At 37.7% G+C, this 142,593-nt stretch overlaps 3 protein-coding genes across 15 annotated transcripts; 1 reads left to right on the forward strand and 2 right to left on the reverse strand.

Annotated features, from left to right (window-relative positions):
• Positions 1-553: 553 nt before the first annotated feature.
• On the reverse strand, positions 554-38,097 carry Zw10 (zw10 kinetochore protein). The gene is made up of 16 exons (XM_005334207.3): positions 37,886-38,097; positions 36,006-36,140; positions 30,463-30,564; positions 30,013-30,090; positions 29,699-29,858; positions 28,102-28,254; positions 27,550-27,741; positions 22,390-22,553; positions 21,338-21,520; positions 13,919-14,157; positions 10,746-10,817; positions 8,948-9,117; positions 7,736-7,866; positions 7,111-7,242; positions 6,136-6,338; positions 554-3,450 (listed from the first exon to the last, which is right to left on the reverse strand). The coding sequence occupies exons 1-16, from the start codon at positions 37,988-37,990 to the stop codon at positions 3,330-3,332; spliced, it is 2,340 nt and encodes a 779-aa protein (XP_005334264.1). The 5' UTR covers positions 37,991-38,097; the 3' UTR covers positions 554-3,329.
• Positions 38,098-43,540: 5,443 nt separating this feature from the next.
• Cldn25 (claudin 25) lies at positions 43,541-44,285 on the forward strand. Its single transcript, XM_005334206.3, has one exon. It carries the CDS (start codon positions 43,585-43,587, stop codon positions 44,272-44,274), a length of 690 nt encoding a protein of 229 aa, XP_005334263.1. The 5' UTR covers positions 43,541-43,584; the 3' UTR covers positions 44,275-44,285.
• Positions 44,286-58,588: 14,303 nt separating this feature from the next.
• Positions 58,589-120,699, reverse strand: Usp28 (ubiquitin specific peptidase 28). 13 transcript variants are annotated; one of them, XM_021732360.3, is made up of 26 exons: positions 120,504-120,699; positions 104,085-104,162; positions 102,088-102,220; positions 97,749-97,854; positions 96,536-96,695; positions 90,182-90,268; positions 89,306-89,443; positions 88,286-88,359; positions 87,506-87,582; positions 85,337-85,485; positions 83,342-83,469; positions 81,017-81,112; positions 76,944-77,123; positions 74,488-74,708; positions 73,040-73,110; positions 71,034-71,262; positions 67,549-67,743; positions 66,857-66,996; positions 66,504-66,689; positions 65,139-65,234; positions 64,306-64,484; positions 64,129-64,207; positions 63,091-63,170; positions 62,317-62,440; positions 60,453-60,648; positions 58,589-59,796 (listed from the first exon to the last, which is right to left on the reverse strand). In XM_021732360.3, the coding sequence occupies exons 1-26, from the start codon at positions 120,558-120,560 to the stop codon at positions 59,621-59,623; spliced, it is 3,435 nt and encodes a 1,144-aa protein (XP_021588035.1). In that variant the 5' UTR covers positions 120,561-120,699; the 3' UTR covers positions 58,589-59,620. The 13 variants fall into 13 exon arrangements, with proteins under 13 accessions (XP_021588035.1, XP_077903160.1, XP_005334260.1 ...); XM_078047034.1 differs by having other exon boundaries at positions 73,025-73,110; XM_005334203.5 differs by having other exon boundaries at positions 87,506-87,585.
• Between the last annotated feature and the right edge of the window lie 21,894 nt (positions 120,700-142,593).

Below are 142,593 nucleotides of genomic sequence, written 5' to 3' on the forward strand. Positions count from 1 at the left end.
GGGAAGGAAATTTCTGTTTCGGGCTTGTTATTGTCATCCAGTTCTTAGAACAGTGCCTGCCACCCAATAAATATTAAGTGAAATGAATATACAAAGTCTTAAGCCTGTGGCACAGGAGGACATTGGTATTTCTGGCCTTGGTACTACTCTCTTCAATAGCTAAGACCCATTTACTCCTTCCCTACTCTCTGCGCTAAACAAAAAAACTAGGACACCTGATTTATGAAGAGGAGTGAAGAACTTAAACATAGCTCATCAGAATTATTGCCCTCCTCCCCAACCTCTAGGCAGAGATTTCATAACTTGATTTGGAGACATCTAATGCTATTTCTAGTCATAGCTTGTGATATCACAAAATTCTTAACCAAACTTCTCCCAACAAAGTGAAGGATTTATCTAAATCATATAATAATTGAAATTCTCAAGCTGGGGCTTTGCAATTTTTAGGAATTTTTAGGCTTTGGCAAAATGCATATTTTTAGGAGACAATTATTACCATACAAAGGTTCAGAATCTGTATTAGGAAGAATATAGGCATCAAAACAACACACAATTAAGAAAGATCATTTTATTTCAAGACCTTCTGCACAAGAAGTAATGACCAACAAGCTTACGTTCCTGCATTTCTGGCTATCTCCTACAACTAAGAAGTCACTACTATACACATCATCATTTATCCCTAGCGCGCGCACACACACACACACACAAAAAAGGCATGGAGTTTGGACAAAATACTTCTTTGGGCCAGATTTTTATGATCACAAAAATACTCTAAGGTGTGTGTCTATATATATGTGTGCCACTTAGTACTTTCAGAAGATAAAATCTTAGGAAATCAGATGATAGAATGAAATGCCACAAAAAAGCTAAGAATCACCTCTTTAAGTGATAATTATTAGCAAGCATGGCAAAGGAATAGTCCATCTCCCCTTAAATGTTAATCAAAGAAAACAGTTTGAGCTGTCCCAAATGATTGTTCAGCAACATACTGAAGCTTACAGTATAAATGCTGCTCAGAGTCAAATGACATTTCAAAAGCTGACCAAGACCAAAATATAAACTGAGGGTAAAATGGACAGGTTCTCTAGCTTCTGTTTCCACAGGCCAGGCCTACATGCCTTGTGATACTTCCAGGCCTGAGGAAAGAGTGCCATCTGCAGGATCTCTGTTTCAAAAATTACTGGTCAGGTGACCAATTCAGCATTCAGAGAGAAACAAGAAGCACTATCAAATCCCCTCATGGATTTGGTTGTTTGCAGACTTGCCTTTTCAACAATTCTTTTTATTGCAATCTTGAGATACCTTTTTATGAATTTCATTTCTTAGTCACTTGTACAATCCTGACTGCTCTTAAAAAGAGGTTTCTTCTACTTGCCCCATAGATCCACTAAGTAAATTAAGACTCTTACAATTCCCTAACTCCCATAATCGACATACTTTTTCTAAAAGGTTCTCTCCCATTCCAACTCAGGTTTCCAATCAGAACAAGTACCCTCAAGGACTCTGTAAGAGCTACCAAACCCAGCTCCCATATGTTCAATCAGATAATCTGTCCCTAATCAGAATGAACATCATCTTAATCATCAGCTATTAGCTGTTTCAGCCAGAAAACAGATGAAGTCTACCTGCTCTGCTCACAGACTATTCATCAGAGGAAACAGTTCCAAGATTGAGCCTACGTGGCCCAAGAACTTTAGTAATGCAGTTTTCCATGTTGCTGGGAGGAGGAAAGGAGAATAGCATATAAGAGATCCCACCCCCAAATTGTTGTACCTGTCAAACAATAGGAATAGCATCTATGAACAAAAGAAATCTGTTGTTTTGTGTAACATCTTTGTGATACATTTCAGTTCTGCCCTTAGTTCACCACTCCCAAAAATGTGAAGAGAATGCTACCTGAAATTGTGTGAATTTTCAAAAACAGACATTTTCGTTTAAAATAGCCCCTTCCTCCTCTCTTAAGAAAGCCCACTTTTTTGTTCTCAAAAAACTGAAGCTGGTTCAGACCATTTTTTGTCTGTGAGTGCTCAGAGTAGGACCTGCAGAGTATAGACAAATAGCTTGTTGTTAACCCAGCTGAGTTCTATCATAAGATATCTAGACTTCTTTGTTTAGTTCTTCTATGATCCTTAAATGGGAAAAGAAAGACCAAGCAACCAGAATGACTTGATTAAAGATCTTGGCTGAATCAGAACTAAGTACAAGAAGGAGAAGGCAAAAGGAAAAACAATGTATGTTTTTGGGCAAGGAGATTAGAAGACTGAGGACAAAGAAATCAGGTCAATTATATTGGGAATATCCTTCAGACAGAAGCTGCCTCAAAAACATGTAAAGATCACACCCCTATTTCAGGAGGGGAAACTATTATTTAGTACCAAGAGATATAATCCAGTGTCCTAGAGAGATCCAGGATAACACCTTAAACATAATACTTACTGACAGTGGAAACAAAGACTTAAAACAAAAATTGAGCTGACAAATCAGCTATGTCCACCAAATAAAGGATTAGGCTATAAAGCCCAGCATGGGCATCTCACAGCATGTACATTCCAAAGGAACATGGGCAATGTAAAACCCTTGACATTTGCTAAGGTACAGAAATACTAGAGTGTCAGAATGAGGCTGATGGAGGACCTAATAAGAAAATAAAAGTCAGTTGAAACAGCAAAACTTTCCAAAACTTAAAGTCCTAAGGGACTTAGGAATTCTGAAAAAGTGTCAGATAGTATTACAAAGAAAGGAGATGACAAGTCAGTACATCTGTGAGGGTCAAATATGTCAATTTTTTAAAAGTACAGAAGAAAACTTTGTCTCTTGTCAAAGCCCCCTTGTTATCAAAGACACTCACCCTTTAACTCTGAAAGATATTATTTACTAGAAAGAAATATTATACGAGGTCTCCCAATTCCTGCAAAACCAAATATGGTATCCCTATCCACCCCCCCCCAACAAAAATCTCTCATAAATTCTTCATTCTACGTCTTGGATTCTCTTGTATTCCTTTTTACAAAATCAGGGCCTAAAATTACAATGTATACAGTTCCCAGAGAGTCCTGGAATCAGCATAAATACTGCCCCACTGTTTCTTATATACCAAAGGAGAATGCCTAGAAAATCAATGAATTGAGGTGCTTCACTTGACATCTTAATATCCAGTTTTTCAACAAAGTCTCATACAGGCCAGGAGGTAAGACATCCTTATATAAAGACAAGCTTCCATGAAATTCTGGTTCACCAAAACCAAAGGGTGATCCCAAGAAGTCTTGTGGAGTAACTACACCAAAGAAGGATCCACATAGTCAAGTTATGGCTTTCTCAGGAAGATCGAGCTACTTAATCTTAGCAAGGGCAGCGGCTCTTCTTTCTGTGTTCTGGAACAAGGCACGAATTAAAGCTTTTACTTCACTGGAAGAGAATGCAGTTGCCAGCGGCCCTTTTCCATCTGCCCACCTGCAAAAAAGAAAGAATTTTGTCTTTGAAGTGTAATGATTTTAAATTTTATTTCATCCAAATGTTTTGTTTTACATGGAAATAAAATAAATTCTAGGTATCCTTTCTCTTCTTTACAGATTTACCCTTCAATACCTTAGATGTTCTACTCATTGGCTACATCTGTTATCAGTACAGCTGGATAAAGAAACCAAGAGATAAAGACATGGCTATTAGCTCTTTTACTCACCAAGCCTCCTCTGAACTTGATAATTATAACCATATTCTCTCAAGCCTTGGACTCTAACTACTTAAAGTGAACAAGAGAGAAAACCTTTCAAATAAAAAGATATTGGTATTAAAAATATAAAAAGAATTCCCATAAATCAATAATGAAAAAACAACATAATAGAATAAAGGACAAAAAATATGAAGAGGCATTTTACAATACAAGAGATATAAATTACCAAGAAAAAGATGCTTAATCTCATTAGTATTTAGAAGAATTAAAATGACAATGAGCTATTATTCTACACTTGATTATCAAATCTGCTAATTCCAAACACTGGGGAAATATGAAGAAACAGGATATATAACTATAAAATATGTGTACCACAGGATATATGGTGCAGCAATAAAAATAAAGTGTAGCTATATATGCCATTATGAATATATTTCAAAGATATGATATTGAACAAAAGGAGTAAGTTAAAAAGGATTCCACTTATATAAAGTTCAAAAGCTGACAAGTCTAATCTTTTTTATTGTTAAGACTATGTGTAAATGTAAAACTATAAAGAAAGGCAAGGGAATTATATAAAATTTAAGTGAGCAGTTACCTCTTAATGAAAAGCATTTGGAGAAGGACATATAAGGGTTTTCAAAGATATCATTTATATTTTTCTTTAGTTATGTAATAAACATATTAATATTTATTCTTTTTATTTAAACTGTGAAAATAATTATCCATGCTATATTACTTCATATGTATATTTTACAATTAAAATGTTTAAATTATACATGAACTAAAGGTGGGTTTTGTGTGTGTGTGTGTGTGTGTGTGTGTGTGTGTGTGTGTGTGTGTGTGTGTTGGTAAAAAAAGATCCAATTAGTTACTAGTCTTACATTTACTGAACTCTCTAGGAAGGAAAAAAAAAAATCTTCCTAAACAGAAAAAAGAAGTTGAGATGTACCAGTACTATAGTTTTTCGCATTAACAAGGAACTAATGATTATTCTCGGGCTGCAAGAAAGCCATTTAAAAGCAGCAAAAAGAAAAATTCCACTGCTCTCTGGAGCATATTGTCTAAAGACATTTTTCTTACCCATTAAGGGTTTATAAATAAATAAATTAAAACTTTGTAATAAATGTAATTAAAAGTATCCTGATGTGATTTTTTTTTCCTAGTAGAAATCTCATTTATATTATTTTAGAATGGACAATATGTGCTGCAAACTACTCAGACTCATCTAGGATAACTGGTCTACTATATCTGGATATCTGCAGTAAATCAAGCTGAAGTTGACAGACAAGTGACTACAGAGTTGGAGATGGATAACCTTATGTCCTCTAAGGGAATTCTTTATGCAAGGTATACTTATTCATGAATCACTACCATCAACACAAAACCATTAATGCATATATAACTAAGTCACCAAGTACAAATACTTGGGGTCCTTCATCTATCACTATTTTGCATAAGAAATACAGTTTATCACCATTTTAAGTAGAGATGTCCTAGTTCTGCACAAAGAAAACAACATATTCTGTAAGTATCATGCCCTCTGTATATTATGATATGATGTAACAAACATTTATGGGGCATAGCCACATTAATCCATAGTGTTGGACAAAAACATCATTCACTATATTTAAGAAAAGAATCCATTCCAGCATATAGCACTTAACCTCTAAAACTATTTATCCCCTGCAGAAAAACAACTGGTGAATCAAAAAGTGGTTTGATGCTGCATATTTCTTTAGTTATACAGACACAATATTCTTTATTTTGTTTATTTATTTTTATGTAGTGCTGAGGATCAAACCCAGTGCCTCACATGTGCGAGGCAAGCGCTCTGCCACTGAGCCACAACTCCAGCCCTGATGCTGAATATATTAAAGACATAAAAGTAATTTCTCTATTCATATACCAAAATCATTATATCCACTGTTGATCAAAGTGAATGAAAATTTCCGTTCAGGAGCCCAACGGAGTAGCACATGCCTATAATCCCAGAAGCTCAGGAGGCTGAGGCAGAAGAATCCCAAATTCAAAGCCAGCTTCAGCAACTTGGTGAAGCCTTAAGCAACTCAGCAAGACTCTGTCTCTAATTAAAATATTAAAAAGAGCTAAGAATGTGGCCCAGTGGTTAAGTACCCTGGGTTCAATTCCCAGTACCCCCCCCAAAAAAATTCCATTCAGGTATAAAAAAGTTGTACTTATTATAAATACCAGATCATTTGTATTGTATGCCAAAACCACGCTCATGATCCAAATAATATAAATGAGAAGTGTTTATATTTTATCAAATATGAGAAAGTAGTAATGAGATCTACATGATGATAGCCCATAAAAAGGCCTCAACTACTGAAACTTTTTCCTGAATAATAATAAGATACAAAGAAAAGCACTGCTATCACTGGTGGCACTATTATTCTTTTATGGCTGTGAAGATATACACGCCTCTATAGAAGGGTTACACGCACCGATCTCCAATTTCTTGCAAGCTAGCTTGTAGCATCATCATCAGTTCTTTGAAAGGCATCCATTTTGACACATAGATGGGAACCTCTTCTTGATATTTCTTGTTCTTGCTTTCTTCAGATAGAGGTGCAAATACTTGGGGTCCTTCATCTATCACTGTTTTGCATAAGGAATACAATCTATCACCATCTTCAGTAGAGATGTCCTAGTTTTGCACAAAGGGAACATAACAGAATTTGAACAATTCAGTAGTAGGGAAAGGGCAGAGCCATCTTCATTACAGGCTGTTCAGGTGGGTCACCTATAGCAATGTGCTTTCTACCCCATTTAATACACCTTACTAGATACTAGATTCCTTCAACTCTCTGAAAATATTCATGTAACTAGAATGACACAAAACACGTTTCAACAGATTGTCAGTAATTTAGTTTGCCTACATGAAAGAGTTCATTTCTGTAGGAAAAAGTGGTATAGCAACTTGCAAAGCAGGGGATTTATTACAAATGAGGATTTTGTGAGTCTATGCTTTAGAGGCTTCAGCTGGCCAAGACCAGGCAATTTTCCTTGTAGGATCATACATAAAATCCCAACTGCAACATTTTCCAAAAAAAGTGCTATCTGCATAAGACTTTATTCACTTTACTAAATGAAGGTATTAACTTGCAAATGCCATACAATACATCTTGGGACTACTGCCCAGTTTCTTATTTCCTCACTCATAATTTGCAGATGCTAGACTTGAGAAGCAGTACAATCTTAGTTTCTTGTCTAGGTATAAAAGAGATTACCAAGTCTCCAGCAAAACATAATTAAGACAAAACTGAAAAAAAATAACAGCATGAGTCACATATGAAACACGAACAATTTTTTTCCACCATAAGTGTTGATTAAAAATAAGATTTCAACATCACTTTTTTAATAGTCACAATAGCATTGCATCTCAATTTATATCTGGGGAGGCATATAATGGCCCTTACCTCAAGGGCAGTGATTCTGCTAATGATCTCAGAAATTGCTGTATTTAGTAAAGTCCCCATAGCCTTGCAATATATATTCACTGGCAGGATATCTTGCCACACAGTTCCAAGTCTCTTTAGTTGGTGCAGTACCTGTCAGAAGAATAGAGCTATTTACATAGGAGAGAGATAGTTGCAACTCACATTTTCCAGATTTACATTTATAATATGTGTTTCTGGGGAAAGAGGTATATGCAAAGGTGAGGTAATAATATCTGCTCTTGAATATTTAACCTTAATAATAAACCTGGTAGCTAAAACGTACCAGGATAGGAAAACTGCAGTAAAAAGATAAAGCACTTAAGAGATGAGCATGGATAAAAGCCTATATTTCAAACTTCTCCAATACAAGTTCATGAGTCAACTACAGACTTACTTAATTGTCAACTTAGTGTGTCAATGGAGAGATTAGCTTCCTGTTGTCTCAGTAAGGCAAAAGAATATTTTTAAACATAACTGTGAAAGGTATCTAGATTATCCAGTGGAGATTATAGGAAATCAAGAAAGCTACTTGTTAGGTATTCTTATGCTTAAAAAGGTATCTAAGGGTAGAGTACAAATTTCACCGCTAGCAAGAGCCTCCCACCTGCCGGATTGCTTTACTTGCTGCAGAATAATTCTCTTCATCGTCCATATTTGAAAAGTTCCTAGCACTTGACAATCTTTCCAGAAGTTCACCTTTCTGTGCCCGCATTTGGGCCAAAAAGCACTCTGTTCCTATGATAGGAAACCAAAACACAAAATTCTAAAAGATATATATTTACACACTGCAGAAAACCAGTAGAAAAGGAGAGACAAGCATAAACATATATATATATATATCCACATGAAAACAATTGCTAGGTAACATCACAAAACTGTCCTAATAATATAGAAAAAAAATCACTAACACAGTTAGCCAAACACTCTCTTAGAAGAATAGAGAAATCCTTCTCAATAGTTTGCCTAGAGTCTGAGTCAGCTAAAAAATATTACTTACATAGAAAAAGCTACTTATTATTGTGATATATCTATACCAGAGAAGGAAAAAGTCAAGAAGTGAAAAGCTAAGTGAATCATATAGATTCTCTGCTTTTCTCGGCCTAACATTATAGAAAACATATCAATTTAACCCACATTTCATTTCTTTTGACAATCGCAAGTAAAACTAAGGAAGATGTAAGGGGAGGGAGGCAAGGGAGAGCTGTCTTTGGTTTTGCAAAAAAATAAGCACTGGCATTAGTGAGCTATTACCAACAACTGTCATAGTATAAATCTTATTGTGTCATTTCAACATAAATGATTTGGTGAATTCAATGCATATCAGCAATGAAGTCTGGAACGCTAATGTACCAGAAAATAATAAATCATGTCTTAAAAAAATAATGCTTCTAGAAAATCAAAAGGAAATCAGTAGAGGAAAGGGCCTAAGGGGAGGAAGGAGGGGAGAGAGGAGGGAAGAGAGGAGAAGAGGGAAGACAGGAGAAGAGGGAAAAGAGGAAGGGAGGGAGGAGAGGAGGGAGGAAGTCCTGAGGAGTACTGGCCAAATTACATTGTGTATTGTGTGCATGTACGAATAAGTAACAACAAATCTCATCCATATGTACAACTATGATACCCAAATTTTTAAAAAAGTAATGCTTCCACAAAGACTGCATTCATTTATAAAATTAAATAACCAGAAACATATACAAATTAAATGCCCTTCCGCTTTCAAAAACAGTGCAGGAACACCACCTAATTTCTAACCCCCTCATTTATAAATTACAAAGGTACTAGGCTGAGAAGCTGCATAATCCAAATTTAAGGTATCAATTACCAAGTCTTCTGAAGCCAGGTACAAGATCCACAAAAGTAGTAGTGCCATCACAAAGAATGGAGGCAAGGCGTAATCTGAACTGATGCCCCAGGGTCAGCAAGTGGTGAGCAATATACATACAGTTATTATGGTGAATAGCAGCCAACTGGGGAAGTTTTTGAAGGTTCTCCCTAGGCAATGAGGAAGGGTAGAAAACAAACCATCTATTATTAAAGTCAAGGTTGATGACAAGTCACTACTCCTCTAAAGCTGTCATGTCTCTATGCTTTAATAATTGTCTATTTTGTAGATGTTGAACATAACAAGATACAATCTCATCATTCCCACTCACATTCAGAATTAGGTTGTTCTGCCTGTGTGACCTTATCCTATAAAACTATCCCAGTGATTAACAAACAAGAAAAATCGAGGGGATCAAAAGTTTACCTGAGTCAACTCTTTGTACTGGAAACCTAGCAAAGGTATGCATACTGCTCTTAAAATTTAATTCTGGTAAATGTCTGTAACTACAGGTTTACTCTCCTTTCTCCAAATTTCTATTTCATTCGTGTAATGAAGCATTTAATATTTTCTAATTCACAAGCTAGAGATTAGGGTCACATGGGAAATAAAGTTAAGCCAGGCGCTGTAGCACAGACCTGCAATCCCAGAGCTTGGGAGGCTGAGGCAGGAAGATCATGAGTTCACAGCCAACCTGAGCAGCGGTGAAGTGCTAAGCAACTCAGTGAGACCCTGTCTCTAAATAAAATACAAAATAGGGCTGGGTATATTTAAAAAGCTCAGTGGTGGAGTGACCCAGAGTTCATTCTTTAAAAAAAAAGAATGCTTTAAAAAATTTTTTCAAATAATAAAGGGAGGGAGGCGAAAGCAGAGTCCTTGGCTATGAAATAGCTTTCTTGACATTATTAAAAACATTTATAAAAAACATTCAAATTATTTCATTTAAATAACAGAACTTCTGAAGGCTTACAGTTGAGTAATCTTTCAGAACATAAAAGAAACCGTTAAAGCCCAAGACATTAAGTGAATAAATACAGATGCTACTACAAAGAGTGGCTAATCATACTTCACAATTAAAAAGCATTCCCTTGGGGCTGGATTGTGGCTCGGTGGTAGAGCGCTCACCTAGCATGACGAGGCCTTGTGTGTGATCCTCAGCACCATATAAAAATAAGTAAATTAAATAAAGGTATTGTATCCAACTACATCTAAAAAATAAATGTTGAAAACAAAATTCTCTTGTATCTTATGTCTGCAAAACTATGAATGCCAAGGGAAAATGTAGTATGTTTACTGGATAGCACTGTGAAATATTGACCTTTCTGGGTTTTTCTGGCACTGAGAATTGAACCCATCCTGAGCCACATCCCCAGCCCTTTCTATTTTTTATTCTGAGACAAGATCTCACTAAGTTGCTTAGGGGTCTTGCTAAGCTGCTGAGGTTGGCCTCAAATTTGTGAACCTCTTGCCTCCTCCTCCCAAGTGAGAGTACAGGCATGTGCTACCACATCCAGTATCTTTCTGTTTTTCAACCAAGATAAGTAAGGCAATTCTTAAAATGTGTAGGCATTAAAACAGGCAAGGCTCTTTTGAGTTTTTAAATTTGCATTATTTACTGTAAGATTCTGTACCTTTATTAATAGTAAATATCTAAGTCCTTTAAAATGGTTCACTGCATTTTATTGTGAATTTCAGTAACCAAAATATCTTTGGTGAAAATATTAAAATAGTAGTTTTAAATAAATAAATATTTTAGACATACAACTATTATACAGAACTGAGATAAAGTAGTACTTACTTATGATATGTTGGTACAACATCATGGAACAAATGAAAGATATTCCTCACTGAGTAGAAAAGTTGGACAGCACTAAAAGGAAAATTAAAATTTAAGAGATATACAAAAGGATATACTATAAATGAGAAAAACTTTCAAACTAAGTACACTTCTAGTGAAGGTCATCAATTAAAAGTACAGTTTCAGGGAAAATCAGCCTTGATCATTGCTGGAAAACACCACTCATCTAGATGGAAATATATTCTCAACCAGTATTTACTAACTAAATTGGAATTCTAAAAACTTGGATATATTAATAGTCTTTAGAACAGTAGCATTCAACCCAAAGCCTCTTTTCCATTTATCATTTTGTGTTCTGCAAGTACCCAGAGTATCCTTTTAGTTACAAATGGAGCTAAGCCTCAGGCAAATGTCACCTACTCACTGATACACACTGCAAAGGGCAAGGTATCAATAAAGGCACTCACTTGGTTCTTTTAGAATAAGCCTGACTTTCAGCTTTCACTTTTTTCTCCTTCATTCCCAATGCAGAGAGATAAATCAACATTTTCTAGGGATAGAATCTAGCCCTCAAGACTTTTTGCCCTTTAAAACACCTCAAAATATTAAAATGCATTTTAAAAGAGCAAATATAAAACTTGTAACACTTCTCTCTACACAAGAGTGTTTTAACCTATATACCTTGAATAACACAAAGGAATTCCACAAATATTTAGGAAAACAAGTCGTGGTTGCTATACTCCAAAACACCTTCACTACCAATTATCATGATAACTGACTAAATTCATTCATTTTTGCTATATATATATATCATCTGAGGTTTGACAATGTAGAAAGAAAGGTATTGTACAGTAGGTGGTTTTGTTTTATTGGCACAACTATACATAGTAGTGAAATTCATTATACCACATTCCTATATGCATAATTTATATCAATAATAGATAATTCAATCAATAAATAAGAGACAATTTACTCAATCTCATTCCCCAGTACCTTCCCTTTCTCTCCATTCTTTTCTCCCCATCTGCTTGCTCTACTGATGTCCCTTCTATTACTGTTATTTTAATTAGTGCATAATAATTACATATATAAATATAAATGGGATTCACTGTGGTATATTCGTACATGAACATAGCATAATATGATAAATTTCCTTTCCCAGTTACTTCCCCGTGTCCTCCCTTTCTTACTCCCTCTCCACTCCCTTCTACTACTCTGTTCAGTGGTTTCCCTTTTGTTTTGATAAGACCTCTTTTTTATTCCTTTTCTCTAGCTTCCACTTTTGAGAAAAAATATTGACCCTTGACTTTCCAAGTCTGGCTTATTTCACTTAGCATGATATTTTCCACTTCCATCCATTTATCAGCAAATGACACGATTTCACTCTTCTTTATGGCTGGATACAATTCCACTGTGTATATAAACCATATATATATAAGAATATATATATCCTTATCCATTCATCTACTGATGGACACATAGGCTGGTTCCATAACTCAAGTATTATAAACACTGGTATGAATGTATCATTGTTTAGGATAAATACTAAGGAAGGCGTGGGATAGCTGGGTCATATGGTAGTTTCATTCCTAGTTTTTTTTGAATTTTTTAATATTTATTTTTTAGTTTTCGCTGGACACAACATTTTTATTTTTATGTGGTGCTGAGGATCGAACCCAGCACCCCGCGCGTGCCAGGCAAGCGCGCTACCGCTTGAGCCACATCCCCAGGCCTCATTCCTAGTTTCTAAAGGAATCTCCATACTGATTTCCAAAATAGTCAGACTAATTTGCAGTCCCTGTGGTTTTTTGTTTGTCCTATTTTAAAAAACATTTATTTTAGTGGAATGAATGTCTATAAACATTCAGAATACAAAAATAGTGTTTTCTATCTGCTTTCTCAAAATTTTTTAAAAATATTGCCCTGTATCTCTACTTTCTGGCCTGATATATTTCAGGAGAAAGTCATGAAGAAATACTTACTCCTGAACTTATTTATTTATTTTTTAAATATTTTATTTTTAGTTGTAGTTGGACACAATACCTTTATTTTATTTCTACGTGGTGCTGAGGATAGAATCCAGGGCCTCACACATTTTAGACAAGCACTCTACCACTAAGCCACAACCCCTGCACTCTCCTGTGTTTATTTTGCCAAAAGAGTATATACTTCCTTTATAAGCAAGCATGAATTTTTACTTCCTACATGTAATTAAAACTAAAAGGACTCATGAGTAGGATTCATTAAAGCCATGGAAGTACCTTGGTAAACATGTTTTTTCTAGAGCAAAATAAAATAAAGGGGTATGTTTTCATACAGAGATTATAAACTACAGATCAGAAAATATGATAGGATTTTATTAGTGTTTTTTACTATGAGGACAAAAATTCAAAAAAAAAATGCTAAGTACAGATTCAAACTAAACAGGCTTTAGCCTTTTGTAAACCTGCTCTACAATCCATTTTGCCTATTCCCTATTTTTGTCTCAGTGGATTCTAGAAGAAAGAGCTTATTAAATAAAAAGATTCAGTATGAAGTGTAGAGTCGAGTCTAAGGTACCTTCAATACAATGTACATTAGAGGTTACCTTGGAAGGTGAAGCCAGATTTGAGGTGTGTACATTCTTTTTCTTTTACTTTGATCAACTAAAGAATTATTAGTGCTTTAAAAATAAACATTTTAAATGTAAATTTAATTAGGACCTAAATTTCAAAAGGTAAAAAACTAAAGAAAGAAAGCTGGAACATATGGTACAACTATTACTATTACCTCCACCACCTGTAATATTCAACATTTGAGTACTAATCATTTCTAGGTAATATTCTAGGTTCTTCACATGTACTTTCTAATGTAAAATTATTTCATTTTCACCATAAAAAGTAAAAATTAAATATTATAGTGTTTTTACTAAGTGATTAACAATTTTCAGTGTGAGATAAACTTACATGTCCATCTATATACACGCATCTATTTTTATACCTTGTTCTAACATCTATATTACTATAAATAAAAGTTAGAGGGTAATATATATCTATGTGCTACACTGCGTCTTTTTAGAAAAAAATAAATAATTTTAAAACCCCAAAGAATTTCAGCTAATATTCTTAATAAATGTCTATTCAGATAAGCATTAACCAAAGCAATGCTATTTTCAGACAACTTGGAATTCATACCATTGGTCACTACTGGTTGTTGCCTCTAATAAAGTCTGATAAGCAAGTTCCATTAACTTCTTCACAGATTCACTGATGCGACATGTAGGCAAAGAAAAGGAATGTTGATCCAATGTATTTTCAGGTTCTAAATTCACTGCTTCATTGTACTCAGTTTTGGATACTTTTTGTACTAAAAGCTTGTTATCCTCATCAGGACTTGGTAAGTCTGGCACACTTATCTTAGAATCAGGAGTAATCTAAGATTAAAACAGAAATATAAAAAATGTATGTTTTCAGAATAATTCAAATGCAAGCACAAAGCAAAGAATAAGACAATGGTGACTTCCATGAAGATAAAGCTGTGATTCTAAGGAATAATTAAAACATATCAGTAGATAAGGCATTATTTTAACAACTGCTTAATCTTGAGTGACAGCATGTGGTAAGAAATAAGCAATCCCTCTAACTACAAAATTCTTTATGGAAAAGTAAAACTGTGCAACTGGCCCAAGACTTCATGTCTACAGGTCTACAAAGTTGAGTACAGTGGCATGGACCTATAGTCCCAACTACTCAGAAGGCTGAGGCAGAAGGATCACTTAAACCCAGAAGTTCAAGATCAGCCTGGGCAACATAGATTCTGTCTCAAAAGGACAAAATTTTTTAATTAATTAATTAAAACAAAAATAAAACTAGATGCAGTCATGCATGGTATAATCCCAGTGACTCAGGAGGCTGAGGCAAGAAGATGACAAGACTGAGGACAGCACTGGCAACTTAGTGAGATTTTTGTCTCAAAAAATTTCAAAAGAGGCTAGGGATGTAGCTTGGTGGCAGAGTATACCAGGGTTCAATCCCCAGAGCAAGAAGAAAGAAAGAAGGGGAAAGGAAGAGAAGAAAAAAAAAAACCTTCAAAAATCATCTTTCAAGCTGGGGATATAGCTCAGTTGGTAGAGTGCTTGCCTTGCATGCACAAGGCCCTGGGGTTCATTCCCCAGCACCATTAAAAAAAAAAAAAAATCATCTTTCTCAGACTAGACTATTGATTATTAAGACCAGTATAATTCTGTGTTCCATTAACTACATTATGAGCACATATGTTAATTTAAGGAAAAACTAATTCAGATTACTGTATTCTACCCCTAAAAAACAAAACTCAAAATCAAAACTGAAGAAGCCTCCTTAACATTTACATGGAATGAGGATTACTAGACTTGGTTGGGACTAAACTGATGAAAGAAACTGAGGTTGAGAGTCTGGAGACAGTGATATCTTGTTCTTGTTTTGGTACTGGGATTGAATACAGGGGTGCTTTACCAGTTGAGCTACATGCCAACCCTTTTTATTTTTTGTTTTGAAGCAGGGTCTCATTAAGATGATTAAGGCCTTGAAAAGTTGCTGATGTTGGCCTCAAATTTACAATCCTCCTGCCTCAGCCTTCTGAGTCACTGGGATTACAGGTATTCACCACTGTGCCTAGTTTGAGATGGTGACAGTTTTTAATCTAACTTTCTGCAAAGTCATTTAATGTTTTTTTTCAATTTTCTCACAAAATATACTAATAATGGCTTTCAAACCTTGCTTCTCAAAGATGCCTCAGGAACCAAAAAAAAAAAAAAAAGAGGTAGAGAGAAAGAAAGATATTATGCAGGTAGAGGCAGGAAGTTTCCCAGTTCCACTGTAGGAATAGCAAGCAGCTCTGCTCTGCACATACTGGACCTGTTGGGAAATTTTCTTTTTTCTTCTTTTTTTTTAAGTTATAGATGGACACAATACCTTTATTCAATTTATTTATTTTGAGTGTGGTGCTGAGGATCAAACCCAGTGCCTCATACCTGCAAGGCAAGGGCTCTGCCACAGAGCCACAATCCCAGCCTGGGAAATTTTCTGTTAGAAAACAATACAAGTTTAATAAAAATATTTAAGTCAGCAAACCTGACTTCTAAATCCATAAAATGATATAATAATTTCTACTTCTGAGGCTATTATCAAGCTTAAATGAGAATACACTGGGTGTGGTGAAGGAGGATCACAATTTCAAAGCCAAACTCAGTAATTTAGCGAGGCCCTAAGCAACTTAGGGAGACCCTGTCTCTAAATAAGATACAAAAAAAAAAGGCTGGGGATGTGGCTCAGTGGTTAACCGCTCAGAGACCCAATTCACAATGCAAAAACTTCACAAAAAGGACAAAGGACTCAAAGATGGAATAATGTAAAAGCTAATACGGTTCTCTCAGGTCAAAATATAAAAACATCTTCAAAAATGAATTGTACTGGGCCAGGCGTGGTGGTGCATGGCCATAATCCTAGCAGCTCGGGAGGCTGAAACAGGAGGATCATGAGTTCAAAGCTAGCCTCAGCAAAAGCGAGGTGCTAATAAGCAACTCAGTAAGACCCTGTCTCTAAATAAAATACAAAACATAGGGCTAGGGATGTGGATCAGTGGTGGAGTGTCCCTGAGTTAGATCCCCAGTACCACCGCTGCCTAAAAAAAACCAAATATACTGTTTTATGAATATTGTGCTTTTCATGACAGGCCAAAATTAGTCCTTGTCTTTCGTATTTTCCCTAAGGTTGTAAAGATGTACTAATTGATACATGAACTAATAGGAACACTGTGCCAATTTTGTAAAAATCTCAATGTTTGAATCATTTATTGAGTGATAGTATTTATCAAAAAGTATATCCAGCTTATTCAAAAAACCAAAGAGTATAAAGCCACAAAAGCAAAGAAAAGTAGTAAAATTTTCTGTTTGCATCTTCTGGTTAGAAAGGCCAAACTGAAATTATTGAGCTTCTTCATTAGACAGCCAAATGCAATACTACTCTGCCCCTTACTGATTTAGACTCAACAGCGGTACTTAATACCCTTCTTATAGCAACAAAGTGTATTAAGTTGAATGTTAGGATAATAATATTTACATATGTGAACTGGGTCCTAATACTGATTCTTTAACTTCCTGAATTATTGTATGCAAATGATTCACTGGGAATATTCCCATATAATTTCAAAGTTATTACATACCAAGGCAAAGCCTTAATTTGTACAGGCTTTAGCAAAGTGAGGTTTCATTGCTTCTTGGATGATATTTAGTTTATATTTCGTTTAATATTATTTTCATAGGGCGCAAAATCTATGACTTACAAACCTAAATCATTTTTACATCAAAAAGCTACTCTGTCAGCATTAGAGTTATAAATAAATATTATCTTTTGGGGAAAACAATCTAGTATTTAGCCATATGAGCTATGTTTATTATGAAGTTAATGTTCAACAGTTACTTTTGAATAATTTCTTCATCTTCTGTAACGCTATCCTAATGGCAGAGCTCATTAATTCATATATGCCTGGATATCTTATAGGATTTGTGGCTTCCAGCTAGTTAGTTCTTTGGGATTTTAAGTCTTTTGGGAGTGGGGGGTACAAGGGATTGATCTCAGAGGCATTCAACCACTGAATCATATCCCCAGCACCTTTCTTTCTTTTGGTATTTTATTTAGAGACAGAGGCTTATTGAGTTGCTTAGTGTCTCGCTTTTACTGAGGCTGGCTTTGAACTCAAGATCCTCCTGATTCAGACTCCCAAATCACTGGGATTATAGGTGTACACCACCACACCTGGCAAGATACTGATTTCTTTATTTCTTTTTTTTTTAATTTATTAATTTATTTATTTATTTTAGTTTTTCAGTGGACACAACATCTTTCTTTGTATGTGGTGCTGAGGATCGAACCCCGGCCGCACGCATCCCAGGGGAGCGCGCTACCGCTTGAGCCACATCCCCAACCAAGATACTGATTTCTTAACCTAGGAATTCAAACACTGATCCTTTTGAGTGAAGAATTTGAAGTTTTTTTAAGACCTCTTTAGAAGCAGTCATCGCAAACTAATTATGAACTCCAAGCTCCCTTCCCAGGTAACTGTTGAAAGCAATGGCATCATAATACTCCCCTGGAATGGCTAGAAGTGATTATGATATTTTGATTAGGAAAGCTGTCACTTAATAAAAAATTATACTGTTTGCCTGCTAGTCATGCATATCTTGAAATCATTTTGCTATGTTTATAATGAAGAATCTTCTTGGTAACAAATTATTAATTTTTTGAATATTACTAATTATCACTGCCACCTATTTCCTAAGCCCTTTTCTTGCTTTGTTTTTCTTCATGTTATATAACAACCAGCATTTTGTATATTTACTATTTGTCCCTTTCTAAGAAGTATGTTTCATTAAAGACTATTTTTTTTTTCTTTTGGGAAAATGAGAATATTTAGGGGACTGTTTAGAACTTATATATAAGACTATGAAAAGTAAACTGAAATTATTTTAGAAAAGCCAAAAAGAGCTTTTCAAAGTTGGAAAATTTAGGGCTGGGGATATAGCTCAGTTGGTAGAAAGCTTGCCTTGCATGCACAAGGCCCTAAGTTCAATCCCCAGCATCACCAAAAAAAAAAAAAAATTCAAAGTTGGAAAATTTAGATTTCATTCCAGGGTTTAAATGCCAAGAGCAAGAACCAGGACAGAATTCTGGAGCAGTAGTTGTTAACCAGGGAGAATTTTGGCAACATCTTGAGATACCAGCATCCAATTAATTGAAGACATAATTCAGGGATGCTGCTAAACATCTCACTAGACAGCCCTGGCCTAAAGGAAGCTACATATTAGTACATAGGTACAAAGGGAAAATGTAATTTCCTAGAATGGCAGAAAAAACTGAATAGGAGGCTCAGAGATTATCTAGTTCAATTATATTACATTACACAAGAGGAAAAAGAAGTTCAAAAGGATTAAAAGATCAAGCCCAGGACAGGCATGGTGAGGTACACCTACAATCCAGGTTATTCGTAGGCTGAGGCAGGAGAATCACAAGATTGAGGTCAGCCTGGGCAACCGAGTTAATACCGTTTTTCAAATTTTTAAAAATAAATAAATAAAAAGAGTTGGGATGCAGCTCAGTAGTAGAGTACCCCTGGGTTTAATCTCTAGTATCTCAAAAAACAAAGATCATCAAAACGAGAGTCACAAAGTAATGAGCAATTCATTAATAATACTGCTTACATCAAGAAGCTGTATAGAGTTTACTGAGATATACTAATTCACTTAACAAATATTGAGTGAATAGATTAGCAGTTAGTACACAGAGGTATGTGCCAGGAACTTTCACTGGAGATAATGGCAGTAAACAAACAAACAAAAAAAAGAAAGTCTCTCATGAAACATACTTCTTAAAAAGGGACAAATAATAAATATACAAAATTCTGGCTGTTATGTAACATGAAGAAAAACAAAGCAAGAAAAGGGCTTAGGAAATAGGTGGCAGTGATAATTATTAAAAAACAAGTTAGAGCTGGGTGTGCTAATGCATGTCCATGTCTACAATCCCAACTACTCAGGATTAGGTAGGAAGATCACAACTTCAAGAATCTCTGGGCAACTTAGTGAGACTCTTTCTCAAAAAGGGCTGGGAATAAAGCTCAGTGGAACAGCGCTTGTCTATTATACACAAGGCCCTGGGGTTTAATACTCAGTAGCTCCCCCTCAAAAAAAATAGTGGGGGGCTGGGGATGTGGCTCAAGCGGTAGCACACTCGCCTGGCATGCGTGCGGTCCGGGTTCGATCCTCAGCACCACATACAAACAAAGATGTTGTGTCCGCCGAGAACTAAAAAATAAATATTAAAAAATTCTCTCTCTCTCTCTCCTCTCTCTCTCTCTCTTAAAAAAAAAAAATAGTGGGGTCAGGAAGGACTTTAATGGAAAAGTCATGACAGAAACGATGGTATACTCCTATAATCCCAGCAGCTCAGGAGGCTGAAGCAGGAGGATCAAGAGTCAAAGCCAGCCTCTGCAACAGTAGGCGCTATGCCAGGCCATGAGACCCTGTCTCTAAATAAAATACAAAATAGAGCTGGGGATGTGGTTCAGAGGTTGAGTGCCCCTGAGTTCAATCTCTGGTACCCCCGCTATCCCCCCCAAAAAATAGAAAAGTCATGTGGGTATCTCCAGTAAAAATGTTACAAGCAGAGGGAACAGGAAATTCAAAAATTCTGCCACCAAGTAGAGACCTGGCACATTCAAGCATCCCTATGAATCCAAGTGCCTGGAACAGTGAAAGAAAAATGCATAACAGATGGAGTTAACCAGGTGTGGTGGCACACACCTGCAATCCTTGGGAGGCTAAGGCAGGAGGATAGCAAGTTCAAAGACAGCTTCAGCAAAAGCACAGTGCTAAGCAACTCCGTGAGAATCTGTCTCTAAATAAAATGGAAAAAAGGGCTGGGGATGTGGCTCAGTGTGGAGTGCCCCTGAGTTCAATACCCCATACCAAAAAAAAAAAAAAAAAAAGAGAGAGATGGAGTCAGAGAAGACATGGATCACATAAGGCCTTGTAGGCCACTGGAAAGTAAGTGGGTCTTTTTCTAAATTAGATGGGAAGCCGCTGAATTTTGGTAAGAATGACATAATTAGATACTATTTATTTTAAAAGAAACCCACAGCACAGTTACTAGCACTGAATAGTTTTCAGCTCTCATAACAAATGTGTTAACATCTGTGGACTTCATATGGCCAATTAAATAGTTCATTGAAACAAACATGAGAACAGGGTACCAGAAAATGAAGCATGGCAAAGAAGGAATTAATAACAAACCCAGTCCCCTTCAGCAGAAAAATGGCCGAGAATCTTTTATTAAGGAATTGCCTCAATCTGTCTTAAATCAAGTAATAACTTGCATTTAACAAATAATATTTTATATAAAAACAAACAAAAAATGCATAGAAGTATCTAAGGCCAAAGGAATAAATTACTCTTAATGTAAATAAATTAGTCCACTCCCCTTGCAATTAATTACTTAAACCCTAATGTTTTATATTTATATAAAAAATATAAATTTTTAATTTTTATATATATACGGGTTTTTTTAAGTTGTTAATGGGCCTTTATTTTATTTATTTACTTATTTATATGTGGTGCTGAGAATTGAACGCAGTACCTCACACATACCAGGCTTATTCTAATGTTTTAACTGTTTTACTTCTTATCTTCAAAACTAGTCCCCCTCTATTAGTTTAAGAGATAAAATCATCATTTTCACAATAGGATACAACCTCTGAACATAATAAAGTCTAAGTATATATGTCACAAAGCTGTGAACTTAACCCTGAAATAATAATCTACTAATTTCAACAAAACTAATCCATTACATTTATGTAGGCTTTTTCGGTTTATACAACACTTTCAAATGCATTATCTTTCTAGACCTCACAATTCCTGATGAAGAAGTAGATATCAGGACTACTTTAAAGAGAATAAAACTCACACTCAAAAGATTAATAATTTGCCTCCATAAGCCCAGCAACTATCATACTTACTCTCTTCCACATTACCATACATGTCTCAAAAATGAGCTGATTCCTAAATAGTACAACCCTGGTACCTTCACAGTGTTGTGGATTTCAGATGTCATTAGGTTTCTAGCTGCCACAATCACATCCTGGCACTTTTTGTTAGCAAAATGAGAATTGATATTACGAGCATATTTCAGCAAATCAGTAGTATCTCCTTTTAAAAATCTCATCTCCTTTAGGGCATTTTCAAATTCTTCAGTGGATTGTATGATCTGGAAGAAGAAAGCATAAGAAAAAGAAAAGAATTATATGTAGTCATTCCTCAGTATGTGTGAGAGATTGGTTCCAGGACCCTTATCAGATAGATACTAAATTCTATTGACATTAAAGTCCCATATATAAAAAGGGAACAGTATTTGCATATAACCCACACACATCCTCCTGTATACTTTAAGTCATCTCTAGATTACTTACAACAATACAATACAAATGCTATGTAAATAACTGCTATACTGTATTTAGGGAATAATAACAAGAAGAAAAGTTTGTACATATTCAGTAGCAATCAAAATTTTTTCCAAACATTTTCGATCTGTAGTTGGTTGAATCCATGAATGCAGAAACCACAGACACAAAGAGTCAACTGTACAAATATTCCATTTCAATGTTAAAATTTCAAACCCAACACACAGAAAAAGTAAGAACCAAATGGTCATTTAGGTCTTAAAGCAAACCATCAGTCACCACGTTTAAAAATATATAGTTTTCCAGTCTTAAATCTTTTAGAAAGAATATCTTCAACAGAAATTTGACTCTGGTAAAGGTGCAAAAATCTTTAAAATAAATATACCTTTTCTAATTCAGGGAAACACTAAAAACAAGCCAACAAGTGTCACACAAAACCTACTATAATTGATACAAGTATTTAAAAAAACTTTAAAAATACATTTAAATAAGAAAACATACTTCCTCAAAGAGGCAAGAAATCAGAAAAGAAATGGAGTTATAAAAAATTTGTTTCTACTCTGTATTTATAATTTTTTTCAAGATATAACCAAAGAACAAAAGATCTGAAAATAAAAACAAAGCCAACAGCAATCAATAGTGTCCCAAAACCTTCTATAATATCTCTGCTCTTTACCTCTTCATATTGCTGTAGCTTGCTGCTATTTGTTGGAATAGAATAAACCAAGCAGTTTTTGATGAGACACTCAGACAAATCCTCCCAGATTACATCACCAAGCATCTCAGCCAATATGATCGTAGATGGTTTTTCAATTTCTAAGTCAGTGTCAAGAGGCAAATCTAAATTCAAAAAACAAAAGTTTTAAATGAGAAACCATTTACAATCCTCAGATATTCTTAAGCTGCCTAGTTTTCCAGAAATCTTTCATTTTAAGATGATGGGAAAGAAAACAGTCCAGATAACTCTATGCCATCTCAACTATGTTGTACAATACATGACATACAATTATGATTTTTATTTTCACTGCTCAACTGAATTTTGTGTACTAAGTCACTGCTTATACTCTTTAAAAAGGTACAAGCCATCTACATTGTAATCACCTACTTTTAAGCTACTGATCTGATTATATGACAAACAGAAGAGCTGCACTCAAAAATTAAAACTAGAGTAAAATCCCACTGTACTAATGAATAAACATACTTTTTCATCTCTGCATAGGATCTGTTTATCTTAAATAAATTATCAACAAATACTTTAAAGTTACATCTAGTCTACTAAACATATTTCAACGCCTCCTCTATAATTATCTCATGGTAGTGCTATCCAACACATTTTGAAAATGTTATATTTAAAATATCCTATTAATTGCCAGGTGTGGTGGTGCACATCTACAATCCTAGCAACTCAAGAGGCTGAGGCAGGAAGATTGCAAGTTTGAGACCAGCCTCAGCAACTTAGTGAGGCCCTAAGCAACTTAGCAAGACCCTGTCTCAAAATAAAAATAAAAAGGACTGGGGATATGGCTCAGTGGTTAAGTACCCCTGAATCCAATCCCCAGAACCGAAAAATAATAAATAATACTTAAGAATATTGGCTGTTGAGCCAGTACAAAAGGCAGAGGAACAATAAATGGGACCAGGTATTTTGGATCTAGTTCTGACTTGTCAAGAAAGACCTTAAGAAATAAAAATCTTAGAAGATGACCATATTACCTTTAATACTTTGTTATATCTAAAATTTAGGCCTATACTGTCCAATACACTAATAACCAGTCACAATTTGCTACTGAGCACTTGAAATATGGCTAAAATTACTGAGGAACTAATTTTTTTAAAAACTTTAATTAATTTAAATTCAAGTTTTCAAAAGGAACAGGGAGCCTTGTAGTAATGGAATAGTCTGTAACCTTTTTTTTTTTTTTACTACTGGGGCTTGAACCTGGGAGCACTTTACCACTAAGCTACATCCCCAGCCCTTTTTTTTTTTTTTTTTAAGAGAAAGTGTGAGAGAGAGAATTTTTTAATATTTATTTTTTAGTTTTCGGCAGACACAACATCTTTGTAGGTGGTGCTGAGGATCGAACCCGGGCCGCACGCATGCCAGGCGAGTGCACTACCACTTGAGCCACATCCCCAGGTCCCAGCCCCAGCCCTTTTTACTTTTCCACTAAGTTGCTTAGGCTGGCATTAAACTTGTGATCCTCTTGCCTCAGCCCCCAACCCACTACGATTAGAGCTGTACACCCTCATGCTTGGCTTAAAGTGAATAATCTTAAGGAACATTTTCAGCAAAATTAGTCATTTAAAATCATAAGGATCAACAAAAAAATGTGATTTTTACCAAGATCTAAACTTTTTAACTTTGGCCAGTTACAAAACGACTTGGATTCTTATGCCAAATGAAAATAATTTTCAGATGAAGAAATGACAAAAGAAACTATTATTTAAGTTTTCTTCATTAATTATGAGGAAAATATATTTTCAAACACGTGAAAGAGGGGCTAGGGATATAGCTCAATTGATAAAAGTGCTTGTCTCACATGCACAAGGCCCTGGATTCAATCCCCAGCACCTCCAAATAAAACCTAAGATTTTTTTTTTGGGGGGGGGAAATACCAGGGATTGAAGTTGGGGGCACTCAACCACTGGGCTACATCCCCAGCCCCATTTTGTATTTTATTTAGAGACAGATCCCACTGAGTTGCTTAGTACCTCACTTTTGTTGACGCTGGCTTTGAACTCGTGATCCTCCTGCCTCAGGCATGTGCCACCGTGCCCAGCATAAAAGATTTTTAATTAAGCCAGCGTAAAATATTGCCCATAAAACATAAGATCTTTCTAACAATATCAAAGATCAACTGATTCAATTTGTGAAAAAATGCAAATACTTTTCTTTAGCTTTAAATGATACTTTATAGATACACTTTGTCTAAAAGGACTTGCAAATATACAGAGAAATGCTGTCAATTCACAGCCAACATCAATCTTATGGCATATATTTTTTAAATCTTTCACATTTGTCAAAGAAAAATTTCAGTTAGACATGAAAAAATTAGTTTCTATCACAACAGTGTTCAAGTGCCATGCTGGGTTAAAAAAAAAAATCCAGATTTACTGGAATCTTAAAACAAGATACTGATGATTTCCTTATTATTTCATTCCACTGCATGATAAATATTTGGGTTGGAAGTTTTATTCTGAAACAGACTATATGAACCATGTAACAAATATAGCTGTTAAAATCATTCAGTTTATAAATATGCAAAGATTATAAGTTATCCCTGGTTTAAGGAAATGTCGAAAGAAACAGAAAACAGAAAATATAATGGATCCTATACTCTTTAATGCTCATTAGTTAAATTTGCAAGAGATTTAGAAAGATTTATTGCACTATTATCTTCAATATTTTCTTAAAAGAAAAGGAATGCTTGCCAAACACTACTCAAATAATCTAAAATACAAAATGGCAATGTACTTGTTTTGCTACGGATATCACATTATATATAAATAAAGTATATGTAAATTTTCCAACTTATATATAAATACACAAAGACTTTCCAAGGACTGAACTGTCCCCACAAAATTCATATTTTGAAGTCCTAACACCCAATGTACAGTATTTGGAGTTTAGGGCCTTTAAAGAGGTAATGAAGGTTAAATTAGGTCATTATGGTAAATTCCTGATTCAATATTACTGGTGTCCTTAATAAGGAAGAGACACACCAGAGATGGGAGAACACTGAGAAAATGTCATGTGAGGCACAGCTAGAAGGCCACAGAACAAGGAAAGAGGCTTTAGGAAAAACCAAACCTGCCAACAACAGAAGAGAAATAATGATAAGGGCAACTTAAAACTATGTAATTAAAAAAAAAACTAAAAATGTTTATATTGGTAATAATATGTAGATGTATTGTAAAGAATATGAAAATCCAACTTTTATCACAGGAATAACCTGATCTGGATGGTTCCATGTAAAATAAATAACATTCAGTAAAGCAGATACTGCAGGGAAACATATTTTGAACAAATTTTTAAAGAACTACCCTGAAAATTAAATTTGCCTTTGGGTAATAGTATTTGGTACAGATGGGTGATGTACAGATTTTAAAAAACAAAACAGAACACTTCCAGGTACTCAGAGTTGCCCCCAAAGCAGAATGGAATCTCAAAAGGAAGTGAGCTTCCTCTCACTAAAGATGCTCAGGGTACTATCAGACCAACTGAGGGAATGATAAAGAGGAGAGTAAAGCATCAGAGATATCTGGATTTAATCGGCTCTGATTCTTTCCAATTCTGAGGTGCTTTAAAACTCTGTTTACATCTAATAAAAAAGTTGTTTTTGTTTTATGGTACCAGGGGAATGAACCCAGGGGCATTTCACCACTCAGCTACATCCTCAACGCTTTTAATTTTTTTATTTTTGAGAGTCTCATTAAATTGCTGAAGTTGGCCTTAAACTTGCAATCCTCCTGTCCCAGCCTCCTAAGTCACTGGAATTAAAGATGTGCACTATCATATCAGCCTAATAAATTTTAAATTGCATTTTTCCCCAAGTAAAAAACCTAGGAACAAGAAAACTACCTTGCACTATTGCAGCTTATATAAGGCTTAGGATTTTTTTTAAATTTCTTCCTGACAAAACTTTACAAAAGAAGCCAGGTGTGATGGCACTACTCAGAAGTCTGAGGCAGGAGGACTACAAGTTTGAGACCAGCCTAGGCACCATGACAAGAACATTCTCAAATTTTTTAAAAAAAGGTGAGTGAAGATAAAGATTTTCTCAATGGTAGAGTGTCTCTGGGTTCAATCCCTAGTATTGCAAAACAATATAAACCATACAAAGACTTTCTTGCTTTACAAACGAATTACATATATATAACTAAACAATATATGAGTGTCCGGAAAGCCTAAAAACAACAGCATTTTTTTTTTTGTGTGTGTGTGTGTGTGTGTGTGTGTGCTCGCGCACACCTTGGGATTGAACACAGGAGCATTCTACCTCTGAGCCACACTCCCACATCACCACATCCCCAGTCCTTTTATTTATTTACTTATTTCCTCCTTTTATATTGAGATAGTCTCACTAAGTTGCCCAGGATGGCTTCAAACTTATGATCCTGCTGCCTCAGCATCTAGAGTCACTGAGATTATAGGCATGTGCCACCATGCCCAGCTACAGTACTTTTTAATTTTCTCCAGAGTCAAAACGTTGGCTAAACTATTCAACAAGACAATGAGAAAAGCAAAATGAAGATAAGTCAAATTGATTTAAAAAAAAAACAACAGTAAGAAAATAAAACACCAAAAAAAACTTTACTTCTAATAGGATGATAAATAAAATAAACTGATTCAAAGCAACACAGAAACTGGTTATTCTTAATGTGAATAAACATCTAACCAATAGGCTAAGCTGAAATGTAACTTATTTTTTATGTTAAACCCAGTTTGTTTGTTTACATCAGATTAATGGGATTTTCCCACTGAAACTTGTAAAACATTTAGTTAATATCTCCTCCTGTAATTAATGCAAGATTCCCAAAATGTAATGTTACTAGAAGTTCAGTAAGAAAATTAGATCCTGGCATTTAACTAAATTACAAATACAGAATTTGGTGGTACCACTGATGACAAGACTTTTATCAATATAGAGCAGGGAAGAAATGCAAAGTAGGCAAGAAATAAGAAGGTAATTACTTTGTTCCTTTGGCATCACTTACTTCTGATCCTCCCTTCATTCACATTACAGGCATTTCAACTTTAAAATAACATAATATTTACTTTATAAAACAATATTTGTTTTCCCAAAGTATAAAAGCACATTTTGGGGATACACACCTAGAAGCTGTTTCTGAAGCACTTCTAGCACGAGTCGGATCTTTTCAAAAACTTCGGATGGTGATGGATGTTCCAAGTCAGTCACGAGAGATTCGAAACGAACAATAACTATATTAGGCTGGCTTTCTATCACTGCATAAAGGGATGGGCAAGATGCCAAAGGCCTAAGGATATACTTCAGCAGCATCTGACCTAAAAATCATATGAATATTCACCAAAAATCATGAGGAAACTTCTAAAGAGTAAACATGCAAAAAAAATCTATTATCTATATAGTTCATTCTCAAAACCAAAATACATATACTATGTCTTTGTGCACTACAAGTATTCTCACTGAAATTTTCTGATTTTAAAAAACAAAATAAGTAAATAGAAACTATGTTTTTTCTAAAGGAAAAAAGAAAAGATACAAGCCCTTTTTCTCCTTTTAATGAATCATGAGGCAAAACACTGTCATAAATATTCTCCAGAATATACTTTATAATCTTGTCATCCTTTTAACACTAGGCCTCCTGTGCCTTTAATATGAATGAAACAAACCATATGCTTTACCGAATGATTTAAGCTTAGTGTGTAGTTCTCCAAGGATAGAAAATGCCAACAAGACAGAACTCATGGATGGCATAAGGGTCTTCTCCTCTTTCTGGGATTGTTCAGTACACAAATGAAGTTCTGTTTGCAGACAAGATTCTAAACTGCTGGTATCTAAGAATAAAGGGAAAAAAATATCAGCTGCTTGAGCAATACACGATCTCATTTCTACTCCTCAGAGCCTATCTTCCACTGAGATTTCTAAGCATGTAGTTTCATTACAATATATTTTAATACAATCAAATATTAATTATGACATGCATGTCACTGGCATCCCTTTAAAACAGGAAATGGTTTTTTTGGTATGTCCAGAGAAACAAATTAATTGTAAAAGATGACTGCCTAAAAGAAATGCTTACTAAATATATACTGAATGACAAACTGAAAGCAAAGAACAAAAAATGAGTTCCTAGTTCTATAGACCTCCTTTTCTATGTTCTTTTATTTTGGTACCCGGACTTGAACTCAGGGGCACTTGACCACTGAACCACATCCCCAGTCCTATTTTGTATTTTATTTAGAGACAGGGTCTCACTGAGTTGCTTAGCACTTCACTTTTGCTGTGGCTGGCTTTGAACTCATGATCCTCCCGCCTCAGCCTCCCAAGCCACTGGGATTACAGGTGTGAGCCATTGCACCTGGCTTCTGTGTGCTTTTTTTAACAAGAGATATATCTGCCTGGGCTGGGGTTGTAGCTCAGTGGCAAAGCACTTGCCTCGCACCTGTGAAGCAATGGGTTTGATCCTCAGCACCACATAAAAATAAATAAATAAAACAAAGTTATTGGGCTAGGATTGTAGCTCAGGGGCAAAGCACTTGGCTCACACATGTGAGGTACTGGGTTTGATCCTCAGCACCACATAAAAATAAATAAAATAAAGGTATGCTGTCCATCTGTAACTACAAAAAAAATTATAAGAACAAAATTACTGTTTCCATCTACAACTAAAAAAAGATACACATGCCAAACAAGTTGTAATATTGTGACAAAAAGCCCAACACACCTGCCATCTTCCCTTCAGCCTACTTGTAAGCAGAATTCAAAATTGTTTTCCAAAATTACTTCCTTCAAAATACTCATATTTCCCCCAAGAATTGAAAAAGAACTGAGCCAAACCCATCTTCTACCCATAGTCCCTCCTGCTCTGCCCCTCCTGCCTTCTTTCCTCAGCAAGAGAGAATGGCTAAATGGTTTCCTTAAGCTTTCCATCCAAGACAACCGCTGGGATTAGTTCTGTTAAATTAGGTACATTCTATGAGGCTATAAGAAACTTCGCATGGTCTCAAACTACTACCTCCTTCTCCATCCCACTCTTACCATGTAGACCTTAACCACTAATCATCCATCCTCACTTTCCTACAGAAGGGGAAAGAAAGGTGGAAGGAAAGTAAAGTGAGGGCACTTCAGGGACTCCTTGTTTATCATAAGGTTTCAACATAGACTTGGGGGACTAATAACTGAAACTTCATCTTCCAATACAAAATATTCAGAATATATTCAGAGTTCAAACTGGTTCTGGCAGATTAAGCAAAGCAGTCCACCTGAGGTCAGAAGCACCTTTTGATGATGGGAATTTCCATACAATCAACTTCTGCCACTCTTCTCCAAGGTGATAAAGTATGTTCTGTTTCTGTATTGTGAGCTCCATGCTGAGAGATTTCAATATTTTTAAATCAAAGCATTTTCTGGATTTTAATAACTTCAAACATTTCTGTGCCTGGTAGTGAAATGGAAGCATTGTTAAATACTCCACCTGGACTCAGAGAAATTAAGAGTATATTTGTATAATAATAAAGAATACACAGAACACAACGTATACTAAGAACAAGGATAGCACTAATTGGTTATGTTTTACAGAAAGCTTTTAGTACCTCTTCCAGGTGCTGAGCAGCAGTGACATATTTCTTCTCTGTTAATGCACAATTATATTCTTCAATAGCAGTAGAAAACTGAAAAGAGAAGTCCAAGTTATGAAGTATTTTATTGTATACCCCCTAGTATTTCAAGTCTTTTTTTAAAAAATATGAAAAAAGCAGGCACAAAGGTGCTTGCCTAGAATCCCAGGGACTTGGGAGACTGAGACAGGAGGATCATGAGATTGAGGGCAGCTGTGCCAACTTAGTGAGACCCTGTCTCAAAAAGTAAAAAGAACTAGCGATGTAGCTCAGTGGTAAAGCACTTCCAGGTTCAATCCCAACTGAACCCATAAAATAAAATACGAAAAAAAATTTTGGTCAGGAAATATGCACTGAACAATGAGAACTGGAAAAAAATTACTTTCTCACCATCAAAACATTAACATTTGAGCTGAGTTTACCAACCTCTTGTAGCTGTTTAAGCAAACTCAGGACCACGGAGTCTCTTTCCAACTGTTGTTTCAAGTCTGAAAATTCAGCAGTCGATACATGAAGATCACGACGGACCTAATTCATACATACAAAATAAGTACTTTTAGTGGCAGATGTCATTCAAGGAAGAAGTTATTTTGTAATCAATAATATTAGCAAATTATTTTTAAAAATAAAAATAATCTCTCTAGCTTAAAAAACAAACTTTTAAACTATACCATACCTAAGAAATAAAACCTTTACAGCTAATCAATAAGCTGGTAGGTCAATATAATTCATGTTGAAATTTAAATACTAGTCTCAATTGCAGTAAAATCACAGAAGGTATTGAAAGAGAACTTAGAGGTCCACTTAGTCCAAACCTTTATCCTGTGTAAGAATACCCATCCCACATGATCCCAGTGGTACATGCCTATAATCCCAGCAACTAGGGAGGCTGAGGCAGGAGGACTGCAAGTTCAAGATCAGCCTCAGCAACTTAGCAAGGTCCTAATCAACACAGTGAGACTTTGTCTCAAAAATAAAAAATACAAATAGTGAGGATGAAGTTCAGTGGTAAAGTACCCTATCAACACAACTTCCTCATGAGATTTTCTATTCTTAAACAGTTATCTTTCAGCAGATTTCATCCACTTAAATTACTAGTAAGGTATTCCCAGTTGCCAAAGTGATATCTGTAACTGAAGAGTTTTAACTATTAGAAAGATTTCTTTTTTTTTTTTCTTTTTTAATCTTGGGGACGATATTGCACACCTATAACCCCAGAAGCTCAGGAGATTAAGGCAAGCTGATTACAAGTTTGAATTTAGCCTGAGCAAACTAGAGAGAATCTCTCTCAAAATAAAATAAAAATTATCTATGTTGGCATAGACTATACTAGGGTAGCCAGACCTTAGGCTGTAGAATAAGTTTGCTAACCTAAACTAATATCATTTTTTTTAATGTATCTTGAGTCATTGCATTTCAAAGTCTTTTTTTCTTTCTTTCATTTTTTTTTATAATACTCTAGCCTTCATCTTAATACAAACTAACTGTGAAAGTCCATCTGGACATCCTTCAGGTAGGTACCTTAAATTTAAATATCCCAAATCTTCAACAAACACCTACTCTTTCTCTATATTCTCTATTTCAGTGAATGGTATATCAATGAGCTAGTTTCCCAATTACTCTTAACCCCTGAACCTTGCTTTCACTTGCCATATCAGTATATCCCAAAGATCCTAAATCTTAAACATCACCAAGATTTGTCCATTTTTCTCATCTCCCTTATTAATGACTTTAGATCAACAAACCATTTTTCCTGAATTATTTTAACAGCATCTAACACTCTGCTTTCCCATTTCCCAAGCTCATTTCCCTCAAGTACTTTCTTTAAACTGCATGCTGAATGGGACTCTTAAAATTCAAATCTAATGTTATTTCCTTCTTAAATTCCTCCATGGCTTTGATAATGCCATCCATACTACTAACCTAATACAAAGTACTTGCTTACCTTTCTAATCTCTTCTCACATCCCTTCCAATGCAATTCATAAACATCAGTCATATGGAATATTTGCAGTCCTCAAAAGTGACAATTCTTCATTACCTCCATACCTCTGCAATGTTATTCCTTATGGCTACCTAAAATTCCTTATGCCTTCCCTTGTGGCCTAACCACCTAATATTCAGGCCTTGGTTTGGAGACTATTTCAGGAGGGAAGCCATTCTTGGCTACATCTCCTCTAACTAGATTACTCCTATTTACTACTGCATTACACTATTTTACTCATCTATATCTGAGAGTTTTCTTTGAAATAAAAACAATCTCATTAGCAATGATCACAGTATCTTACACCTTGCAGGTACTTGATAATTATGCCAAATATCTGAACAATTTTTCTCTGCAACATTTACTTACTAAATTTAATTCCCCTTCTTAAGCCCTAAATATGTATCTTTTTCCCATATGATGGAGGTTTAAATATTGAAAATGTCTCTTCCTAAGGCTTACTATCTTCAGTTTCTTGCTTCTTTCATTGTTCTTCAATGGTAGTGTTCAGAACCTTCTCATCCAGACCAACCATCTTTCAAACTACAACAATCAGAAATTAACACATTTCACCAGCTATAATCTGCCCACAAAAGGTACACAGAGCCCCCCCCATTAATGTCTTCTTTTAGTCACTCCATCTTTTCTCTCTATTTGGTATTAGGGGTTGAGTGGGGCAGTTGAACTGCTGGGCAGTTACATCCTCAACCCTTTTTGGGACAAGATCTAAGATACTGAGACTGGCCTCAAACTTGTAATCTTACTGCCTTAGTCTTCCACGTCACTGGGATTACAGATGTCCACCACCATGCCTGACTAAGATACTTCACTTCTAACAGCATGGTCTAACATTGCATTACTGACTCACTGAACAAATAATCAATGAAGTACAAATACACTCTGGGAATATTCTTTCAAATGTGCCATGGTTGTAAAGTAACAGATCTGGGGTGAGCAGTGCTGGTGATTGAATCCAGGGGTGCTTTACCACTTTTTTATATTATTTTAAAACAGGTTCTCACTAAGTTGCAAAGGTTAGCTTCAAACTGCAATCCTCCTGACTAGGCCTCCTGAGTCACGGGGATTACGGGTATCAGCCACTGTGCCCTGATTTATTTTTATTAAAAACACTAATTAGGATGATTAAAATGATCATGAGTGATTGTTAGGGCTTCTAACAGACTTTCTATGTAACCAACATTTTTCTCATTTGTGAGTCAAGTTCTACATAGAACTTTAGAAGAAAACATTTGTTCTTTAATAACTATCACACAGGGAACAGTGTCCTGTTTCTTCTTGATGGTAAAGACTTAGAAATACCTCAACATCAAGATTTTGGTATCAAGATCCCTGAGAAATAATTTTATAGAGACACTTAAGGTTAGATTTTGTTTAAATATCTAGTATCAGCATGTTTTCTTCCAAATGGTATTTTATTTATTAATTTATTTAGGTACTGGGATTGAACCCAGGGGCACTTAAACACTAAGCCACATTCCCAGCCTTTTTAATTTCTATTTGAGAATGGGTCTCACTAAGTTCCTTAGGAACTCTTAAGTTGTTAAGGCTGGCTTTGAATTGCAATCCTTCTGCCTCAGCCTCCAGAGCTAATGTGATTACAGATGTGCAATACTGCACCCAGCTATAATGCTTATTGTTTCTAAAAGAAAACTACAGGGAAAAAAATCCTGGTGAGATAATATATGAGCAAATAAATACTTTAAAAAGTATACTTTAAAAGTTTTATAATTATTATTTTTATGATGCATTATAATCATACATAATAGAGGAATTCATTGTTAAAGCAGATATTTGTTTCCAAATTGGCCTGCTTATTTACTCCTGCTTACTAGAATGATGACAGGACCCCAGCAAACATGTAAACATTTCTAAAATCTGCCAGACTCTACATAAGAATTATTTTAAGCACTAGGCCCACAAATTGATACTGTACAAGAAGGGCACAGATCCTGTTTGCTCAAGGAAAGTAGCTTGATGGCAGCAAGTAGAGTGACTATGGTAGGCAAACCAAACCAACTTTCCAAGAGACAGCCAAAGACACGGAAGATTGTGCTGAAGCTTCATAGTGTTGAGGCCAGATACAAATCTAAGAGAATGCTGGCCATTAAAACACACATGTGGGCTGGGGGTGAGGCTCAAGCGGTAGCACGCTCGCCTGGCATGTGTGCGGCCCGGGTTCGATCCTTAGCACCACATACAAACAAAGATGTTGTGTCCGCCGAAAACTAAAAAAATAAATATTAAAATTCTCTCTCCCCACCGCCCCCCTCTTTAAAAAAAAATTAAAAGTAAAACACACAATGTGGGGCTGGGCTGTAGCTCAGGGAAGAGGGCTTCCCTAACATGCGTGAGGCTCTGGGTTCAATCCTCAGCATCACATAAAAATAAACAAATAAAATAAAGGCATTTTGTCCATTTACAACAACTACAAAAAAAAAAAAAAAAAAAAGATGCATGTGCTGGCTGTGGTGGCACACACCTGTAATCCCAGCAGCTTGAGAGACTAAAGCAGGGGACCACAAGCTAGAGGCCAACCTCAGCAACTTACCAAGGCCCGAAGCAATTTGTGAGACTCTGTCTCAAAATAAATAAATAAGTTCTCTCTACTTTCTAATTGTCATGTCTGAGCTTCCTTCCTTTGCCGCGCCCTTCTACCTTGATGTTCTACCTCACCTTGGGCCCAAAAGTATGGAGCTGGCTATCTATGGACTAAGACGTCTGAAACTGTAACATCTCTACAGTAGAATTCAACCACAGAGGAGAATTACTAGCAACAGGGGACAGGGATACAGAGGGTAACATTTCAACAAGAGCAAAATAGTAAAAATCTGGTTCACTGGGGCTGGGGTTGTGGCTCAGTGATAGAGTGCTTACCTACCATGTGTGAGGTACTGGGTTCAATTCTCAGCACCACATAAGTAAATAAATTAAATGTCCATTGACAACTAAAAAAAAATTTTTTTAAAAATCAGGATCATCATGGGAGTTAATACAATGTTCACAGCATGTTCCAGAGTCATGAACCCGAGAGCTCAATTACCTGAAGAGTTTAGAAATTGGTGGGGGGGCGGGGGGAATCAATAAAATAAGATGGCTCCCTTGAAAAATAAATAAATAAATAGATGACAGGGCTGTGGATATGGCTCAGTGGTTAAGCACACCTGTATTCAACTCCCAGTACAAAAAAAAAAAAAGTTTATTATTTTACAAAATGTTTCAATTCGCCTATAATCATTTAGTTTAACTTCCATTTACCAATAAGGAAAGTGATGTCTTGAAAAGCTGTATAAAGCCAGGCACGTGACACACACCTGTATTCCTACTGACTCAGGAGGCTGACATAGGAGAATAACAAGTTCAAGGCCAGCCTCAGCAACTGAGTGAGGTCCTAAGCAACTTAGTGAGACCCCACCTCAAAATAAGCAATAAAAAGGGCTGGCTATGTAACTCAATAGTAAAGCATACCTGGGTTCAATCCCCAGTACAGGAAGGAAGGATGGAAGAAAGGAAGGGGGCAAGAAGAGAGGGATGGTAGGAAGTAAGAAAAGTTGTGTGGAACTAAGTTGTCTTAGAAATCAGGAAGCGGAACTGCCTCCTTATAAACCTACCCAAAAAATACAAAACTATTCTAGGAAAGTAGAGATATATGGTTCAATGGTAGAGCACCTGCCTAGCACGTGCAAGGCCCAGAGTTCAATCCCCAATACTGCAAAAATCTTTAAAAATTGATAAAACATAGGCACAGTGGTTCATGCTTGTGATTCCTCCAGCCTCACCAGCGGCTGAGGCAGGAGAATCTCGTGCTTAAAACTAGCCTCAGCAGCAGCGAGGCACTAAGCAACTCACTGAGACTCTGTCTATAAATAAAATACAAAACACAGCTGGGAATGTGGCTCAGTGGTTAAGCATCCCTGAGTTCAATCCCCAGGGTCCCCCCAAAATTGCTAAAAACAAACTATTCTTACCTCACTCTCTATTCTGGATTTCAGCAGGTCAATATCATCAGATAGTTTATCCACCTGGGTAACAAGGTCCTGTGCACTCTGCATACTAGGCAGAAATTCACTGTACTTCTTGCTGATCATATTGCATACCTCACCCTATAATATTAAAAAAAAAATCATAAACAGTGAGATGAGTAGGGAACTCTACTAACAATACATAGCTCATTTTATAAGATTCATCTTGCATGTGGGAGTTTTCTTAACAGTTAACTCACAGCACTCACCTTCCCTCCAAGCTAATGAGCTTCTTTTAAAAACACATTTCTCCCACCTTTAAGTGGCCCATACATTACCAAACATCAAGAGTGCCCAAAAATTGTACAAATGCTGGAAAAAAGAAAGGTGAAGCCAGAAGTTCTCATATTGAATTTATCAGACTGTATCCACCAATTTTAATCAGATATCTAATAGAAAAGTAAATGGATAAATGAAATCAATTATATGTATAGCTCAATCTATTTTTATCTTCTAGCCTATGACATTTTAAGGCCTACTCTCAAAACCCAAAATAATGAGCTTCATTATCTCCTTTAATTGAGATTATCTTTATAGACAATCTACCCTGCATTGAATTATTTAATGCTTTGGACAATACAAAAATAAATATGCTTTTAACAAATTCCTTTTTGCTAGGAAAGATTCTATACACTGCAGTAACCAAAAAAAAAAAAAAAAAAAATGACTGAAATGTAATAGTCACAAAATCCTCCAGAAAAACAAATGAGAAAAATCACCTCTGGGATAAAATGAGGTTATTTTTAATGCAGGAGATTAATTTGAGATGGAAAATGAAAAATGGGTAGAAATACATTGAAAAATGGCAGAAAGACGTAAATAATATGAGCAAAATCTGGGAACTAGAAAAAACAAATTGGACCTGAATGGACCATAGAAATTAATTTCAATTGGTTTAAGATTTAAGATGATAAAGGAAACTAGTCAAAGGAAATGTAGCTTAGGTCTAGAAAGGTAGGAGTCTTGAGTGTCATAAGGTAGCTTAAATAGGCCCTTTCCATAACATTAAACAGTGGTGAAAACCCCTAAAATCATGTAATGGAAATGTCAGTGATAGGTATACTTAAAATTTCAGAAACCACTTTGTATGATAAAGAGTTGTCAAGAAGCGATCTATCTTTTGACTTTGTGGTGTGTGCCGAACTTGTTCCCTTAGTCTAGACTTAAGCAGGTACATAAAAGTTTTAATGAAAGTCACTGAAGATGTGGGCCAATGCTGGCAAGGTAATATCAGTACAAAATGAAACTGTGTGGCCAGAAGCGGCAGGTCCATGTATAATAATGGCATAACCTTCAGCACGGCCTCAAGTACTTGGGGATGAAGAATAGTTTTAAAAACATATTCAGAGTTCAAAAAGAAATTTCAGGGAGGAGGACGACGCAATCCTCCCAAAGCTATTATTTCCACCCACAAATGGAAGACTGGGTGGAGGAGATGGAACACTCACAGATGGGTGACTGGTCTGGTCCTCTGTACATCTCAGACGCTCCCTCTCAGCGCATCCAGCTCCACCTCCCGCTGTGCTGGTCTTTCCCCAGCTCCTTCCCCCGGGTGCACCAGTCCCCAGCCTAACCACTCCCTGACCCTCGCCAAACACCACCCCTCCCTCCCGCAGCTCCAGTCCTCCTCTACGCCGGGCGGCCCCTGGACTCCCGTCGGAGCGCTCTCCCTAGCCCACACGCCTCTCCTCCCACGCAACTCCCCCACCCGGACCTCCCCGGTTGGCCCCACTTCGGAGACACCTGCTGTCTGTCCGGCTCCTAGAGAGTCCCTAAACATCCTCCTGGCGCCCCTTTCGGGTCAGAAGGTGCCAGCCCTCACTCACCTTGATCTCCTCCACCCTCCGAGTCAGGCGGCTGATCCGGGTGCCGAGATCCTCCTTCTCCAGGCTCCCCGAATGAGCCAAAACCTCCGTCACGAAGGAAGCCATCACTAACACGGGAACCTACGCCGACGGGTCACTTTCTCACAGCCACCGCGGCACTCCAGTCCCGCCGGCAGCCTCCGCGCGCGGCCTGCCGGGAAACGCAGTCTGGAGGGGCCCCGGGCGCGGCGCGCCAGCGCGGGCCACACTACAGCTCCCAGCAGGCCCCGCGTCGCCCCGGGCGGGGCTTCCGCGGCGTTCCGGAATTGGAAAATTGAGCTGACGCGGTTTCCTCCTTAGCTGCATTCAAACGTTTGGTCGCTTCCCGCCGCTTTTTTCCTTGACGAAATGATTTTTTTTTTTTTTTTTTTTAATCTAAACCAGTCAAGTGAACCTTCCTCAACTTCACAACGTTTAGAGGTGAAATAATCTAGCTGGAAGATCCCAGGAGCCCATCTTGATCCTTCTCGTCAGATATTCCCTTTCAGTGCCCCCTGGAGCGGTGCGTGGAAGTGGAGTCGCTTTATTATAAATAAAAGGATATTTTGCAATTGTCCTCGGCATTTGTAGTTTATATTATATCTATGCGCATTATATTGCATTTGTGTGACACATTACAGAATTATAATTACTTAGGTATAAATAACTTCAGTCTTTGTGCACTAGAACAAGATACTTTACTGTGTTTTGTTTTTTGTTTTGGTAGTGATGGAGATTGAACCCAGGGGCGCTTCACTGCTGAGCCACACGCCTGGCCATTTTTTTGTTTTTTTTTTTGGAATGGTCTTGCTAAGTTGCCCTCCCCAGTCTCTGGAAATATGGCATGCATGCGCCATAGCTGATAGTTAACACTTTATATCAGAGATTACAAATCACTTTTATTAAAAGCTTTTGAAAATTAAGTTTCAGACTGGAAGTTTAGTATTGATTATTGCATACTGGAGGATGTTCTTTCACATTATACTATGTGTGTAAATGAGTTCTTTTTAAAAAAAATATTGAAGACAGGCGCGGTGGCTGTGAAGCATGCCTGTAATTCCAGCGAGTGGGGAGACTGAGAAAAGAGGATCCCAAATTTGAGGCCAACCTGGGCAAACTTAGTGAGACCCTGTCTCAAAAAAAATAAAAAGTGCCGGGATAGAGTTCATTGGCAGACCACCTCTGGATGGAGAGGCTGGGTTATGGCTCAGCGGTAGAGTGCTCGCCTCACATGTGCAAGGCCCTGGGTTTGATCCTCAGCACCACATATAAATAAATAAATAAAGTTATTAAAAAATTTGATATAGTCATATATATATAGCAGTACATTATTTCTCTGGGTGGTGGGCTTATAGTGTTTATTCTCTTTCCATGTTTTCAACAATAAACATGTACTGTTGGATTAAAATGTTATCCTTCTTGGAAAAAAAAAAAAGATATCTTAGGAGAGCTAACCTCGAGTAGGCACTGACTCTGATTCCTGCCAATTTTATGTGTCTGTGGAACAATCTGCTTATCCTAGTGAAGCAAGGGCAAATTTCTGTCCTGTATGCAAAGGAAAGGAAACCTGGATTAAGAAAAGTTGCTGAAGGACAGATGTAATATTTTGGGATGGGCCAATCAACTTCCTTTTAGTAGACTTGTATGCCTTAATTTGAATTCTTTTTTTTTTTTTTTTTTTTTGGTACTGGGAATTGAACTCAGGCTTTTGGCCACTGAGCCACATCCCTAGCCCTATTTTGTATTTTATTTAGAGACAGGGTTTCACTGGGTTGCTTAGCGCTTTGCTGTTGCTGAAGCTGGATTTGAACTCTAGATCCTCCTGCCTTAGCCTCCTCAGCTGCTGGGATTACAGGTGTGCTCCACCAGGCCTGGCCTTACTTTGAATTCTTAATTTCACTAATAATAAATGCCCAATGACATAGAAAGACCTACAGATAAAATTTCTGAAAACTTATATTGCATATTTATTGAGCAGTTACTATGTGGCAAACACAATGCTAGGTCTGGCATGAAAACCATGAATAAATAATCAGAGGAAAATATGATATTTACTGTTTTGAAGGTATATGAAGGGATGGATCCAGATTTACTGGAACCTAAATTTTATACAGTTGCAAGAAGGGGGAGGACTCCTTAAGAAAAAGAATATAAAATAATATACAAAATTAGGTTCAGTCTTACTACCCCTTAGCAAGGTGCAAAAGGCAGAGGAAATATTGAAGGAAAAGTACCCAGTCTGGATGAATCAGGGAATTTTACAGTAAGGAGGAAGCTTTGAGAATCCAAATAAGTGCAACTTTGCAGTTGAGGTTCTCTGATCTTCTTTCAGGAGACCAATCAATATAGACCTACAAACAACAGCATAAGTTCATGCCTCTCCTCAGGTATAAAAACCACTTAAAGGTGAAGACTTTCTCAGAGTCCAAAGAAAAGAAGCAAGAGCCAGAGGAAGAACAAAAAGCACACAGAATGGATAAGGATTGCTATGCACAATCAGTGAATGCAGGAATAAATGAATGCTTGAATAAATAAAAATAATAATAATAAATGAATGGGTTTGTTTTCTGTCACCTTACTGTTATGGTTTGGGATACAAAGTGTCCCCCAAAGATTCATGTGTTCAAGTCTTGGTCCCCAATGCAGCAAAGTTTAGAAGTGGGACTTTTGGAAATAACTGGATCAATGGGGTTCTGGCCTCATCAGTAGGTTAATCCATTGATAGCTGAATGGACTATTGGGAAGTCATGGAAAGTGTAAGAGGTGGGACCTAGTAAAATAGTAAGTCCTTGGGCATGCCCCCACGGACTGTATCTTGTCCCTGTTCTCTCCCTCTCTCTCTATCTCCTTCCTGGGTGCCACTACTGAATAGCTTTTCTCCACCACATCCTTTTATCATGAAATTCTGCCTCACCTCAGGCCAAAGCAATGGAGCCAGCCAATCATGGCCTGAAATGATGAGCCAAAATCTTTCCTCATCTAAGTTGTTTCCTCATGTATTTATCACAGTGGCAAAGATCTAACACACTGACTTCTTACTAGTTCACATTTTTTTTTAAAGGCAGAGATGGTTCTTTCTTTCTTTCTTTTTTTTTTTTTAAAGAGAGAGAGGGAGGAGAGAAAGAATTTTAATATTTATTTTTTTTAGTTTTCGGTAGACACAACATCTTTGTTTGTATGTGGTGCTGAGGATCGAACCTGGGCCGCACGCGTGCCAGGCGAGCGTGCTACGGCTTGAGCCACATTCCCAGCCCCACTAGTTCACATTTATCATGGGTTTATAGGTTTCCCTATTCACAAATTTTCACAGATCATCAGAAAACGGCAGAAAAATCAGGAGCAATGTTAGAATTCCTCCCAATCTATCATGGTTCACACATACGAGGCATACCTGTATTATGGAAGGAAAGTATCAAACAACTCTTGCCATGAATAGTACAAGCAGAGAACATTTCCAAGTTTGCACATTGTTATTTAAAAAACGACAGAAGGAGGCAACAATTTGAAAAGACATACTATGTATTTCAAAATAGTCACTTTGGGGGCTGGAGATATAGCTTAGTAGTAGAGTGCTTGCAGAGCATACATGAGACCCTGGTTCAATCCCTAGCACCATGCACATACAATTCTTTGGTGAGGAAGAGTGTGAATGTGGATGAAACAAAACTGTTAAGAGCAGATAATTTTTGAGGCTGGGTGAGATATGGGATTCATCCATTTTTCTACTTTTGCATATGTTTTAAATCTTATGAAAACATAAAAAAGAGCATTCCAGATGCTGCTACTTGCCTCCCTCCCCTGTGCCATTGACAATCACTGGCATACCAGACTACCTCAAGACCTCAGTTAGGAAAAGTCAAAACCTTCCTTTCTCAGGAGGTGCTTTCACTCTGCTGGCTGCCCACACCTGTGCTTTCACTCCATATTTAGTGTATTGTGTGAAGTAGGCTAAACCATAAGGGGAACACAATTGGTCAGACATTTGTGAATTCAGTAAAATAAATCCTGGTTTTCTTCTGTTTTGCCATAAAGACTAAGACCAACATGCTGTTCACCGGTAGGCAGGGGAAGGGCAGAAAAATCACCACAGCAGCTGGGGACAAGAACATGAAACTTCCGAAGTCCAAGCCCTCTGCTTCAGGTGTGGTATCTGTTGCCTGCTAACCAGAACTTGCAGTTATCTAATGAGGCTATATGGTGGCAGTGTGAAAATGAAATACAGATAAAGCATCCGGACCAAAGTCTGGCATTTAGTCATACTGAGTAAATGCATATTATTTCCTTTCCTCTTCAATCCTGCTACTTGGCAGCAACAACAAGCAAGAATGAAAGCTGGTATGATTACCATCTGTTTATAGGAGCCTTCCTAGCAGGAGCAGCTGCAGCTGCAGCCCCTGGGAAGGAAGCACTTCCCTTCAGGTGTGTCTAGGTAGGTAATTTGAACTGGGAAAATTCTAATTTTTTTAAATGACAATATTTGTGGGCTTTCGGTTTACAAAAATATTAAATGAGTCCGGCATAATGGCTCAGTGGTCAAGAGTTCCTGAGTTCAATCACCAGTATCAAAAATAAATAAATAAATAGATAAGAAGAGCTGGGAATGTGACTCAGTGGTTAAGTGCCCCTGGGTTCGATCACTGGTACAAAAAAAATTAAATGATAAATTCATTAAATAATACATAGAAAAGCACAAATAAATAAAAAGCTATCCATAATCCTACTATCAATATAAGCAGGGTTAACTTTTTAATCTGATAAACACATACATATATATCATGTGTCTTACATATACACATATACCCTTTTTATAAAAATGAAATTGCATTCTGTATGATTATATACTATTGGTCATCTGTTTTCCTCAGTTAACAACATGAATGGATGATATGTCGAAATACATTCTGCAGTCATATATAACTAAAAAGAACAAATGAAAAAATATTTTTTAAATTAAAAAAAAAACAAACACAGTGATGCCACCAGATGGACTTCCATGGAGTTGCTGGTGCTGAGAGACCAAGCCAATTATAAAAAGCAATTGTTAGTACTACAGAAACCTATGTTACAAGTTTTCTTAATCACAAAATATCCATTTAATTAAAATGTGTAAAATAAAGAAAAACAACAACAACATTAAAAATTTTTTTCATGTCATTAAAATCTCTTATAGCATCACTTTAAAATGGTATTAAAATTTACCATTATTAACAACCTTTCAACAGACATTTCATAATTATTTGTATATGTTCACCAAAAAAACTAGATAAATTCCTAGAGATAGGGTGCTGGATCAAAGTTTGCACATATTTAAAACTATAAAACATGAAGTCCTATTGCCTTCCAAAAAAGATTAAATCAATGTATATCTCCAGAACATTTTTCTTGAGATCTCAGAGATGGGGAGTGATTTTAAGTTTATAAACTATTGATGGCTTGCCATATGTCTTTTTACCTTTCATGAGACCCTCCGCCAAAATCCACACCTACATCCTATCTTGGACACACCCGCTAAACCCAAACATTGCCAAGTTCCTGACACCTGCCTCAGCTGCTGCCTAGAAAACTAATACAGGAACCCTCTACAAATGTGCAAGACTTTCCACCCCAGTCTCCTAAAAATAGTCCCTGCCAAGGAGTTCCTGAGGCACTCATACTCCTCTGCCTCTGGAGAGGAAACAACTATGGCCTGGAGTTTCCGAGGGAGAGTCCAGCTTGGGGGACTGCTTCTCTCTTTCCTTGGCTGGGTCTGCTCCTGTATCACCACAATCCTGCCCCAGTGGAAGACTCTCAATCTGGAATTGAACGAAATGGAGACCTGGATTATGGGGCTTTGGGAGGCCTGTGTGAATCAGGAGGAAGTTGGCACGGTATGCAAAGGCTTTGAGTCCTTCTTGTCTCTGCCCCAAGAGCTCCAGGTATCCCGCATCCTCATGGTAGCCTCCCATGGGCTGGGACTGTTGGGCCTTCTGCTTTCTGGCTGTGGATCTGAATGCTTCCAGTTTCACAGGATACATTGGATATTTAAGAGGCGGCTATGCCTCTTGGGAGGATCCTTGGAAGCATCAGCTTCAGCCACTACCCTCTTTCCAGTCTCCTGGGTGGCCTATGCCACAATCCGAGACTTCTGGGATGACAGTATCCCTGAGATTGTACCACGGTGGGAGTTTGGAGATGCCCTCTACCTGGGCTGGGCTGCTGGTATTTTCCTGGCTCTTGGTGGACTAATCCTCATCTTCTCCGTGTGCCTGGGAAAAGAAGATGTGCCTTCTCCGTGGATGGCCCATCACACAGCCCCACCATCCTGCACTCAACCAGAGGAATTTGATGGCTCCTTCCACCTCACCCCAAGACCTATGAACCTGCTCATCTAGGACTGCGTCTGCCAAGGAATCCCTGCAATAAAGAAATGTCAGTAGAAACCCTTCTCTTCCTTATCCTTTATCACTTCTTTTTTGCTCACCTACTTTTGGGGGAAGGTTGCCATCCCATCTGTTGAGAACTTGATTATCTTGGTGATACAGTGATCTTCATTTCAGAATGAAAAATTAAAGGTACAGTGTCTAACAAACATGTTTATCTCATTTTGAGAGTTTATTTATATGAAAGTGCTTTCAACAGAGCACAATGGCACATGCCTTTTATACCAGCAATTTGGGATCCTGAAGCAGGAGGATTACAACTTTGAGGCCAGCTTCAGCAACTTAACCAGGCTTTCAACAATTTAGAGAGATCCTATCTCAAAAAAGGCTGGGGATGTGGCTCAAGGGTAAAGTGCCCCAGGCTTCAATCCACGGTACCAAAAACTATGCTTTCAAATTCATTAATTTTATGTTTGATCCTTTTATTACTAAAAAATATATATTACAAAGTTACATCCATCACAGAAAAACCTAGTGTGAAGAGGCATGTGTATATAGCTTGAAAAGATGACAAAAGTGCTTTGGCAAAGAAAAATGAATTTTTGACCCATATAGCACCTTAGGATTAAAAATCTTTCTCAGGGCACAGTTTAAAAGGGATATTCACAATAGACTTTTGCTGTCTTATAGATTCTTAATATCCTAGAGGGGAGATGGTAGCCTCCCCTGGGCTGGGACTGTTGGGCCTTCTGCTTTCTGGCTGTGGGTCTGAATGCTTCCAGTTTCACAAGATACAATGGACATTTAAGAGGCGACTATGCCTCTTGGAAGGATCCTGGTTTCTGCTACATTGTGAAGCCATATGAGTGCTCTGCTGTTATCCTCTCTTGAAGGTAATAATCAGGGTAAGTGAGAGACAGGGTGACCAATCCTTCTGATTTTCCTAGGACTTTGTAATTCCACTGTTAAAATGAGAAAAGTCTTGCGTACATTGGGACAAACTGTTTACCAGAGGGTGACTGTGCCCATTCCTAGCCAATGTGGATATGTATTATCACACATTTATCAGCTTCTTGAAAATATATTTAACATGTGCAAATCACTTTATAAATCCCTTAAAATTTAACTCAATGTTAACAGACCTACCCAAGCTGTGGCTATAAATGAAGTCCCTTTCCTAACAATAATCCCGGGTCTTGTTCTTTCCCACCTGCACAGATGGGCTCTTTCCTGACTGCCCGACTCTGGGGCCTCTTGGAGCATTTCGGCAGGTCCTACAGGAGGAGCCTCCTGTTGCTCCTAAACCTGTCTACTGCAATCACCCTGCATATCCACCCTGCTCCCCTCACTACCCCACTCCCACTCCCACTCCCATATTCAAATGAAGAAGAGTCACCACTGACCCTGCCAACAATTTAGTTAAGTGTGATGGTTCCCAGAGTCTCCAAATAGGTCATTTCTCTAGGTTCAGGCACACACTGGATTCCATACAGAAGTAGGAGACTTCTCTTCCCCAGCGGGAACTGAAGCGTCATGATGTCTCTTGCCTCTCAATAAAATAGCTTCAGCATCATGAGATAGCCACTACTCAAGAAGGAGTATACACACAAACAAATTTGCCTAAGTAGCCCACATGAGTATCCTCCTTAGAAAAGTACCACCCTTTTTCCCTGAGGAAATAGAGTCTGCAGAAATACAACTTTATATTCAGCAATTTTTAACTTTCTACCCAGAGCAGGTTTCTCTGGGATTCATATTTTCTCCGGAAAGGTTTTTTTTCTTTTAGTATGTTCATTTGTATGCATCCACTTGACATATACAAATCCAGAGCCAGGCATGGTGGCAAACACCAGTAATCCCAGCAACTCCAGAGGCTAAGGCAGGAGGATCACAAGTTCAAAGCCAGCCTCAGCAACTTAGCAAGACCCTGTATCTAAATAAAAAAAAAAAAGGGCTAGTAATGTAGCTCAGCACCCCTGGATTCAATGCCTGGTACCAAAAATAAATAAATAAATAAATAGATAAAATTTTTCTTAAAAATCCAGGTATCCCAGATAAATACACCTCTCAGGATAAAGGCCAGTCTGCATCAAGGATTATTCTGGCCTTCCCAGGTAAGTCAGAAAACTGCTTTCAATGCCTGTTTTTTTCAGCTACCCCTTCTCAATAGTGACAAAGCTCTTTAGGCCAAGTTTCAATGAAGAACGAGATTCAAATCTCCTTCTGTCCCTACAGTGTCTACAAGAAGGGACTATCACTCACCCATCTGATCATTTATTCTCTCATTTAATAAATGTGTATTCAGAATCTACCATGTACCAGGAACTATATTGGAAACCAAGAATGAAATAGTAAATAAGACAAAATGAATTTCTACTCCTCATTTGGGTAATCAGGGGAGGCAGATATTAATGTAAAATCACTCAAATAAGTGTAAATTATAACTGTTAACAAATTTCACAAAGTTCAAAAGATATATGGTTCTATCAGATCATGTAATTGGAGGAACCAGACTTAGTCAGGGAATCATGAGCAAGCTCCCTAAGGAAGAGATATTTCTTTTTAATTGCCCATGGACCTTTATTTTTTTTATTTATATGTGGTGCTGAGGATCAAACCCAGTGCCTCACACATGCTAGGCCAGCATTCTACCACTGAGCCACAACCCCAGCCCAGGAAGAGGTAATTTTAAAAGGTAAAATAGTGGAGAGCAGTTCCCGATGAAGAGAAAAAAAAGTATAGGGTGAGACTAGTGATGTAGGAAGAAGCCAGACCTTGTGGTGCCCTGTAGGCCACAATAAAGGATATGCTCATCTCTATTCTCAGGATCATAGGAAGCCAAGCATGTGGCCTGGGAACAAAAGCTCAGCACCATTTGACTGCAGCAGTAATTTACTCTGTTTGTTTTCCGGTACTAGGGAATGAGCCCAGAAGTGCTTAACTGCTGAGCAAAATCCTCAGTCCTTTTTAATATTTTATTTAGAAGCAAGGTCTCACTGAGTTGCTTCAGGCCTCAATAAATTGCTGAGACTGCCTCAAGATCCTCCTATATAAGCCTCCTGAGCTGCTGGGATTATAGGCTTGTGCCACAGATCTGGCTTGCTTCCGGTGTTCTAACAGCTTGTCCCTGTATATTTCCCCAAAACAGACTTAGTTGTGTAGGGTTTAAGAGTGTTCAAATCACTTTTGTGAATCTTGGTCATCTTATGTAACATATCTTGAAATTTTTTTCATGCAAAGAAAGCAGCTATTACTGCGTTTGTGTTGTCAATGAGGAAATTGAGATTCAGGATTTAGGCAACATGTTCATGACAATTATTAGCTGGGTGAGGACTCAAACCCAGGTTTTGATGTCATGGCAGGCCAACTTTTTTCTCTCCAGCCGGCTGCTTTACAGGATAGGCTATCTAGACCATCCACAAGTACAAAGAAAAAAACTAACACAGAAGCAGAAGGGAAAAAAAAAAAAAAAAAAGACCTACCAAGACAAACTTCCTTTGTGCTTATGTTTAGGTCCCATCAGGGTCTTTGTTGCCAGATGGCTCACCTGCTCCTGCTGGTGGCTTTCCCCAACATCCTTATCCCATTAATTCCATGTTCCCAGGTGCTGAGGACATTTTTTTTCAACGGCATCTGATTACGCAACTAAAGATTTGTTAAGAAAATATTCTGTCTTCTCAACTATCCTTCTAAAGGACACAAAAGTTTTTGTTGTTGTTCTTTTTTTTTTTTTGGTTTTGTTTTGTTTTAATGGAGAAGTGGGTGGGACTGATGAATCACAAGTGTTCAACAGCATTTTAGCCCCAGGAGTGAATGTGATAAGCATTCTGGTGAGAATCTACTTTCAGACAAAAAGTCTGAGGAAGGAGACACTTTTCACCTAAAACTGCTACTTTTTTTGAGAGAGGGGAGGAGGCAGGTACTGGGGATTGAAGCCAGGGGTACATAACCACTGAGCCACACCACAGCACTTTTTATATTTCATTTAGAGACAGGGTCTTCCTGAATTGTTTAGGGCCTCACTAAATTGCTGAGGCTGGCTTTGAACTCACAATGATCCTCTGCCTCACTCCTGAGCTGTTGGGATTCCAGGCATGCACCATCGCACCAAGCAAAATGCTACTGTTTTTATCTATCTGCACTGAAGGTGAAAATAATGAGAAATAAAAATAAAACTAATTCAATCTTTAGCACAACCTTTTCTCATTTAGATCTGTGACAAATTATCTAAGGTTGAAAATATTTATCGTGATTATACATAGAAGATATGTAGTTATGTGTATGATAAAAATAAGGGAACATAAATCAATCAGCATTTCAAATCAAAGCTTTTATTATGTGAAAAATATTGTTTAAAAAAAAGCAACCACAAACAACTCAGGGATTAACCAATTTAATGCATTTAGAATTCTGTGTGATTTGGTGCTGTCTTCTCTACCATCCTATCTATGGGCCTGAAAATTTCACCATTAGTAGTTAAGGTATGTCCCAAGATCCCTATTAAAATAATCATATGTTACCCCTCTGGGCCTCTGAGACCAGCTCCAGGGAAAGCACCGTAAGAAGGAAACTGATGTGGGTTAGATACACATGGGATGAGAGGAAATTTGGAAATGGTTTCACAGGCTTCTGGTCAGAAAGTGTTTTGTATTAACCAGGGTTAGCAAATTGGTTAGAAAATTGGTCAGGAAAATGTTGGATTGCAGGCATTAGCCTTTAACAGGAAACTGAAAGAAGCTGGAGTTTATTTTCCATTCTACCATTGATTGATGTATTTTCCCAAGCAAGTCATTATCCTCATCTCATCTGCATTTATAAGATGTAGAATAGACTATTCAGTTGCCTACATTTTAAATAAAGTCTCAAAGTCACATGCCATGGGTGATTTGCATCTCAAGAAAGGCTCAATACATTGCCACTTAGAGGTGTCCAAATGGCTAGCCTTAAACCCAATAGCCTATGAAAGAAATGCATCCAGGTTCATTAAGGGAGAATTATAGGAAGGGGATTCATAAGAGTTGAGAGTATTACGATGTTCTGTGCCCTCCCCATGAGGAATGGGGTAGACATACCTCAAAAGAATTACCTGAATAAGTGTTGTTCCCAGGAAGGAAGCCTGATACCCCATCCCACTGCCACCAAGCTGCAGAAACTCTGGGCCCATTCCTACTGTCACCGGAATGGAGTTCACCAAAGTTCTTGGGAACGCCTGACTTGAGATGTAAAGGCCCAGAAATGGGTGCCTGAGCATCACTGACCACCACAGCAGGCTGGCTGGAGCAGGATAGTGGTAGTGCTCTGCCTCTTACTGGGGTGAGGTGAGCATTCCACAGCCTAAGTGGACTCTGAGGAAGGGAGTTCCAGCAATATTGTCCTAGGGGACTATGGAAGGAGAAGGGGACTAGAGCTGAGAGACAATGTAAGACCAGCCAGAAAGCCCCAAAGGTGTCAGGGAATGGAATGTGGAAGTTTTCTACAGGGTTCTCTGAAGCGTCCTCAAAACCTCCTATACTACAAGAGTTAATCACTGGCTTCCTACCAAAGGACACTGGATCAAGGGTTAATTATAAAGTTTTTGAAAAAAAATTCAAAAAAATTTTTTGGTAGTTGTAGATGGACAGAATGCCTTTGTTTATTTTTATGTGGTGCTAAGGATGGAACCCAATGCCTCATGCATGTTAGGCAAGTACTCTGCCACTTAGCTACAGCCTCAGCCCTGAAAAAGGTTTTTTAAAGTCCTTTGCCTTCTTCTCCCATAAACTCTTCTCCCCCAGGTTTAGGGGAACCAAACTGGGGGTAAGAAGAGGGAATGGAGGAAAGTGGGAGACAGCTTATGACTCCTTCCTTACTGCTCTTGCCTAAACTTCAGGGTAAGGCCTAAACTAGAGACGGGAAGCTTACAACAAATGGGTGAGAGTGAACTTTGGATGTACCCTGGTCTAAACTTTATAATACACAAAAATAATCATTTTCATACTCATACATGAAGATAAAGCTATGAGACCTTCTTGAGATGCTGTCAAAGGAAATAAAAGGTAAATCCAAAAAACCATCTTGAAGGTAGCAGTGATGCATCATATTCTATCAAGTCCAGGCCATTCAATTAAATGATTAAAGAAAAATATATCTAAAGTAGGAAAGGAATCTGACGATATTCCAAAATTTTTATATCCAGCATGATCCCCAAACCTTTCAATAATAACCTTTTCAGTCAGGTTGATTAATATGAACACATCCATTCTCCAGAGGCCCATAATCTTGTGGACATCTACATTATGCCCCAATCATTCAAGCATAATGTCCTATGCAGGTCAGGACAACCCTTAAAATTCTTGCCCCATGATGAATTCCCCTGTGAGGATTGCACCTGGAGCTCTACTTTACACTGAGTCATTGTTATTTCTGTTCTTTCCTTTAACCCTACAAAAACAAAAACAACTTGGTAAGTATTTTACTGTTTGATAGACCAGAAGAACAGTTTTAGCCAGTATTTAAACTAAGCTGTCTGAGATTCTAATGTCACTATACTTGCCATAGAACCACATCTTAAAACAAACATGGATCCTGTAGTTTTATAAAGGAAAGCTATAAAACTGCTTAATTCATGAATGAGTTCTGTCTGTTCCTTAAGTAGAGTCAACATGACTTCATAGCTGGGTAGAATGGCTCATACCTGTACTGCCAGCTACTCAGGAGGCTGACACCAGAGGATAACTTGAAACGAGAAGTTCAGGGCCAGCTTGGGCAGCATAGCAAGACCCTGTCTCAAGATGGTGGAACAAGAAGGACATCATTACCCTAGGTACATGTATGACTGCACATATGGTGCGACACTACATCATATACAACCAGAGAAATGAAAATTTGTGCTGCAACTGTGTACAATGAATCAAAATGCATTCTGCTGTCATATATACCTAATTAAAATAAATTAAGTAAAAACACATAAATAAAACAAAAAGATGACTTAAGACTGTACTACTTTCAGGTCATCACTGGGATTCTCTTTGTTAAAAATCTAAATACTAATCTAGAAAGATTACGTTCAGCAAGCAGTGATACTTCCAGCCCACCATCAGGACTAGATAGAAAAACTGGCCATTCATGAATGCTATTAATACCAGGACCAACATATTTAATTTTCAAAGCTACTTTAGGCAGCTACTGGGTAATTTTGTGTCCACTTATCAATTCCAAGTAACCTAAAATCTTTAGACTGCTTCTATCTCCTAATGGTATTCAGAGTTAATTTACTCTTCATTATTTATCATCACAACTTCTTGTCCTGCTGGTATAACAGGGGCAATCCAGGTTTATTTATTTTATTTTTTAGAAGGAAGAGACCAGATTTTGCCATGCGGGACCTGGAGTTCTTAAACAGATTCTATTGGCCTAATGGTCAACAGAGAGAGCTTAAGTGTTGTCATGACCAGCTGACAACCTAATAGGCAATGCAACAATCAAGTGTGCTCAAAAAAGACATAGAAATGCCCTTAAAATATCTCTTAAACCAGCTCTACTCTCTCTTGTAGATTCCTATGTCACTTGATTGTTCAACTATTTAAAAAGAATGCAGGATGGGAGGTGAAGGGGCAGAAAACATAGAGAATTACTTTCTAGGCTCAGGAAAAAGTAATATCATGACTGAATAGTTTAGACTTTGAACCTAAGGAACTGTACACTTATGACAATTATAAAGTTTAATTATATACAAAATGATACATTTTTCTGTTTCCATCAAAGTCAAGTTTAACATGAAGAATGTGCAGAAGATAAAATACATCAAGTCAAAAACTATAAAACTTGAAGGGGCCAGGCATGGTGGCACACTTCTGTAATTCCAACTACTCTGAAGGCAGAGATAGGAGGACCACAAGTTCAAGGCCAGTCTCAGCAATGCAGTGAGACTCCTTCACAAAATGGAAAATACAAAGGGCTGAGGATGTAGCTCAGTGGTAAAATGCCACTGGGATCAATTCCCAGTACCCGCCCCCAATATATTTTCACTTTTTATTTTTAGACAGGGTCTCTAAGTTGCTGAGGCCGACCTCAAACTTGGCATCTTCCTGCCTCAGCCTCCCAAGTTTCTAGGATTATAGGTATGTATCATCACACCTGATTTGTAGACCTTTTATAAAACCACAGAATTCAGTCAGGATGACAACACAAAAGTCACTTTCTTAGTGGGCAAAAAAATTCTATGAAGGAGTGGTTCTCAAATATGTATCAGAATCACCAGTGATTTTTTTTTTTTAAAACTTAACAGCATAGCAATTGGACACAGTGGCACACGCCTATAATCCCAGGGGCTCAGGAAGCTATAACAGGAGGATGCCAGCCTCAGCAATGGGAGGCGCTAAGCAACTCGGTGAGACCCTGTCTCTAAATAAAATACAAAGTAGGGCTGGGGATGTGGCTCAGTGTTCAATCAGGTACCAAAAAATAAATAAACATACAAATAATTTAACAGTGTTAAGGGCCCAGTCCAAATCTAAGACATACCCAAATCTGTAGGGTTGAGACCTTGGCAGCTGTGTTTTTAAAGTGACACAGCTGATTCTACATTGGCAGCCAAGATTAAAAACAAGTGCTGAAGAGTTTTGGATTAAAAAAGCAGGATTGTATTCAAGAGAAAAATAAACAAAGCAATACGTGGTTATTTGAAAAGATTAATAAACCCCTAAAAATACTAACCAAAAAGAAAAGCAAGAAGATATAAATCACCCAGTATCAGCAATGAAAGAGAAACATCACAAAAACCCTAGTCATTGGGCTGGGGTTGTGGCTCAGCAGTAGAGCGCTCACCCAGCACGTGTGAGGTACTGGTTTGATCCTCAGCACCACATAAAAATGAAATGAAGATATTGTGTGTCCACCAACAACTAAAAAACAAAATATTTTTAAAAAAACCCTAGTTCTTAAAACATACATAAAGACACATATGCACTCACACACTTCATGCTATTATAAACTTTGTTAATTATAATTTTGGATGAAATGAATGAATTTCTAAAAAATTTTCCACAACAGATTCAAGAGGAATTTAAAAAAATCAAAAACCCAATATATGTGTGTATATAAATATTAAAGAAACTGAATCCATAATTTTGCATTCCCACAAAACACATAATGACAATTAATGTAGGCTGAGCTAGCTTCAGCCTATAATAATAATAATGAATGCTCCCAGACACTGAAGAAAGAACCCCTATTTTATCCAAACTCACCCAACTCATTCAGTAAGGCCAAAATAATCTTGATACCAAAACCATGACAAGAACATTATGAGAATAAAATGAAAGGCCACTCTCTCTCAAGAATATATAGAAGTTCTAAGCAAAATTCTACCTACATATAAAAACAATCATGATCAAATCCAGATTATTCTGACAATGCATGGTTGATTTAAATTTGAAATCAATAAATATAATTCAAATAGTAACAAAATATTGGAAAATTAATTTTCTGTATGTACATAAAGCATTTGACAAAATTCAAGACTTTTTTTTTCAACTTTTTAAAAAACTTAAGATTAAAAAAACACACTCAGCAAACTAGGAATAGATGGATCTTTCTTTACCTAGCAAGTGGAATTTACAGCAATCCGACTTAATGTTGAACAGGGCAAAGATCATCACCATTTCTATTCAGCATTGTACCAAAGTGTGATCAGGCAAGAAAATTAAATAAAGAGTTGTAAGAATTCAAAATAAATATCAGGGCTGGGGATATAGCTCAGTTGGTAGAGTGCTTGCTTAGCATGCACAAGACCCTGGGTTCAAACCCCAGCACCACCAAAAAAAAAAGCAAACAAAATAAATATCACCATTCACAGATAACACAGTTGTGTATAAAAGAAATATTTAAAAATCTACAGATAAATTATTAAGAGTAACTTAATTTATCAAAATCATTGGATGAGCCAAAATAAACATTTATTTCTCAAAAAAAAAATCATTGGATGCAGAGATGATACAGTAACATCAATTTGTTTCTAGATACCAGCAAGAAATAATAAAGAACACAATTTTGGGGCTGGGGATGTGGCTCAGTGGTGGAGCACTTGCCTAGAATTTGTGAGGCATAGGGTTCGTTCGATCCTCAACACTGCTTATAAATAAATAAAGAATGCAATTTTTGCCTGTAATTCCAGCTGCTTGGCAGGAGAATTTCAAGTTCAAGACCAGCCTCAGCAATTCAGTGAGACCCTAAGCAACTTAGCGAGATCCAAATTCAAAATAAAAAGGGTTGGGGATGTAGCTCAGTGGCAAAGAACCCCTGGATTCAGTCCCCTGGACCAAAAAAAAAAAAAGTAATTTAAAAATTTGAAGCACTAGACCACTAGAGAAAGAAATGTTTTTGTTGTTTTTGAGTTCCAGGAATTGAATTCAGGGGCACTAAATCACTAAGCCACAGCCACAGCTCTATTTTTTGTATTTTATTTAGACACAGGGTCTCATTTAGTTGCTTAGTGCCCTGCTTTTGCTGAGGATGGCTTTGAATTTACTACCCTCCTGCCTCAGCCAACCCAGCCTCTGGAATTACAGGAATACATCACCATGCCCAGCAAGAATTTAATTTTTAAAATGACATTTACAAAAGCTTGAAAATAATCAAAAACCTAATAATAAGTCTGTTGGAAGATGTGGAAGCCCTTTATGTAGAAATTAAGAAAACCTAGCCAGGCATAGCACCATACACCTAAAACTCTAGACTTGGGAGACTGAGCAAGAAGGATCACAAGTTCGAGGTCAGCCTAGGCAATTTAGTGAGCTCAGTGGTACAGCACACCTGGGTTCAAATCTCCAATCCCCAGTATCACACACACACACACATATATCAGCAGACATCAACACCAGAATCTCAATTCTCCTCACATTATCTAATCATCATAAACCTTATCAAAATCTCTAGATATTTAAGTGTGCTGTTGTGAAACCAATCCTAAAATTTATATGGAAATGTAAAGGACCAACATTAGTCAAGACAATCTTGAAAAAGTAAAAACTGGAGAATTTATGATATTGGAAATCAAAACTTATTGTATTGGTATAGTAGACAAATTGGCTAATGGAATAGATAAAAGAACTCAAAAAAAGAACAAAGACTTTAGACTTATGATAAAAATGGCAGTGTAGAGCACTGGGAAAACAACAGTGTTTTCATGTGAGGTCAATCAATTAAATGTGAAAAGCAAAAAGTGAAATTTCAAAATGAAAATCCAGAATATCTTCATGACCTTGAGCAATAATTTCTTCAACATGACAAGATAAGCACTAATCATGAAGCAAAAGACAAGTGGCTGGGGTTGTGGCTCAGTGGTAGAGTGCTTGCCTAGCATGCATGTTTGATCCTGAGCACCACATAAAAAAACAAAACCTAAACAAACAAAATAAAGATATTGTGTCCATCTACAACTAAGAATATTTTTTAAAAAGAGTAATAAAGTGGGCTACATTAATATCAAAATTATTTTAATCAAAAGATACCAAGAGGTAAAAGCCACAGAATGGGAGATAATACATACAACATACACAACCATTAAAATTTTTGCAACCAGAAGAATGCATGCAGCTAGGCATGGTGGCATGCACCTGCAATCCCAGTGTCTAAGGAGGCTGAGATGGGAAAGTCTCAAGTTCAAAGTCTCAGCAACTGCAAGATGCTAAGCAAGTCAGTGAGAGCCTGTCTCTAAATAAAATACGAAATAGGACTGAGAATGTGGCTCAGTGGCTGCGTGCCCCTGAGTTAAAATAAAAATAAAAAGAATACTATAAAAAAAAAAGACAAACAACAAGAGGCAAAAAACAAAAACAAAAAAACCCCACTAGGTACTTCACAAGATAATGACTAAAGGACAATAAGTAAATAAAGAAATGCACAAGATCATTGGTATGTAGGAAAGTTTAAAATAAAGCCACGAGACATCAGAATTGCTAAACTTAAAAATTCTGACAAAATGTTGACAAGGATATGAAACAACTGGAAATCATGATCTGCTGGTGGGAACCTAATTTGGTATACTCACTTTGAAAAATTGGCAATACCTAATAAAGATATATCTGTATCCAGATATTCCTATAAACAAGTAATTCCACTCCTAATTTTGTACCAACAGAAATACATTTTTGTGTGCATCAAAAGATATATATGAATGGTTTTTGGTAGCATCATGCATAATAACCAAAATCTGGTAATAACACAAATGACAATTTGTATAATTTTGAAATGTACTCATATAATGAAATACAATATATTGAACAATGAAAATTAATAAACTATAGCTTCATGAATTCTGGCTCAATTAATTCCCTCTTCCATCCCTGCTACATTCACAATTCTCCATATAATTCCCTTTTTGCTTTTTATGGTACAGAAATTCAAACCCAGGGGTACTCTACCTCTGAGCTGTATCCACAATCCTTTTTTTTTTTTTAATTTTAATACCGGGTCTAAGTTGCTGAGGTTGGCCTAGAACTTGTGATCCTCCTGCTTCAGCCCCTCACCCCGCCCACCCCCAAGTCACTGGGATTACAAGTCTGCACTTACATGCCTGGCTTTACATCCAATTTCTGCCTCTTGTTCACTTATTGTTTTGCTGAAAATTCTTGCATGCTCTTTTGGGGTTACCACATATCTAAACCAAAATAGCTATTATGTATCTACCTGGACTTCTTTCCTGAAGTGAGCAAGTTAAAAATTTGTTTAAATGCTTCCCACTTCTTGAAGATAACAAAATCAAACAAGAAGATTGTAATCCCAGTTAACTGTGGAAAATGCAAACATAGTCTAAAGGGGATCTATGTTGCAGTCCAATATCCTGCTCAAACTCTTCAATTTTAGGTTAAGGGCTTGTAAACTGCTTCTACATCCTCCTCATGCTCTCCTTCTCCTTGCCCTTTTTTCTAATGCTTAAAAAAATGTAAAAGTTGTGTGAGGATGGTAAAAAACTATCTGAGACCTTAATTTGTGGAGCCCTGTAGGAAACGATGCTCTACCCAAAAGCAGTCAGCTATGTAGTGAAAAAAAAATGGTGTCAGCACTCCCTCTGGTGGTCTGAGTGGATCCAAAGAAAACAGAGAGGGAGCAACAGAAACTACACCATCTGTGTTCCTTTCTTGGCCAAATGTAGATTTTCAACAGCTGACCAGGAAATAATTAACAAACAAAAAGGACAAAACGAAGTATTTTACAACATGCACAACTAACAGTCATTAAAAGAACAGATGATGAAGACAGACACACCAAGGATTAGTATTCTAACCTTGGAAAACCATGGTACCTACCTACCATCATCACAGGGTTGTTATTTTATGTATATATTTATGAATTTATGGTACTGGAGATTGAACCTAGGGTTGCTGCTACTGAGCTATATTCCAAGGATTTGCATATTTTATTCTGAGGCTGAGTCTCACTAAAATTGCCCAGACTAGCCTTTAACTTGTAATTCTCCTGCCTCAGTCCCTGAATGACTGGGATTACTGGTGTGTACCACCATGCCCAGCCCAGGGCTAATATCACTGAAGCACTTTGCATACAGTACTTAATAATGACAGGGACTAATAAGTGAAAGGCAAAGGGTGGTGAATAGGATTTCAAATAGTAAAATGGGTAAGATAACTTCCCTTGAAACAAACCTTTATGGGGAACTGGAAAACACAAAAGCTCTTCTGAATATCTATAAAAGATGGGCCACTACTAAGAAATTCAGAGTTGTTTTTTTTTTTTTTTTGGAACTATAAATTGAACCCAAGGGTATTTAACCACTGAATCACATCCCCAGTCCTTTTTGAGACAGGATCTTACTAAGTTGTTTAGGGTCTTGCCAAGTTGCTGAGACTGGCTTTGAACTTGAGATGCTAATGAGCCAATATGTCACGCACAAGAAATTCAGTTTTAAGAAAAAAATGTTTTTTCATTCTAGAACTTAACAAATTACAAAGTGAATATGCTTACACATTCATTTGCAATGCAAATGGGCAAATGACATGAGAAGGTTCTGCTCAGGAACTGAATGCATTTGCTCTTTCAAATGCTGGCACCTCCTGACCCATCAAGTTTCTCAACTCTATTATGTTTTTAATATTTATTTTTTTACTTATAGGTGGACACAATATTTTATTTTTATGGGGTGCTGATAAAACCCAGTGCCTCACGCATGGTAGGCAAGTGCTCCACCTCTGAGCCACAACCTCAGCCAGAGTTTCTCAACTTTTTAATCTGCCCTTTTCTTTTAAAGAAGAAAAATTGAAATGTTTACAGAGTCCATCCATTTTCAAAATGGAAAAATGTATTTAAATAAGGGTCATACTGCACACCAAAGGTAAAACAAATACTTTATTGCACATTTATAAAATCTGCATAGTTGTATTAAGTGTTCTTCCCTCCCATGATTCCTCCCTTAATTTTTAAAATTTGTTAAAACATAATTCCCAATTAAAAGTCCTTTAAAAACAGTTTTCTCTCTACATATACATATATATAGATAGATATTCTTTTTCTTTTTACAAATCCACATCTCTTAGTTTTTAAAAGCAAAAAATGAGGAATCAAACAAAGTGTTCTTATTATAGTCTTAGGCAGCAGCCTTAGACAATCCTTCTTGACAATTTTCAGATACCAGAAAACTCTGCCTAAATGTTTAACAACTATTAAAAACGCTATCTTTAATCAAGCTTCACAATGCTATTCTGTCAAAGTCCTCAATCGCTTTTCTTTCATTCTCTCAGGACTGAGTATGAGGTTTTCTGGTTTATCTAAAAATATAAAAGATAGAGAAGAAAGGAAGGAGAGGCAGTTTTCCTTTGACTTTTTGGCATCTTACTGCCATGTGACCTTATATTCTACCCACATGTAAAAGGGTAGAGAGGTTCATCAGCAACACATTTTATCATCCCCTGTCAAAAGCCAAGCAACATTACTACTTTCTTGTAGTTTAGTATTTTTAAATGTCATTTGGATTTGATAAAATAGTAGCTGTTCATTTGGTTTGGGGGTCTGATGAGTCACTCTTATGTTCTGCTGTCAAAAATATTTAGGCCTTTAGAATAATTTGAAAAGAGACAAGAGGCTTAGAAAAGCCCAAGCATTATAGTTCAAAGGCATTTCAGGTCTTCAGGCATAACTCAATACTTTAATACCTGGCTCCTGTCTTATCTTGGTGAAATAGCTTTCATGATTCTGTACCTAAAAAGTGCAATTTTATCTTTAATCCTCCTTTAAATGCACAACATGGGTGGGGTGTGAAACCGAATATTACTCGACCACTTAATCCCTTTCCCCAGGTGAATAGTGTGACTCTGACCATAATAGGTAGGCAGCCAGAGACCACAGCAAGCTTTGAACATAAGTGAGCTTATTTCACTGTCACAGCTGAAACTCCTTGAATTGACTCCATGACAGCTGCAAATCTGCTACAAAGGTCATAAGGAGAATTGGGTCGAATAGTTGGAGGCTCCTTCAAGACAATGATTTCTGTAGAAGGATCCAGAAGCCTAGGCAGAAACTCCCCTAAGCACAGCTGCAGATTTTCTGTAAAATAGATGGTCACACATAGAGTTAACTACATCTCCAAGTAAAAAATAATAAGCCTACAACTATATGGTAAGGTCTTCAGACAGCTCATTACCCAATCTCAAAGTTCAAAGCTAACAACAAACATTGATTCCTTTAGAACAATCAGGAACAAAGATCTACCTGCCAAATATACCAAATATACTGCTGTAAGCTATGTGTTGTTGGCAGTTATACCACATATTCACTTTATTGTGGACAGGTCTTCTAATCAAGTGTACTTTTAAAATTTCAGAAAGTGGATATGATACCCTGTACCATACAGATAATGGTGCTATTTTCTTTCAAATGCTTAAAATACACCATTGTGTATATACTACATTAAGTAAAGCTTACACATGGCCTAAGTAAACTGCAAATATTAAAAGGATGGGTCTGCATACTAATTTATCAGTCTTGAGGTCATCACAGTTTGTGATATTCTTATAACTTCAAGCCACAGGAAAAATTAAGAGCCCAGACTCACACCTCGTATTTCCGTACAGCAGATCCACTTAACTCACATGCTGGTGAGTTCCAACATCCTAAAGGGCTTAACACCCAGTGCTAAAACCTGACCATAGAAATTTGTAGAATTCCTAAAACCATAGAAATTATTATAGGTGCCAACACACCTGCAATATCTTGCCCAAGGTAAGAACACCAATGGTTTCTCATGACCTCAATAGCATCCAGATCATCCTTGGAGATGTCATTATTAATAATAAGGTGAATGCAGGGAATTATCAACTCATTCATCACATTAATGCCTTCTGTTACAGAGTGGTCATCATTTGTTTCAAAGAGAGAAGCCGCTCTGGCGTTCAGCTCCTACAGATAAAATATAGAGTAGGGGGAGATACAGTCTGAAAAAGATAAATATTTATTTAGTAAGAGTTTAAACAAGTAGTTCCCACATTTTACTGCACAATGGAATCACCTAGGGATCTTTAAAAAACACTGATGCTGCCATGCACAGTGGCACATGTCTGTAATCCCAGCTACTGGGAAGGCTGAGACAGGAAGATCCCAAGTTTGAGGCTAGCCTGGGAGACTGAGCAAAATCATGTTTCAAAATAAAATTTAAAAAGGCTAGAGATGTAGCTCTGTGGTAGAGCACCCCTAGGTTCAATCCCTAGTACCAGGGCAGAAGGACCACGAATGCCTAGTTCCCAGGCCAAATATGCTGATTTAATTAGCATGTGAGTGACTAGGGCATCAGGATTTTATAATAAAAGTTCCCCAAGTGATTCTAATGCAATCTAGTTAGTGATCTGCTAACCTAAACTTATATGTCAAGGTCATGCTTAATATCTGCTTATACCAAAAGACTAATTTAATAGTTCTCAATCTCCACTGAGCATCAGAATCATCTGCAGAAGACACACCAATGAGCAGGCCCCTCCCTAGAATTCTGGTTTAACTATTTGGGGAGGGACCTGAATAATAACTACATATGAAAGCTCCCTATGTGATTCTGATATATTTAGGGGATGAAAGCCAGTAATGAATAAGACTAAAACCCTGTTACTGTGCTACTCTGTAAGCTGCATAGGATGTTTAAGATGTTAATCTGTTATAAAAGCATTGGCTCTAATAAAATTCAGATATGTCAAATTTTCGTGCCCCCTTTTCCAGTTTCAAAGTAGCATGTCACACCTATAACTGATACAGAAAACAAATATAAATCAGAAAATGAAACTGGTGAGATGAACATGTCATGATTTAGCATCCTCTGCTTGTTATTAAGAAGATCAGACAGTGGTAGGAATGATGGCCTACCTGTCAAGGGCCAAGCTCCTGGGTATTAGGGAAAATGAACACGAGCACTCAATCAGAAGGCAAGACCCTCAATAGTTCTCTGAAGGAAGAGCAGGGTATGCACCCTTGGGTAGGCAGAGGGTATTGATTAGATCTGCCTTTCTGTGTTGCTGAATGCAAAACAGGCCAGAGTAGGTTTAGTTTTAACTGGTATATCACAATGATGCCAGCATGACAGTAGGACTAATTATTATGCTTCTTACCTTAAAAAAAAGAAAAAACAAAAACAAAACAAACAAACAAAAAATCCCCTGTGGAGTCCCTAAAACTTTCATCTGTTAGCTTAGTAGGGAACAGTAGAAAAAAATACCACACATGCACTCTATGTGTCAGTCTCGAGGAAAACAGCTGAATAAGAAAAGTCTCTCTGCTCAGTGAACTTACCATGTAGCAGGGAAGTAAGGCCATCAAAACCACAATGCAGGCACACAGGAAGGGCACAAAAAGGAAAAGCTGGCCTCTCAACTTCTATTACAGGTTGAAGAATGATATTCACTTAAGGTATTATAAAAGAACCTGTCCCAATGTAAAACTGCTCACAAGAATTGGAAAAAAAAATCCAAAATCTGCTAGAGATAATTCTTGTTTAGGTTATATCTCACCATGGTTCCAACAGCAGAGATAAACACACACACACACATTCACACATCTTCTTAAGGCTTCACAAAGAGTACAAACCAGAAGGCATTTTCTTCGGTACAAAGCAATCACTGACTCCTTCACCCCCCTGCGGGGCCCCTTCATTAGCAGAGCAGCATTGCTCTGGTAGGCGTACACCAGGTAGGACAATGCTTCTTGGTACCTTAGAAAACAGGAGATAAACCACAGCTGAGTTCTTCTCCACCAAAATTTAGGGATTAGACCCAACTGTTTCTTAATACAAGAATCTACTTGGTTGCAATTATAGAAAAATCTTAAAGATGAGCTCAGCTTGATATACTAAGAGGAGCCTCTGGGCCAAGAACCATGGCCATCCTCAGCTCTTCTAAAAATTTGTCAAGAAACCCAAGGCAAATCTGGAAACTTCTCTAGGTCTCAGTTTTTCCTCTTTCTAAATCAAAGAAGGGAACTAGATGCTCACTGGGGTACATGACAACTTCAAAAATTCATTAATGTTCTGAGTACATTCTTATTTGTCACAGAGAAAGTCTGAGAAACTGGGGATGTGACTCAATGGTAAGCATTTGGCCACATGCAGGGGCTCTGGGTTCAATCCCCAGCACCACCAAAACAAAATGGCACTATGTATCACTTTACTAGTAAATTTATGCTTATTTGAAGAATGAAATTAAATGTGTGATGTTCACAGCAAAACTGAAGTGAAGCACCGGATAAAGTGACACAGTGCATTAATGTGTGACGAGGAAGGTCATGGCTGTGACTCTAGGTGAGCATCAGCAAGTAACACTGTCCTGACCAAGTTTTTAATAAAATCAAAGGCCAACAACATACTTTCCTTTTTGATAGAGTTCCAGTCCTGTTAGGAGATACACAGACACCTTTCGAAACAAACTATAATCTTCATGCCACTTCTGAAAAGGAATGACAGTTATTAATGATTTGTTCTCAGTACTCTACTGCTGCATTTCCCACACTGAGTTTTAAATTCAGTACAAATATTTATTGAGCACATTTGGCCACGTCCAAAACAACAAATACAACTTTTATATAAAACCTTATTCAAGGTTGGGCACAATGGCACACTCTTATAAGTCCAGCCACCCAGGAGGCTGAGGCAGAAGAAATTCAAGTTTGATGACAGCCTGGGAAACTTAGAGACACCTGTTTCAAAATTAAAAAAAAAAAAAAAAGGACTGAGGTTATAGCTCAATGGTAGAGCACCCCTGGGTTAACTCCTCAGTACTGCAAAGAAATAAAGAAAAAGAGAAAACTACTCAACATTTAGAATAAAATTCTACCACTGACCTTAGTTTTAAACGTTCTATTTCTTTCACTGAGGAACAGAAATATTTCACATGAGCTTTAGAATTTATTCTCTGAATTTCCAACAATCGTATCAAAAAATCCTGACAAGACCATCCAGGGAGGATCAAAGTACAAGGCTATTGCATGTCACAGAGAACCACCTCATACTTAGTGTGAGACAAGCATACTTTGGTGGTAAAATAGTTTCTTAGAATACAATGACTTTTTTAAAAATTATAGCTGTATGTATTTTAATACATATTAGAAAACAGCATCATTTTTTAAATCCGAAAGCGTCTTTTCAAGAAATTTTATTGCCTACAAGGCTCAAGTAGGTACTTAAAAGGAAATGAAACTGCATCATTCTAAAAGGAGTATGGAAATAGAGAGACCTCTATTCTGAGGGTAAGTAAAGACTGTTTATCTATTCTTTCTTGATTCTGTGGTGGGGAGAGAAACAAGTCCAGTCTGTGATAATACAAAATTGTTAATTTTGCCTCAGGTACCATTTGCCTTCAGAATAAAGTTTTGCTATAATGGTGAAATAAAAAAAAAAGACTTCACCTTATACTCATCCATGTTCATGTCATCAGGACCAATTTCCTTTAGTTTAGCCTGAGCCACCTTCATAATACTGATTGATCTGCATGGGAGAAAGTTAACCAAGTAATGAATGGGTGCCAGGCCAAACCTCTTCCTAATATAGATGGAGGCTGATTCACCTGAGTACATCCTTCTCACCTTTCATCATAGCTAAGATTTTTATCTGCAAACTGTTCCAAAAGGGTTCGTTCTACTACTCTTTTGGGTGCTTCATTTTGGAAAAAGTAGATAAGGACATGCTGGAGTCGAGGGTCACTGTGCGAGGTAGGTGTCTCTTTAGAAAGCTGGTAGAGCCTCGAGTATTCTTCATGGAATGCCTATTAAAGACAGAATTTATAGTTAGAAAAGGGTATATTTGCAGACTTCTGCACACAAAAAATGATGCCCAAGGTCTGGAGAATCTCATAACTCCATGATAATGCTAAGGAATTCTTCTCATTAAGGAATTATAAAATCAATTAGGGAACCTTTTAAGTTGTCTGCATATCATAAAGGATGAAACTGGCGTCACAAATTATAAGAGAAATTTTTTTTTCAAGTTCTTAAAAAATAAAAAATAATGAGTTGATTTTTTTGTTTTTAGAAATCTATACAAATGTAACCTAATTCAAGAATCTTAAATTTTATTCAAATAACTTAACACTGTGATATACTTTCTTATAATAAGGCCCCCAAATCACAAAGGCAACAGTATCATCTACAGTTTTAGTAATGGACATCTACTGACAAAAGCAACAGCCCCTGTAGGCTAGATGTAACAGAGAGTGGCACTGCTAACAGGCTGGGTGAGTGCCAAGAGGAGAGGAGCCAATAGTATTCTGGGACAGCTTGCTCATTAGTTGGACATGAAGGGAAGGTTTATATTTCACTTGAATGATCTAAATTAAAAAACACATTTCTCCACATTTATAATTATTGCCCCAATATTAGGATAGCTGGTTTAAATATTACAATTTTGAAAACAGAGATACCTTAATAAGCCCTGCTTCAGACCCATCTCGGTCAAAGGTCTGACGGGCTTTAGCTATGGCCAGGATGACCCCTTGCATGGCAGGGCTCAGCATCACCTACCACAAGAGGGCACAAAACAGAGAGAAAAAGGAAAGAAAGGTTCAAAAGAAGACTGTATGAAAGCAAGGTAAAGAGAGTGCTAAAAGAAAGTAGAGCAGTGTGCTCCTTGGCCAGCACGGATACAAGTTTCAATACTCTATTCCTATGTGCATGCATAGCCTCTTCCCCTTATAGAACATAAACACAGTGCCCATGATGAGCTATTCCTCTATTATACATTTCTAACTGAGCAAGATGAAGATGTATGTCCAAAATTATCTCCAATATGGCACTGCTGAAGAATTGAATTAAACTATAGCTCTTGAGGGGAACTGTCTAAGACCCAATTGTAATTTAGTTCTGTAACTTTGGGCACACAGCTTAAATACACAAGTACTTTAGAGCTGTAGCTGGATAAGTGGCATATTAAAACAGTCTGGAAACTAGGAGCTACACAAATATGACTATAAAATGAAAACCTTCCAATGATGATTTAGGGGAAAAAAATAAAATAACAAAACAAAACACCCATAGGAAAAAATGGAAATCTGAGAGATAGGATTCATGACTATTTTATGTGTAGTAAAAATGAATACCTTGGGATTCTACAGCTGCTTCAATAAAACTTTGAAACTAGCTTTCTTGATAAAGAATTGAAAGCAAAAACAACTTTAATCCAGATTTGTTTTGCTCATTGGACAAATTTCTATTTGGAGGAAAAACAATTGACTAATATAAACCATAAAAATTCCCTAGAAGGAAATTCTTATTCATAATACCAAAATAAGAATTAAATTCTACCTTTCTGAGCCATCTAGATTCTGAAGTGGTTCCCCTAAGTATAATACTGAATAAATATATATACACATACAGAAAGAAACAGTGCACAGTAGAAATAAAATTATCTTTTAAAAAGTAGTAATTAAGGTCAAAACCATATGGGACTTCTTGTCAATTATTTGTTTTAATGAAAAATATTAGCTGTATTTCTAGATACTTTTTTTTGGTACTAGGGATTGAACCCAGGGATGCTTAACCACTGAGCCACATCCCCAGAGTGTTTTATTTTTTGAGACAGGGTCTCGCCAAGTTGCTTGGGGCCTCACTGAGTTACTCAGGCTAGCCTCGAACTTGCGATCCTCTTGCCTCAGCCTCCTGAGCTACTGGGATTACCAGGCATGAGCCACCGCGCCTGGCTGCCAGACACCTTTTAAAAGTATACTGTCACATGAGAAGGAAATATAAGACTGACAACAAATAGCTAATTCCTACACTCATCTTTGTACCTCCTCATCATATCCATCTGCATCAGATCTAACCAGAATCCTTCCCACACTGGGAATTTCGACTTCAGAGACCTCAGAATTAGGCTGGGCAGCAGACTCTGCATCATTAGCCTTTGGGGGCTGCTCTGACTGCTCTGCAAGGTTTGTTTCCTGGGGCATGGGCTTCTTGGGTTCAGCTTCCTTAAGCTGTGGCAGCAGAATAGAAAAAAAGAGTAAGGAAAAAAAAAAACAGGAGAAATAAAGAGGGATTGGTTAAATGCAGAAGAGACACAGAATAACAGAAATGTGAGACAGTTCGCATTTACTGTTGAAAGTCAGACACTCTTGAATCTCAGCCTCCTAGTCAGTCTTACCTCACTCAGTGCTGCTTCTACACCACTCTTCTCATAGGCATGTGCTGTGTTTGCAATTGCCTGGGCTGTTTGTTCCTTCACAATCACAGCATGCTCAGATGACAAGCAGCGAGCCCCATGAGAAGAGGCTGCTGGAGGGTCTGACAAAGAACCACACAAAGACATTAGCTTCCACTGATAAATAATGACTAGGACACTCAGATATCTGGCAAGCAGAATAGATACACAGTTTAATACACAACACTTCTAACACATCTTTTAAAGAGAAACTAGTGATAACAAGAAATGGCTATTTCAGCAAAAATCCACTGATGATTCTGTTAAATTATGCTCTCAACTTTGTCATATTTCTTTACACCCAGAAGACTCCCCGCAAAATCCTTCTGTAAGGAAGATCTTCTTTGGAGGACAGCTTTCATAAAGTCTACCTATCAATCTATTATAGTTTCCCTTACAACCTGAGAAATTAGCAAAACTATATGTACAAAGGACAGGTAGTCTTCTGATATTATTTCCATTTATCAGAAATCACATTCTGAAGTCACAAATTTACTCTATCTGGTTATGCAAAGCCAATTATAAATTAAACATTGTAAAGATAAAAGTATTGCTTGATCAGCTGGGGTACATAGGGCTGTCTGGTGTGCAACTTACATGCTATTAAAACACGGACATATGGCCTTCTCAGATACCTTGTGAGGTAGAGAAATCCTGTGATGTGGAGCTGGTGGAGGATTCCATTTGAGGAATTTTGCAAGACTGTTCTTCTTCCCACTCTTCTACTTCCTGCTCAAACCGCCAGTTATCTTCTTGAATGTAATGTTTGAGTTCAACAGACAGTGCTTCTACTTCTCCTAACATCCGATCAGCTTCATCTGGGGCTGCCTCTGAGAAAAACCAAAGACAGAATTAAGTGGAGTACCATCCAGAAAAAAATCTCTTAAGAATCAAAAGTTCCTTTCCAGAAAGGAAGAAAACAGAACATTTTATCTTTTGACTTGCCCCTAATTAAAAACACATACATACATGTACAATTAATCAGAAATACTGACAATATATCAAGAATACAGATAATAATAATAAATTCTGCAGAGGATGTGGAGGAAAAGGAACACTATTAAGCTGTTGGGAGCATTGTAAATTAGTACAACCACTATGGAAATCAGTATAGAGATTCCTCAAAAGAATAGTTATGGTATCACCATATGACCCAGCTACACAACTCCTTCGTATTCATCCTAAAGAATTAAACCATATTACAGTGATACATGCATACCCATGTTTAAAGCAGCACAATTCACAACAGCCAAACTATGGAACCAGCCTAGGTGTCCATCAATGCATGAACAGACAAGGAAAATGTGGTCTATATACAACAATGGAGTTTAATTCAACCATAAAGAAAAATGAAATTATATCATCTGCAGGAAAATGGAACTAAACACCATTATGATAAGTCAAACTCAGAAGGACAAGGATCGTTATGTTTTCTCTCATATGTGAAAGCTACAAAGGAATACGGAAAAGAAAGGTTGGGGTGGGGATCTCATAAAAATCAAAGGGAAATCAGTAGAGAAAAGGGGTGAGGGGGGAGGAGGGGTAAGTGCTGGGAAGTGATACTGGTCAAATTGTATTATTATACTGTGTGCTTGGATGTACGTGTAACAACAAAACCTATCTTTTATGTACAATTATAATGCACCAGTAAAAACATGTGGAAGGAAAGAAATACTGACAATATAAGGTCAGAAAGCATAGCATATCAGTAACAGTGCCTGGCATAGTAGTAGGTAGGCACGTATTAAATACGCGCTAAATGAATGAAGGAATAAATGATACAGGGTAAAAAGGATTTGGAATCATGATCAATCACTGGGTATGCCAAACATTTCTTAAAAATTAAAAAAAATCAAGATACAATGTTAATGTTATGCTAAAAAGTTTTATCAATTGAGCCATTGTACTTATTGATAAGAATGTCCACCTATCTCCAGAGGGTTAAATAGAAATTTCAAGGCATTTCTGTTTCCTCAAGTTTCACACAATCAAAGCCCTATTATAAAGCAATATGCAGCAATGGTTCAGATGGTCTATAATATCTGGCTCATCAAAAGCTATGATGAAAAAATGCAAGCTTATCAAGGACACATTAAATCTCTTTCTAATCCTGTGACCAAACTGAAACAAAACCTACAGCAGAACAACACATTCACTTATTGATTGGCATCAACTAGCCTTTTCACTAAGCAAACAAAAGTTTCTACTTGTTTGTTTCTACAATATAAAAAGGAATAATGCAAGGAATAGCAAGGCTCCTACATATAACCAACAGCTAGTATAGTCATTTGCACAATAACTCCAACAAGCAGCTATTTGTTCCTTTACACTGTAAACATGTGATTTTGAACACTGGTTATTACTAAATGAACATTCTCTTCATCTCATATTCCTAAACCACACTAGCATATCAGGAAGATAATGTGCTGCCTGGACAAAATGCCTTGCATGTTTGTTTGTTTGTTTTGGGGGAATACTGGGGATTGAATTCAGAGGCACTCAACCACTGAACCCCATCCCCATCCCTATTTTGTATTTTATTTAGAGACAGGGTCTCACCGAGTGCTTAATGCCTCACTTTTGTTGATGTTGGCTTTGAACTAGTGATCCCTCCTGTCTTAGCCTCTAGAGCCACTGAGGCATTGGGATTTCAGGCATGTGCCACCGCGCCCTGGCTCATGTTTTTTTCTTTTTTAAAAAATATTTATTTATTTATGTATCTTTAGTTTTAGGTGGATATATTAGTTTGTTTTTATGTGGTGCCGAGGATCGAACCCAGTGCCTCATGCAGGCTAGGCGAACACTCTACCACTGAGCCACCACCCCAGCCCCCTGGCTCATGTTTCCTTACTTCTGCACACTAACAGAGTTTGAGTACTAAAAGAATGAACGCCTCCCTCCACCCAGGTCCCCTCACTCCCCCATTCCCCAGGGGTACAGGGTTTGAATCTAGGGACTTGCACATGCTAGGCAAGCACTCTGAGCTATAATCCCCTGTCTTTTTATTTTGAGACAGGGTCTTCCTCAGTCTCTGAGAAAAAAGCCTTCTATTATTTTACACATAAAATGCTGGTCATAAAGATCACTCACAGAAGACTAAAAGGAAGAGAGAATAATATAAATAGAATTAGGAGTCAGATCTGAATTTAAATCTATGGCCTGACATTTATTTAATGGTTATAGAACCTAGACAATTGTAGACTCCCTGAAAGCTTGCTACCTAGCTGGAAAATGAGGATTATAAGGATTTCTACCCTGCCTACCTCCCTTTTAGAGTTATATTATAGATATAAATTTGAAAGAATGTATTAAGGAATAAAATACTAATAAATAATAATTATCATTGCTCTTAGTATTATGAGAAATGAGACTGTTTAGGAAAATATGCCTTTAAAATTTAGCTGTCCTAAAGGTGCAAAACTATATGTGTAAGAATGTCACTAAGCCAGGCACAGTGGTATAATCCCATTGGCTCGGGAAGCAGGAAGATCGTGAGTTCAAAGACCGCTTCAGCAAAAGAGAGGGCTAAGCAACTCAGTGAGACCTGTCGCTGAATAAAATACAAAATAGGGCTGGGGATGTGGCTCAGTGGCCAAGTGCCTCTGAGTTCAATCCTTGGTACAAAAAAAAAAAAAAGGATCTCACTAAAAAGACACGGAGGAACTAGAGATAATTAAAAACTCTATCAATGGGAAGCTGATTAAATAAACTGTGTCAGATACAATGGAATTATTATACAGTTGTTCAAAAAAATGAGGACCTATTTTTGAAATTATAAAGATCATTAAACACTCCATTAATGAAACAGGTGCAGAACTGAACAGAAAAATATCCCTTGGCAGGGTCAATGAGGGAGACAGGATAGATAAATACAATCTAGCATACACAGAGAACATTTCTTAAAGACTATATACTTTATACTTGCCGAAGAGCAGGACCACTTGTCAAGGATGGAAGTAGAAAAGCAAATTCATTTTTCCTCTTTTCTACTGCTTTTATCTTTTAAGTGAAATATTAATTACATAACAATAAATTTATGCAAAAGAAATGAGAGACCATCCTCCTCCCTGGGTGGTACAGATTTCCCCCAGTCTCTGGGTTCTGTTAAAGATCTTTTTACCTGCATTAAAGTGGGGTAGCTTGTCATTAATATACATCAGACAGTAAGCACTAACATTTCTCAGGCCACCATAGGAATCTCTTTCAAGTTCTTCCCAGGAAGATTCAGTAACAGATATATCATTGTACTTCAGCCAGATCTGCCGGGGTTGATTATAGATATAGGCCCAGTAGTGTCCAGCATTTGCTTGTCCTTCATGAACAAGAACTGCATGTAAGCGATAAGGCACCTGCAAATCAGAAAGGAAATTCCTCAGTTAGATTAAGCAAGGTAATCTGATAAAGTTTAGGTTATTCAAATGCAAAAACTGTTTCCAATTATCAGATAAATGAAAAATGACCATTCATGCATGTATTTGATATAGGGGTTCATTTCAAACATCTTGTTAATTCAAGATGAACTAACAAAAACTCAGCCTTGGAATCTTTCAAGGATACCTCAGTTCCAGAATCTTTAAAACCAGACAGCTGAATTAGATAACCTCTCTGAAAGCTCTTTTAACTCGAAACTACTTTATTATGATTAAAGATCTAAAACCAAAGATAATGTAGTTTACTTACCCTTCCAACTCAAAAGTCAGGTTTGTTTTTTTTTTTTTTTTTGGTACCAGGGACTTAACTCAAGGGCACTCGACCACTGAGCCTCATCCCCACCCCTATTATGTATTTTATTTAGAGACAGGGTCTCACTGAATTGCTTAGCACCTTGCTTTTGCTGAGGCTGGCTTTGAACTCATGATCCTTCTGCCTCAGCCTCCGGAGTACTGAGATTACAGGCATGTGCCACCATGTCCAGCTCAAAAGTCAGTTTGTTTAAAAATAGGATAGCCTTAGCTATTTACATTGAGAAAATGTTTACCATATTTGGGACTTAAACACAAGTCTGGCAGCTATCTTGTTTTAGTCCTATTTTATTGGTACCAAAATTTAAGTTAGCATATTTCATTATAAATTAGTCACATGCTCCTTATATTTCTTCTTATGAGTGAATACTGGGTAAGCCCATTTATTGTTTCAACATTTGAAAAGTGCTTTTTTTCCCCCAATATGGAAAAAATAGAACAATGCTTAAATTCTAAGTATTGGTGAAAGAAAGAAAAGTTAAGTTATAGAATCAAATTAAACTTACACTTAATCAGTACCTTGACATGTTTTCATTGGTGGTGAAGATTTTGGAAATAACACAAAAGAGACAACGGGGAACCCCCGAGATTCACATGGTACATTCCTGCTATGCAACAGAATTGGGCTCACTGCCGTTCTAGAAGCAGAGCTCTCCTCCTGCAGCCATTCTGCCCGTGGTCCATTCACACAGATGCCTCTGCAAGGCCATGCCCAGAATGCTATTCTGAACAAAAATTTGTGTGGACAATAAGAATTTCTGTCCTTCCTGGCTTCCATTTGAAGTTTAAGTTATTCAAGATACAAAGCTTGAAAGCACACTGCTAAAAAAGGTTCTCAAAGGACCATGGTACTCTTAAAATTGATGGATAATTGGTTCCTAAGTCATTTTCCCCCCACTGAACTCCTTAAATTACAATTTTGTGAGAAATGTTTATTAATATTTGAAAATAAACCTTTCTACAAGATGAAAGATACCACATGGCAGAATCAAAACAATGATGTTTTAGGTTCTACTGCAGGCAAAAGATACATTGCTTTCTTTAACCTAATCAAAGGAATCAGTATCTATCTTGTTCAATTCTTTTTTGAGTGTGTGGTGCTAAGGACTGAACCTAGGGCACTATAGCACTGAGCCACACACCAAGTCCTTTTTATTTCTAGACAGCATCTTGCTAAGTTACCCAGGCAGGCCTAAAACTTGCAATCCTCCTGTCTTAGCCTCTTGAGTAGCAGGGATTATAGTTGTGTGTCACCACACTGGCTCAAGTTTATTCTCATATTTCAGGAAAATTCCTATTTGTTTAAAAGAAAAACATCATATTTTCCTGTTGCATCTACGATTAGCACATGCCATGACTCTTTTCCCACCATTTTTATTCCAACCTGCTGAAGGAGAGGATCACAGTACATCTGCTCAATAGTCTGGGTGGCGCTTGCAATACAACTCTTTAAATCTGTTAAAAAAGAACACTTTGTTAAAATCAACTCACTCAGCTAAGCAGACAGTATTGCTTAAGTGTATACAAAGTTCTTATGATTTCGATTTCCTGCTGTGAACCACAAAGTAGTAACAGTTTTAAAGCAGCTCATGTTTTAGGTTATGAAGGGTTTTTTAAATTAGTTTTTAAAACTGATACCAATATTCCTTTTCTTTTCTTTTAGTACTGAGGATTGAACCCAGTGGTATTTAACCACTAAGCCACATCCCCCACTTTCAACTTTTAATAGAGACAGGGTCTTGCTAAATTTCTTAGGGCCTCACTAAGTCACTAAGTTTGGCCTTAAACTTGAATCTTCCTTCCTCAGCCTCCCTAGTCACTAGAATTACAGATGTGTGCCACTGTGCCCAGCTAAAATGTTTAAAAGAGGAAACTTTATTAGGAAATTAAGTTGGGCATAAAATACTATGTCTCAGTGATAGGATCTGAAAAAAAAAAAAAGGATAAAAAAGGTAGGGCTATATTTCTCTGAATAAGAACTTGGGAGGAATTTCAAGTTTTACTTGTCTCTTTGCTCCTTAAATAAAAGGAGAAAGAAAGGGAAGGGATAATCTGAGCATTAAGGCAATGAGACCAAAGGACTTTTAAAAACAAAATGATGAATAATTCAATTTTACATCATGTACAAAACCTAAATATTCATTGCCCCATTAAACTTCAGTACAGCATGCTTTACATGGAAAAGACTTAAAAGAAGAAATCCAAAAATTCTAAGATTGGATCAACTGAAACCAAGGTCTGAAAAACTACTGTAGGAACAGAAATGATCAAACAGAAAATTATGTACTTGGGATTTAGCTCAGTAGCACTGCATGTGCACAGCATGCAGGAAGCCCTGGGTTTGATGCCCAGTACTCTGATAAAGATGAAAAAAATGCAAGAAAGCAAGCAAGCAAACAAAGAAGGGAAGGGAAGGGAAGGGAAGGGAAGGGAAGGGAAGGGAAGGGAAGGGAAGGGAAGGGAGACAAGGAAAAAAATGAGGGAAGGAAGAAGAAAGGGTGGAAAAGGGAAAAAAGAATGGAGAAGAGATAGGAGGGATAGAGGAAGAAGGAAAGGTAATCAGACCTGAGCAAAAATAATCATGTGTGTTTAAGTTTCTACAGATTACCAGAAATTTTGAAGAGGGAATCTTGGAGTCATCTTTCCACAGCTATATAATGGGGGAGTGAACCAATAGCATAGGGCATAAAAGGTGAAAAAGAAATCACAATTACTGAGTCAAAATTCAACAGCCTGTATGGTAATAGCAGGAAGTGCATCCAGGGTACCCAGCTTCCAAATATTCAACCAAGAAAAGGCAAAGATTAGTTGACAAGTTTTAAAAATGCCAACCTTGTATATCTTGTTCAATCTCATTCCTCCATCTCTGAAGACAGGTTTTAACAAAGTTCTTTTCCTCATCCGTGACTGTTCGAGGAGCTGGGTGTGCAGGCATTCCCAGGGAAGACCGAGGGGAAGTTAGGGGCCTACTTGCTACCTCAGACTTGTGTAGAGAGTCTTCAGGAGAAGAAAAGGTACTTTCAACATCCTGAGAAGAGCATTCTGGACTTGTACTAAAGGAAGACAAAAATCATGCTCATATGATAATTTCCAAAATATATCTTAGCCTAAATTAATGTGCTTTGGAAAATAAGCTGATAAATGGAAAAGCACAGCTAGTATTTAATTTATTTTAGTTTATTTAGTATTTAATATTAACCTTATAAAGATACAAAGCCAAAATTTTTCTTACATGAATCATCCCCCCCCCCCTTTTTGGTACCAGAACTTAAACCCAGGGCTCTTAACCTTTGAACCACATTTCCATCCCTTTTTATATTTTTATTTTGGTGGTGGTGGTAGTGAGTAACCAGGGACTGAACTCAGGAACACTCAGCCACTGAGCCACATCCCCAGCCCTATTTTGTATTTTATTTAGAGACAGGATCTCACTGAGTCACTTAGTGCCTTGCTTTTTCTGAGGCTGGCTTTGAACCCAAGATCCTCCTGCCTCAGCCTCCTAAGCGCTTCTGGGATTACAGGCATGCACCATCAGCTCCTTTTTTATTTAAGACAGAGTCTTGACAGGTTGCTTATGGTGACTTTGAACTTGAAATCCTACTGCCTTAGCCTCCCAAATCACTGGGATTACAGGCATGTGCCACTGTGACCAGTTGAATCATCTCATTGAACACAACTTGGTTATGAAGCAGATACTATCACTTCTCCCTATTTTATTAAGCACAAACCTAATGTTTAAAGAAATTAAGCAATTTAACAATGATGGAAAAGCATTAAGCCCATTTTTGCCTGAGTTTATGGTTAATGTTCTTTAATCACTAATTACAATGCTCCTCATGAAGAATGACCAGAAGGAAGATGGAAGGAGAAGGCTAGGACTAGAAGGAACAAGGAATTAATGACAGTTTCCAAAATGTAACTGAGTAAAGTGAAACACCTCGTCTAGGAACAAAATTCACAAAAACAAGAAAAATGAAGAACATACACTAGATGGCTGGCCACTTGGGAGAACTCAGAGAATAGGGCCTCATGTCAAGAATTCCAACTCTCCTACTCCTAAGCTAAATGCCCAAGGAAAGGGGATCAGCCTCAAATAAAAATTTCTCGTTTAAAGAACTTTTGAAAATTTTAATTTACTTGCTAATCAATTATCATCAGAGTAAAACTACATATAGACATACCAGTAGGAATACAAAGTAATATTTCATAGGTTACTTGAAACTACAGTTCCTTTAGTTTTGATTTAAAAGGAAGCCTGTTTCCCCTGAGGACCCATATATACATAAATATAGAAAACTAAGCCCCACATAAGCAAGAAAGCAGATGTTTCAATTCCAGACAAGGTCTTACACATGCACACATCCCTATAAATTTAAAATCAAATAACATACTAATATTTATTAATATGGAGGGTTAGGGAGAATGATTAGTTTTTTATATTAAAGTCCTTTTTGGAAAATGAATACTGAAATTTTTAATTAGCCATGACACACACATATCAAATGTGATCCAGGCTGACCCTACTGGCTCCTTTAAGTTATAAAGATTATTATACAATCAGAAGGCCATTCTGACATGGCCTCCCTGTTTCTTCAATATATATACACACACAACCCTCTAGTCTGTCCTCTTCAATTCCTTCCTTCCTCCCTCCCTCCCTTCCTTTCTCTTTCTTTTTGAGGGGGATAGGGCAGTACTAGGGATTGAATCCAGAGGTATTCTACCACGGAGCTACATCCTCAGCCCTTGTGAGATAGGGTCTTGCTAAATTGTGGAAACAGGACTCAAACTTTTGATCTTCTGGCTTTGGCCTCTGGAGATGCAGAGATTACAGGCACACACCACTGCAATTAGCTGTCCTCTTCAATTCCTAACCAGTCTGTCTCATGTTTTAATTCTCTACTCATGAATACATCTCTTTCCTTGATGTTTACTTAGCCCTACTAACTTCACAGTAGATGGGAAAATAAGAGATTTTGGAAGAACAGAGGTTAACCTTCGGGAGAAAGGTCTTTAGTGGTAGCTGGCTCACAGCAAAATAGTCTTTGAAGAGTACGAACACATTCCCAGACAGGAAGAAACTTCTGGAACTATCCCACCCATCCTGGGGGCAAGATAAGTGCACTGGAGGGAATTACGAACACTGTCACTCAAGCAACAGTAGGGAAAATCTTACAGCTCCTTGAGCTCTGGTGGAGTGAGTTGCTCATTAGGTGGAAAGCTGGTGCATAGTTAAATTAAACCAGAAAAATCAATACATACCATTTTAAAAAATTTGTTTTCATTACCTTTCCTTAGATGTCAGGTCAGAAACCGGGCAGTGCATTGAAGGAAGTGGTAACCTCATACACGTGTCATTTTGCAATGGACAGCTCTCTGAAGCAGGTTTTGTACTGGCAAATTCAATAACGTATTTCAGCATGTCTGGAAGTGGAAACCGAGTGGGGCCCGATCCATATTTCACATACCTAAGAGGCAAAGACAATGGTACTCCACTGCCCAAGTTTTGTGTTTTTAAGACTTGCTGCCAAAAGGTCTATCATGTGAAGGGTCAGTAGAAAAGTTTATTCCTATAGGCATACAATATTTCATAGGTCACTTGAACAATCTATAAAGAAAAATTTTCAATGAAAGTAAAAATGTAACAATTAAATGCTTTCTATCTGGTAGGAAACATTTCAAATCATAATCAAAATCATGCCAAATATGTCTTTTCTTGCTGTCATTTTGCATTTAAGATCTGGTCATAAAAATAAATCATTTTTAACAGAATATATATATGTTACTAGATAATCTGATAATAGCAATAGTGATGGCAAGGAAATATGTCTAAGAAATAGAGCAGTTCTCCAAGGATCTTCTACCTTTACATATTTGAGATCCTTTTCAATTAAAGCAGTATTTCTCTTTGGCAGGCAGATTTTATTTCTTCTTTAAATTAGTGAAGATGAAGAGGTATGACATATTTCCTTGCCATCACTTCTGCTATTATCAGATTATCTTGTAACTATATATTTGAGTACTAGTTACTAGTACTCAAATCTGAAAAATAATTCTAGTGAACTACCACTCAAGGGTTTTTTCTTTGTTGCCCTTTGGACCAACTATTTCACAATTGAGAAAAATACAAGAAAGAAGTCTAGAAATTAGAATGATGTACTGATAAAGACCAGAGACTAAGAAAACTGGCAAATGGCTCTTATGTAGCATCTTAAGTACCCTATTATTCATACACTCATTCAATGGCACAGGCCAGGCTAAATTATTGAAGATTTCAATATAAATAATAATAAAATACATTAATATCTAATATTCTACCATTATTAGCATATTACTTTAGACTCACTAAAGAGATACAGTTTAATGAATTCTTAAGTTCACTAAAGTAGATAAGAGTTTGAATGGTATGATAATCAACCTGACTGGTTCCCATAGGTAATCCCATAACTCTGGGTTTCCATTTTACAAAAGAATAGTCACTTCAGTTTTCTTCTTTAAATACAGTAGAAGAAAGTAACAAGTACGAAACAGGTAGAAAACTGTCTGTTTCTAAACCCAAATTGGACATTATAAAATGAAAATACCACTGGAAAATAAAGGACAGTGCAACTCAAAGTCAACCACATATTAGAGGACAGACTGCAAAGGCTATCTTAGCAAAGGCAGAAAGAGATCAATCATACCTCTTCATCTTCACTAATTTAAAGAAGAAATAGAATCTGCCTGCCAAAGAGAGATACTGCTTTAATTGAAAAGGATCTCAAATATGTAAAGGCAGAAAATCCTTGGAGAACTGCTCTATTTCTTAGACATATTTCCTTGCCATCACTTCTGCTATTATCAGATTATCTAAACTCTGCTGGTCTTCTGAACTTCATACACAATACAGCATTAGTAATCATTATAAAATTATAAGCCATCATTTTACATCTTTAATTCTTCCTAAATTTGTTGCTTTTTCTTTTCTTCTTTTTGGGTGGTACTGGGCATTGTACCCAGGACAACCCTGGATACAACCCCATCCCTTTTTATTTTTTATTTTGAGACAGGGCCTCACCAAATTGCTGAGGTGGCCTTGAACTTGAGATCCTCCTGCCTCAGCCTTCCAAGTCACTGGGATTACAGGTGTGTACTACTATGCCTGGAAGTTTGTTGCATTTTAATACAGTACTTATATAACACACCAGTGAAAAATCTTCTCTAAGAAATTGTTTTTAATTTTATGACATAATTATTTTTATGTTCTTCTACTATATTCCTTTAGACAATTTTTAGGGCCAACTTCATACAATGCAGTACCTGATCTGGTTAGCAGAATCAGAGCAAAAGTTATCTGAAAAAAGGTAATTATATTGTATACCAGGAATCTTATTTTCAATATTATATCAAGGTAATCTTAGAGAAAAATGGTAAACATTTGTTGTGTGTGTGTGTGTGTGTGTATGCATGGTGCTGGGGATTAAATCTAGGGCCCTGTGCATGTGAGGAAAGCACTCTACCTACAGATGTATATCCCCAGCCCTAAAATTTTTACTCTTCAACAGTAAAAGTAATCTATACCCCTGGTTTTAAAAAATGCAAATATAAAAAAGTACACAACAAACCTTAAAAGTCACAGACCTCTAATACAATTATTACAATAATAATAATAATAAACATTGCAATAATGAAATTATCTAGCCAGACACAGTAGTGCACACCTATAACCCCAGAAACCCAGAAAGCTAAGGTAGGAGACCTCAAGGTCAAGGCCAGCAACTTGGTGAGACACAGTCTTAAAAAAATAAAAAGGGGCTGGGGATGCAGTTCAGTGGTAGAGTGCCCCTACATTTAATCCCCAGTTCTGCCAAGAAAAACAAAAACAAAAACAAAACCCTGAAATTGAAAGTCTATTTCAATAGTAATATTATACTAAGAAAACAATAGTAATATTATATTAAGAAAAATGTTCCTGTACTCTATTTTAAAATCTAAATAATTCAGGGATGGCACCAGTGAGAAATGACTATCTCCCAAATTAACAAGTGAATTACAACTTTGGATAGGGAACACGTGAAATCACTTCTTTAAAAACCCCTTCTTCCCTCTAATGGGCAGAATCACAGACTCTGTGACAGAAGTCCTCTGTTTCTTCTTTGCAAGCAAAGCAATAAGATTCCTTTTTATTTAAAAAGAAAAAAAATCGGAATAAACCAGATACTTTATCAGTTCCTGGTTCCTCCTATGTTATAAAATATCAAGCATGTTTTGTCCTGTAAAAGTAATTTTAAGGGTTGGGGTTGTGGCTCAGCAGTAGAGTGCTTGCCTAGAACATGCAAGGCCCTGGGTTCGATTCTCAGCACCACATAAAAATAAATAAATAAAATAAAGGTACTGTGTCCAACTACAACTAAAAAATAAATATTAAAAAAATAATAATTTTTAAAAACTATTAGTATTGCAGAGTATCATTAACACACTAAAATAAATTACTGCCATACTTGAAGTCCTATAAATCAAAAACTACCAGGACAGTATTTGAGGAGGTAATATTCAGTGTTAAGTCTCTATTCAGACAAATACATACTGGAAAAGTTCGTCCTGGATGAAAGGAAGGTGAGGGGTGCAGAATCTGCTGTGGGCCTGGAATAAAAAGTGCTACCTCTCAGGGAAAGGAATGCTTAATCAATGAAGTGAGTAGAAGTAGGACAGTGGGAGGAGACAAATGGTTAAATAGATGAAGGGGGAAAGCCACTGTATGGGATTTCCTTTGAAAATACAAAGACAATGGAATCCACCTAGACTAGAAGGAAACTGCATTCAATACTCATAAGAAAATCAGGGTGATTCCACTAAAAGTCAATACTAAATTTAAAAAAAGCGAAGATTTCTCCATAAAGGAAGGAACCTTGTATGAATCATAAATTTATATTAGCCCTTTTAATCAGCACCACTCTAGGTAAAACAGCATTATTTTTCCTTTTTTTGGATACTTTAGAATTTGCTGTCCCTAGACAAGTGAAATGGAGCAATGTGACAGTTGCTTCTCTTATGTTTGTAAAGACAGCAGAGGGAGTAGAAAAAGTGGAAAGCTATATATACATAAAATGAGAACATGGGTTGTCCTAAGTATACTGCCAATAACTAACTTGTGACTTTTGGTCATTTAAATCCTCTGGAACTATCTTTTACCCATGGATAATATTAGTGGGTCCAAAAGGTTTACTTCACCCTTAGGGGGGAAAAAAAAATCTTAGCTATTTTATGGAATACCTAGTTATTACTTAAATTCTAAATTAACTTTCAAATATAAACAATTACCCTATCTTCATATTCTACTCTTCATTATTTATTTCCAAGCACAAAAGTATCACAAACTTACCTTTCCAATTTTTGCTGCAGAACTTTTATTTCCTCCTTCAACTTTCGAATACTTTCTCTCTTATTTCGAATAAGCTCCTTGCTCCTGTACATGTACCTAAGCAAATGATAATCCCACAAACACAATTAATGACACAAACCCTCTGTAATGTTAAGAAATGAAAGGAAATCTACCAAATAGTACTATGTCCATGTATGAATATACCACAATGAATCCCACTTATATATAAAGATATGATGCACTAATTAAAATGTACCAGGGATTAAAGGTACCAGGGATTCAGACTGACCAAATTATGTTATATGCATGTACAAAAATGACACAATGAATCCCACTACTATGTATAATTATAACACACCAATAAACAAATACTAGAGAAACAAGAAAATTCCTTTAATAAGATAAAGGACATCTATGAAAAATGTACAACTAACCAGGCATTGTGGCACACAACTGTAATCTCAGCAGCTCAGGAGGCTGAGATAGGAGGATTGAGGTTCAAAGACAGCCTCAGCAACTCAGCAAGACCCAGTCTCAAAATAAAAGATAAAAAGGGCTATGAGCTATAGACATCATATGAAAGCTAAAACAAAATTCCTAGGAGAAAAAAAATCAGACCATCTTTGTGACCTTGCAAGAATTTCTTGAACATAAAGAGTACTAACTTAAAAAAAAAAATGATACACTAGACTTCATCAAAATCCTAACTTCTACTCTTCAAGACACTGGTGGTAATAAAATAGACAAGCAGAGAGAAAAAATATTTGGATTTCTAACCAAAATAGTAAAGAACTCTTACAATTCAGTACTAAGACAACTGACTCAACTGTAAAGTAGACAAAAGATGTGAAGATATCTCAAACAAACAAAAACCCAAACCACACACATACATGACTATTAATTAAGCACAACAAAATGCTCAACATCTGGGAATAAAGCTCAGTTGGTAAAATGCTTGCCTCACATGCACAAAGGCCTGAGTTTAATCCCTAGCACCCCCCCAACAATGCTCAATATAATTACTTATAAGGAAATTATAAAGCAAATGAAAAATACAATATTTATACACATCTAGAATATCTAGAATTAAAAAGACTTAATTCCAAGCACTGGTGAAGATTTGGCAAATTGGAGCTCTCATAGTCTACTGGTGGGAACATGAAATTACATAATCACTTTAGGAAACAGTACAATAATTTCTTAAAAAGAGAAATGTACACTTTACATATAACCCATCAACATCCACACCTAGATATTTTATTCAAGATAATTAAAAACTACACTAAAGCCTGTATGTTAATGCCCATGGCAGCTTTATTCATAATAGTCTAAAACTGCATACATTTGAAATATCAACCAATATTTCTGGTGAATAGAAAAAAACTGTGATACATATATACAATAAAACATTATTAAACAGGGGCTGGGGATGTATCTCAGAGGAAGAGCATATACTTGGCTGTGCAAGTCCCTGAGTTCAATCCCTAGCACTAAAAAATTAACAAATAAAAAAGTACTGTTCAACAAAAGGAATGAACTATTGGTATATGCAACATAGGTAAATCCTAAAGCATTATCCTAAGGAAAAGAATATAGCCATAATAGAGTACATATTAAATATTAATGTCACTAACACAACACTCTGGAAATGGCAAAATTATAGCTTCAGAAAAAAAGTGGTTGACAAAGCCTGGAGGTGGGAAAAAGGAACTGACTACAAAGGGGCAGAGGGGATATTCTAGGTTATAGAAAGGTTCTCTATCATGACTATGATGGTGGTTATTTGATTATTTATTTATATTTGTCAAAACATATTGGTGGGACTGGGGATATAGCTCAGTTGATAGAGTGCTCACCTTGCATCCATAAGACCCTGGGTTCAATCCTCAGCACCACAAAAACAAAAACAAAAACATACTGGAACTACACCAAAGAATAGTGACTTTGGGGATGTCAACTGTACCTCATTAAATCAGACTGTAAAGAGATTAAAACTGTAATTTAAGTTTCTCTAGGAGTCCCTCTATCACCACTCCAGGAATACAGAGAGTATTCAGAAGAAAAAGAACTATATTATGGCTACTCCATATAAGGTTCCTTACTGCCAAAACAGTAGGACTTTCACCTGCAGTCTAGCAATTCAAATCTTGGTCCAGAGATCAGAACCATTATTTACATTACCTTGGAAGCTTGTTAGAAATGAAAATGCCTAGGCCCCAACCCAGATCCACCACATCCAAATTTGCAAATTATCAAGACCACAAAAGATTATATGTTCATTTCTACTGTTGCATTACATCAGGAGACAATCAACCAGAATCTTACCTGTCCATATAAATAATCTGAGGAAATTCCAGCTTATTATGAATTTTCTCTGGCTGCCCAAGGGACTGATTGAACTCAAATCTGGAAAGTTCAAAGGTCAACACTGGAGGTAGTTTTGTAAACCAACGCTATGTTCCGGGGTGGAATATGAGAAAAAGTAACACTAATTTTAGGCAACAGCAATAAATTTAAAATATCCCTCATCAAACTTTATTCTTGTGATATAGAATTATTCAAATCAAGCTCATACTAACATTTTTTATCCCCAATATTAAAGGAAAATAAACACTTAGAATCATGCTCTAAGAGAATATGATTAAACAGTTCTCAAGATTCTAAACACCAATCAACAGCATTTTATTCAATCATCACTCTTAGAAATAACTGCCCTGAGTATATGAATTGACCAAGCATCTATACAATTCTTTCATTAAATGAGTCAATCAATATTCAAAAACAAGGTTCAAAAGCTTAAGAAAACAGCCTAATCAAAGAACTGGAAATAATGATCTAAACAGCATACAACTAAGGAGATAACTGCAGGAATCATCTAAGAAGACTGATATTATACATATATTAAACACTATTTATATTCTTTTATCCATAATTTGAATTCCCTTTATGTCTAAAAAGGAAACTTGAAATAGCTTCATGATTTTATGATTCCTCAAGATTCTGAAGGGGAAAAACAACAACCCTAAATTCCAATGTACAGATGTCTCATAAGAAAGCAAGTGAAGGGTTGGGAATGTAACTTAGTGGTGGAGTGCTTGCTTTTAGTATGTTCAAGGATCTGGGTTCAATTCTAGTAACACACACACACAACACACACACAATCAAGTTGATCTAAAATGGTAGGGTAGCTGTTATCTAGAGAGTTTCAAGGAAGAAAAACACTGACTTAAAAAGTTCAACTGTCACTAATCCTAGGGAGGAAAGGCATTTCTGTTTAATTCACCTGTATGGCAAAGGTTCCTATGAACAGCTTCAAAACCATTATTTTGCTAATGGTACAAACAGTGTTCCCCCCTCAGTTGCTCTGTTGGCACTAAAAGGTGCATCCAGACAAGACTGACTGCCTCAGGGTTAAATCTAAAAATAAATAAGCATAATGACTTGTTTTCATAGTTTCAGGCCTTGAATATTGAGGCCTGAGTAGCTAGTGGCCACTCCCTCTCTTGTGTAAGAAAATGCATCAGGCTTACAAAGATGCTAGGCCTCCTGGTAGAACTTCTTTCCTTTGAAGGCTGGAGAAACAGTGCTTTCTCAAGAGTTTCAACGCAGCTTAATGAGAATACGTGAAGGCTAATGTTAGGCTCCCTAGAGTTCAAGAAAGCGCCTTCTTTCCCCTACAGTAATTCCTGAGTTGGACTCTTGTACAAGCTACAATTTTGTCTCACAATTTTTGGAGGCAAACTATGCTGTGTTGACAATCATGCTACAAATAATTTTTCTCCATTGGAAATGTAAAATATTAATTACTCCTGCTCCCACTTTCTTTCCAACCCACCAAAAAACAAAAACAAAAACCCCACATAAATAAATAAAAGTTAAATTTAAAAAATTGTAAACGCAAAGGCAGAATTTACAATTGAGAACAATAAATACCATAATAGGGAAAATATTCTAAATGGCATACCATAGGAGTTAATCACTGTACTTTTACCCTCCGAAAATATGGAGGCAGTGGGTTCTCCCTACTCAGGTACAGGTAGGCTTCAACAAAAAGAGAGAAACTTGATCATACTTAAAATATCAGAAGCAGCATATAACCTTTACATGATTAACTCAAATTCATAGTTTTAGTGAAGAATTTATTTATCAAAGCACTGAGAATCACTGACTCACATCAATGATGAGAGACTTAAGACAAATTCAAACTCTATTCAGTGTAAAGTTACTTAATATGTGATGGGAAACTAGCTTGCCTACATGTTCAGTCCTACAATTAATTGGTTTTGTCATCAACAAAGCAAGTAAAACTATGCACCTTACCTCTTGTCCATACTTCACAGAATGCTCAGAAGGAAGAAGCTCAATGTCACCCTCCACCATGGCCCCTTCCAAACATTCGTGTAAGTTGTGATAACCGTTTACCTGGAGGGGATACTGGCCAAAGGTCTCATTGTTACAAAAGGGCTTTCCTAGGCAAAAAGAGAGACACCTTTTTAAACGCCATCACAGACAATTAGGTAAAAACTACTTTCTGGCTCCAGACAGACAGTAATTTCTTAAATTTAGCAGCCTTCCAAGTTCTGGTTAGTAGTGCACTTCAGCCTGGTGGGCAACCTCTAATGTGCCAGTGGATCCAGACCTGGACAATCAACAATTGCTGCCAAGGCAAAAACGAAGATATGCCTATCTATATCAAAGACTATCCCACCACTTGTGAATTAAGTCTTGCCAGGAATACCCTTACCTGACTGAGTCCAAAGATCTAGATCCAACTATCAATTTACAAGAGTAAAAGACAGTGTTAAGTGTATCAAGGGAGGAAACTGATTCATAGTGAGGTAGGGAGGGGGAGTATGGGAGGAATAGAGGAACTCTAGATAAGGCAGAGGGGTGGGAGGGAAAAGAAGAGGGCAAGGGATTTTAGAAAGGATGGTGAAAATGTGATAGACATCACCATCCAAAGTACATGTATGAAAACACAAATTGGTGTCAACATACTTTATGTACAACCAGAGATATGAAAAATTGTGCTGTATATGTGTAATAAGAATTATAATGCATTCTGCTGATATTTATTTTTTTAAAAAATCAATAAAATAATCAATCAATCAGTCAATGTATCATGGGAATGCAAACAGTAAAATTTCAGGCTCTGGGAAAACAAGTTTCTCCAAAACATATACTTCAAGAAAAAAAAAAAATGGAGGCAGTCTATAGATATTGAAAGGAGACTTAAGACATCCAATGAATCACATTTGGATCTTGATTGAACAAAAACAAATATAAACTTTTCTTTAAAAAATTATGCAATGAAAGCCAAGAGTGGTTGCTCACATTTGTAATCCCAGAGATTCAGGTTTAGGCAGGAGGATTGCAAGCTCAAGGCCAGCATGGGCAACTTAGTGAGATCCTGTCTCCAAAAATAAAAAGGGTCCAGGAGCAGCAGTGCACACCAGTAATCCCAGCCCTCTTGGAGGCTAATGAGGATCACAAGTTCAAAGCCAGCCTCAGCAATTACAAGGCACCAAGGAACTCAGTGAGACCAGTTTCTAATTAAAATACAAAATAGAGCTGGGGATGTGGCTCAGGGGTTGAGTGACCCTTGAGTTAAATTCCCAGTACTGACTTCCCAAAATAAAATTAAAAAATAAAAAGGGGTAGGGGGTACAGCTCAGTGGTACAGTGTCTTAGTTCAATCCCCAATACCACAATCAATCAATAAATGAATGAATTGGAAATTTAAATACTGACTAGATATCTGATATTTTAAAAAATGCTACTTTTGGGAGAAGTAAATGGGTTCTATTTTAAAACATTATCAAGGGCTAGAGGTAGCTCAGTGACTGAGTGCACACTTACCAAGCATAAAGTTTCTGTGTTCAATTCCAAATAAATAAATAAATAGATAGATCGACTGATTGATTTAAAAATAAAAAGACTATCAGAGTAAAAGTAGAACGGGGTTAGATGGAGAATGACTAGGTGTGGGCTAATGCAGCTATTGAATTCAAGAGGCTTTTTGATACTACTCTATTTGTATGCCTTTAAAGTTCTCCCTGGTTTAAAAAAAAAAAGAATAAACATTATGTGTCCAGCATGCAGCAGGCAAGCCTCCAGAGTTGACGAGTATTTCTGGAAGTTTAACTTAATATAACTTTTTGAGATTAAATTATTATATCAGAAATATCAACAGAGAAAATGGAATTAAGATCACTGTGCATCTGATATTAATGCTAAATTGGACTGTGCAAATATTAAACAATTTAATATAACAACTATAAGGATTGTGCCTGCTTTACAGTTAAAGAGATTGAGGAACCAGGAGCTCATATAATTCCATAATTCCATAGACACTAAGAGGCAAAACCAATATGCAGATCTAGGTTTCTCTGACTTTCAAGTCTATTTATTACACTACCTCCCTAAGAGGACAGAATTATAAGGATATGGTAACAGGTCTAGAATTAACATCTGAGGCAGAAAATTTACCTTCACGAACCCCTTCAGTCAGGAAAGTACCGTAGAATAGCTGCACCATGGGATTTTCAGATTTGTTTCTAGGGTTGCTGCTTTTTAAAAAGGAAGACAATTCTAAATTATTGTGCTACACAAAACCCAAGCATCATTCAAAAACAAAAGTAGTGCACTTTTATCAATCACAAAGAACCAGCCCAGGTATATTCTACAATAAATAATGAATTAGCTCAGCTGAAACATTTATTGAACAATATGCTTGGCACTGTGCTGAAGACACAAAGACAATAAGGCACGATCCCTGGCCTTAAGGAGCTTTAAATAAGTCTATTAAGGGAGTCACACATGCAGACAAATACATGTATTTGTATGCACTATGTGTGTGTGTGTATACATATGTACACACACATATATATCTGTATCTATCTATGTTCAATGACAGATGTATACAAAGTACAGAAGTAGTATAGAGTAAGAATGAGCTCCTATGCAGCATGGTTTACCTTTTTTGAGATACATTTTATAAGCACAGGTTATAACTTCAATAAAGGTAATCAGTTAGGGCCCTTTAGTAAAAAAGTTGTAGGTTAATGGAATTGTCTATATTCACAGAGGAGGAAAGCCTAAGCGATAGAGATATGTAAGAAAAAGTTCATCGGTTATCCTGTGAGGCTTGGTAAAAACAGAAACAAAACAACAGCAGCAATTTCTACTTAAAAAGAATGATTTTCCCCCATATCAGTATTCTCAGTGGCCACTGTGAGTTGGAAGGATGTACAGACCCTCAACACTCACTTAACATTAACAGCCAGCTGGAATGCGTCCTCCAACCAATCCAGGAGCTTGTGTGTGAATTCACTCACATCTTGCTATAAGAGAGGCACAAATTGCATAAGCGTTAGATGCAATAGTATACTTAGGGAAATGAAAGCTTGCCCTTAATCCCCGCAATGAATTAAGATTCTACTACTAGGAAGGCATTTATTTTTTAGGGCCAAATGTCACAAAAATAAGGAGAACCCAGCAACCAGAGACAAAACAGAAGGTGCATGAAGCAACCTCTGACTAAACTGTGCCTAGGATACTGGAATTCTACCACTTCCAACGGCATCTGATTTTGACAAAGAAAAAACAAACGAAATCTTCTAAGTAGGCTTTTTTTTTAAGGCTCAAAGAACAGACTGTAGTATTCCAGAACAACGTGAGATTGGAACAGAGAAAGGCAACTTTTATACAATGTTTTGAGAATGCTATATAGCTGCAGGAAAAAAAGTTTTTAAATGTATGTTATGAAGAAGCTGATCAAATAGGGACAGTTCTGCTTTTTAATTAGGAGGTGTGAAAGGAAAATATTAATATCTTAAAAAAAAAGAGTGCTCAGAAAAGCTACTAACTTCAGGTGTAGATGATTTTAAAAATAGCATTTCTATCTGGGGCATCCTAAAACAAAGGTAGGGGTCACTTTTCTCAGTCACCCTTTGCTATGGCTCACTTTTAGATATTTTTCAACCTCCTTCCTTTTGCTTCAATCTCTGAGTAAGTCTACTATTCTTTTTTTTACTTCTTCTTCCCTTAAGAACTGCAAACAACCCCCTACATAAAACACATTCTCTTCATCTCTCTGTCTCCCAGGTGCATTCTTACCACCTGTTCTGTGAGCAAAATAAATACAAAAACTAGCACCCATAGTCCTGCTTAGTCATGTTCACAACTTGTCACACATTTGAAATAAGCAATGTCATGGTAACAGTAATAGGACATGACTTCTAACTGGAGAGTTTCAGAGAAAATGAGAACAAGGTTCCTAGTTAGTACCTGTTGTTCCTCTGAGGATCGGAATGCTCCCTTTAGCAGATCCAGGGCAGCAGAAGGGTCTACAAATTTTCGATTTGATCCCATCATCAGAGCAAACAAATACTGAAGCTCTTGCATAAAGACGATATTTCTCTTTTCCTACAGAAAATAGAGCCATATGTACTCTTATAACATCTTTCTTGGAAAATTAAAAAATATAAAGAAAAGAGTTCTAAATAATCTCTAATTCGTATTTACCTAGTTCTAAGTCAGAGTCTCAGGCCTCAAACTACGTCGCAGAGATTCTAATAAGGACTTGCCTACAGGTTTAACTCGAAACTGAAGAATAATCATATAGAAGCCAAAGAGATAATATTGCTGGAAAGACAGATACATCCATTTTCTGAAGCTTCTGCTTTCCCTCTGTCAGAAGACTGGATTACACTAAGGAGAAATCCAGGCAAGGTTTAGATGGCTGGGAGGAGACTATGCCTGCCCTATGGCAAGAGCAGACTAAAATCTCTTCTAAGAAGGTCCAAGCCTCTTCACTGGGTTGTCTATTCTGCATTGTTTGACCTGAGCAGTCAATGGCAGAGGGAAGGACACTACACATAAAATAGGTGTTCTGAGTGTCCCTATCCCAGGAAGCACTGCTGAGGCTAGCAGGTGGCTTACCACACTTTCCTGGAAGTGTTTCTAACTTCATTCCTACTTAATTTACTATTTTTGCAAATCCTTATTTCTTATTACAAATAAGGAAAACAGTCACTTAGAAATGAAAACAAATATTAGCAAGAGCCAAAGAGAATTATGGTCATCATCTTGAGTCAAAAACTTAAAAGGCTTTAAGATGAAAGAAGCTAAATGAGATAAAGAAACTCCTCAGCAGAAGCTTACCGTGTGGCTTCGGCATTTTTCAAGAACATTTTGTGGAAGATTATAGCTGAGAACAAGTCTTCGAAATTCAGGCAACTGAAAGAGAGACTAAAAGAAAGAAGGAAATGAATCCACAGCCTTTCATTCAAAATAACTGCTGCAGCCAGGCACAGAGGTGCATATCTGTAATCCCAGCGTCTCAGAAGGCTGAGGCAGAAGGATTGCGAGTTTAAAGCCAGCCTCAGCAAAAAGTGAGGCACTAAGTAACTCAGGGAGACCCTGTATCTAAATAAAATACAAAATAGGACTGGGGAGGGCTGGAGTTATAGAAACAACCTAAGGCCTATAAGGAGGAATAGATTAAATAAATTATACTACATTTATACAACAAATGATTAAGTAATCATTAAAATATTGTAGTACTGGGCATGGTGGTGCACACCTGTAATCCCAGCGGCTCAGGAGGCTGAGGCAGGAAGATGGCAAGGTCAAAGCCAGCCTCAGCAATTTAGCGAGGCCTGGGGTCAACTCAGCAAGACTCTGTTTCTAGATAAAATAAAAAAGAGAGCTGGGGATGTGGCTCAGTGGCCAAGCATCCCTGGGTTTAATTCCTAGTACCACACACACACACACACAAAAAAAAAAAAAAAAAAAGCAAAAAACTGTAGAAGCTGACCACAGTGGCACATACTTGTTAATCCCAGAAGCTCAGGAGGCTGAAACAGGGAGATTGCAAGTTTGAGGCCCTTAGCTACTTAATGAGACCCTGTCTCAGAATAAAAAATTTAAAAAAGTTGGGGGGGACTGGAGCTATAATTCAGGGGTGCCCCTAGGTTCAACCCCCAGGACCAAAATAAATAAACATTTAGAAAACTGTTTTCATGAAATGGACTATACAGCAGTAAAACTAATGAACAAGAGCTATGTGTATCAACATGGATAAATCTTAGAAATATATTTTGTGTGAAAGAGTAACAGAAAAATGTATAATACTGCTTATGTGAAGTTTAATTACACAAAACAATACTAAAGGGGCTGGACTTGTGGCTCAGTGGTAGAGCGCTTGCCTAGCATGTATGAGGCACTGGGTTCAATCGCCAGCACCACATAAAAATAAAATAAAGGTATTGTGTCCATCTACAACTGAAAAAAAAAATAAAAACAAAACCCAAAAAACAATACTATATATTTTTTGTGGCTACATACATGCATGGTTATGTCTGTGAGGGAGGGAGGTTGTGGCAATTGGGACTCAACAACACAGGGATCTATAATACTCATCTCTACAGTAGGGTGATGAGTACAGCAGAATTTGCTACTTTCTGCTTTGTTAATAATATTATACTTTTTAAAGTTTAACATTAGACATGTCCGGCTGACAGGACTGAGGAAAGGAATTCTCTGTTTATTATTTGTAAATCATATATTCTTCTATTTTTTAAGTTAATTTTAAAAATTCCCTTGTATGAATGTCTCATTAAGTTGCCCAGGTTGGCCTGAAACTTGAGATTCTCCTGATTCAGCCTCCCTAGTCATGGAGATTATAGGCATGTACCACCAAGCTCAGCTAAATGACCACTCCAAACTTCCACTGCTCCAAACTACTAAGAGATTTGAACCATCAATTTTCTGATCTGAAGTCTGTTGCCTTATCCATAAGCCACATGGTTCCACATCATCACTACTCTTTAAAAACCCACAAAACCATGAGCTAATATGACCCATTATCAATACCATTCTCTCTCCAACATCGGTTTACTCTTCTGTGTTTTTCGCATCACTTACATTCTTCTCCTCCTCCAGTCTTTGATTCTTCGTCTTTTCTTAAGCATTCACATCCAATAAGTCCCAAGGCCGCTGGACTCTACCTTGGGATACTATTTATAACCACTTCTAATGAAACCCCATCGCTGCTCACCTGAATCTATGTAGTCTGCCTCTGGAACTTCCCCTCCACCAACTCAATGTCACATAGATTCCTCTGATTACCTCTAATGACAAAAATTAATTTGATTTACTGAAGACTGACATCTGGTAACAGTTCTCCTTGTTACTCCAAGTCCTGCATTTTCCTAGGCAACTTCAGTCAATATCCACTCCTTGGGGACATCTGAAGCCCTGCCTTCAGATGATATACCAATAATCCAAGCGGTTTTCTACTTCCATGGCTGCTAGCCTGATCCATGCTATCATTACCTCTCAATGGAGGAATGCAATGGATCTCTGTCCTAGCATCCTTGCTGACTTCACTCTGCTCTCACCACAGTAGCCAGAGTAGGCCTTTCAACACTTGGGTCAGAGTTAACCACTCTTCTGTTCAGGACCTTTCTATCTTACCAGATATCATCTGGTAAGATTCACCCCTTTGTTCTTAGCATCCAGTAACTTGGGATTCTTGGATGTTCCATGAACACACCAAGCCCACTTCCACCTTAGGCTATTGCTGTATGGATTCCCTTACCTGGAATGTTTTTCTCCTGATCACACATGACTCTCTCCCTCACCTCCTATGTGTCTACCATTGGCTCCAATCTCATCCCCTCAGTGAGACCTACCTAACAAGTTACCATTTTTTCTTCCTCTTCTGCAACAATTCCAATATCCTTTATTCTGCTCTTCTATTGCACCAGCCACAATCTAACACATTATAGGCATTTATTTAACTAGTTGATCATTTGGCTACTTTTTAGTCTGTTCATCTTACCTCATGAGAATTGAAATTCAATAAAGGCACAACTATTTTTTGTTTTGTTTCCTTCCTATTATCTTAAGAGCCTAGAATAGTGCTAGACATAAAGTAGGATGTTCTACTATTTGTGAAGGGAAATGATGTACATTCATGCAGCCCAGAGATCTCTAGGTTTCATGAGAATCTTATCAATAGTGACATATTCCTCCACTCCAGTTTTACTTCCACCATCAAGGCCACACACCAAGGATATGTCAACATCTGAAAATGTGCAATTATTAGATCAGTTATTCAGAAAATCCCCAAAACTCTCCGTCCACAAAGCATCTTCTTACTCATTTGTTCAATTACCCGCAGGACACCTGTTCCTTGCTTTTACTAGGGATCCATGCAAACTGATCTTGTCCTTGCTCCTTAACCATTAGTTCTTTATTTAGTGCTTTATTTCTCCCTCAATCTAGCTTTGATCCCATGCTTTTTAATACCCCCATTAAATTCTCAGACTGGCCCACCATAGTCCTTTCATCAGGCACCCAGTAAATCCTTCAACCTAAATGAATTGAATTTTCCACTTAAAAGCTTCGTAGTGTTGCTAAGGCAAAATCTTGATAAAAATAGGACATAGTGATATCACTGTTTAAAGTCAACAACTTCAAACAAACTCTCAAATTTCTTAAAATTCTACTACAGGCTGAGTATCAATTATGCCTGGGATCAGAAATGTTCCAGATTTTTAGGTTTTCTGAATTTTGGAATATCTGCAGACTTTGTAGCCTGAAGTATCTACAATCCCAAAATCTGCAATCTAAAATGTCCTGAAATGCTCAAAAAGTTTTGAATTTTGGATTTTGAATTTTTGGATTAGGGATACTCAATCCATATTGTACTCTAGTGCCAACTGGTTTTCACATCATCTCCAACAACTATTTCAAATTTTCACTCCTTTTAAAATCTGACCATGATAGGACACAGTGCAGTATGCCTGCAACCCCAGCTGTTTAGGAAGCTAAGACAGGAGGACTGCAAATTCCAGGTGAGCCTCAGCAACTTAGAACCTATGTTAAAATAAAAAAGGCAGGGTCTGTTACTCAGTGGTGAAGCATCCCTGGGTTCACTTTCTAGTACCCCTGCACCAACCCTGCCACATACAAGCCATTTCACACATGAATAAATTTAATATAAACTACTTTAATTCAATTTAATTTGTAGACATCTTTCTTCCTTCTTCCTTCCTCTATTACTCCCTTGACCTAATCCATTGTAAGAACAATCTTTTCCTGTCTACTCTCAATCTTGGAGCTCTCATGCTTTTTCAGAAGCCTTACTCTGTTATCCCCTGTGTCTACTGGATCTTTTTAATATTTCTCACAGGAGTGAAGGCTGACTCCAGGCTGGGGATATAGCTCAGCTGGTAGAGTTGGTTAGTTAGTCTCTCCCCCACTGCCCCACTTCACAAGAACTCACTGATGTTCCTAATTTCACATTATCTTTGGGCAGTCTATTCTCAACACAGATGCCCATGATCCTTTTAAAGCAGAAATAGGTTGTATTAGTCCTCTGTGCCAACCTTCCAAAACTTTCCCGTCTCATACACAATTCTCAAGTCCTCCTCATGATCCCAAGCTCGTGACCGCCCCGCTTCCTGACCTCATTACTTCCTCTACTAACCACCAGTTCTAGCTCTTCCTCACATGTTAAACAAGCCCCTGAGCCTGTATTACTTTACTTGCTGTACCCTCCATGTGAATGTTCTTTAGGTAAGCAACCCATTCCCCTACCACCTTCAGACTACTACTCAAACACTTATCCAAAGAAAAGCCATCTCTGTCCACTCCACTTAAATAGTACCTCTTCCCTGGTATCTGAACCTTCTCTCAAACCCTCACCTCATCCTGTGTCTTTATAGCACTTAAAACCATTTAACACATGCTTTATTTGTGGTCTCTTGCTGTTTTTTGTTTCTGCAGTACTGGGGATTGAACCCAGAGTTTGGCGCATGCTAGGCAAGTGCTCTGCCATTGAGGTATATCCCCACATCCTCACTTTTTAAATTTTTATTTATTTTGTAGTACTGGGAATTGAACGCAGGGGCACTCTACCACTAAGTTACATCACCAGTCCTTTTAATTTTTTGAGATAGTCTTGCTTGATTTTTGAGGGTGGCCTCAAACTTATGATTCTCCTGCCTCATTTGCTAAGATTACAGGCATGTGCCACCACACACAACTTCCAACTCTTTTTTGGGGAAAGGGGGGCGGTCCCACTCTCTCTTTTCCCCCTTAAAGAAATTTATTTTTTTTTTTTTTATTTATTGTGTTGTTGGGGATTGAACCCATGGCCTTGCACACGTGAGAGAAGTACTCTACCAACTGAGCTATATTCCCAGCCCAGAGTCCCACTCTTTTAAAAGTAAACTCCACAAGAGTAGGGACTGTTGTTTTATTCATTGTTATTTCCTCAGTGCCTAAAATAAAGCTAGGTGTACTGTAAGCTAAATGTACTATGTAAAAGCAGAACAAAAAGATTCTGACTTGAGCAGCTAAATAGATACCATGTACCATGATGGAGACAACTGCAGACAGGTATCAGGAGTAGCTATGTTAAGTTTAATATGCCCATGAGATATTTCTGAAGTGCCTCTACTCTCTAGGTGCATGCATCCACTCCCTTGGTTTTACTATAATCTATAAGGCATTGATTCCCAAAACTGCATCTGCAACCTACACTTTTTTTCTCAACTAGAGTTCACAGTTAATTGCCAACATGGTATCTCCCTATGGATGTCTTACAGGAATACCTCAAACTCAGCATGTCTAAACCAAAACTGAAATTCACTTTTTGTGTGTGTGTGTGTGTGTGTGTGTGTGTGTGGTGCTAGGGATTTAACCCAAGGCTTTGTGCATGTTAGGCAAGCACTGTACCAACTGAGCTATATCCCCAGCCCTGAAATCCACTCTTAAAACACAAATCATTTCTCCTCTAGTGTGAAATGGCACTATTTATCCACTGGCTTACTCAAGCTAGAAACCCAACTCTCTCTTCCAGACATTGCTCACCAAAGCATACAGATATGACCACTTCAAGGATGTTTTACTTCTTCTCTTACAACTTCTGCCAGTTCCCTTCTCTAATCTGTCTTCATCTCTTTTCTGGTTACCCAAGATAGCCTCTCAATAACTTACTTCTCCTTGTTTATGCTCACTCTGCTGTAATATAGTAGTCACTTATTGGTGACCCAAAACACTTATTCAATACATGTTCAGCCATTTTCTTTCTTTCTTTCTTGTTATTTTTATTTTTTTCCAAAGTTTGAACTGATCCTAAGGGTGCTTTACCACTGACCTATAGCTACATGCCCTTTTAAGATTTTGAGACAAGAGTCTCAATAAGTTGCCCAGACTTCCCTCAAATCTGTGATCCTCTTGCCTCAGACTTCCCAGTTGCTGGGATTACAGGTGTGTAGCACCATTCCTGGTTAGATTTCATTTTTAATATTGCCCAGTTTAGACTTAGAGCATCTAAATTCAAAACACATGAAAGCAACCAAAACACAATAATAACACAGGAAAAACTATCCAGTTTTACATACCTGCTTTAATTTTTTTTCAAGTTATATCTCACATTTCAGTTTAATAAATCATAAAAGTATCGCCAGAAGACACAGCTGTCTTCTAAAAATATCATACCTGAATGACAGCACTGAACCAGCATGTATTGCCAACATTTTTCAGCCCAACTGGCCAACCATCAGCTCTCCTCCAGTCATTGGGATTGGGGTTTTCTCCCCAGACTTCACAGCGTTTTCTCTTTGAGCGTTTAATTTCTGCAGAGATTGCCTCATGCATCCTATATTGTGTCAACATACCACACATCAAAAAAGAAAATACTTAAAGAATAATAGAGTATATGGAGGATGCTGGTGACCTTTCATAAATCATTCAAAATGCCCGAAAAATTAATTATTGGATAATTATCAGCTATATAGTATCTATGGGAACTACAAAATGTAGGCGAAAAGCAAGAATTAAACAAAAACTTCAATCCTTCCATCACAGGGACTATGACTAATAAGGTCCATATGGTTACTATATTAAAAGTTTTCCATTTTAATCACAGCACCCTAAGTGCTTGCCATTGAAAGAGGAAAGAGAGAAGTGTGGTATAGCTAAGAGCCACCAAACTGCCCAGCACACAACACCCTGCGGTATGTTTCTCTGAAAGAAACAACTCAGCAGTGCAAGAAAGTAAGCATGTTCAGAAATGACAGTCCACCACTGGAAAAGGATGTCTGTAAACGGCACCAAGCAATCATCAAATTAATACCAATTCACACAATATATACCCTAGTCACTTCTGAAGCAGGATGGTTGACTACTAAATTTCATTTATTTCTTCTCTTTCTTTCTTTCTTTTTTTTTTTTTTTTGTTTGAGACAGGGTCTTACTAAATTGCTGAGGTTGCCTCGAATTTGTGATTCTTCTGCTTCAACCTCCTAAGCAGCTAGGATTACAGGTGTGCACTACGACATACAGCTGATAACTTTCAACTGGAGTATAAAAACCCTCCTCACATTTGGTTTTAAATGTAAACCAAACGGTAAAGCACGCTAATGTGCACTGCTTCTCCTAAAAGCATTTTTTTTTTAATATTTATTTTTATTTTTTGGCGGACACAACATCTTTGTTTGTATGTGGTGCTGAGGATCGAACCCGGGCCGCACGCATGCCAGGCAAGTGCGCTACCGCTTGAGCCACATCCCCAGCCCCTCCTAAAAGCAATTTGACTCAAGTGCCATTAAAGGAATTTGGTGGAATTATTCCTGAGTGGCATGCACAGAGCTGTTCGCCTCTGACCTACACATAAATGTGGGGAGCATAGAATATAAATTAAAGCAATAACCTGTTAAGCTCTCTTTCATCTGCTTGAATTTTCGGGGACTCCAGCAGACTCAAAGCAATGGCAGCCTGAAGATCATCTTTGTTATCATGAGTAAGGTCTATCACTTCTATAAAATAAATAGAAATTTAATTAGTCCACACCTCGAAGAAAACTGCCCTTCTGTCTGCAGTATTAAAAAAAAAAAAAAAAGTAAAAACACTTCCCAAACAGATATACTCTCTAGCTGTCCCTATAATGGCTCATCTGTGTAAGAACAATTTCATTACTCTGTCCAGAGTCAAATGAATAACTTAAATGCTACACTGTAACCTTATACTAGACAACAGTACAGAAATAAGCTATTAAAATGTAGGAATCACATACCCTCTTCTAAAGTGTCTTTCCACACAGTGAGAAATAAATCCCACACCTGTAAGTTAAATACATAGTCTCTATTTATCATCATAAAAAATTCACTAAATATAAAACATTCAAGGAACAGATTTTCAATGTCACACTATTTCAATTCATACTAACTATTCAGAATGGAAAACATATTCAACTCATTTTAGGAAGTTAGCATAATAGTATACACATAAAAACCTGTCAACAACAGTAAGAAAAAAATTACAAACTCATAAATGACCACAGAGACAAAAAAATCAAAATATTAGAAACAGCATTCAATAATTCGATTATCACTCCTTTTTCATGGTATCAGGGATTGAATCCAGTATACTTTACCACTGAGCTACATCCTGAGCCCTTTTCATTTTTTAATTTGAGATAGTGTCTTGTTAAGTTATTTAGGGCCTCACTAAGTTGCTGAGGCTGGCCTTAAACTTGTAATCCTGGAAGTATGGGGGTGCACCCAAGCATGCCCATCTGTTATGACGATTTTTATCATGGCTTTAGAAGTCCTAACTAGTACAAAAGGAACTTAGAGACTGAACCAAGTGCAGTGGCACATATCTGTAATTCCAGCTATTTAGGAATCTGAAATGGGACTGCTTTGAGATAAGGAGTTTAAGACCAGTCTTAAACAATGTACTGAGACATCTTAACTAACTAACTAAACACATATATACATACATACTGGATAATAAGCAAAGCAATAATCATTCACAGATGATAATAATCTACAAGGGAAACCCAAAATTATCTATAAAAAATAGTTCTAATTAGTGACTAAATTTAGCTCAGTGGTAGAGTGGTTACCTGGCATGAACAATACTTTAGGTTTAATCCCCAGCACCACAAAAAATAGGTGAATAAAAGACCAATGTATAAAAGGTTAAATTAATTTCTATACACCAGCAATGAAGAACATTTCATCTAAAATGAAAGACAGTACCTATAGATACACAAAACTGCACTAATCAAAACTGTGCCAGGCACAGTGGTGCACACCTGTATCCCAGCTTCTTAACGAAGAAAGTTCACAAATTCAAGGCCAGTCTGGACAACTCAGTGAGGCTCTGTCTCACAAAAAATGGGGGCTGGGGATATAGGTAAGTACCACACACACACACACACACACACACACACACACACACAAAAGATCATGCTACTTGGCATACAATAAACATAAAGATCATCAGTAAAGTAGCAGAAGGGAAGAGGGAAAGGGAACTTGGGCACACTGAGGACTAAAATGGAGTAAATCAAATTCCATGCATGTATGATTTTGTCCAAACGAACTTATTATGTATAATATAATGTTCTAATTAAAAAAAAAAAAAGCCAGGCATGATGGCATATGCTTGTTGGAGAGTGCTTGCCTAGCATGCCCAAGGCCCTGGGTTCAATCCCCAGCACCAATAAAAACATAAAAAACTTTTGGGGGCTGGGGAGTGACTCAGTGGTGGAGTGCCCGCCTAGCATGTGCAAAGCTCTGGGTTCAATACAAAAAATTTAAAGAAAATTAAAAATAAAAAATAAAACCTTTGGGCTTCAAAGGACACCATTAAGAAAGTGCAGTCAACCCACAGGAGAAAATTTTTGCAAAACATGTCCCTGAAAAGGTACAAATGCACATTTGAGGTCAGCCTCAGCATCTTGGAGAGACTCTGTCTCAAAATAAACAATAGCGAGGGCTGGGATGTGGAGCTTAGTGATTAAGCACCTCTGAGTTCAATCCCCAGGACCCAAAAGAAAGAAAAAGAACAAAGAAAATGAAAAAAGAATGGGTTTATCAGAGGCTAGGAGGAGGAAGGAAAGAGGTTGTTTAATTGGTATAGAGTTTCACATTTTTTTAAATTTTTAAATTTGTTTTAATTAGTTACACATGATAGTACAATGATCTTGACATATCATACATTTGAATCAGATGGGGTATAATTTCTCATTTTTCTGAGTGTACAGGTTTACAGTTTAAGGCTAGCCTGGACAACTTAGGAAGATCCTGTCTCAAAATAATAAATAAAAAGAGCTAAAGACATAGCTTAGTGGCAAAGTAACCCTGGGTTCAATGCCTAGTACCACCAAAAAATACATGTTTTGTGTACACATACGTATTATATGTTATAGATATTATACGTAATATATGCTGTGAGTTGAAAATTATTATATGTAGGGCTGGGGATGTGGCTCAAGCGGTAGTGCGCTCGCCTGGCATGCGTGCGGCCCGGGTTGGATCCTCAGCACCACATACAAAGATGTTGTGTCTGCCAAAAACTAAAAAATAAATATTAAAATTCTCTCTCTCTCTCCCCCCACTTTTAAAAAAGGAAAACTATTATATGCATATATACACATACATATATAGATGTACATATATATATATCCACACATACACAGCAGCATTATTCAGAATAGCTCAAAATTTCAAACAGGCCAAATGTCCACTTACACCATCTGACTCAGCTGGTGGTTCTTTCTTCCCAGAAGCCTCCTTGGCTTTCAGAGTACCACCCTCCAGGTTTTCCCTCAATACTCATCACCTCCCTAGACTGGGAACATTCAGCTGCTGAACTTTTTACCTTTTCTACACCACTTCCTTGGAGACTTGGCTCATTAATCGCATACCTTTACATAGCATTTCCTGATTCCATGCTTACCTAGCTCTAGTCAGGATCTCTCCCCTGAACTTCACACCTGGGTCTCCTCACTTTCTGGACATCTCCATCTGAATATCAGGTATTTCAAACTTAGTATTATCAGAAATGATCCCTTCATCTTCGTCCTAAACCTGCTTCACCAGTGATTATCCCTCTTAGATAAGTGCAGCTCTATCTTTTCAGTGATGCTCAGGAAAAAAAACCAAAAAACAAAAAAACCTTTCTCTCACAATCCTTATCTCTGCAGTAAGCAAATTCTATGGATTTTATCTAAAAAGCACCAGACAGCTGTTAGAATGCAAGCACTTCTCACCTATCCACAACTGCCTGCTGGCCCAAGCCTCCATCACCTGAACAGCCTCCCGAATGGTCCTGGGCTCTCTGACCTGACTCATGGCTCCTTACTACCCTCTCCTCCACATTCTATTCTTAACATTGCAGTCAGAATGGCCTCTAGAAAATGGAAACCAGCTTACCTCACTCTTTGTTCTAAACTCTCAAGGGCTGTCCACTTAACTGGGAGTATCCGCCAGCACTTACAAAGGATGCACATGACTCACCTCCAGTTCCTCCACTGTTCTTTTTATAGTGGGGACTGAACTCAGGGGTGCTTCACCACTAATCTAGATCCCTAGTATTTTTTATTTTGAGACAGAGTCTCATTAAGTTGCTTAGGGCCTGGCTAAATTGCTAAGGCTGGGCTCAAACTCGGGATCCTCCTGCCTCAGCCTCCAGAATTGCTGGGATTACAGGTGTGCACCACCACATTTGGATACTCCACAGTTCTTAGTGCCCTCCCAACTCACTCAGCCTCAGCTTGGCCTTCTTGTGGACTTAATCCCCAGGACCACCAGAGTGTCTGGCACATAGCTAGTGCTCACTGATTAAATACTAAATAATGAATGAATTAGAAAAAAAATTTAGGGGATGGGGTTGTGGCTCAGCGGTAGAATGCTCGCCTGGCACGTGCAGGACCCTGGGATCGATCCTCATCACCACATAAAAATAAATAAGTGAAATAAAGGGCTGGGGATATGGCTCAAGTGGTAGCGCACTAGCCTGGCAAGAGTGCAGCCCAGGTTCAATCCTCAGAACCAAAAAAAAAAAAAAAAAAAAAGTGAAATAAAGGTATTGTGTCCAACTACAACTAAAAAATAAATATTTTTTAAAAAATTTTTAAGCTCACAATGATGCCTGCTACATAGCAATGACTCAAGAGTTAGCTATTCAAAGGGTTGATAGGCTTTGTAGAGAACTAATACACACAAATTTTGTGCAAATTCATAGAAAGAGAGACCTACTTGCTAATACTTCTTTGTTGGCAGCACTCCCCTCTACTTCAGATGGTTCTGTAGCAACAGTGTCTTGACTGGGCTCCTTAACTCTCTCATCAGTGAGCAGGCTGACAGCCTGAGTGATGTCACCATTACTGGCCTAAGGGGGGAAAAACAAAAAACATTTCAAAAGCAAAGAATCAAAGTGAAAGGTAAGTAGAAAGATAGTTTTGGGGTTATACCTCCCTACTACCGTGGTGACAATGAGTAAGTCTAGGTGTAACTCTAGATATAAGGTAGACAAAGCAAGTATGAGCCAGGTGTGGTGGTGCAAATGTGTAAGAGGCTGAGGCAGGAGGATCACAAGTTCAAGACCACCCTGGGCATTTTAGTGAGATCTGTCTCAAAAAGAATGAGGAATGTAGCTAAGTAGTAAAGTGTTTGTTTAGCATGTACGATGCTCTGGGCTAAATCCTCAGTGACAACAAAAAAAGAAAAGAAGAGAAAAAGTATGGTGGAGTACAATGAGTCTAATTTGCTTGAAGGTATAATCAACACCCAGTTACAGGAGTTAAGTTTCTATGCTCTGATTCCCACAACATGCAAACAAATGCTAAATCTTGCTGTATATTTGTCATTGTTTCAAATCTTATTATTCCTGATTTCACAAAATAGTTCAAGTTCAATGTGTCAAATGAGAGCCGACAAGTAACACAGATTCTGAAGCGTCAGCCTCTAAAATAATAAGCAGTTACCATATTTTATAATAGATATAATATTGGTTTTTGAGATAGAAGGATTGAAAGTTTAAGGCCAGCCTCAGCAACTTAGGCCCTAAGCAACTTAACAAAACCCTGTTGCAAAATAAAAAAATAAAAAGCATTGGGTATATGGCTCAGTGGTAATCCTAGGTTCAATGTCCAGTACACCCCCAGATATATATATATATATATATGCAAATTATTTATAGCACACACTTATACATATAGGTTTGGAATTTTCCATTAGAAAAAATTTCTGGGCTGGGGTTGTAGCTCAGTGGTAGAGCGCTTGCCTCACATGCATGAGACCCCAGGTTCGATCCTTAGCACCACATAAATAAAAATAAAGATAACATGTCCATCTATAAATAAAAACAATTTAAAAAAAAGAAAAAATTTCTAAGGGCTGGAAAAACATCTACCTTGTGGCAAAACATCTACCTTGCATTCACAAAGCCCTGGGTTTGACCCCCAGTTTCAAAAAACAAAAAAAAGATTAAAAAAAAGAAAAGAAAAAATGTCTAAAACTTACCACAGTATAGTGAAAAAACTGAACGTCACGTACCCATCACTTTGCTTCAACAATTATCAAGTCATGATCAATCTTGATTTATCTATACTGCCTACTCCTTCCCAGGCATTCTGAAGCAAAGTCTAAGCATTTTGTCATTTCACTGGTCAACATTTTAGATTGCATCTTTTTAAAAATACAGGCCACAAAGTCTAAGAGTAATGATATTGTCAGGTGCTTTGGCGCAGGCCTATAATCAGTTTGTAATTCCCTGCAACTCCAGAGGATGAGACAGGGGGATTGCAAGTACAAACCCAGCCTTGGCAAATTAGCAAGGCTCTAAGCAATTCAGCGAAACACTGTCTCAAAATAAAAAAATACAAAGGGCTAGGGATTTGGCTCAGTGGTTAAGTGCCCTGGGTTTAATCCCCAGTATCAGAGGGGATGGAGGTGGGGGGTTTTCCTTGTCTCAAATATTATTTGGTTTGCCGGTTTCAATCAGGACCTATATAAGGTTTGTACAATTAACTGGTTGATATGACTCTTAAATCTCTTTGACTTTGTAGGGTTTCTCCAAAAGTGTCCCCCATCCCTTTACAATTAACATACTGAAGAAACTGGACCATTTACCTGTTCAATTTCTGTCCCTTATATGTATTTTTATTTTGGCATAAAGATAGCTTGAACTGACACAAGTATTACACAGACAATTATTTTAAAGGCTGTTGGCTAAAAGGGGTCTACAAACCAACCTTTAGAGCTTCATGAAGAAAGGAAGGATCTTGAATGCCTGTGATTTCTCTCAGTTGATTTAACAGCATTTGGCAGCTCTATATTTGAGATGGGGGGAAAAAAGACATGTCAATCAGAAAATAAAACTGGGCACATCTTGGATAGATAGGCCTGAGACATGCATTTTTCACTCTGGAGAACTGACAAGATCCATCTAACAAGAAACTGACTGCCAGATATATCCTGAAATGCCAAATCTATTAATTTTTTAAAAGCCTAATCAAGGCAAATGCCATGGGCACTTATAAAATTTGAAGAAAAAAAAAGTAAAACTACCAATAATAATAAATAAAATAAATTAAATAAATAAAAATAAAAATAAAATAAATAAATAAAACATTTAAAAATGTAGTAGTTTAGCTGAATGGATGCTTAGGTTTTGCTTTCTGTAAAGTGTGCATAAATAGGTCATACAAGGAGTCCAGGGAATTCGAATGGATGTGAGGAGCAGCTATTTTAAGCTTGACTGCACATGCCACTTGTGTGTGTCATTTTTCACTGACAATGTTTCCAATCATATAACTTACAAATGATTAGTACCACCAACATCATATTTAAAACTTCAGAGCTGATTAAACAGAAGTATAGCTGAAGTGAGAGTTTTCTAAATGATGAAATATTTATTCCAAAAGAATAAACTATGGTTAAGCTCAACAGCTTTTCTTTTAAAAAAGAAAAACATGACAAAGAAAAGAAAAAATGACCTATGAAATGTGTTCTCTTCTGATATGCATCATGGAAAACCTAACTAGGGGGCTGGGGTTGTGGCTTTAGTGGTAGAGCGATTGCCCGGCATGTGTGAGGCACTGGGTTCGATCCTCAGCACCATATAAAATTAAATAAATAAAATAAAGGTATGTGTCTATGTACAACCCAAATAAAAAATTTAGAAAAACCTAACTGGTTAACTTTCAGCTACAAGATCCGTTTTTAACTCCTTTTTAGCCTTACAGTCTTTCAAACTATCGATTTATATTGTTTCTCACAGTCAAAACTTAACACAAAATACTTATTTACAAGTATAGCTTGATTTAAATAACTTGAGACATAATGATCTTTTACATGAATATTAAAAACAATCAAGTTCAAAATTAATTCAGTGAGAAGAAATCTAATTTATACCACGACTAAGGTAATACCAGAATAAAGTTCTGACTCAAAACTCTATGCTTCAACATTATATTAACTTCAATTAGTAATAGAACTCAAAGAGAGTCTATGTTTACTGCCAGCTGTAACAGAAACAGTATCCTGCCTTCTTCAACAGCTGAGGGCTCAACAATGCAACACTTAAGTATCACACAACTAGAAATAACTAACTGAAACATCCCTCCACAGTCCTTGAAAAAGCATCAACGGCCTTTCTGTTCTAGTCATAGGCCACAGTCAGAGGCTAGAAATGGAACCCTATCCTGCTATGGTCAGCAGTTTTTAAGGCCATGGGTCTTGTTAAAGCCAGTCATTGTACACAAGGGAGGGTGATTATCAGACTAAAAGGTGTTACTTAGCCTTGACAGAAGTTGAAAACCACCATGTGATTTTCACAACAATAAGGTATTAAAACTTTTTTCCAAACTAATTCTAATTTCATTTGATTTTACTGTGTAAAAGTATGTGAATCTAGGTATTCCAATCAAATGCAAATTTATAAAAAACCAAAATCAACATACCCTCAAAAGGGTTTGGGGACATAAGTAGCATATTAATACCAAATTGACTAAGAAGGTAACAATGAAATAGATAATCACATTTTCATTTGAAATTCTTGATTTACAGAAAATAATCCCAGTAAAAACTAATATATAAACTGGGCATGGTGGCATGTGCCTGTAATCCTAGCTACCTGGGGGGCTGAAGCAGGAGGATCACAATTTAGAGGCCAGTTTCAACAACTTAGTAAGACACAGTCTCAAAATAAAAAATATAAAGGGCTGAAGATGTAGATCAGTGGTAGAGTACCCCTGGGTTCAATACCCAGTATAAAAAAAAAAAAAAGATATAACATATGCTGCTTACTTCTAGACAGGTGCCATTCTAAACACTTTGCATGCATGTATTAAATTTAGAAACAAATTCCTTTATTCACTTACTTTTATGGGTTGCTGAGGATCAACCCAGTGCCTCACACAATTAGGCAAGCACTCTACTACTGAGCTACAACTACAGCCACGTATTAACTCATGTAACCATTTAGCTCTTATAACAAATCTGTGAGATGTGAATTATGACCATTTGACAGAGAACTGAGGCACACAGAGTAGGTCAAGTAACTTACACAGGATATTGCTAGCTAAGAATTAGGCTGGGTTTTTTTTTGTTGTTGTTTGTTTGCTTGTTTGGTTTGGGACTGGGGATTGAACTCAGGGATACCCGACCACTGAGCCACATCCCCAGCCCTATTTTGTGTTTTATTTACAGACAGGGTCTCACTGAGTTGCTTAGTGTGCCTCGATTTTTGCTGAGCCTGGCTTTGAACTCATGATCCTCCTGTCTCAGCCTCCCAAACTTCTTGGATTACAGGCATGTACCATAGTGCCTGGCTCAGGCTGGGATTTGAACCCAGGCTGCCTGACTCCATATCCGGCACTTACACCATATCATGCTGTGCTTCCAACAGCACCAATGGCTAGGAACCAATCCTTCAACTAGGGTCTTGGAGGACATTCAAGATCCAAATTACACCAGGTCTTATAATGTTGCTCCTATTATCTCTAGTAACACCTCTTCCATTGGTGAATTATAGAAGACAACCTACAGTCAAGGGTTTACTTCATCTTAGTTCCTTCACACAGTCCTTTCAAAAACTCTGGCCCACACTATTCTTTCTCTTTTCTAAGCCCCCATATTGAGGAAACAATGAGCCTGTAAATGAATGGGGCTTTTAGTTCAATTGTTTTACATATGAAGTTCTTTTCTCTAGTAAAGCATACAACATACAAGCATACAACATAACTGCCCAATTTGAATTTATCCTTAAGATAGTGCTGATAATGACTGCAACTAGAATTTACTGAAACCCAGGTGCCTTATATAATGTATAATCCTTATAACAATCCTAAAAGTCAGGCAATATGTAAATTAAGATTTATAAAACCTATTTATGGGCTAGGTGCAATAGCACATGCCTATAATCCCAGCAATTGGAGAGACTGAGACAGAAGAATGGTAAATGAGGCCAGTCTTTAGAATTTAGTAAGATCCTGTCTCAAAATAAAAAATAAAAAGGGCTGGGGGTGGAGGTATAGCTCAGTGGTAAGAGCATTCCTGGATTCCACCCCCAGTACATGGGGGGAAAAAACTATCATCAGCTATTTTGAGTTAAAATATAAATCAAAGATGGCCATTAACCAAGTGCAGGCCCATCTGTAATCCAAGTGGCTTGACAGGCTGAGTCAGGAGAATTTTGAGTTTAAAGTTAGCCTTAGCAATGATGAGGCACCAAGCAACTCAATGAGACCCTGTGTCTAAATAAAATACAAAATAGGGCTGGGGGTATGGCTCAGTGGTTGACTGCCCCTGAGTGCAATCCTTGCAAAAACCCCACACCTCGCAAAAAAAAAAAAAAAAAAAAAAAAAAAGACAGATATTAAGAGTGTAAATTTAAAAAAAGTGTGAATCATAGATTTCACAAGGCTTATTCTATGCTATTGATACACATACCCAACTGCTTGATTGCACTGACTTGATTCCATCCTGTAAATATTTAACTAAAATTCTCAGCAAGTACCTACCTTCAAAATCCTAATAAGACTATTAAATGCTGACTTTATAGTAACAGACAAACTAAATTCATCAGGATTCTACTGTACTAAAAGTTCTATTTTTCTGGAACTTTAAAGAAAGCAGATATAAATGTTACCTTCCCTCTAACTACACTGCTATATATAAAGTACACACCCAACAGGAGACAAGACAAAGCCTGTGCTCCTGTCACAATGAAGCCAAACGTTAGCAAGAACCAACAGGTCTGCATTTCCTTGACTAAGTTCACACTGTTTTCACAAACAAGTACTCTTTTTTTCCTGCCCAGAGGCAGGAAAAATAGGAGAGTGCACACACACACCCTTCTCAACTTTCAGACCTCAACTACTCAATGGCTTTAGGGCAATTCAGTCTACAGTTCATAACCGAGAGATTTTCTTAAAAGCAATAACCCACTTCGCAATAAGCAACAAACAGGATTTTATTAATAGAAAAAAAATTAAGCTATCAAGTTTCTGTCACAAACAATTGGTCTAATCCTACTGCAACTAAGTTAAAACCCTGATCAAATAAAGAAACACTACTAATTACTAACATAGAGTCATTTTCTAAATTATTTCAAACAGAGATGCTACTTCATTATTCTGATAAACACATTTTCTGATTTTAATTGTGTAGTCTTACAAAGACTTCTAAATTTTATGTATGTTCCTTTACACAAAAGAACAACGAAGGTGTACCTAATAAAATTCCCTCCAAAGTTAACCAATTGGTTTTCTAATTTTAAAATAAAACTTCAGTACCCAATGCAAGAAAACAAAAAACAAACAAAACCCTAAATAGGAGTCAAAGAAAAAAAATAAAATGAAGCAAAAATAAAATAGTGTTGTCTTAACAACAGTTTCTTAACAATACATGCTAAGAATGCTGTTAACCTTTCTGACTTTGACAAAAAATGCCACAAAGCCCTGGCATTTTTTTCAGTTTTTCTCCCAGCAACAACCCTATGTTGTGCAATTTATTCACTGGGAAGAACCTAATGTAGTCATAACAACATGACTTGTAAAAATTACAAATAGCAGCTTTGTGTGGATGATAAAATTCCCTGACCTGGACTATTTAATAATTTACTTGACTGATAAAAATACCAGTTTCAGTTCATCAACTGGCTTAAAAATTTCAAAGGCATTTAAATAATTTTAGCATTTAGCTGCTCTTATATGATGTAGGTTGGTTTAAACTAAAACCTTAAAAAATGAGAATAATAAATCATTATTTACTTGTAAAAAATTTTTACCTTTTTCACATCCACTGATTAAAAAATTCCAAAAGTACAAAAGGATATAAAGTGAAAAAGAAATATCTCCTCCCTCGAGTTCCATTCCTAAAGGGTTAAACACTACTCATGGTTTGTATCTTTCCAGAAACCGTCTATACCCATGAGTATTTTTTTATACTATACATAATGTTCTACACTGCTTCTTTCTTGCTTTAGAATACATTAAGACAATATTTTCTCATTTCCTTGAATATATGACCCAACCAAATATAGAAAATGCGTCTGGGAAGTCATTACAGTGGAATGAATCTCCAAAAATTAAGGAAAATGCCATTATCATAAATTTTTGCTAGAGATAAAAGTAGAAAAATATCAGAGGAAAGTAAGAAATCAAATTTTCATGATTATAGTTTTAGAAATCTAACAATTAAATTTTAAGTTACTATTAGGTTGGTCTCTGCGGAATTTGTTTTTTATAAATAGCAGCAATCAGGGAGGTGATGTGACATGGGATTATGAAAGGTACTAAATGTCAGGATGAGTTTAGATTTAATGTGATGAACAATGGATAATCATAAGAAGAGATATGGGAGAGGCAGTGTTTAAGCAGATTAATCTAGCACACATGAACAACTAGTTCAAAGTAAGGATGAGATCAGGGAAAGAAAGCTTAACTACTGTAAGCCAAAGGGATAATACCCAAATCATTTGTGATGAGAGGCAGGATGCTAATAGGAAAAATAGGAAGGTAGACTACACTTTGAATAACTCAAAAAATGAAGAAATAAAGCTTAGTCAAATATTTGTAAGTGGATGCCTATGAGAATGCTATTGCCAATAACCTAAAAGAAAACAAACAGAGAAAACAGCATGATCATTTTTTCTTTTTTGGTACTGGGGATTGAACTCAGGGGCACTCTACCACTGAGCCACATCCCCACCTATTCTGTATTTTATTTAGAGACAGGGTCTCATGAGTTGTTAGTGCCTCACCTGGTCATTGCTAAGGCACTGTCTCAGCCTCTTGAGCCACTTGGATTACAGGCATGCCGGCAGCATGATCATTTTGATTGCTAGAGAAAAGCACTGGACAGCATCCAACACCGTTCATGACAAAAGATCCAGAAAACTAGGGATTGAAGGGAATTTCCTTACATAATAAAGGGTCTTACACAAACTAAACAAACAAACAAACAAAAACCCCAAACACAGGTGCTTAGCACAATGGCACACACCTGAAATCCCAGCAATTCAGGAGGTAGAGGCAGGAGGATCCCAAGTTTGAGGCCAGCCTCAGCATCTCAGAAAGGCCCTAAGTAACTTAGCAAAATCTTATGTCAAAATAAAGGGTTGGGGATGTCAGTGGTAGAAACTCTCCAGGTTCAAGCCTCAATATCAAAACAAACAACAAAAACCCACAGGTAACATCGTATTCAATAGTGAAAGACAAAAGTTTTACCCTTGAAATCAAGGACAAGACAAAGATGCCCACTTTTACCATTACTATACCACATTTTACTGAAAGTTCTAGACAAAGCAATGGGCAAGAAAAAAATAATAATTAAGGTTACTAGAAGTAAGAATTAATAAATTAAGCAAAATTGCAGGATATAAAATGAGATGCAAAAATTAAATGTTCTTCCTCTATACAGCAGCAATGTACAACCCAAAAGGAAATCAAGAAAATGATTTCATTTATAATAATATCATAAAATATCTAGGAATAAATTTAACCACAGAGGTGAAAGATTTGTGCAAACTACAAAACATTGCTCAAAGAAGTTATATAAGACCTAAATAATTTAAAAAGATACCCATCTTCATGAACTGAAAGACTGTACTAGTGTTCTTCAAAATAAAAGAACCAATAGGGGATATGTGTGTATGCAGAGAGAGAGTTAAGGAATTGGTTCACATGACTATTCATTCAAGCTGAAGAATTGGGAGACCAGTCGTGTTGTTCTAGCCCAAGTCTGAGGCTCAGAATCAGGAGAACTGAAAATGTAAATTTCAGTGGAAATCTAAAGGCCTGAGAAATAGGAAAGCTAAGAGATGTAAGTTCCAGGTTGAGTGTGAAGCTTGAAGAACAAGCAGAATTGATGGTGGAAGTTGAAGTATAAGGACAAAAGACTAAAGTCTCTGCTCCAGCAGTCAGGCAGGGAAAATGTCGTCGTCGTCTTCGTCGTCGTCATCATCATCATCATCATCATCATCATCATCGTCATCGTCATCATCATCCTACCAGGGACTGAAACCAGGGGTGCTAACCACTGAGTCACATCCCCAGTCCCTTTTATTTATTTTGAGATAGGGTCTCATCATCATCCTACCAGGGACTGAAACCAGGGGTGCTAATCACTGAGTCACATCCCCAGTCCCTTTTATTCATTTTGAGATAGGGTCTCGCTAAGTTGCTTCAGGCCTAAATTGCAGAGGCTGGGTTTGAACTTGTAATCCTCCTGCCTCAACCTCCCTCGTCGCTGGGACTACAGGTGTGTGCCACCACCTAGCCTCAAAGTTTCCTCTTAATCAGAATTTCTGTGCTACTTAGGTCTTCAATCAATCGGATAGGGCCCACCCACATTAGAGAAAGCAATTTGCTTTATCCAGTCTACTGATTCAATCTCATTCTCATCCCAAAATACCCTCACATATACACCTAAAATAATACCTGGACAAATGTCTGGGCACCCCAAAGCCCAACAAAATTAGCACATAATATTAACCATCAGAACAACTTATTACCAAGATAGTAACAGCACCAAAATGATCTACAACCTCAATGCAATTCTATCAAAATTCCAATGGCCTCTTGGAGAAATGGAAAAGGTGATCCTCAGATTCACACAGAATTCCAATAGACCCTGAAAGGCCAATACAATATTGAAAAAAGAAAAGTCAGAGAACTCACACTTCCTAGTTTTGAAATTTTTCTAAAAAGCTACACTGATCATAATACTCTAGTATGGCATAAGAACGGACATACAGAAAAATGAAATGAAAGTTGAGAGTCCAGAAAGTTCATTCATCTATGGTCAACTGATTTTCAACAAGGATATCAATATCATTTAATGGGAAAAACAGTCTCATCAACAAATGGTTCTGGGCAACTGAATATCTATCTACAAGCAAAAGAATGATACTGAACCCATGTCACATACAATAAACAGAAATTAACTCAAAATGGATCAATGACCTAAATTTAAGAATTAAAAGTATAAAACTTTTGAAAGAAAACACAGAGGCAAATCTTCATAACCTTGGATTTGATAATGGATTCTTAATACGACACCAAAAGTATGAGCAACAAAAGGGGAAAACATACTGAATCTGGGTATGGTATTGTAGTTCAGTGGGAGAGTACTTGCCCAGCACATGAGGCCCTGGTCCAATACCCAGTATTATACACACAAAAAAATAGCAAATTAGACTTCATCAAAATTAAACACTTTTGTGCATTAGAGGACATTATTAAAAAAGCAAAATGAGCCAGGTTCCATAGCACATAGACTCAGCAGCACATGCCTGTAATCTCAAGAGGATCAGAAGACTGAGGCAGGAAGATCACAAGTTCAAAGCCAGCCTCAGTAATTTAACAAGGCCCTAATCAAGTTGGCGAGATACTGTCTCAAAATAAAAAATAAAAAGGGCTTGGGAAGCTGGATGTGGTGGCTCACAATTGTAATCCCAGTGGCTTAGGAGGCTGAGGAAGGAGGATCAGGAGTTCAAAGCCTCACCAACAGTGAGGCATTAAGTAACTCAGTGAGACCCTGCCTCTAAATAAAATACAAAAAAAGGCTTGGGAAGTGATTAAGCACCCCTCAGTTCAATCCCTAGTACCAATAAATCAATAAACAAATAAACAAATAGGGTGTAATGCAGCTCAGGGTACAGTACTACTAGGTTCAAGACCCAGTGTGTGGGAATAGGTGGGGGTGTTGGGAAGGGAGGGGGGAAAAATGGAATGAGCAAAAATTTGAAAAGACATTTTAAGAAGATAAACAGATGGACAATAAATTTGTGAAAAGATGTTAACAACATAAGTCATGTGAGAAATACAAATCAAAACCACAATGATTGGGGGGGCTGGGGTTGTGGCTCAGGGTAGAGCGCTCACCTAGTTTGTGTGAGGCCCTGGGTTTGATCCTCAGCACCATAAATAAATAAATAAAGGTATTGTGTCAACTACAACTAAAATATATTTATTAATTTAAAAAACAATGATTTACCACTTCACACTTACAAGGATGGCTATTATCAAACAAAGAAGAACAAAAACAGAAAACAGCAAAGTGTTTTTTGGTTTTTGTTTGTTTTTGGTACTAGGGATTGAATCCAGGGGTGCTTTACCTCTGAGCTATATCTCAGTCCATTTTTATTTTGGCACAGAATCTCACTAAATTGCTTAGGAACTTCCTAATTTAGCGAGTCTGGCCTTAAACTTGCAATCCCTCAATCTCAGCCTCCTGAGTGACTGAGATTACATGTGTGTACCTATATGCCCAGCTAGTAAAGTTTGGTAAAGATATAGAGAAACTACAATCCTGTGCATTACTGGTGGGAATGTAAAATGGAGCAGCTGCTATGGAAAACAGCTTGGCAGTTTCCCAAAATGTTAAACATAGAATGACCATGTGTTTCAGGAATTCCACTTCTAGGTTTGTACCCCAAAGAACTGAAAAAAGGTATTTAAATACTCATATACAAATATTCATAGCACTTGCTGGGTATAGTGGCATGCACCTGTAATCCCAACCACTCAGGAAGCTGAGGCAGAAGGATTACAAATTCAAAGCCAGCATCAACAATTTAGGGAGGCCATAAGTAACTTAGTAAGACCTGCAATTTACATGTGTGTATATGTATGTGTATACATGTATACTTATATATATATATATATTTATATATACATGCATATACACATGTTTGTGTGCATGTGAGTGCATGTATGTATGCGAACCCGAGGCACTTTACCCATTGCGCTACATCCCCAGGATCACAAGTTTGAGGTCAGCCTCAGCAACTTAGTGAGACCCTGTTTCAAAATAAAAAAATAAAAGGGCTGGGGATGTAGCTCAGTAGTAAAGCATCCCTGAGTTCAATCTCCACCGCCCCAGCCCTGTGTTTATATTTTTTACAATTTTTTTTTTTTACAAATTTTTTTTTTTAAATACACACACAGGAAGTTTTTAGGAGAAAGAAAATAACAGATAAGAAGAATAAAACCAAACTCCAAGATAAATACCAATTAAAAAGTGCTAAGGGCTGGGGTTGTGGGTCAGCAGTAGAGCACTCGCCTAGCATTCTGGGTTTGATCCTCAGCATCACATAAAAATAATAAATAAAATAAAGGAATTGTGTCCAACTACAACTAAAAAATAAATATTTTTTTAAAAAGTGGTAATAAGGGATCATAAAAACAAAATAATAATTAAAACACCACCACAGGGCTGGGGATGTGGCTCAAGCGGTAGCGCGCTCGTCTGGCATGTATGCGGCCCAGGTTTGATCCTCAGCACCACATACAAAGATGTTGTGTCCGCTGAAAACTAAAAAATAAATATTAAAATAAAAAAAAAAACCACCACACACAGATAAATAATTAAAGCATGAGAATGAGACTGGATATTCAACCAAGGGAGAATGGCATGAATTACTACTGCTACTGAAAGGCCACAGATGCACTGATTTGATCAGAAAGTGGTCAATCACTGGGTACTTTATTTTTTTAGTACTGGGGATTGAACTCAGGGGTGCTCTACCACTGAGCTATAACCCCAGTATATTATTATTATTTTTTTTTAATAATAATAATAATATACTTTATTATTATTTTTCCACCAATTTTGAGACAGTCTTCCTAAATTGCCCAGGCTGGCTTTGAACTTATAACCCTTCTGCCTCAGATTCCCAAGTAATAACGGGGTTTATAGGCATGCACCTGGATACCGCTTTAATGACCGGTTACTTCTCCGAGATCTGTTTCATTCAAGAATAACAAATTCTTACTAAAGCCTACTTTGGCAAGACTCACCATTAGCCTAGCTGGATGCTGATTATGTAAAACCATTGATTTCCCTACTACTCAATCATATGCTACTGGATCAGCCTCTCTGCAGGCCTCTGGGCAATCAGCCTTCTCCTTGTTGAACTCCAGACTGATCCCCAAAGCCATTTGGAAGTGTTGTTGCCACCTCAATCTCTATGGTACTATAGGAACTAAACTAACCTGGCTTTGTCTCCCATCAGCTAAGACTTAATCCTGCACAGGTGTCTATCTGTCTCTGTCTCTCTCTGTCTCTCTGTCTCTCTGTCTCTGGCATTACTGGGAATTGAACCCAGGGTGCAAGCAGTCTAGTACTCAGCTATGCCCCTAATCCTTGGATCTCTATTTTCCAAGTTTTCTACATAAAGTCTGAATTATATTGTCACTGGAACAATGTTTTAAAAAAGAAACAGGTAAATTTTTCTTCTTGTGTTTTTGAATAGAATTATCGTATTCATTGTCTCACTTTCAGGTTTTGAACATGTTATCAAGAATAATGGATTTTATGTGTTTGTGGTCTGAGAGATGAATTATTGAAATAAATACTACAAATGCATCAATTATCCTCCTGTACTGATGTATACATTCCTTTCATTGGTTGTACCCAAGGGGATAAAAAAGGAAAAGAAATGAAAGACACAGTTTGGAAACTGAGTTCCAAAGGTAAACAAAAAAAAAAAAAAAAAAAAAAGAAGTGAACAAAACAACAGGTGGAGAGGGCAACAGAGAATTTTGTTGTTTCAGGATTGAGGACATGTGTGCACAACAAAATGGGAATTAATCCCATCCATAGCTTTTTCAAAATTTAATGCGCAAATGAATCATGCAGGAATCTTGTCAAAAGATAGAATCTAATCAATAGATCCAGAGTGAAGGTCCAAGCAATGGTGTGTCAATCTCAGCGTGTGCTTATTTCCCTGGCCATTAATATTCTCACCCTGGTGGTCTCAAACTATCAACACGAGATCACTAAACACAGAACTGGGAAGAGACATACACAATCTGCTGGAAAAGCAGTACAAGCTGGCTCTAGCACATCCAATATTCAGCATTTCTATCTTAAGTAATGCAGATGCCTCTGGTCCATTTAAGTAGCAAAGGAGTAGACAGTAAAGTTTCTGGTGGGTAGGCTAGAATAAAGGAGAATAATAAAGGATAAATTACATAAAAGAATAAACAGAGACATTTACATGAGGATTTCTCAAGCTCCTCACAATTTACATTTTGGGCCTGTTGTGGGGGCTATCCTATACATTCTAGGATGTTGAGCAGCATTCCTGACTTTTACCCACTAGATGCCAGTAGCCTCTTCCCATAGCAATTACAATCAAAATCACCTCCAAACATTGTCAAACATCTCCTGGAGTGCAAAAATCTCACTCTACTACACATTACTAATCTAGGTTTATTTCTAAGAAATGATGGAATAAGAAGGGAAATATAATTCTTCCACTAAAATTAGAGATAATCAATGAGATGCTGGGGGCAAGGCATTTGGACAAAACATGAAACTACTTAGACATCAGGGAGCTCAGTCAAACATAGGAAAGAAAATTATGTTTAGAAAGAGTGCAAGGGAAAAGCCAAGCCTGGTGGTGTGTGCCTGTAATCCCAGCCACTCAGGAGGGGAGAATCACAAGTTCAAGGCCAACCAAACAACTAGAAGTGAGGACCTCAGCAATTCAGAGAAACCCTGTCTCACAATAAAAAAACAAAAAGGGCTGGGGATGTGGCTCAGTGGTTGAGTGCCCCTGGGTTCAATCCCCAGTGCCAAAAGAAAAAGAAAAGAAAGAGTGCAAGTGAAAGATTAGGAGTTTAAAACATTAGGAGGAAATCCACAGAGAAGACATTAAGAGATTAATGGGAAGGTTCTGGCCTAGGACAATGGCTCCATCAACTAAGAGACAGAACCAGAGATATCTCAGACTCTTGGACTCAATTGCCTAGGTTCGATCTGGCTGTACAATTTCTGAGCTGGGTCACCTTAGATATTTTAAAAAGTATAAGCCTTCTCATAGAATTTCCATAAATATTAGTTACAGTGGCAGACGTCTATAATCCTAGCAGCTCAGGAGGCTGAGGCAGGAGGATCGTTAGTTCAAAGCCAGCCTCAGCGAAATCGAGGCACTAAGCAACTCAATGTGACCCTGTCTCAAAATAAAAAACAAAATAGGGGGCTGGAGATGTGGCTCAATGGTTGAGTGCCCCTCGGTTCAATCCCTAGCACCACCAAAAAAATAAAAGAATTTCTATAAATATTGAGACAAAAACTTATTAAGTTCTAAGCACAGGGTCTAGCACACAATAAATCTCAATTACTGGTACTAACTATTACAGGTATCAGCATCATTATTTTTCTTGGAAGGCACTTGCTTCCACTTTGCTATTGGTTTAAATTTCTTTAATGAAACAAAACACATAGACAGACCTTGCCTGGATGGGCTGGAGCTGTAGCTCAGTGGTAGAGCACTTGCCTAGCATATGTGAGGCACTGGGTTCAACTCTCAGCACTGCACATAAATACATAAATAAATAAATGTCCATTGACATACTTTTAAAAAAAGAAAGAAAGAGTGCCTGGTAAGAGCCTATCTGTCAACATGTCTTATAAATACTGTTGTTACTGAGTGAACAATAACTGTAGCTGAGTATGAGAGTTGTGAAGCCAACCAATCATTGACCTACTGATGTTCCAAAAGTCACAATTAATGAGACAATGTAAAAGGAAATGAAAACTTAATAAATGAAGAGAAAGCATAAAAGGGCATTACATTCACTAAAATTAACACATTTTAAAAGGGCTTGAGCTATCCTAAAGAATGTGTAATGTCAGCCTGCTAGACACCCTACAACTCAAAAGGCTGAGGCAGGAAGATAGATTCAAGTTCAAGGCAAGCCTTGGCAACTTGGCAATACCCTATCTCAAAATAAAAAGGACTGATGATGTAGCCCAGTGGTGGAGTCCCCTGGGTTCAATCCCCAGTACCATCCCTGCCCCCCACAAAAAGTGTGATGTCAACCCTTAGTACTGCTGCCAAAGATGAGAGGTTTATAAGAACCAAACTGGGGGTAGGTTCAATCCTCAGGACCACATAAAAATAAATAAGATAAAGGTACTGTGTCCATTTACAACTAAAAAAAATTAAAAATAAATAAATAAAAAGGAACCAAACTGATTTCAAGTTGTTTACACTACAAGTTGTTTACACTGTAACAAGTAAACTTTCCTGCTGGTTTTTATGTACATCAACATAGGAATCTGTCAATAAGTAACCTTTTAGAAATAATCAGTCTATAATCTGGGGATTTAGTAATATCACAAAGTGGCCACTCTGAGATTTCAGTACACACTGAGAGTGTATTTCAAGAGAATTACATTTTTCTCTCACTAAAATTCTTGGGGGGCTATAAAGGGTTTTGTCTTCTTAACTGACCAATAAGGGAAGGATTGTAGGTTTTAAATAGCCTTTCAGTGTCAGGAGAGGATAGCTCTTCTCAACTATAACAATTAAATATCTTTTAACAGAAAGATAGAATGCCTCAGAATTCAAAATAAAAGAATCTATTTTAGAAGAAATTATTAAAATCTTCCAAGATGTAAAAAGGTAAAAGTTCCTTCAATCTAAACTGCTAACTTCAAGAATTCACATTAGGAAAAAAAAAGCGCACGGGGTGGCGCAGGGGTGTGGGGTGGGAGTGGGGGGAGACGACTTTATCAAGCATTCCAAGCTTATCATCTGTCAGTATTGGGCGAATCACTGGGAAGAACAGTAAATGTCATCACTCTGCAGGCCGCCAAAGATCAGGACACTGAAGCCAGTAGCCACCACAGTGCCAAGCCTTCCCAAAATAACTATGACTTATATACAAATGCTCATCAAACACCCCACATACAAACTCTCAAATGGTGAGTGCTGAAACAGGGGTCACTTCTCAAACTATGGCAAAGATAAATGAAGATGCCACTGATTAACAGGCACATGACATGGTCTTACATGACAGTCCCAACAAATTTAAATATGACTTGCTCTCCCTTAAAATAGTCTATTATCTAAATCAATATAACTGTCTAGAAACCAACATTTTCCCACCTGTTTTTAAGTCACTGTCCTAAAAAACAAATAGAACTGATCTCTGAAACCAAACAAGAGAAAAATCCTGGTTGAAATTCCAAAGGCACTGAGCATCTAACAATAATATTTCCATTAGAAATCAGCACATAAAACATCATTCACATACTTTCACTTTGGAGCCCAGGACCTGGAGATATCTTTTTCTACATAAGTTTTAAAAAGTGTGTGCATGTTATATACTCCAAGTTTTCTGAGTGCATCAGAAGAATAAAAAGGCACAAAAGGTTTCTCCTTCAGCACTTTATGACACCTCTGTATTACATTTTAGAAAACTTCTCACTTCCAAACTTATATTTGAATATTTGGCACAGATTTCCCATTCTGTCTTGAACCAAAAGTGTAGTACTGAGGGGTAAGGAGGTGGTTAAGTTATAACATTCCAAAGTAACATTAGAAGATATTCTTAAATTCCCCACTTCCCAAGTTTCCTCATAGCCTTTTGATTTTCTCTCAAATCACTGTTCTTTTACTCTCACCATCTTATCCCAGAAATCCTTGTACTGATTTCAAACTTAGATATGAAGTAGGTAGAGCAAAATCAGTATAACTTCTGTTCCATCACCCTATTCCTCCACCCTCCTTCAAAATCTAGAAATGAATGCAATAATTAGGGAGGCTGCTCTGTTTCAAAAAAAGAAGAGGAGAGGGAATTAAGAAAGAAAAGCGAGCTGGAAAGGAGGAAGGTAGTGTGTTAGGACCCCTAGTTTTCTACACTTCGTTGAACCTCGGCTTTAAGCGAGATAACTTCGGTCTTCTTTACACTCTTTAAAACAACACTGCCATAAAACTGACTTGAGTAAAAACAAAAACAACCCATGCCGCCCCTTTCAGAAGTTCTCACTCCTGATCAGGGCCCAGGAGCACTCTCCTTAGTGACCCTGATGCATACAACCCCACGTGCAGCCCTTTATATTAGGGTTTCCAAAATAACCTAATTACCTTCACCATCATCAGCTCGCTCACAGACCCAAAAAAGAAGTCCTCAACCCGAGACTCGCAAGGACCGCAACCTAGCCCAAAGGCCAGTCCCGACGCAGCCTGCGGACCCCTGCACGCCCGCGTGGCACACCCCGCGGCCCCCAGCCCCGCACCCTGCAGGCCTCGCCTGCTCCATCGGGCCTCCAGCGCGCCAGCGCCCGGCGTCGCTGGCGTCCCGTCCCACGCTCCCCTCTCGGGCCACGGGGCGGCCCCCAGGCTCCCACTCTCGTCGCTGGCCCACCGAGCCGTGGCCGTCTGCCGCTCCGGCCGCATCGTCCTGTTGCAGCTCCGCAGTCATGGTTGAGGCACCCCTCCGCGGGTCACCGGGATCCCACCGCCACCGCTGCCAGTCCAGGAGCACAGAAGGCCCCGCCCGCGCCCAGCACCCGGCGCCCAGCGGGGTCCAGGTCCCGCCCCCGCCCGCAGCGCGCGCCGGAGGCCCAACCCACACGCCCCGCCCCCGGCCTGCGCGCGCACCCAAGGCGCGCGGCCGAGGCCGGAGTCTCGGCGCGTTCTCACGCACGCCGGGTTCTGACCCCGCGCCGGCCACGTGATCCAGGCCCCGCCCTCATGATAACGGTCGGCAAACGCCTCAGGGGCTTAGGGTCTGCGGGGGGCGTGGGGGAGGAGTGGTTTGGGGCTTTTAGGACCCTGCGTTCCGAAGTCACGTTTTCTTCCCTCTGCGGGAAGAGACTGAGCTTTGGCTCCAGCCTCCCCTCAGAAGAGTTACTGTGGGCAGTTGCCCAGGAACACATTAAAGAGGCTCTCCCACAAGGCCTTGTAGCTATTTCCCAGTCCACTGTACAAAAAAATTGTTCACAGTCTTTAAGAGAAAGAGAGGTGGAGGCGGAGCGCGGTGCTTTGTCTAAAACCAACAGCCTCATTCACGGATGCCCAGCATGGTTTCCTTAACCCTGACCTGACCATGGTGAGCAAGAATTGTCAAGTGTCCCATTTCAGATCTTCAGGCATTCAAACTGAAATTTTGTTGCATTTTGAGCCAGGTATTTATCCTGTTGGTTCAAAAGCTCAGATGCCTTAGTTGAATTGTAGATTCAACAACTTGGGGGAGATCGCAACTATTAAACCATCTTCCACATTTTCAAATACAAAAGTCTGGTGGTTGCCACACTTACTGTCTCAACATCTGTGTGGAGGCTGGGTGTGAAAGAGCCACTGTTAACAGTGCTGCTTGTACCATTGCTTTAGGCTGGTCCTGAAGTGGCACTTAAAGTGCAAATTGTATTTGAATAGTAGTGAAGCCAGAATGAACACAAGCAGTATTGATAGGTAAATCGGGTCAGGTCAGATCAGATCAAGGAGGCAAATTCCGGCCTGGGAAGATGGAGCAAGATTAAAATGTTAATGCCTTCTGAGCCCTTCCTCCACCCTTATGCAGAAAACCTGCCCCAGGGGCAACCTGTTGCTAGGGAAACCTGTCCCAGGGATTGTCCCTCTCCACAGGGAGTTAACAAAAGTTGTTAATGCACAGTGGGCCCTCTTCCTGCTTGGCGCCTCCAGCCCATCTGCTTCTCACCTTTTGGCGGGGATTCCACCTGAGCATCTCCTAGGCCTAGTCTGTATACAGGAAGGAGAGAGAGAGGAAGGGGAAGAGACCCTGAGAACAAAAGAAGCCTAAAACAAAACAAAAAGCAGAACACCCTCTCTTTCTAGGATACCAGCTATGACCTCCTTCTCCCTCTTGGGAGAAGTCTATGTTACCTCCTTCTAAATAAACCCTGTTTTATATGCTTGCCTCCGTGCTTCTCTAGTGTTATACTTCAATATGTGAGGAAGCAGGACTCGTCAGATAACCAACCAGTGGAATTGGTAGCCTTTCCTGTGTTTCTGGCATTGTTGTCCCTGTGCTTATGATGTTCTACCTGTAAACCTACAATCTGCATATGAGCACAGCTTGTGGCTTAAGGAAATAGGTAACAGGTCAGCTATAGCCTCATTACTCCTAGGAATGTGGACTGGGACTGCTGGCTACTCCCATCACCAGGAGATACAGGGATCACCTGTCCCTAGCAAATAAATAGCAAATTAACATTGATATCCGTGATGCTACCTTAGAATCTTCCCTGATTGACAGTCATCCTATGGTCGTGCATAATGGTGGTAGAACTTTTCACGCATGGCTTTGTCCAATTCCTCCCACTCTGTGAGTAATAAAAACCATGTTCATGGCCTGGACCTGGCTATCACTGAAGAACAAGTAGATTTCTGAGTCCAGTTTATTTGGAGTATTATGTATTTCTACACTCTTTGGAACAACCCTTATTGATTTTTGTACTTGCATTTTTGGATTGCTTATTTAATGTGTGTATATTGTGTCAACAATTCCTAGGCATAACCAGGCGCAGTGGTGCAAGCCTGTAATCCCAGCAGTTTGGGAAGCAGAGGCAGGAAGATTGCAAGTTCAAAGCCAGTCTCAGCAAAAGTGAGGTGCTAAGCAACTCAGTGAGACCTTGTCTCTAAATAAAATACAAAATAGGGGTGGGGATGTGACTCCGTGGTTTAGTGCCTGTCATGACTAGTTATCTAGCAGCATTGCTGCCACCATCGTTCTCCTCTCTGGGGGCTTTCTTGTCTCCTGGAGGGTGGATTTTGGAAATTTCTTATTGCTTGCCCTCTGGTCTAGTTGTCCCTTCCCTGCAGGTTTCTGTTTCTCTGATTTCTCCACTGTGGGTTGGGTTGTGAACCCGAGCCTAGTGAGGTCCAGGGCTGAGTGGTGTTTTTTGGAAAACTTTCATTGTCATCTTGTATTCTATAGAACTTTTGTGGCCTATTATTAAATTGTGGCCTAGTATTAGTAAATGAGATTCTGTTCTGTAGCCTCCACTGTCCTTGAGGTTTCCTAGTTATCAGGAAGGTAGATTTAGGCATTTTTGATATTCTGAGTTTCTAATTGTAATAAAGGTTAATTGTTTACATCCCTGTCCCTGTAGCTCTCTAGCTTGTTTAAAATATTCTAGTCTCAATTATGAACTGATGGCCTGAAAGCACCGCTGTTAATGTGAGTCTAAGTTCTTGAGGAGTGCCCTTAATTATTATCCTTTTAATTGCCACAGTCATAGGGCATCTGAATGGGGTGGTGCAACTGCCATATGTCCTAAATATAATGCCTATTTTTCTTCAGAGTTGGATAGCTTCCTTTACTATCTTCAAATTGGACTGTGTTTCGAAAGACTATAAATCTACTTGCGAGAAGGCCATCCTCCAAGCGGCCCCCACCCACTCAAAAACCCAGCGGTTTCTATTAGGACCTGCAAATCATCCTGTATTACTGGATGTTCTAAAATGCCCATTAAATTCTGCATTTTTTCCCCAGATAATGTAATAGAATTGGCTCCCTTATTCCATAATTTTGCTAAAACATCTCCATCTTTACTTTCTCTCTCAAAATCTTGCCTATACTGTTGGATTTCACTCCAGTTGAGGGCGCGCACTTCAGTCGAGCTTTGTACTCTATTCCCCTGTGATAGAGAGTCTAGAGGGAGTTGACGTTCTCACTGGGAAATTATATCGGGCTTTGTCTTCAATATTCCGGAAAAACGGATTATTTCTGTTTCTGGCTGTAGCCTTTCTTAGTAGTCACTTCCCATTCAATCTATCTTCATCAACATCATTTATGACCTTACAACAGGATTTCAGGAATTTCCTTTTTCGCTGCTTGTACTAAAACGGGTTCCCGAGCAGTCATTGGTATGGTAATTGTAGTCCCCCTCTGATATTTTGGCATCTTTTCCTGTACTAATTTTTCCGCACATTCTTCAATCCGACTGGGATTTCAATTCCTTTTTCCCTTCGCTTCTTAAATTTTTTCAGTAAACCTGGTACCTTTAAATATTTAAACATTTTTTTTCTTTTTTTAGATTATCAAATCTAAAATAAATTTATTGATTGTCTTGTTCATATGCCAACGAATCCTTCCCCATTTATCTATGTTTTGTCTCTGCGTCTCTATTCTTCATTCTACTAAATTATATAGTCTTTTACACACCCATCTACTCATCACCCTCGGGGCATCCTCACTCACAGTCGGCTTTGGGCTCTTGATCTTAGCAGGTTCCCCTCAGCGATTGACTGCCCAGATGTGGCTTCAACCGGTTTTGCCACACTTAGCCCTCCCCCCTGGTTCGTTTGTCCCAGTCCAGCTCCTCCTACCGGATTTTAGGACTTTGCAGCCCTTGCCTTTGTAGGAATGTCCCACTTATGGAATTCCCCCAAAGGCTGGATTATAATCTATCGTCTGTTACTACCTGCCCAGCTCTTGTGATCTTTACAAAGACAAAATATTCTTAAAATCCTCCCAACTATGCCAACTGTCAGGATGGGTTACTACAGACTCAGCCTGGGGCGTAATTAGATACAATCAAATCTACTTTATTGATGCTCATCACACTTCAGACACACATCCTAATTCTAAATCCTGACTGAGTATATATACCCAAGGGTCCTAGGTGCTCACCTGTGGGTACTTTCAGAAAAGTCTTTTCTTTTGGGGGGGGAGGGGACTGGGGATTTAACTCAGGAGCGTTTGACCACTAAGCCACATCCCTAGCCCTATTTTGTATTTTTTTTAGAGTATAGGGTTTCACTGAGTTGCTTAGCACCTTTTGTTGAAGCTGTCTTTGAATTTGCCATCCTCCTGCCTCAGCCTCCCTCCGCTGGGATTACAGGCATGCGCCATAGAACCCAGCCCAGAAAAGTCTTTTTGTCAGTTAAAAAATAAATGGATTTCTGACCTTCCTGAAGTGTGTACTATAGTTAATGAACTTGGTTGAGAATTGAAATAACTTTCAGTAAAGTTAATGAGTTCATTTTAGAAGTATTTGATTTGGTAATCAAAATAGTCTCTTGTTTCTCTAAAACATGTATAGAAATGCTAAAAGCTCTTAAATCATGAATTATGATTTGTGAAAACCTTCAGTTTTGGTGATCTGATTTTCTTTTTATAAGACTGCAAAAATGGGGTTGGGATTGTGGCGCAGTGATAGAGTGCTCTCCTAACACAATGAGGCTCTGAGTTTGATCCTTAACACCACATAAAAATAAATAAATAAAATAAAGTCGTTGTGTCCATCTACAACTAAAGAAAAATATTAAAAAAAAAAAACTGCAAAAATGATGCTAGGTGTGGTGATGCAACCCTGTAAACCCAGAGAGAGACTCAGGAGACTGAGGCAAGAGGATTGCAAATTGAAAGCTAGCCTCAGCAACTTGGTGAGACTTGTCTAAAGAAAAAGGTGGGGGTGGGGGGGGCACTGGAGATTTAGCTCAGTAGTAAAGCACCCCTGGGTTCAGTCCCCATTCTATTTAAAAAAATAAATAAAAGGAAAGAAAAAAAAATAAAGCTTTTAGATAAAGAGTTAATACTAAAATGGAGAATCAGAAATAAACCCATAATCCAGGATTTGTGTCACACAAGTTCAAGTCCAGCATCTTAGACCCTATGTCAAAATTATTTTTTTTTAAAGAGAGAGAGAGAGAGAGAGAGAGAGAGAGAGAGATATTTTAGTATTTATTTTTCAGTTTTCGGTGGACACAACATCTTTGTTTGTATGTGGTGCTGAGGATTGAACCCGGGCAGCATGCATGCCAGGTGAGCACGCTACCACTTGAGCCACATCCCCAGCCCTCAAAATTATTTTAATCTATTCTAAACTGAATTCCCAGAGCTTTTGCTTTTATTTATTTATTTGTTTATTTATTATTATTATTTTTTTTTTTTTAGCAGCAGTGGGGATTGAGCCCTATGGCTGTAATCCAAGTGGCGCAGGAGGATCATGAGTTCAAAGCCAGGCTCAGCAACTTAGCAAGACTGTAAGCAACTCAGCGAGACCCTGTCTCTAAATAAAATATTAAAAAGGGCTGGAGATGTGGCTCAGCGGTTAAGCATTCCTGGGTTCCATCCCCAGCAGAAAAAAAAAAAAAGAGAGAGAGAGAAGAAAAAAAAAAAGTTGCAGGGCTGTGGGGATATAGGGATGTAGCTCAATGATAGAGTGACCCTTGATTCCATCCTTAATAATGTTACAGGAGTCCTAGACCAGAGGCCTGATTCTGGTGATCCAATAAATCAGGTCCAGCAACTCACCACACAAACCGAACAGAAAATGATGAAAAACATGAAAGGAACTTCAATCAGTGTGGCAACATCAGGAAAACAAGGGGATCCACAGTCTTATCCCTGTCTTCAAGGGGCTGACAATGACTTTGAGGTTTTATAGAGGAAGGGAAAGAGGGCAGGGATTGGGCATTGTGGAGGATTTTCATAGTTGCCAAAGCAGGTGGTCTTGATTAAGTGTGGTCTATCTACCTTTAGCTCAGGATTGGTCAGGTGGGGACTTCAAGTGGGATAAGAAAGTTGCCATTGCCAGGAAGATATCTTCAGCTCATCAGAAGATGTTTATCAAGTGGACCTGTTGTTGTTCATGGAATCCAAGGGGACTCAGAACAATTGAGAAGATGCAAAATGGAGGCAGAGATGCCAAGTCTTTAATTCTGCTTTTAGCCAACTATCCACATTTAAAGACAAAACCAAATCTAAGACCTTGTCAGTTCTGCAAACAAACAAACCATAAATTTCTGCACACTTGGTTTCTGCAAATGGCCCAGAATTAAAGACCAGTGGGGATAAGAGGGAGTTTTAATAAATAATGTTCACACAGTTGTTCATACTTTAAAACTTCATTTTGGATTCCTATTTTGCATCATAAACAAATCAATTTTGGGCAGATTAATGACTTAAATGTAAAAATAAAAATTTAAAATTTTTTCAGTGCTCTATTGGAAAATGGCTATGCTTTGGGGATAAAAGAGGTTTTCTTTAATCAGACATACATATTCTCTCTCTCTCTTTCTCTCTCTCTCTCTCTCTCTCTCTGTCTCTCTCATACACACACACACACACACACACACACACACACACACACACACCACGATCTACAAAAGGAAAGAGTAATTAAAATTTTTCTAGGGCTGGGGTTGTGGCTCAGCAGTGGAGTGCTCCCCTCCTATGTTCAGGGCCCAGGGTTCGATTCTCAGCACCACATAAAAATAAATAAACAAAATAGAAGTATTGTGTCCAACTACAACTAAAAAAATAAATATTAAAAAAATTTTTTTTCTACTTCTTTTTTTTTTCCCTTTGTTGCAGTGTGGGGATGGAACCCAGGGCCTTGCACATAGTAGGCAAATGCTCTACCACTGAGCTACATTCCCAGCCCTAATTATCCTAAATTCAAGAATTTCTCAGCCAGATGCAATGCGCTTTACACCTGTAATTCCAGCAATTTAGGAAGCTAAGGCAAGTGGATCATAAATTTGAAGTGAACCTCAGCAACTTAGAGCCTGTTTCAAAAAAAAAAGAAGAGCTGGGGATGTGGGGATGTAGCTCAGTGAATGTAGTCCCTGGGTTCAATCTGCAGTACAAAGAGAATAATTTCTCTTCATCAAAAGGTACAATGAAGCTGGGCATGGTGGCACATGCCTATAATCCCAGTGGCTCAGGAGGCTGAGGCAGGATGATCACGAGCTCAAAGTCAGCTTCAGCAACTTTTTGAGGCCCTAAGCAACTCAGTGAGACACTGTCTCTAAATAAAATTTAAAAAGAACTGAATGTGACTCAGTGGTTAAGTGCCACTTAAATTCAATCCCCAGTACCAAAAAGAGGAAAAAAAAAAAAAAGTACCATGAAGATAGCTAAACCATTCACAAACTGGAAGAAAATATAACACAAAAACTGATAAAAATAGTAATATCTAGAACAAAGTTGCTCAACCTTGTTACTATAAACATATTGGACCAGTTAATTCTTCGTTATGTGGAGTCGTCCTTTGTCTTGTAGGTTCCCTGGCCTCTACCTAAGTAGATGCCATTTGTGGTTACCAAAAACATCTTAAGACACTGCCAAGTGTATTTTTAAAAAATATTTATTTTTTAGTTGTAGTTGGACACAATACCTTTATTTTATTTATTTATTTTTATGTGGTGCTGAGGATAGAACCCAGAGCCTCGCACGTGCTAGGTGAGCGCTCTACCGCTGAGCCACAACCCCAGCCCCTGCCAACTGCATTTTGAAATGAGAACTCTCCTTCAGTTGAGAACTACTGATCTAAAATAGTGGGAGGGGCTGGGGATACAGCTCAGTTGGTAGAGTGCTTGCCTTCCATGCACAGGACCCTGGGTTCAATCCCCAGCACACAAAAAATAAATAAATGAAATAGGTGGGAAAATATTACAGTTAAAATGATAATGGAAGAGGGAAAAAAAGGACTTAACAGAATAGCAAACCCAATCATATGAAGATGCTGAATTTTTTGGTAAATCATGGGTTAAAATACAAAGATACCATTTCATGCTTACAATTGGCAAAAATTTTTAAATGCCACAATAACAAGTGCTTATTCCGGTTGTAGAATGTTTACTGAACATGCATGAGGCCGGGTGTTAAATCCCCAGTATCACACACACACCCATACAACACTATAGAATTTGAAATTATATATGCCTCATAGCCAGTAATTTCTCTCTTAAGTGTCCTAGAAAACTTTGCACATTTGTGCCAGGATATATGTGCAAAAAATGTTCATAGCACTTTTTAAATAAAACAGGAAATCAATGTATGTGTACAGTGAAATTTATAAATTGTATAGATATCGGATAGCAGTAAAGTGAATACTATACAGCTATGTAACATCTTGGAGAAATCTCAGGAACACAGTGTTGTGGGGCAAAAAAAAAAAACAAATTTAAGAAGATGATATATAATATGATTCAATTTATACAAATCACAAAACAATATGTTGTCTAGGGAGATAAACACATGAGTAAACTACAAATAAAAGCAAAAACATTATAAACACAAAATTTGGAATAGTAGCCAGGTACAATGGCCCACATGTGGAATCCCAGTGACTTAGGAGGCTGAGTAGGAGGATCGCAAGTTTGAAGCCAGACTCAGCAACTTAGTGAAGCCCTAAGCAACTTAGGGAGACCCTTGATGCTAGTGATGAGAATCAATTAGGTCCAAGTTCTGTTACCCCAGATGTAAAGATTTAACACCCCAGAAATGCCAAGACAAGTGTAGAAAGCAAAGGACAGAATAAAGATAGACTTCTCCTCTGGGGAGGAAGAAGGGAATCCAGAGCTGTATCCAAAGAAGTGGGGTGTCTTACCCCTTTTATACTTTCTTAGATTTCCTTTGTTCTCATGGCTTCTCCTCCCTGAGTCCTGCACAGATGACCAACAGGTGGGTCAAAGGTGGGCAGGAAGGGAGCAGCCCAGAAGGCTTTAATTTACAACTCCTACAATTCCTTGCAGGGAGGAACAATCCCCTGCAAACAGGTCACCTTGGCAACTAGAGGAGAAGGAGGGGGAAGGGCTTTGGAGATATTAGCATTTGGTTTTCTTTCCTGAATAGCCCCCATCTTCTGATCAGGCCCTATTTTTATTGCCTACAATGACTGTTGTTGTTGTTTTTTGTTTTGTCCCCCAGGTTTCCCTGACACATGGTTCAATCCCCAGTACCAAAAACCAAACAAACAAAAAGATAGATTGATTCAGAATAGTAGATTCAAGGGAAGGGAAGGAATGGAATGGGGAAAGGGCATAAACAGAACCTCACAGATTAATGATACTGTTAGGTCAGTTTGAGATGATTAAGCAATGCATGCGCAAAAAGAACCACCAATCAGGCACCAACAGAACTGCCTGTGGGGTCTCCTGGCCAATCATGGATCTTAGCCATCTCCCGATACCAATCCCAGTAGGACAAGGAACTCTGAAAAGCCCATTTTTCTGTCCCAAGCTCTCCCTTCAGGCCCTAAGCCCAATAAAAATTTCAGTCCTGTGGAGCCCCCTGCACCTCTCCTCAGATCCACCCTGTTGGTCTGAGGGTCTTGTCCAGGAGTGAAATCTCAATAAAGCCTTGTGCTGCAGCCCTTTTAAATCTGCCTCCTTTTGATCACCACTGCCTGTCTTTATACTGTTCAGTTTTCAAAACCAGGTTGTAGATATGTGGTGTTTATTATATCATTTTACATACATTTTATAAAAACTTAAAAACAAGCCAGGCCCAATGGCATACAACTGTAATCCCAGTGGCTCAGGAGGCACAAGATGGAGGATTGCAAGTTCAAGGCCAACCTTGGCAATTTAATGAGACCCTGTTTCTAAATAAATAAATAAATAAATAGGGTTGGGGATGTCCCTCTGTGGTTAAGTGCCTCTGGGTTCAATCCCTGGTACAAAAGAAAATAAAAAACAAAGAGCTGGGCTTAATGGCACATACCTGTAAACCCAGTGACTCAGGTGGCTGTGTCAGGGGTATCACATTTTTAAGGCCAACCTTGGCAATTAAGCAAGATTCTCAGCAATTTAGTGAAAGCCTGTCTCAAAATAAAAATTTTAAAAGGACTGAGGGATGTGGCTTAGTGGTAGAACACCCCTGAGGTCAATTTTCAGCACCAAACAAGGACTCGGGATGTGGTTCAGTGGAAAAGCGCCCCTGGGTCCTATCTTCAGTCAAAATAATAATAATAATAATAATTAGTACTAATTTATCTTTAGAAATGCCATTGTTTTTACTAGTTCTGAAAGAAAAAGTATCATTTTTAGAGGAAATAATAGTTAACATTACTGAGTTTATACACCAGTGTTCTGGGAGCTTTGCATATATGAACTCATTTTATCCTCAGAATATATTATGAAGTAAGTGCTATTATTACTTCTATCTGTTTTACAAATGAAGAAACCACCACGAAAGTAATTTACCCAAGGTCTTATTACCAAAAGCTCAGTCCTTATTCCTGATGCCAATCCAATAACAAGGACACAGTTCTGAGACAAAGGAAAAAGAAAGTTTATTGCTTTGCTAGTAAAGGAGAAGTACCTAGGACCCCTGTCCCAGAGGCTGTGATTCTGCCCATTAGAGGCAGTGTTGGAGAGCTTTTAAAGAGGCAGTCAAAGACTCCATTCCATGCGTTCTCTGTTGGAGTTTTAATTCACTTATTAATTTGGGTGATAATCATTTCTGAGATATTCTAGTGCCATCCCCAAAGTCTGAATTATTTCATTCCTGTGGTGGGTATGTGCTCAAGGACAGATAGGGAAGAAAGTTAATCCTGAGATTAGAAAGGGATAGAGAGGAGGAAGGAGAGAGGAAGAGAAAGAAACATGTCCATTTTAAAATAAAGTTGCAGTGGGCTGGGGTTGTGGCTTAGTGGTAGAGTGCTTGTCTAGCCTGTGTAAGCACCACACATAAATAAAGGTATTGTGCCCATCTACAACTAAAAAAAAGAAAAGTTTCAGTGCCAGAGCAGCAAGTGCTACATTCAAAGCATAAAATGGACCATTGTTAAATGATTATCAGTAACGCCTCCTTTCTCAAACTTCAAGTTTAGATGGTGGAACAGTTTCATTTTAAACTTGACCAATAGTCCCAGGGAATACTACAATAGTATTTCCCAAATCCTTACAAATATAGCTAAAACACACATCCCCAGCCAACACTGATATGCTTGCATCATTAACAAGCACTAGTTACTCTGTTTTTAATGAACACAAGCAGAAGAATGGAGGGCACCTTACTGACAGTAGGCGGAATCATAGCCTGGAGTTCCATTTTCTTAAGCAATTTAAGACAACTTCTATTATCACTTAAAGCCAAGGTAACTGAGGGCCAACCCTGAAGATACAGAGAAAAAAAAGTTGTTGAAAGGAAGGAAAAAGGATTTGATAGTCCCTGCCACAGGGTAAAAGCCAAGGGCCAAATTGGACTAGCCCTTTCTGTTCCCATTTAAGAGTTTGGAATTTTCAGAGTAGGGCACAATGGTGCTGTTCGGTAATTTCAGGGATTTGGGAAGGTGGGAGGATCACAAATTCAAAGCCATCCTGGACAATTTAGCCAGTCCCTATCTCAAAATAAAAAGGGCTTCGGATATAGCTTAATGGGATATAGCACCCCCTAGATTCAAATCCCCAGTACTACAAAAACCTGTGAAGTCCTGGAGCTATTGTTTTTTTTTTTTTTTTTTTGTAGTGTTTGTTGCCTTCTAATTTCTCCAGAGTAATTCATAGCAACAAATTTAAAACCACTAACTGTAGTAGTAAGTGCCTATAATTCTAGCTGCTCCAGAGGCTGAGACAGGAGAAGCACAAGTTTGAGGCCAGCATGGGCAATTTAGCAATTTAGAGATAGAGAAAACAAGTTGTTGAAAGGATTTTAAAAATAAATAAAAGGGGCTGGAGAATGTAGCTCAGCGATAGAGCACCCTAGGTTCAATTTCTGGTACCACAAAAAAAAAAAAAAAAAAAAAGAAAAGAAAACCAAAGGTAAGGAACAGGATGTTAAATAGGCTGTCTGAACACTTGAGCCACTTTTGTGAGGAGTTGCAAACCTGAAGAGTATCAGTTACTTTAATGAGTACAAGCAAGTATTGGGTCCTGGAGCTAGCCAATCAGAGAGCTGTTCTGTGCAAATGAAAGCACTCTCTTATTTCGAAATGGGAAGGTTTAGCAAAGTTTCCAGCTCAAAATTATTAGTCATATCACTTTAAGTGAAGGTTTCTCAACTTTTGTTCCTTCATCTGTGAAAATTTGAGTAGCAACCAACAATTAACATATTATGCTGTATCTTTTTTTTTTTTTTAAGAGAGAGTGAGAGAGGAGAGAGAGAATTTTTAATATTTATTTTTTAGTTCTCGGCGGACACAACATCCTTGTTGGTATGTGGTGCTGAGGATCAAACCTGGGCCGCACACATACCAGGCGAGCGCACTACCACTTGAGCCACATCCCCAGCCCTATGCTGTATCTTATTACTTCATTGTCAAGACAAAGAGAATGGGATGACAGCAAAAGCAACCCTATCTGACTTGACAATGAGTGGGTCCTTCAGGGTATGAATGATCTGTCTTATCTGAAGAACATGATAAAAATATTTTGAACATTATAAATTCACAGTTGAGTAAGTTTTAATTTTTTACAAAAATTAAACATGCATTGCTCAAACTGGAGATGGTAGTTAAAATGCCCCCTTTCTATTACTGTGTGGACACTCCTAAAAGAAGCCTATACATTCACAGCAAATTCTAGAAATTTTTAGTAAAACATTTTTTGAAACAGAAATTTGTTTAACAATGGTGATTTTGTTTTCTCTTTTTGAGGGCCTTGCACATTCTAGGTAAGTGCTCTACCACTGAACTATATCCTCAGACTTCAAAGGTGATTTTTTTTCATTCTTTCTTTTCTTTTTTTCTTTTTTTGTATTAGGGATTGAACTCAGGGGCACTCAGCCAATGAGCCACATCCTCAGCCCTATTTTGTATTTTATTTAGAGACAGGGTCTCACTGAGTTGCTTAGTGCCTCACTTTTGCTGAGGCTGGATTTGAACTCACAGTCCTCCTGCCTCAGCCTACCGAGCTGCGAGGATTCCAGGTGTGGGCCACCACGACCATTGAAGATTATATTTTTGCTGCATATGAGAAAAGCTATGATATAGACTTTGCTTTTTATACCCATATACATGATAGTTGTGATTCTACGTGTTGGTTATTATAAAAACTTAAAACCTGAACCATTTAATTGATGTACACTGCATCTTCATCTTAAACTAAGTTACTTAGGGCTAACTTTCCTTTTCACAAATGACAGACAAAATAGTTTCCTTCTCACAAAAGAACTCACATTTTATACATGTATTTATTTCATAGTTTGTTATTTTTTACTTTCAATTTTGGAAAAAAATTTATATTTTTATGATTATGTTTAGTCTATAACAAGTAATACTTATTATCCCTTGTATCACTGAAATTGTATTGCCTTTTATTTTTTATAAAATATATTATCTTTTTATTTATTTATTTTTAGTTTGAGTATCTATATATATATTTTTTTCTTTTTTCTTTTTTTTGGTATAGATAATTGAAATCTGTTTAATGTATTTTTAAATTCTTTATCAGTATTGCTTGTATAGAAAATAAAAAATATTTTCATGTAAGTTATTTTTTGTCAACATGAAGCATGGATTATTCATAATATTTTCACATATATATTCCTATATATGTTTATATACATTCACACGCACACACACACACACACACACACACACACACACACACACATATATAAATATACCCTAATGGCAACCAAATTTCTGCTCATACATTTTCATATATATTCAATTACATAATCATAAACTATACTAAAACAAATTGTAAACATTCATCTCAAAAGAAAAATAACTATATACAAATTTATATCCATTTAAATACTTTCATGTGTATTTTTACATATATATTCATATTGTATTCCTATATATGGTTAAAAATGTTCAATCCCTAAACTAGCCCTAATTATTTTTCTACGTTAGTCCTATACCTACCAATACACCTCAGAGAAACCTCTCTCTATATAAACCATAACATTTTACATGAATGTACATATGTATTTGGGGATATAAGTCCATAAATTCACATAAAAATCCATACATATTTTATATAGATACATATTTCCATAGGCATAACCTAGATTTCACATGTAACAATATTGCTTACCTTAAAAATATCCATAGATAAAAGTGTGTGTGTGTATGTGTGTATATGTATATATATATATATATATATATTTTTTTTTTTTTTTAATTAGTTGTTGATGAACCTTTATTTTATTTATTTGCATGTGGTGCTGAGAATCAAACCCAGTGCCTCACGAATGCTGGGCAAGCATGCTACCACTGAGCCACAACCCCACCCCACATATAAACTTTGATATATATTACTTCTATATTCATATTTATATTCATATATATTGATATATATGTTCCAAAAGTAACCTGTCCCCTAAGCCAAAGTTGTAACTCAGAATTAAACCTAATTCTAGCCATAATCCATAATTGTGAGCCTTTTAAACAAAAATTATAAGTTACTAAATGTCCATATGTACTTTCACATATATTTTCTGTATACATTTGCATACATTCATGTACCTTAATGGAAACCCAAATCCTACCCATATATTTTCATATATATTCAGTTACATAATCATATCCTATATCTTACCAAAACTATAAACATTCATCTCAAAAGAAAAATAACTATATACAAATTCATATCCATGTAAATAGTTTCATGTATATTTATATATATTCACATTTTAATTTATATATATGGTTAAATATGGTTAAAAATGTTCAAACCCAGGGACTGGGGATATAACTCAGTTGGTAGAGTGCTTACCTGACATGTACAAGGCCCTGGGTTCAGTCTCCAGCACCAAAAAAAAAAAAAAAAAAAAAAAAAATTCAAACCCAGTATTATTGTGTTGTGGTCTATTTGATTCTTGAAGTTGAGAAGAGTTTGTTTGATGTATGTAGATACTCCATTGTTTGGGGCATAAATATTTGATTGTTATGTCTTGTTCATGTTTAATTCCCTTAAGCAGTATGAAATGTCCTTCTTTGTCCCTCTGATTAACTTTGGCTTAATGTCCACTTTATCTGATATGAGGAAAGAAACCCCTGCTTGTTTACAAGATCCATGTGAGTGATGTTTTCCCCATCCTTTCACCTTAAGTCTGTGGATGTCTTTGCCTATGAGGTGAGTCTCTTGGAGAGAATATGTTGTTGGGTCTTGTTTTTAATTCAATCAGTCAGTCTATGTCTTTTGACTGATGAGTTTAGGCCATTAATGTTCAAGGTTATTATTGAGATATGATTTTGTTTGTGGTCATTTTGGTTTATTTCTGGTTTTAAATTTGAATTAGTTTCTCTTTGACCATTCTCTTTGGTCTCTCTTTGCTGATTTTTACTTTTTTTTTTTTCATCTTCATGGAATATTTTGTTGAGAATATTCTGAAATGCAGGCCTTCTGATAGTGAATTATTTTTATTTTTATTTATCATGGAAGGTTTTTATTTCATCCTCAAATCTGATACTTAATTTTGCTGAATATAGGATTCTTGGTTGGCATTCATTTTCTTGGTGTGTGTTATTCCAGGACCTTCTAGCTTTGAGGGTCTGGGTTGAGAAATCAGTTGAGAACCATATGAGTTTCCCACTATATGTGATCTGATGTTTTTCCTATCCTTATTTTGTATGCTAGGCATTTTTATTATTATGTGCCTTGATGTGTGTCTGTTGTAATTTTGTATATTTGGGATCCTATACATCTCTTGTATTTGATTTTCTATTTCATTCTTTAGATTTGGGGAAATTTCTGATATTATTTCATTGAAAAAGATTGTGCATTCCTTTGGTTTGTATCTCCACACATTCATCTATTATGATAAATCTTAAATTTGGTCACTTCATGTTATCCCATATTTCTTGGAAGTTCTGTTCATGGTTTCTTAACATCTCTCCATGGTTAACTCTATATTCAAGATTATATATTTTGTCTTCATTGCCTAAAACTGTCTTCCAAGTGGCCTAGTCTGTTGGTGATGCTTTCTATTAAATTTTTAATTTGGTTTATTGTTTCCTTCATTTCAAGGATTTCTGGTGTTTTTTTTTTTTTTCCAGAATCTCTAACTCTTTATTGAAGTGAACTTTTGCCACCTGCATTTGCTCTCTTTACATCATCCTTTACTTCACAGATTAGTTTAACTATGTACATTCTAACATTCTAAACTCCTTCTCTGACATTTCTTCCACTGTGGTGTCAACGGATTCTGTTATTAGAGTATCTTGGTTTGCTTGGGCAATTTGTTCCCTTGCTTTTTCATGTTGTTTGTTTGTCTCATCATCTAACAGTATGAATCTGAAGCAGTATAGTTTCTACCCTGTGGACTTATAGTGTCCCTGAAGGTTTCCAGTACCTAAGCAGAGACAAATAATAATAATGACTAATACAAACAATTTTAGCATTAATCTAAATAGTTCCCACTATGATGTCTACAATGTTAACTATCACAATAAACAGAAATGATATGATCAGTTATTTCCTATAAAAAGTAGCAAGTTTGCAAAAGGGTTTGCATTTTCAAATGGAGGACAGGAAGAGAACAGAATTGACATGGGATGTGATGATTATGAGGGAAAAGGAGAAGACAAGAAGTAAAAGATTAAAGGAAGAGTAAAAGAGAGAACAATAGACATTGGCTGTTAGCTGAGAATCAAGGGACAGGTAGGAGAAAAAAATAGATAAAGCAAATTTCTTTTTGAAAAATTAAAGAATACAAAACAAAACTAAAATATACTACTCAAACATCCTAGCTCAGAAAATACTGATCCATGTAAAATAACTGGCTTCAAAAATGCTAGAGATAAGAAGGAAAAAAAAAAAAAGGAAACTGTATAAATGTCCATGTACCATTAACATCACAATTAAGCAGTGAAAAAGAATTAAAAAAAAAAAAAGAAAAGAAAAGAAAAGAAAAAAATATTGATGAAAAATTAAAGAATTCTTTCCATTGGAGTTCAAAATATTCTTAGTTTCTGTTCTCGGCAGTTTTAGGTGGGGTCTTCTGGAGTGTGGTGCTCCACCCTCTGGATTGCTGACATGGGAGAAATAATACCATAGTGGAGTTCCTGGAGGCACGGTTTAGGTTTAGGGGGATCCAGGCTCTTCACTGAATGCTAATTGGTCTGGAGATTTTAAATCAACGCACCTCCAGGGCCCAGTACTTGATGGTCCAGGCTGGAAGACTTTACTCCAGAAATCTCCCTTGGGTTGCACTTGTGTGATGGGGGAGTCAATTCTTTCTCCCCTATATCACGTGAAGACCTTACATTTCCTGGTCTTGGCTTCAGTCTCCAAACAATCTCTCCCACCCCAGACCTTCCCTCATCCAGATGCCTCTCTTCCAGCCAGTCCTGCAAACAGTTGGATTGGAGGGGGAGGGATAGAGCTGGGTAGGTTTCCATGACCAGTTGTCCACAGTGTAAATCTCTCTCCATGTTTGATTTTAAGCACACTCTTATGTCCTGCAACATGTGTTCACTGGGCTTATATTTCGGGCCAGGCTTGGGTTTTCCAGGAATTGGCTTTCTCTGTTGCCAGCCCCCAACCCTAGCTGAAGCTGCAAAATGTTTTCTTCTTTTGTCCTCCACATGCTGCCTGGAGAGATGGCAGCTTCTTTCCCCACATGTGGATATGGTGCAACAAGTTCTTTGGGTTTGTTAGACAATGTCCTTGGTCTCTAAATGCTCTGCTCTGTACCCAGACACATCTCAGGCCTCCCCAAAATGTGGGTTCCTCATCCTTCTGAATGGAAAGCGAGCAATGAGAGGCAGGTAAGCCAGAAATGAAAGACGGAGGCCAGACAGAGATACACACGAGAGTTTATCTGTCAGAGCTGACAAATAAAGGCCATCTCTCTATAGGAGAGAGAGGCAAATCGACCTTGAGTTCTGGGACTTTTATGGGGGAGGCAATGCGGGGCAGTTAAGGGTTGGGTTAGTATGAGGGAGTAGTGAGCCTTTCTCAGAAAGGCTCTTGGGTGGGAAAGTGAAACTTTTCCCCTAAAATGGCAGCCATCACTTAAGATGGCCATCCAGATGCTGAGCAAGGACCCTATACCCTCCACTATGTTCACAGAAGGACCCCTCTGGCTGGAAATCTGGCCCAGCTGTGGCAGTGGCTGTGCCACTGGGGATTTTTTTCCTTATTATATTCAACCTCCTGAGTCCCCAGACTGCTTGGATGTCCAATTTTAAGTTCCAGTAAAGTCCCTCCCTTTTGTTTTGGTTCACCCACATTGCAGAGAAGCTGCCTGTCTGCTTTATTGGTTTCACACCATGGAGCAGCCAGGAATGTGACCTCCTCTATTCCACCATCTTGGATCTTTGCATTGCCTTTTAAAATAACGTTTAAGCAGTTGTTATGGTGCACACCTGTAATACCAGCAACTCGGGAGGCTGATATAGGATGATTGGAAGTTGGAGACCAGCCTGAGCAACTTAGCAAGAACCTGTGTCAAAATAAAAAAGACTTGGGGTTTGGCTCAGAGGTAGAGTGCCCCTAAGTTCAGTTTCTAGTACTGCTATAAATAAATAAATAAAGCTTAAGAAGTGAATGAAGGGGCTGGGGTTGTGGTTCAGCAGTAGAGTGCTCATTGCGCATGTGTGAGGAGGCACTGGGTTCAATCTTCTGCACCACATAAAAATCAATAAAATAAAGGTGTTATGTCCATCTACAACTAAAAAAATAATTAAAAAAAAAAAACTAAGTGAAGCAATAGTACTGCTTTTGTTATGGAAGAACAAGATCCTAGATAGCAATCATAAACCCTGAACAACAACAACAACAACAACAACAAAAAACTACCTGAAGAGTCTGAGATTGAGCAGAAATTAAAAGAACGAAAATGTGCACCAAAGTCCTGGCAAAGGGTGTGTGTCCATTTTTGCAGCTTTATTCAGACAAGAGGCACAGACACAGCATGACACAGAGTGGTTGAAACTCTAACAGAAAACCAATCAGGCTTAGGAAACAATCTAAACCAGAACTTGGGACAGAGACAGACACCAAAAATTGAGAGAGGGAATTGACTTAATAGAAGGCTGCATATTTCTACATAAAGAAATATTTGTTGGTGTACACCTGTAATCCCAGCAGTTTGGGAGGCTGAGACAGGAGGATCCTGAGTTCAAAACCAGCCTCAGCAAAAGCAAGGCACTCGCTAAACAACTCAGTGAGACCATGTCTCTGAATAAATTACAAAATAGAGCTGGAGATGTGGCTCAGTGGTTGAGTGCCCCTGAGTTCAATCCCTGGTATCCCACTCTCCTCGGCCCCCCCCCCAAAAAAAAGGAAAAGAAAAAAATATTTATAACATTGTTTCATGGGGCTGGGGGTATAGCTTAGTGGTAGAGAGCTTGCTCAGTATGTGCCAAACCCTGGGTTCAATCCCCAACACTGGAAAACAAATAAATAGGTGATTTAAAATAGGTTTATTTTTTTTTTATTAATCCTTAAAAGGTAGAAAAAAAGGAGCATAAAAACAAAATCAAGCAGGGCTTAGTGGCACCCGCCTGCAATCCCAGCAGCTTCCGAGGCTGAGGCAGGAGGCTTGCAAGTTCAAAGCCAGCCTCAGCAAAAGCAAGGTGCTAAGCAACTCAGTGAGACCCTGTCTCTAAATAAAATACAAAATAAGGCTGGGGATGTGGCTCAGTGGTTGAGTGTTCCTGAGTTCAATCCCCAGTACCAAAAAAAAAAAAAAAAGAAAAAGAAAAAAGAAAATCAATAAGAGAACATATAAGGACTGGGGATATACCTCAGTTGGTAGAGTGTTTGCCTCACATGCACAAGTCTCTGGGTTAAATCCCCAGCACCATAGGGAAAAATAAAAAAGAAAGAGAACAAATAAAAGCCAGGTGTGGTGCATGCCTGTAATCTCAGCCACTCAGGAGGCTGAGGCAGGAGGACTGAGTGTTCAAAGCCAGCCTTAGCAAAATTGAGGTGCTTAGCAACTCAGTGAGACCCTGTCTCTAAATAAAATACAAAATAGGGCTGGGAATGTGGTTCAGTGGCTGAGTGCCCCTGAGTTTAATCCCCATATGAAAAAAAAAAGAACAAATAATAAAATGGGACAGCTAAATCCAAATATATCAATAATTACATTAATTTATTTATCTATTTATTTATTGTACTGCCAACATCTCAAACGTGAACTTCCAGCCTCGAGAACTGTTGAGAAAATAGATTCTTGTTGTTCAAGTCCTCCATCAGTGGTATTTTGTTATGGCAACCCTAGCAAATAAATATGTACATATTCAATTCAATAAGCCTAATAGTTGAATTCAACAACACTTTATTGGACAACCTGTATAGCCCTCAACTCCCGATGCTGGCTAACTGATTAAAGCAAAACCTCTTGTCCTTCAATGGCCTCTACTTTAGTTAGCTACACATGGTGGTAAGGAGTGGTTCTGCAGAGGCTTAGCCAACTGTATGCACCATTGAGATACATTCCTCTCCATACTTTACTCTGCAGAGTCTTGGCAATGTTTATGCACCACTAGGGTATACTTCTTTCCATATGTAACAGGAAAAAAAGATTTTGACACAATCTTTGTACCTGACTGAATGACCATTGCTTTAACAAAGACTTTTAAATTTCAAGTAACAGAAACCAGCACAAGTAAAATTTGAAGAAAAGGAAGCTTTTTGTTTGTTTTGTGGAAACCTTATGGGAGTACAGTTTGACCACAGAAACACTGAAACCAGTTCCTGGAGAGTCATCAGGAATCAAAACCACTCCTGCCTTTGACTAGGGCCACCCACCCTTGCTCTACCTACAGGTCTGTTTTTTTCTCGTTTTCTGTAGCCCACATTCTTTGTTTGTCTGTGGAAATTGACATCACCCAGCCCTGGTCTTCAACATTTCTTATTTCCCAGACACAGAAGCACTAGCCAAGTGGCTAGTCACATTGTCCGGGTTCCAGGTTTGAGAGACAGTCTAGTGGTCCACTTAGACCAGATGTCCACTGCTTATTTTATTGGCTTTGGTTAGAGAGGGTAGGGTTATATTCACACATGACCACTGGAACTGCAAAAAAAGAAGAAGAAAAAAAAATCTTCCAGAAAGGTAGTGTAGATAGGGCCAATATCCCAAAAACTTCCTTTCATAGCATCAAATGGAATTTAATAATAATTGAATAATGAGAAATAATTTGGTCCATCCACAAATGAGTATATTAGTTTTGGTTTAAACTTGTGGTTTTCAGACCTAGCTTCACAGGAAAGTCATCTGTGGAGTTTCAATTACATGACAGAACCTTGTTCCCACCTCATACTATAATGCCAAAATCTGTTGAGGGGGCTGTGGCTGTGGCTCAGTGGTAGAGCGCTCGCCTGGCATGCGGGAGGCACAGGGTTTGATCCTTAGCATCACGTAAAATTAAAATAAAGGTCTTTTAAAAAAATCTGTAGAGGTGGGGTGTAGGCATTTTTAAAGTTTTTAAACAGTCATATATCCTAATGTGCTGCCAGGGTTGTGAATTACTTGTCTGGCAGTTTATTTATTTATTTATTTTTCAGTACTAGGGATTGAACCCAAGGGTGCTCTCTCACTGAGCTACATCCTCAACCCTTTTATTCTGTATTTTGAGACAGGGTCTTGCTAAGTTGCAAAGGCTGGCCTTGAACCTGCCGTGCTTCCACCTCAGCCTCTGGAGTCATTGGGATAATAGGTGTGTGCCACTCCTGCCTGGCCCAAATTACTTGTCCAGATGTCATAGTAGTATAACTTCAGACTTTATGATTTCATATTTTATTCTTAAAGGATGTGCTTCTGCTAAATTTTATGGCAAAAATCATTATCAAGTATTTTGGGAAGAGAAGAGTTTCCTCCAGGAAGATTGTATTAATTTGAAAATAGCTAA

The sequence above is a fragment of the Ictidomys tridecemlineatus genome, chromosome 4 (assembly GCF_052094955.1).
Source record: "Ictidomys tridecemlineatus isolate mIctTri1 chromosome 4, mIctTri1.hap1, whole genome shotgun sequence".
NCBI classification, from domain to species: domain Eukaryota; kingdom Metazoa; phylum Chordata; class Mammalia; order Rodentia; family Sciuridae; genus Ictidomys; species Ictidomys tridecemlineatus.

Coding starts and splice junctions, on each gene's coding strand:
- Zw10 (XM_005334207.3), bottom strand. CDS start 37,990: ATGGCTTCCTTCGTGACGGAGGTTTTGGCTCATTCGGGGAGCCTGGAG. Junction 28,255..29,698: donor GAAATTCCCATCATCAAAAG/GTGCTTCTGACC, acceptor CTTTATTCTTAG/ATACCAGCAGTTTAGAATCT. Junction 3,451..6,135: donor TTGCAAGAAATTGGAGATCG/GTGCGTGTAACC, acceptor TCTTTTTTGCAG/GTGGGCAGATGGAAAAGGGC.
- Cldn25 (XM_005334206.3), top strand. CDS start 43,585: ATGGCCTGGAGTTTCCGAGGGAGAGTCCAGCTTGGGGGACTGCTTCTC.
- Usp28 (XM_078047033.1), bottom strand. CDS start 120,560: ATGACTGCGGAGCTGCAACAGGACGATGCGGCCGGAGCGGCAGACGGC. Junction 89,444..90,181: donor AAAAATGCCGAAGCCACACG/GTAAGCTTCTGC, acceptor TATTTTCTGTAG/GAAAAGAGAAATATCGTCTT. Junction 66,690..66,856: donor TAGAAGCAGCACTGAGTGAG/GTAAGACTGACT, acceptor CTGCTGCCACAG/CTTAAGGAAGCTGAACCCAA.